The following is a 132,214-nucleotide window of genomic DNA, read 5'->3' as shown; positions in this document are numbered from 1 at the left end:
TTGAAATGAACTATTTAAAATAATTGTACGTATGTTAATTACGTTGTGGAGGTCAATGACCTTTTACGAGTAATTAGCGAGATGGTTATTCTATTATTGAGGAAATGAATATCAAGAAGAGAAATGTACATTAGCATTTTGCTAAAAATACTGAAATTCAACTATGGTTTCATGAAAAATGAAAAAAATTGAACAAATAACCCTTTATAGGTGGTTTACACCCTTGATAAATTTAGAATATTTTTGCATTTTTCTCAAAATAATATCACACTGGTAACAAAAGTTATGTATATTATAGGGGTAAGGAATCCAGTTACTACACTGGAATTTCAGTGACTCAAGACAAGCGGTACGTTATTTATGATAAGAAAAGAGTTACCGCTCGAATGTACCTCATTTCTTAACATATAATGAACCCCTTGTCTTGAATCACCGAAATATTTCAGTGAAGTAATTGGATTCCGTGCCCCTATATAATATACATATCACTTTTGTGCAGTGTGTAGTTACTTATTTGAGAAAAATGCAAAATGAGTCACAAAATTTATCAGGGGTGTAGTACCACCTTAAGTAGTCAGTAATTGTTTTAGTTGTACAAATTCAACATTCAGAGCTGTCAATACATCATACCCTCACTAGATTTGAAAAAGTAACCAGTAGTTTTGACATGCTGACATGTGAATTTTCACATAGGCCCTATTGCACACTCCCGCATCCGCCTGCTCCACATCCGCCTGCTCCTCCACCCCTGGCATTTTTCATTTCAACTGATGTGATTTTTTTACTGAATGATGTATAATTATATGCTTCAGTAGACTGAAAGAGTATAAAATTAGGCTTAAAATGAGGTATCAGTCACTGCTGTAGGATATGGGGTTACGGAAAGCCAATCAAATTTGTATCACAATTTTCAGAAAAGTGTAATCCCTCCACCCTTTTTGCATACCCAACTTATGACATGCGACCAAGTAGGTCAAATTCCAAAAGAAAGTGAACTCACTTTTAACCTGTATTTATACATTCCCTATGGAACGCATGATCTTAATCTTCCACATAGGGAGTCTGAATTCCATTTGAAATATACACCCCCTGTGTGGATGAGTAAGGTCATGTCTTCCACAGGGGGTGTATGGATATCAACTGGAATAGCTCAATGTATTCATATGAACAGGAAAATGTCAATTTCATGCTAAGACACTGGTGTTATCATGTGTCATCCACTCGGGTCAAAGTTAAAATTACTGTAATGACTCGGCCAATTAAACTGTATTTATACTCAATCGCTTTTGCAGAAAAGCGATTCCCACGCATGCATTGTTTGCTTCCGTTTTCAGAGCGTCAAGCCGATGAATCGATACAAATACAATGTAGTTTTTGCGAGTTGAAGAAATCTCAACTTTCTAGCGATATCAGTTGACACGTGAATGCATCAACCAATCATTTCCTATCAACTGGATCTATTATTTTGCTAATTAATTAACCTTTCTCGATTATTAACTTTCGGTACTGAATTAATTCAAAGCAATAATTATTGACAGCAATGAATGCTCTAAAAATGTATTTTGTGGCATTTAGAATATTTTAATTGTTGTCTGCAGTCGCTATCGCCGCTATAAGTAGAAATGCAAAAGCGACGAGCGATGCATCACATAATTCAGTCATATCGCTTTCCAAAAGCGGTGCATCGCAATCGCTCGGCAATCGAGTATAAATTCAAGTTAACTCCCTAATTACTTGGTTGTAAAGTTAAGAACTTTTTATGTGTCCATTTTATAAAATTGTTTTTGGCTCCTTATTTGGCATGCATTTGGGTCTGATTGGATCAGATTGTGCCGCATGCTTTTTGTATATAAATCTTTTCACTATGAAATGCAACAATGTTGTAATTCAATTTAACATGATATACGGTCTGATATAAGATGTATATATTGTAATACTAATACAAGAAAAATAAAACAAAGACCATACAGTACAAATATCTTGTTCTTTTTTATTTGTGACAGACTATAAAAGCAATGAATTAATGGGTTATTCCAGTTGAAATCCATACATGCCCTATGGCAGACATGACCTTAATCTCCCACACAAGGGGTGTAGATTTCAAATTGAGTCACACATTCAGGTATCCCCATTTGGAATCTACACTCCCTGTGTGGGAGTTTAAGGTCAGGCCTTCTGTAGGGGGTGTGTGGATTTCAAATGGAACAGTCCACTTCAGGAGTGTAATCACCCTCTGCATTCTAAGAAGCCCAGTCACTGAGAATTTGGTCCAATTATATAAGAGGGAAAAGAGCACCGAAAAGAGGGCTAATTTCATAACATAAATTGTTATTTTTTTTATCCCAATTTTACTTGAAAATAATTTTCCAGGGGGCCCTGGGCCAGGGGGAGGACTCCCTCAACTTTGGTGGTGTCGGAGATGTGTGGACAGCAGTTCAAAACTAAGGGTCTTTTGGTGAGAGCTTGGACATCGAAAAAAAGGGGTTTTTCGATGAGACTGAGAAGGCCCCAAGCAGGGGGTCCTTCCACGAGACTGGGGAAAATCTTGCCAAAAAAAGGGGTCTTTCCATGAGACTGGGAAAATATTTGGGTCAAAGTATAGAAGTTATTACAAAATTTCTAAAAAATAATGAAAAAATAGGGTCATTCGGTGAGAGATTATCAGAAATGTGTCCAAAATTGTTGAAAGGGGATCTTTTGGTGACAGGAAAACAAAGAAGGGGGTCATTGGGTGAGACAGCATTCAGTAAAACAAAAAAATGGGGTCATTGGGTGAGAGGGAGTTGAAAAATAGGGGGTCATTGTGGCAACATATCCCTTTCACCCATTTTTAGCCAAATTATTTATTTTTTATACCCCTGTGCAAGTTGAACATGTATATATTTGCTTTGTCGGTATGTCGCTCGCGCTAGTTCGCTTCATCGCATTGGCCATTCCATCTCGAGCCCTCTGATATGAAGGGGGTGCTAACTGTTGCCCCAATGGGGGAAATCACAAAAACATTCCATAAAATAAACTGTTTTTATCAGGGGAATCTACTTCCAAGGGCATAAGTAATTTTGGAGGGCTGTGAAATTGGTAAGTGTGATAGATGGAATAACCCTGACCTACAGAATGTGTGCCAGTGTATGTGACTTTGCAACTGTAATTAAAAGTATATAATATATCGAGGGGTCAGTGACACAAAGACGTAACTCCATTTTGGTCATTTTGAGAAAAACAAGTTTAAAGAAAATGGTTCGACTTAGATATCTAAGTCTGGTATATATTCCCAGCTATTATGTAAAAAGGAGACATTCAGCAGCTGACAATTGCATGCTTTTGATTTGGATGTAGTTATTGTACACATAATGATATCACCAGCATAAAGACAAAAAACAAAAAGCACAAAAAATATTTTTATATCACATTTTAATGTGAGATTTAATTTAATATTACTATATAAAAACAATATAATTATCTGTGTATGGATGTATATGAGAAAGATAAGGAACAGTGATTTCTACTAATGGGTCAATATATATGACTGCGGTGGAATGTTCAACTGCCATTTTCATATGCATTTAAGATGTAACATTTCACTAAAATTAACTTGCCTTTTTAAAGCCATGATGTTCATCTGTTATCAGTGCAACTCAATTAAGTGCACCATCACAGTTACTGTGCACAAGGCGATATACATTATTTTGCCCTCCATGACTGACACGCAAACATGGATGACTTGGTAGTACTTCCCATATTGCAGTACTACAAGACTAGCATTGATTTCCAATGTTACATTACATGTCAATAAAATGACAAACAGGAGCAATTTGTTATACACCACTTTGGCACCTATATATATATTGTGCGATAATATTTGCTGATTTCTAAGCAACTTTACAATTTACCATATAAAAGGCACTTAACAGATTTAATATCCCGGTCCCAACACGATGCTGTGACACACAGCTTGGGTACACACACTCATTCAGTAACTTTTTAAAAAGCTTATAGCCTGGGCTAGGCTAGACTAGGTCATGCATACCTGCCAACATTGAAAACCTAGAAAACAGAGTACATGGCGAACGGAGGGCGCGAAGCGCCCGTAGTATCGCCTCTGACGGGGGGGGTCCAGGGGCCCGCTTAAGGGCCCTTGGTGGGGTCCAGGGGCAAAGCCCCGGTGGGGGTTGAGGGGGCAAAGCCCCCAAAGCTAGAGGGTTTCTACACTGTAAAAACCCTTATAAGCCCCTTCACATTAGACACATTTTATAGAAAAACAACAAGGTGAAAATGAAGCCCTAGGCTTTCATACACTTTGAGGAGGGATTTATACTCCAAATCTAGCAACAATTTCAACACATATTTGATGACTACAACCTTTGAAAAAAAATGTGAAAAAACATTCTGGGACCTGTTTTTATAAGTTTGAAAAATATGCTTCCTTCACACAGAAAATGTGCTTTTAAAAATGCAGTTTCCTATACTTTTGTACATAACGATCATTCGTTGAAGCAATTTTTTGGCTTTATAACAAGGCCTACGTGACTGATAGGACATTGATATGATGCACAATACAAAGGTGAAAATTTAAAAAAAAATCCATTTTTTCTTAATTCTTTCAAAGTTGTTGGCAACTTGAGAACCTCTAGACCTATTCTGAAGGTTGCATTTGAGGAGGGATTTATACTCCATATCTGGCAACAATTTCAGACTGCAACCTTTGAAAAAATGTGAAAAAACATTCTGGGACTTGTTTTTACAAGTTTGAAAAATATGCTTCCTTCACATAGAAAATGTGCTTTTAAAAATGCAGTTTCCTATACTTTTGTACATAACGATCATTCGTTGAAGCGAATTTTTGGCTTTATAACAGGGCCTACGTGACTGATAGGACACTGATATGATGCACAATACAAAGTTAAAAATTCAGAAAAAAAAACCATTTAACAAAAACATGTCAAAGTTTTTGTTGACTTTGGAGAAACACTAGACGTATTCTGAAGTGCTAGGATCATTCACAGATGATTTGAAAAAAAAAAAATTGAAAACATTACAAAAAAATTACAGTTTGTTATCTTTAATATGGAAACCACTAACTTATGTTTACCTCTTCATCTATCACAATATTATACATACATTGGTTTTCCAGGCATTTTATAATATGTGCTAGATGAAGAGGTAAACATTAGTTAGTGGTTTACATATTAAGGATAACAAACTGTAATTTTTTTGTAATTTTTTCCAATTGTTTTCAAATTAACTGTGAATGATCCTAGCACTTCAGAATAGGTCCAGTGGTTCTCTAAAGTCGCCGACAACTTTGAAAAGAAATTTAAAAAATTTAAAAAAAAAAATTTTTTTTTTTTTTTTTTTTCAGAAAATCGGAGTACTCCGATTTTCGGGGTTTAAAACTCGGGAAATCGGAGTAACTCCGCGAAAATCGGAGTAGTTGGCAGGTATGGGTCATGGCCAATCATGGCCTAGGGCTATAGGCCCGTGCTAAGGCTATGTTGTAACAGTCTATCTACAGAGCTCTTTGAAAAAGATGCGTTTACTCATTGAATCTAAAGGCTTTCCTTGACTATGATCTCCTTTGAATATAAATGACAGACCAAGTTACTGAACTGAAGATTTTCCCAGTTTGAATCACAGTGCCATGTGCGGTATGACAATGCCGATGCAAAATGCCGACACATGCAATGTAGGGGGGGGGGGGGATTTCTATAGAAAAAGTACTTTTGTACTTTTTAATGCCAACCTTCTTCCCTGCCATGAAATATCAGGGAAATAGTATAAATATTTCATGTCAGGTGATGTAATATCCACCAATCAAATGACAGGGATATTTTATGTGTTACATAATATATTTCATGTCATGTGATCATGGTATCAACCAATCAATTGACAGGAACATTTGTTGCATTATTATGAAAGATAATACTAGCCTTTCAATATCCAGAGGCAGTGCATAGGTATGAGCATCTGAGTACTGCTATTGATTACATTTAAAAATTTTAAACGATAATGAATTATTCAATGATTCTGATTAAAAGAACATAAAAACATCTAAATCTTACATGCGCTTAAGGGTAAGAAGGCCCCTACTGCCAATAGCTGCCAGGTGTCATATATTCAGATAATGTACAATATAGAATGTAAAAATTGTCAAATGTCCATAGAGCAGCTATTGCAGATAGGGCCTTCTTGCACTAACCCTACTGTCTTCTATTCACTACTAAAATTCTGAGTAATTTGATAATTATTTATCTTTCATTGTAAATTTTACTCAATAGTTTTGATAATTTTTGGTAAAAGGTGGCTTAAAATTAACCAGCTCAGTGAGAATGAATAATTTTCAAATGGTTTCCAACATTACAGTTTTGCCATTGTAAAGATTCTACTGCAAAAGAAGACTCATAACACCGTGTATTGATACACAATGGCATGCACACAGTGCTTTATGCTAGTTGTGCGTTGCACGCTTATGTGAATTTATGGAAGCGTGAGTTGGGATTTCATTGACACACGCAGTACCAAAAGCCGAATAATTTCTGCCAGTTATAAGCCGAACAAACTTTACCATGAAACTCCTATGGCCAGGTGGTGAAGGCATAGATCTTGTAAAGCATAGGTGCTGGGTTTAATTGCAGGACGGGATCACTTTTCCCGTTTTCTACAAAAATATTTTACAATGGCGAAAACGTTGAAACCATTTAAAAATACATTACTTTTTGGTAATAAGATTAAAACATGAATTATTTGGGTCACAACCAGTTCAAATTTGGCATCAAGCTACATGAGTCATTTGTCACCGAAATCTTTCTTTTATTTTTTTTTAGATTTTCTGATTTAGGCATCACATCTAATTTGGTCCTATAGCGCTATCAGTGTCCGGTGAGGTGGTCCTTTCAATCCTAGCCCAGTGATGTAATGAATTGTAACAAACATAATAATTAACATTTGCATAGTGTTATCACTCATTTTTCATTTAAATAAAAAAATGAATGCACTATGCCAATGTTCAGGGTATGATGGAAAAAGCCATTGATAGGCCCCGATAGCTCTATAGGACCAAATTAGATGATAGTGCCTTAGCATATCACTGATAGTGCCTTGAAGTGACAAATTCCTCATCTGGCATTGATCCTATGACAGTTGTTGTGCTGACAATGTGGTTGATGATGCATTGAATCTCTCAAAAGTGGTGGTGTGATGATGTAAGGCAGAGAGGGGATTGATGTTAGGGATGCACCATTCGACATGTGAATAGATTCCCCCAAAACATTCCCCCACTAAAAAACTTTGCTATGTATCACCCCAAACAAAATGAATTGGCCCACCGAACTGGGAATACAATAATGCATTAACATTAAAAAACAAACCACCCAATACCAAGTGTTTAAAAATGTCTCTGACCCCAACTTGCAGCACCCACCTTGAAGGTTTAATATGGTGCATCCCTAAAATGGTGACTTTTATATAACTACCTTCACCTCTTATTATCGCCAACATCTTTACCTGTACACTTTTGACGAGAGCGTATTTTAAGCGTACATCGTGTTGAAACACACTTGTCTCTGATTGGCTGCTGAAGCAATCTGCTGTTGCCAATTTGCAAATGGAAATTTATGAATGAACTTTGTGCCATATGCGTTATTAGCTCCAACTTTGCAACATTACAGTATATAGTATGTGCTCGTCAAAGGTTTACTGCAAGATGTTATAGTGAAGTCAATGGATCACCAAGAGACTGTCAGCAGAACAAGTTTGAACTGGTTGTGCCAAATAAATAATTCGTGTTTTGAATTAAAATTAAATCCAAGCACACAGTCTACAAATTAAAATAAAAAAAATACTGCTATATTAATACAATAAATTGATGTGAGTTTGCACCACATGATTCATGATTTATTGTGGTCATATAAATCACATAATGGGACTGTTATTGTGACATGACGTGTAGCTAGGCAGGAAAAACCTACTTGTGACCCTTGAATGTGTTTAAAACAAAATTGTCAAGAGGTTACACAGGTGTGGCTTTAAACATGTTCAGGGGGCAATGATACATAGGAGATTTTTCTTGCCTACGACGATGAGCTGATCCACTCTGACCAAAGTTGAAAATTTGACAATTGAGTTATTACTATTGCAACTTACCCAGTACCTAAGCTTATGCTGAAGTCCCTGGTATACTGAGATGCAAAGTTGTGAACTGTTCATAACTGTTGATATTTTCTTCAACTTTGGTGTGATTGGATCAGGCCATGTCGTAATAGATGTTTGAGTACAAACATCATTTATTGTCCCATTATGTGATTTTGATCACAGCACCCTTAAAATTAACCAAATTTAGCATTGAGCTATCGCAAAGATTGGCCTAATGGTGTACTTGGGCTCCTTTGCCTTGGGGTACATTTCATGTGCAAATAGAGAGCTCACTCCTCTGAAATCCCAACAAGAATTCAGGGTCTGTGCTTTTAATTCTTGGTGGGAATTTTACGGGATGGTAGTTTTAGGTTGTGCCTAAAATTGCACTTATGTCAAGTGACCCCATATAGCGAATCTTTACGGTGTTCCAGTTGAAATCCATGCATCCCCTATGACATGATCTTAATCTTCAACGCAGGGATTGTACAATTAAAATTGAGTCACCAATTCAGGTAACCCCATTAGAAATTCACGCCTGTGTGCAAGATTAATGGGGTGTATAGATTTCAAATTGAATAGCCCAATTCACCCACATTGTGCATTTACTATTACTGTTGACCCTTAGCACGGTCACCTCAAAACAAGCTTCTACTCCCAAAGTTTGTGTTGTGTGCGCATATGCCTTTCATATGCATGCTAAATTATTGTGTATGCTTTGCAAAAGCCTGCTGGCGCATTGCTAAAAAAAGAGCAAAAACAAAATTGCACTTTTGAGCATGCATAAAGCAGGGAGAGGCTCATTTTGGGAGCAAAATGTCAGATCCGTTCAAAGGGCCAATAATTAAGAAGCATACATGACATGTGAAAGTCATCTAATGAATTAGGGGTTCATTCATATATTTTCATGACTAAATGGTTGTTTACGCCCGAGTCATGAGAATATATGAATGAACACTGTTAATAATACCAGAACATTTTGTGATTCTTATTTCATCAAAATACCGTACTGACGTGAGTATAGTCCCACCCTCGAGTAAAGTCCCACCCCCAAATTTTGAAAAATGTTCACCCAAAAACAGGGTGGGACTATACTCGAGTCAGTATGGTAATAACAAAAAATTACAAATAACATTATTAAAAAACATGATTTTCCTTCATTTTCTCTACCTCACGATCGCACATCTGGGACACCAGGCATTAACGTTGTTTTGCCCAGCTCTTGACCAATCACGCAAGCTGTTACATAGCGAGTATGTATGAATCTAGTGGTTAACCCCATGGGAACTACTGCCTTTCTGACAGAGTCTCTGATTGGTTAAATACATGATATAATCATCTCAGTGACCAAATAAAATACAGCATCTAAATATTTAAACTCAATCCTCTTTCCCTACCACTATTCTTACCATACCATGTTGCTGATTGGCTCAATGAATCATAATAGTCTTCTTGTAACCAATCAGCAGGTAGTACTCATGGGGTTAAGCCTACTTCAGACTCATATAGATGTGAATGTGATGGAGATATATTGACAATACAAGCCTGATTCGTAAAACATATATATTTAACCTAATCACTAGGTTTAATTTACATAAAAGAAAATTATTTAAATTATATTATTTAAACTATACAATCATTTATATCATCTATTATATCAAATATATATTATTATTTAAAACATTTTATGATTTTAACAAATTATGATAAGGTATTATTATTATATAATTAGCAAGCAGTATGTGAAGATAATAAAATGCTACATTACAGGAAAAACGTAAAACAAACCAAGAGCATAGTCAGTTGGGGGAGGTGTAAATCATATACTTACCTCATGGGCAATCATGATACATGATGTTCCAGAGCCGTTTATCCAAATAAGCCCTATAACCTAAGGTCATCCTGAAATTTAGGCGGATACGCCACTGAAAGGGGCGTGACATGCCTTTAAAGCACACCTGTTGGTGAAATCAAGTCTGTACAAGTTTGAAGTGTGTGCTCCCGGCCCTCATAGTTCCAAAAACCTGACTACGCCGCTGAAACAACTAGTTATAGGCAGTGAAAGTGTACAAGCAATAACCTTTCAAAAATGATAGTTAACATTGCTATCAGCATAGTTTTGGTGTGCTCGTTTACAGAAGTTTCAGCCAGGGGATTAACTGGCAGCATTGAGACTTGTTTGCTATATAATGCCTACATTTTGCACTTAGTTATCACCATAATTTTCATGAAGTTAGAAAAGAACACACGCTAAAATAACACGAACTAAAAATATTACTAACACACCTAAATTTGAGACATCTTTGTGTCTTGTGAATAACTCCTTATGTGTACATGGACGAGATTTGTTTAACCATTGTGGCAAAAGGGTGCATTATATGAAGGTTATAGTGTGCAATCATTAATCTGTTTTGATGGCTTTACATCATATCATCTTTAAACATCATTTCATCATCATCACTGCATTGTGATGTTCTAAATATTTAAATAGTGAAAAGCTGTATAAATCATCCTATTATGTTCACTATCAATGCATCCTTTGCCACAGCAGTCAATCTTTGGTCATACACCACAAAATAAATCTATTAACCTAATTGGCTCTTCCATCTGAAATCCACACTCCCCTTGAAGACAATTTTGAAATCAAAGGTTTTAGCCATTCCAGATCCAACTATTTCCATCCAGTGGAATAAGTGAGGAAACAAAAACAGTGGAATAGGCGAGGAAGAATTTGGAACTTTAAAAAAAAAAATCCCAAATTATGGGCAAAATTGTGTAAAATCTAACTGTTAACTTTGCACCTGAATTGACCATATAATTGAACTCTCTCCACACAAGTGTATACTGCAGACGACAAGATTCTAAATTTCTTACAAATTTAAAATTTTTAGAATTGTACATTTTTATGACTATATTTGGAATCAGTGGAAAATGCATGAATACAAACAAGGACTGAAGGTTTTTTGAGATAGCTCTTGATATTTTGAGAAAATATCTCAAAACTTGGACTTCTTAATGTTGAAGTCTATGGCTAGCACGCAGAGTATCAAATGGAATTCAGGTTACGTAACAGTGTCTACTTCCTCAGTGGGAGGGGGACTTCAAATGGAACAGCATTTGCACTAGCATTTAAAATATATACAAACAGCAAACAACATGCAGTTTACTTATCTTGGTATGTACAGTATTTTTTAAAGATAAGTAATTTTGAAATGCTTATCTTAAAGATTTCAAAATATAAACATTGATAAATCGATTTATTGCAACAGTTACTGCTATATAGGCTGCCTTAAACATACGGACTACATGTCTCACAATGCTTATTGCACAGTGTTTGTGAACAATAGAATACATGCGGAAAAATCCACTGAATATTCATACTACATTAAAGTGACGCTATAAGGTCATAGCCAGCCTCCATCCCTGGAGGCAAAGGCCTTTTGATGGGAACTTTGTCCCATACATTTGGTCAAAAATATTGCATATACATACAACTTTTCATACTGATTTTACCAGAAGTATTTTTCTGCTTGGCATGCAGGTACCACTGTCACAGTGGGCATTCTAGTTCCCCTTCCCCATAGGTAAATATGGTTCACCTAACCCAATGTGCACACTGGTTCCTATTCCCATTAGGCACCCTGGTTCTCTGCCCCCTTAGACAACTTGACCCCCCTTACCCCATGTGCACACTGGTTCCCCTTTCCCCTTTGGCACCCTGGTTCTCTGTCCCCTTAGGTAACTTGATCCCCCTTACCCCATGTGCACACTAGTTCCCCTTTCCCCCTTTGGCACCTTGGTCTCCCTGCCCATTTGGGCAATCGGGTTCCTTGTAGCTATGTTGATAAGCTTTATAACTACAGCATTATATAAAACACATTGTGACTAATGCATGTCAAAGAGCAGCTATTGATTGTCAATGAAGAATGTACATATTAGAGGTACATCTAGACCAATGGGTAAGGACACTTAGCTTGGTTATGGTACATTCATATTAAAACAGTATTAAGTTGGAAATAATGTGCATACATCATATAAACAGGTCAGTAAAAATAAACTTCACTAGCCAACCAGGGCCAGGAATTGGCTGTTCTAGTTGATATCTGTACACCCCCTATGGAAGACATGACCTTAACTAATCCACACAGGGAGTGTGGATTTCAAATGGGGTTACCTGAATGGGTGACTCCATTTGAAATCTACATCCCCTGTGTGGGAGATTAAGGTCATGTCTTCCATAGAGGGTGTATGGATTTCAACTTGAATAGCCCAATCAGACCCAGGAGATACAAAACTCTACAATCCAGAATACAATGCTACTACACTTGGCACTCTCCATTTTTGATTTTGCTAATTAATTTTAGATACTTGATTTTTCTTCAATTTATTGTTGTATATTGTAATTTGCCATAAACATTGTTGTGAGAACAATTAACCTTATCCCTGTTCCTATATACCTTTGATATTGCACCCATTGTGGTGCACATACATGCAAACTAATTCCCCGTGGATTGTAGCTCACTGTACTCCAAGGTCTATGTTAAGTCAATGGGTCATTCAAGTTGAAATCCATACATGCCCTATGGAAGACATGACCTTAATCTCCCAAATAGGGGTGTATATTTCAAATGGAGTCACCCATTCAGGCAAGTCCATTTGAAATTCACACCCTTTGTGTGGGAGATTACGGTCATGCCTTACATACAGGGTGTATGGATTTCAATTGGAATAACCCACCTATCCGATTTCAGTTTTATATAAAAAAACAAAAAAACATTTTATGCATAATAATAACATAATAATAATAATAAAGGTTTTAGTATATATTTCTATCCTGATAGTATTTACATCTAACCACACACTACTAATTTTTCCTTTTAAATAAATGAGTCATTTCTAAATTTGCATTGATAAATCATTAGCTTTCACTTATTACTTCACAATGTGACCTCCAACAAGACCGACGGCACTCTGTACAAACTGCATACACGTATACCGATTTTGAGGACGTTGCATCATAAATATGGCCGCTTGGTAAACACCGCTGGCCAGGTTTTACTACGTGCTGTGTAATGAGAGATCATAGAGCCCTATATAGGGCGCTGTTGAAGAGACGGTACAGAATTTTGAAGCTATACAAGAGTTACAAGAATTAGCCCCACCCAGCAGCTGTCAATCACCATGCAGAACAACAAAATAAATGTTGAAACTAAGGGCTATAATCAGTGATAAAAATGAAAAAGCAAATATAAATAGCTAGCACTAACACACAATTTCTAAAAGGTTATTAAATAACCTATGGAAAAGATACATACTAAGACCTTCCAGAAAATATGTGAAAAGATTATGTTGATTTATTATGTCGTCTGCTTCGTTTACGTCATCCATGGCTCATTACCATATTTAGGGCACAGCTCTTACGGAAGGTCCCCCATTACACTGTCCTCAATTTTACAATCGGAGTGGCGCCTCTCAAGTTCTCTCGGATCCAAAATCAAGTTTGAACCTATTGCTATATTTCAGTTCATGATTAAAACCTCTCAGCCCACATACAATGTCACACACACTTTTTACTTTCTCAAAATTCCACCAAAGTTGGTCACATTTCTTTTTATCATTGGCACATTTTTGACATTGGTCATCACATTTGAACAGGAAACTGTTATTTTTTATTTCTGGAATGGTTGACTCCACGCAGTATCTAGTAACAGACTAGATACGCCTACTCTCTTATAACAAATGAATTCACAGCAACCACCACCATCCACACACACAATCACACTTACAATCCAAATTATCTGTATAGCCAAACCTTTTGACATGTACTCAACACTTTAAAACAATGCCTTCCCTGGCACACCACAAATATGTTGCATCCCACAAGGTTTTTTGGTTGGCCCACTTACTCCATCTATTGGTATGTATATTCAAAACTATACAATGATGCATTCCCTTGCACACCACAAATATGTTGTATCACACAAGGTTTTCACTTGGTCCACTGTCTTTTAGCATGTATTATTCAAACCTTTAAAATGATGCCTTCACTGGCTGACCACACATGTTTTGTATCCACAAGGATCTTTACTTGGCCCACTATTTTTTCAGATATGTTCATAACTTTACAATGGGTCTCTCTAAACGCTCTTACTTTTGGCATGTGATGCCTTGTGATTGTACTTCATATCATTCACTCAACCACAGTGAAAAGTGCTTAAAAATCCTCTAGAACTTACGTTACAATAGTACTTTTTGAAAAATATATATTATTATATTTTCTTAAATTTGTGTGACTATTCTTGTTAAATACTTAGCAGGTTGACTGGTTATTGACCCCAAATAGTGGCAATGCATCTTGGGAGTCCTCCCTATATATTCCTGTAGCTAGATTAATGTCTGATGGATCTGTAGCTAGGTACAAATCCGTTGCCACATTCGGATCTGGCGTCGCTAGATTGGGATTCGCTGCTAGATTACGATCCATTGCTGCTAGGCTACTGAACAGTGGATTTGCATAGCCTGAGTCAGCGAGGCCCTCTATGCCAACTGGCGAGACTGTACCACTTGGTGTGTTGTATAATGGATTGTTGAATGCATTATTACTTTGGTCTTGTAGAAGATTGATATTTTTAGGGGCTGATGGCAATGGTATGTTATTGGTTGCTCCTAGATCTTGTGTTACTGCACCTGCTACTGGTCTGGTATCATTCACAAATCGAGCTGATTGTGTGTCTGTTTGCAAGGAAAGAAAAAGGTACAAATTAGTATGCCCATAAATATCGTCAAGATGCTGCATTTGATTTTCCCTAGGGTGCCTTCTCTAAATTCATTTCTCTGAAGCAACACCTCTTTGCATATATCTTATTCTTTGTTTTTCTTATTATTACGAGATATTTTATGCTCTTACCCCGCATTTGACATGTGAAGACAATTGGCTATTCCAGCTGAAATCCATACACCCCTATATATGGAAGACATGACCTTTGACGGGTCACAACATTAGATATTTACACTGCTTGTGTAGAAGATTAAGGTCATATTTTTCATAGCGGGTGTGTGGATTTCAACTGGAGTAGTCCATTGTTAAGTGGGCTCTTTCAAAGCAAGCTTAGTTCCCTGTTCAATAGTCACCCATTCAGGAAACTTTATTTGAAACTTACACTCCCTGTGTGAAAGATTAATGTCATCTCTTCCAATAGGAGGAATATGATTTTCAACTAGAATAGCCAACTCACCCATTGTAAGTGCGACTTGGTTATTGCGTACAGCACCATCTGTCTCTACGTTGACGGAGGCCAGATCCAACATGGCCACGTCTTCTGCTTCATCTCCTGTCCTCTGTTGCTTAGCAAATCCTATGAAGACCTGTGTGTGGTGAGATTAAAGTCAACATTGAATTATATGATGATTCTTAGTCAAACCAGGTCTCTGACAGTCTCATAATACTGCCTTAACCCCCTGGACACTACTGGTCATTTAACAGCATTTCTGATTGATTGGTTATGACTAGGCTTTTAACTATTTGTGGTCAAACTTGCATTTGCAGATGATCTTATTAACAACCTCCTTGATTGGTTCATAATTGGGTGCAATATTCTTTTTGGCCAATCGGCAGATAGTTCTCATAACTTAGGTGTGATGTCACTTTAATCAGGGAATTATTATGTTATACCCTACACATACAGCATACTCCTATATCTTAGTTACAATGCGACATCACTCCCTTGTGGTTTTCAGTGGGGAGGGTATTCCATAATTGTAGCTACCTGTAATAGTAGGATCAAAATATGACACAGCTACCCCCAACCCCCAAAAAATTGCAACAGAAGCTTTTTTGGTATTTTCTTGCAGTATAAGGTCTAATGAATAAGATATCAAAAGTTTACCAAAATTCAACTTGGGCGAGGGGTCCAACTGTGACGCAATCAAAATGGCCGCCAAAAGCTGGAAAAATACCCATTAATCTACTGATTTCATCCATTTTTTACTTGTTTTTGTGGGTTCCACTGCTGACAACCTTGTTCAGAAGTACATTACTGGATGTAGTAATGAATCTTTGTAATGTGATATTTAGATTGATCGATTTGGCCGCCATAATGAATTTCAAAATGGCCGCCAGTTTGGTATTTTGGCATATGAAATCAAATCATGCACGTAATTGTAAGGCAAAACTTAAGGCGTTGGATTTTCTAAAATAGCCAATATCCTTTGCACCCATATTCCCATTAAAATTTATATAGAGGTAGGCATACGAACCAAATTAGCAGCAACAGTGAATTTCAAAATGGCCGCCATTTTGGTATGTTGGCTTATTGACTTAAATTATGCACGTAGTGCAACTTGAAACTTAAAGCGACATAAATTCTAAAATAACCAACATCATATGCACCAATAGTACCATTAAAATTACTTTTAAGTAGGCATATGTACCAATTTGGCAGCCATATAGCATTTCAAAATGGCTGTCAGCTATAATCACCATTATAAAAATCAATATGTTGCTTACAGTATATTATTGAAGTAAACAAAATTCATCTTGCTATTCCACAATTCGATGCCTTTGTTTACAGTAGTATACATCGACCACATTGTATGTATGTTGGAATTAATTGTCATCATCATCTGAGAATAGTTCCTTGTCCATGTTCTCACATTAGCATATGTGTGCACATGCTCCATTGCAATTGAGTCCATTCTTTCTGCACCTACATTTCATAGTGATACATTCTGTAGAACAATTGCATCGAATCATCTTCAACAATGATTCTGGCGCTGGACTTCTTTTCATCATGAATGGAACAAATTTGTCACCTTAAAGTATCCACCCAGTCAATTGGATGCATACCATCACTTTTACACGTCCACTGCATGACCTATAGATACATTCTCCTGGAGTGAAGCTTTGCAGCAGAGGTTGTGGGTAGAAGTCTTTCAGGTTTAACAAAGCTCTTTGCTGTGCATTTTTTTGGGGAAAGAAGCCGGTAGCGTAAGGATTCCAAAGACTCTGATTGCTGACCATTAAACAGGGACACTATTGTTTTGCAGCCTTCGCTTTATACATATTCTTGATCCATCTATTGAGAGCGTGAAATGCCTTGGAACAAACTTGTAATACAGGATGACCATTGATGATTTTGTTAAAAATACAGACTTGCCTACCACAACTATTCTTGAAGTAGTGTCATAACCTGAAAACGCATGGGCAAACAAGAAATCCGAACAAATGTCATAACTGAGTAAGCGCTTCGGAACCTTTGATATCATACATATGGTTTATCATTGTCAGACCGAAAGTACAAGTCCTTGCAGTCCTTTTCTGCATAATGAAGAAGTAATACCAACAGATGTGTCTTCTCCAATTAGGGTTGTAGACTTAAATGATGCGACTGCTGCTTTCACTGTATCATTATCGGTATCTCCTTCAGCGTGGATCAGATGACATCCTTTCTGGTGCATACGGTCCCCAATGTATCAATCAAAGACAACCGTGGCCTTGCCATAGTGATCAAATGTGAAAGATGCATAATTATCAGAAGAGACCTCCATCATGAACATAGTGATCAGTCCTTGAACTGTCTCAGGGCATCAGCCTCAGTCTGATAAGTGAGTCACATGCAAAACCGGTTCAAAGTAGGCAAGGATACAGTCAAACAAAATGGAAGGACAAGCTGTCTTTTCATATAGCTACAAACGGAAGACTAGAGTCGAGACCCTTGCATCTGCATGGACTGTCAAGGTCACTGATGACCAAACCATTGTTCCAGCTCTGTTGTTTCAAAAGTTTCTGGTTTCCAGATAAGCACCACTACTACATGTACAAGCCATACAGGATCATGTGTCCTCATCAGAGGCTGATGGCCGTGAGACTGATCACTATGTTCTTGATGGAGGTTCTCTTCTACATCGCTTGAAGTGGACAGAAGGAAGCACCTATAGTTCCCTTGCTGATAATTATATTATATTTTATTTATTTATTTATAACATTCGGCCGAAGCCAGGCTAATCCCAATAGTGCTCAGAGGCTACTAAATTTAAGGGATGCCATCCGGATATGACATTTGATCACTATGGCAAGGCCACGGTTGTCTTTGATAGATACACTGGTGGACAAAACACTTGGAAGTATAACACGAATCAGCGCTGCAAAAGTCGGGTTGCAAATAAGGTAGACATATCAGATGCTGGCAATTTGCTGGCAAAAAAGAAATGATCTGAACAAACAGACACTTATTAAACTAATTGGGGAGCGTATGCAACAGAAATGATTTGTTGTTTGCCTATGCGTTTTCAGGTTGCAACACTACTTCAAGAATATTTGGGGTTGGCATGAAGTCTGTATTGCACAACATTATCAATGGTGATCCTGTATTACAAGCTTGTTCCAAGGCATTTTGCACTCCCAGTATGGATCAAGAATATATAGAAAGTGAAGACTGCAAAGCAATGGTGTCCTTGTTTAATGGTCAGCAATCAGAGTCTTTGGAATCCTTATGCTACAGGTTTCTTTCCAAAAAAGTTTGCCCAGCAGAGAACTTTGTTAAACCTGAAAGACTTCCACCCACAGCCTCTGCTGCAAAGCTTAACTCTAGGAGAACGTATCTGACTGGGGATGGATTGTTTAAGGTGACAGATTTGTTCCATTCATGATGAAAAGAAGTCCAGCACCAGAATCATTGCTGAAGATGATTCGATGCAATTGTTCTACAGGATGCATCACAAAGAAATGTAGCAGCAGAAAGAATGGACTCAATTACACTGAAGTATGTGGACACATAGGCTATATGTAAGAATATGGATCAAGAACTATTCTGAGATGATGATGATGATGATGACAACTAATTCCAACATACATACAATGTGGTCGATGCATACTACTGCAAACAAAGGAATCGCATCGTGGTAAATATGGCTGCCAAATTGGTACATATGCCTACTTGAAAGTATAATATTAATGTTGGCTATATTAGAATCACTTTAAGTTTCAAGTTACAATACGTGCATAATTTAACTCAATAAACCAACATACCAAAATGGCGGCCATTTTGAAATTCACTCTTGCTGCCAATTTGGTTTGTATGCCTACCTCTATATAAATTTGAATGGGAATATTGGTGCAAAGGATATTGACTATTTTAGAAAATCTAACACCTTAAGTTTTGCCTTACAATTACATGTATGATTTCATTTCATAAGCCAAAATACCAAAATGGCGGCCATTTTGAAATTCATTATGGCTGTCAAATTGCTCCATCTGAATACCACAATTTAAAGATTCATTACTATATCTAGTAATGTACTGAACTGAACAAGGTTGTTACCAGTGGAACCCACAATAACGAGTGAAAAATGGATAAAATTAGTTGATTATTGGGTATTTTTCCAGCTTTTGGCGGCCATTTTGATTACGTCACAGTTGGACCCCTCGCCCAAGTTCAATTTTTGTAAACTTTTGATATGTTATTTATTAGACATTATACTGCAAGAAAATACCAAAAATCCTTCTGTTGCAATTTTTTTTGGGTCATGTGGTAACTTTACTCTACTATAATTACAAACTGTCTCAAGAAGAAATGGACCTCTTTTAATTTTTGTATTACCTGAACCATAGTGGTCTGAGACAAAGAGACCAATACAGGATCTCAGTATCTGTTCTGCTAATGTACCAAACCCCTTGGATAGCACAGCCTGTGCCAAAGACTATACCATCTGATCTGATCTAATGTTGTCTGACTAATAGAGTAGTCTTCAATACAGAATCTGTCTTAGTGCTTCTAAGGTACCAAACCCCTGGTGCATGTGCCGAAGACTATACCATCTGATCTGATCTAATGTTGTCCGACTAATAGAGTAGTCTTCAATACAGAATCTCTGTCTTTGTGCTTCCAAGGTATCAAACCCCTGGTGCCTGTGCCAAAGACTATACCATCTTACCTGATCTAATGTTGTCTGACTAATAGAGTAGTCTTCAATACAAAATCTCTGTCTTTGTGCTTCTAAGGAACCAAACACCTTGGATAGTACAGTCTGCGCCATAGGTAACTGGAATTCAAGCATGTTGAAGTGACGTTCTCTGAGTACGGCATATGGGAATGTATGTGTGATGAAGTGTAGTAGGTCTTCAATACGAGGCGGGTCACCTCCTATGCGTATTCCCAAGGTGTAGCCATCACCAAATCTGTGAAAACAAATCAAATATCGGTAATTTAATTGTGATAGCCTGTTGAATAGTTTGATTTTAATTTTGTTAACAATGATCAGACAAGGTTTGTTGTTTTGTTCTTTTGCAGGCATTAATTAACAGCTATTATGTTAGGGCTGCTAAGAATACACAAATGTGTTATTTGCAGCGCCATTCACATATTTTGGCTCCAGATGCATCATTTGACATTTTTGAAAAAAAAACCCAAAAAAACAATTTTTTGCATTTTTAGTGGTTTATGGAGTTCAACTGGAATAGTCCTATGAAAGAGAACAGGAACTCCCACTGCACTGCACTGAATAAGAGGTTGAATGTGCATTCTCAGGGATGCCTATGAGGCAAGTGGCCTGCTTGTTTTAAGTACTTACTTGTTTTTTAGATGTTGTGTGCTTCCCAAACATTTGAATTGGCCATTAACCATGATAGCTACACGAGTACACAGAGCTTCACATTCCTCCATACTGAAAAGAGAATTGGAATGAGCTAAAATTAGGAAATGGTCCGGAGTAACCGAAGAGATTAAACTGTAAAGAAATGTAGACTGAATGTTTGCCCCTCGCTCATGGAGGGCAAAAATAGTATACTTGCTGAATACTTAGACATATATATGTGCCCAGCAAATCTAAAGCATGTGTTTGTTACCCAATTCCATAGAGTCCATTCCGAATACAGACCTGATCCACTTTGAACTGAGGTAATCTAGTTAACAATAGGAAATGTAATCCTTCCCTTCATACTTGTTATAGAATCCCACACAAACCATCCCCAACATGGGATATGAGACTGATCTGGTTTGATCTAAAGTAATCTGCTTTTAAGGACTTACCAGTGATGTTAGAATGAGAGATCTTCCTACTCTTCCTAATTATACAATTCCATAGGACCCATTCACCATACAGACATGGTCCAGTTTGATTTAAGTAATCTAGTTCACTGTATGCCTTACCTGTATGATGTGAGGATGACAGATCTTCCTTCTCTCACTATACTTGTGATACAATCCCATAGGAACCCCCTCTGATATGGACCTGGTCCAGTTTGATTTAAGTAATCTAGTTCACTGTATGCCTTACCTGTGTGATGTGAGAATGACAGATCTTCCTTCTCTCACTATACTTGTGATACAATCCCATAGGAATCTTCTTGCTTTGGGATCCATACCAGTTGTAGGCTCATCCTGTAAACACAACACACAAAACAACACAATCAAAGAGGGAACATTTTTATATTTCCCAGCTGCACCTCCCTACTCCAACTCCAATCCAAAATCCCAAAATGCCTGTGCAAAGTTGCAAAATTTACTGAAATATGCTTCAAAGAAAGATAAACACTCACACTGACATGAACCTCTACCTTTTATAAAGCATGAAATCATATATAAACAAAAAATGAAATATTTTTACCAGAAAGACAACAGGTGGGTCTCCAATCAGTGCTATGGCAGTTGATAGTTTGCGTTTGTTTCCTCCACTGTAAGTCCCTGCTGATCTTTCAGCATATTGTGTTAATCCTAGCTTACGGATTCCCCAGTCAGCAACCTGCAAAGTGATAAAGGTAAATAAGCAAAGCAGTCAGTTATTGAATTAGGAACAACTGCATATGACACACAAAATGGACAAAGGTAATGTTGCATGCACACCCACCAACCATGGGTGCTACTTGGATTTTCACCATCCAACTAAACACACACACACACTTTGAGTATTATTTGCCTTACTAAAGGCTGTACAAGCTTTTACAGTGGATCACATACTGACCCTACACCTTCAACTGTGCATTACTAACCTGTCAGTCTTGTATAAATCTGTAATGTTCTTTGCCTGTCAATAGCTAGCCCAATGCATCAAACAATGGATAGTATCACATATGCCCACCCCCTACTACCCTCTATACCCACCACCTCCCCACATACTCTCCTCACACACCGCCACACATACCTTTGGTATATCAACTTCAGGTACACCTCTCAGCCTTGCATAAAACTGTAGGTGTTCTTTGCCTGTCAATAGTTCATCCAATGCATCAAATTGTGGACAGTACCCCATGCTCTGGTTGACTTCCTGCATATTAGTTAGTATGCTGTACGTATTGACAAACGCCCTCCCACTAGTTACGTTGGTATCACCCGTTAGCATCTTGAAGGTGGTCGTCTTGCCAGCTCCGTTCACGCCAAGTAGTCCAAAGCACTATAAGAAACAGATGTGATTATTTAGACTTGCATCATGCTGGATATGGAATAACAGGAGTTCAGTTGATTGATATATACAGGATCCCCCTAACAGGCTAACACAGTTTGAAATAAATTAGCAAATATCTTAAGAAATGTAAAAAAGAATTTGTAACCTTATTTGTTTTACACATGTGGACCAATTTATAGCATCACACATCACTGCGTGCTGTCACAATTCATTACAAAACAAAAAGAGGATGTTTTAAAGGTTGCATCTGAATTCCACACCAGTCAACAGTTACCATAACAGTCAACAGTTCGCTCTACCCTCGCACAACAAGGGAATGGAACCTCCTGCCGGCAGAGATACATACCTGCCAACATTGTAAAAATAAAAATCTGTACAGGGTGCGCGATCCGGGGCGCGCGAAGCACGCGCTCAACGGTAACGGCACATGCTTGCCAACCTTTGGAACTAAGGTTGGTGTATAATTAGAGTGAAGCAAGAAGTGAAATAAAACTTTGGAAAACAGAAGTTATATACTTGTTATTCAAGGTTGGGAAAAAATTTTAAAAAATTAAAAAAAGTTTTTGGCAACTTTAGAGAACCACTGGACCTATTCTGAAGTGCTAAGATCATTCACAGGTAATTTGAAAAAAAATTACACAAAAAAATTACAAAAAAATTAGTTTGTTATCCTTAATATGTAAACCATTAACTAGTGTTTACCTCTTCATGTATCACATATTATAGATGCATTGGTTTTGCATGCATTTATAATATGTGCTACATGAAGAGGTAAATATTGGTTAATGGTTTGCATATTAAAAATAACAAACTGTAATTTGTTTGTAATTTTTTCCAATTTTTTTTTAAATTAACTGTGAATGATCCTTCTGATCCTAGCACTTCAGAATAGGTCCAGTGGTTCTCCAAAGTCGCTAAAAACTTTGAAAAAAAAAATCTTAAAAAAAAAAAAAAAAAAAAAAAAAAACTTTTTTTTTTTTTTTTTCAAAATCGGATTCGTTCCGATTTTTGAAGTCAAAGGTCACAAAAATCGAACGAATCCGATTAAATCGGAACGGTTGGCAGGCATGGAGATATGCAACATTCCAGAATTTAATATTTTTAAGAGTAAACTGGATGAAATGAACATTAATGAACTTGTCAAATGAGCTCATTCAAGATTTAGGCTGTCAAATCACGTTGACCTGTGCGTGATAACCTCCAGCCAGCGGTGATTGCACAGTAAAGAGCAGAAGCAGAAGCAGAAACTCTCAAACAATACAGTAGGCAGGCATATTAATGTGCTTGTTTAGGAAAACCTGACAGCTATGGACTCAGTTGCAACTTTTAAAATTGCCTTTTTTAAATATAATGAATCACTGTGACTAAATGCAATAATGTGTGATGCTATAAAATGCTCCCGTGTAACTTCTTGCCAGTTTTGTTTTTAACATGTTCAAGGGCCACAAGCACAATTTGTCCTGCCCAACGATGGTATATAGAACCACGGTTCGATTATGGATTTGATATGAAAACAATAAGTAGAAATAAGGCGAGAATCCACTGGGCTATTCCAGTTGAAACCCATATACCCCCTATGGAAGAAATGACCTTAATCTCCCACACAGGGGTGTGAATTTCAAATGGGATTACCTGTATGGGTGACTGCATTTAAAATCTACACCCTCTTTGTTGGAGATTAAGGTAGGGATGACCAATGAACCATCAACTTGATTAGAACACTCCCATAGACATGCAGGGAGCTCAACTGTGCACTGCTTGCACATACATTTCTAAATTGAGCTCATTCTTTTATTTTTCATAATTTTTCTGTAAACATTGGGGATGTTAATGCCAATTATGTTTTGTAACTATCTTGCAAATTACAGCAACATAACTTATTTCATTTTCCTGTAAGTGCGAGTCAAAATTGGTCCATCACCACAGTGCGCTTAATTGCCAGTGGCTGAGTTCAGCACTGCTCAAGAATGGCACAAAATATTCATGTCAATAAGATCAGGTGAACAACGTGGCCTACTGAGCTGTAATTTGGCAGAGTTGCCAGTAATACCTCTATCATACCCTCTGTAAAAAGGTTAAAAAATTGAACAAGTAGATCTCGAGTTACAAATTAAATCACCAGCTTCCTTTGGAATTTCCATACTCCTTTCGAATCATGCTAAGAAGACACCTTTCTGAACATAAATGTGAAGTTTCGTGCTCATTCGATGTATTGTTCACCTGATTTCAACCCTAAATGTTTCCTTATATTTAGGCCTATACCATCTACAACTTGCTGCTGGCTATACCTTGTTTAGAACTTTCAAAAGAAGTACCTGAATGTGCAACCATAACTGTTTCAAAATAGCCCTTGAAAGTCATGCAGCTAACTTCGAGGTCATGCATTGAATTGTATTGAATAAGGAATACTACGGGAACCAGCACCTTTTGTTAGAAGTCACACATGAGCATGATGAGTGAAGTGGATAACCTCTATTGTTGTGAATGAGTCAATGACCTTCAATGACACTTAAGATTTTCTTTGCATACACCTACTAATTGGTCATATTAAACCCAATAACATTGAGATTTTTGGTTGTGAAAAAAAAAGTTCACCTGTACTCAATTTTGATTTTGTGCCATATCGGCCATCTTGGATGATTTTTGCCAAATTTTCTCTAAATGCATGATTTCAATGCCTCGGTTTGAAAAAATAATTTATGCCATTGACTAGTAAAGTGCCATTTTATAAGAAACCCCTTTAATACTTTCACAATATGCTTGTTTCATGTTTGCATATATGTTAAAATAAAGAAATATATAAAGGTAAATATATGCTTATGCCAATTTTGCTCCCAATTGCTATTTTTGGACCTTGTCATTTCATTTCGTTCCAATGACCGGTCAGAATGGGAAACTTTGAAAATTCATAATTTGAAAAGTTTTTGACCGATTTTGACCATTTAACCACAAAATATTTCTATTGATGAGTTCTATCCAGAAAACGATCTTTTGTAGCAATAGGGGCAACATGAAATTTTGATGGTTATCCCTAATTAAGGTCATGTCTTCCATAGGGAGTGTATGGATATCAACTATAGCCCAATCAAAAGTTTTCCAAAACTGATTTATGTGAATCGTAAGAGATTCTCATAGATTTTTTGTACAAGGGAAAGATTGGTAAAATGCTGCTGTCAGAATCCAAATGGATTCCAGCCATGTGAAACAAAAATGCACCCTTGCCCTACACTCACCTCCCCTCTTGGGATTCCAACACACATCTTGTCTACAGCAGTCATAGGTCCACGGCTGGTGCCATACACCTTAGTAAGATTCTCTATGCGTATAGTGTCTTCAGTAAGCACACAATATTACAAGAACAATTGAACCATACACTCACTTCCCCTCTTGGGATTGCAACACACATCTTGTCTACAGCAGTCATAGGTCCACGGCTGGTGCCATAGACCTTAGTAAGATTCTCAATGCGTATAGTGTCTTCAGTAAGCACACAATATTACAAGAACAATTGAACCATACACTCACCTCCCCTCTTGGGATTGCAACACACATCTTGTCTACAGCAGTCATAGGTCCACGGCTGGTGCCATAGACCTTAGTAAGATTCTCAATGCGTATAGTGTCTTCTGTGGCTCGTCCTGATAACACTCTTTGCTTCTCTTTCTCTACATCTTCATCTAACTCTTCACCTGATGCATTTGATGTCTCAATATGTCTGACAATTAACAAGCACACAAATTAAGAAACAACATTAATTTTGGCCGGTGTAAAATTCTGGAAAATCAACTGTATGATATGTTCACCTTTTAATGGTATTTCAATGTATTTGGTAACATGATGAGTGTCATGAGACAGACTAAGATTAATAAACCTATAGATGGACAGTAAACTTCTTGTTCAAAGGAAAGAAAAAATCCACCACTTCAACATATGCAAATTATAGTATTATATGTTTCAGATTCCAATGTCTTAAGTTGCATGGTCAGGTTAAGGTGTTGCTTTTATCAGGGGTGTGATTGGTGCTTTTTGAAAAAAAACCCAAGGCAATGAAATTGCGAAGCAGAGGGAACGAAGCGAGCGGAGCTCTCGCCTGTTGTGGCCGGGGGTCCAGGGGCCCGCTCAAGGGCCCCTGGTCGAGGGGGCGAAGCCAGAGGGGTTTTACACACTTGAGCACCACTGGAGATGCAATTTCATGGGGTAAAATGCAAAAATGAGAAACTGTTAAAATACTTCACTTTATAGTATAAAACATTTATTATCTGCGAATACATACTTCCAGTATCATATCATTCACATACACATGAGAAATTGCATCACCATTTTTGCACAGTACAGCGTGTCTATAAATCATCCAGTCAGGGTTCTAAGGAATTTTCATTTTAAAATTGGAGATTTTCTCATATCTGGAAACTGAAAATTCCGGAAATGCGACATCTCTGTTAAGCATTTAGCTCCTGGTGTTTTGGGAAAAAAATCCATATCTTTAATACTGAAAGGTCAAAATTTTCAATTGATCGTCGGCTTTTCATCCCACCTACATACACTTTAGGTAGAAATCATCAGATTTATAAAGTTTACTTCGAGTACTGTTAAATATCAAAAATATCAATTTTTAATGATTTGCCATAAAATGTGTATTAAATTGCGAATTTCAAAAAATGAAAATTATTTGATATCAGAAGGCCATTATTTGTATTCAGAATGCAATTCGATATGTCTGTTGTGCTCTAATGTCCCACAATAAATACTGTCCAAACGTTAATACTCCTTCCCTTAATGTATCCTTTGACCTCAGAAATGCTACTTCATGTCATCACTTACATAATATAGACATAGGCCTACTAATTGGGGGCTTGTGGTCAACATGTCCAAACATTTTACACTTTGTTGACATATCTACCAGGGGAAGCTATGAGGGGATTTTATGTAGGCCTACTCTTTCATAAAAATTGTAACTATACACATGCATGGACAAGAGGTTGTGCAAACAAACATATACACACACATACAAGGGTGGATTGATTTATGCTTGCTGCACAACATCGTAAAAGTACAAAATGCAGAGTGTAGTATCTTAACATTTCCGCTATGACTAAACACTATCAAATACGAGAATGAACTGACAAACAAAATGCCACTTACTCATAACGTCCACAACTGGGCAAGCAGATGTAATAACAAAACAAAAAGCATTCATCAAATACAAGGTAAATGAAGTGATGTAATGAAAATAAAGCATTGTTTGCATGTCAGCATGAATGATTGTGATATTAATGAAATAGATTATAAGGCCGTATAAAATTAATATTTTGGTTCTCGTCCAGAAGATTTTCATGAATTGATGAGGTGTTTTTTGTTTGTTTGTTTTTTCAGTGTAAAATCAGCATTGTCTGTAGTTTTCGGTCTTTTCCAACAGTGCTCGAGGAAACGATGAGGCACTTTTTTTTTTTCAAATGTGAGATTCTGAGGATAAACCCCTAGAGTACCACAAAAAGACTTGGAAGTGATCCTTGTTCTCTAATAAACTTATTTATATGTATGAAAAATTCATAAATCATTCCAAAGTCTAAAATAATTGAAAAATCTAAAAAAAAAAGAAAAAAAAAATCTGACAAATCCCAGAAATTGAGGAGGGAGGGGACGAGAACCAAAACATTAATTTTATACGGCCTAACCAAATAAATGAATATTCATAAAGTACTCACTTTGGTTTATAGAAGAATTTATACTGTATTAGCAATGTGAGAGCAAAGAAGATGAACCCCTCTATGAACAGAGCAAACAGGTTTCTGCCGACTACATCCCAATTGAATGGATTTGGAATTGGTATATCAACTGTACAGATAAATGGTAACACAATCATACATGTAAGAAATCAAATTTGTGATGCATTTAACTACAGACTGAATCATATCTTGCTGTAGATTATTCATATAGTAAAGTTAATTTTTTATTACTTCTGTGGTCTGGGTATGCACAGGTGGATCAGCGATTGTGAAGAAGTTACGAGGTACGGGCCAATGACCAATGCAATGGGTCAACTGTCTTGTTGATCAGCCAATCAAACCACAGAAGAAATGAAAAGTTAACTTTATTCAAAAGATAATTTTGTAATTTAAATCAAATACTGGAAGTAAAATTTGCAACTCATGTTGCGTCCAAGACTTTGTCAGGCATCTGATTGATGATGGTGGGACATCAGACAGTGAGGAAGTTCTTGACATACCATCACACATGCGTGTGACAAATGAAAGAAGAATTCCCTTTTCTTGTTACTTAGCGGCTCCTCCACTTTCTCTTCCATATGGATTCCCTAACTCCTCTCTCGAACCACCCCTCCTTCATATCTCCTTCCGTCTGACGTCACACCATCATTAATCAAACGATTTGCCAAGAAAATTTGGAACTTGTCATCTACTCTTGTGGTGAGGGCTAAATTACTTTACAAGAATTTCAGCAGATACTGATGGGCTCTGGAAACTATGAATTGTACTGAACTAGCGCTTTGCCCACTTTTGTAAAAGGTGCTTTATAAATCGCATTGTTTATGTTTACAGTACGGGCATGACGGTGAATTTAACGAGTGATGCCAGCGATCATGACGATACCGACTTCTGCAACAAAATTCAATAAAACTTCAGAATTCAGTACAAATTGCCACAACAGGATTGGTGTGTAAATTGCCATTTTTCCACACAGGGAGGTGGATTTTAAATGGGGCTCCCTAAATGTGTGGCTCCATTTGAAATCTACACTCCCTGTGTAGGAGGTTAAGGTCATGTCCTCTATTGGGGGTGTATTGATTTCAACCGGAATAGCCTAATATTGCTATTACTCACCATATCTAGACAAGACTGTTGACATGAGGTGGTTGTTGGCCATATCCATCAGACCTCGTCCCAAACAGAATGGTGGGAACATCAAGAAGGCAGACTTGAATACATCATTCAATTCACCAAGATACTGAAATTATGACAAGCAATTAAAACATTAGCATCACTTCATTTCTAATAGAATAAGCCATGTCAGGCGACAGCCAGGCTTGGTACATTTGACTAATGACAAAAGCCGGATGTGAGTATTATCCATAGACTAATACAGACTATTTATAAACAGTCAAAGTCCCTGTGCTTTGTATGCTGTGAATTCTTGTTTATGTTTTGTTTTGTTTGTTTTATTTCTTCTTTAACCTAGGACACTCAATCAGTTGAAAACACAATTAATCATCTGTTCATCCTTGAGCTCCTTATATATTCATAACTGTTCGATCGTGTGTGTTTAACAATCACAATCTGTCCTGCAGTTTAGTCTGTCGCACTTCATGGAACGATTGGCCCTAAATATCGGGTGATGCCGAGATTTTGACTGTTTGGAGTTCATTTGTATCTATTTATTGTATTATCATTGTGAATCTTTTTCTCCTCATTCTTGCCTTTCTGTTCCTTTCCTTCCTCTGTATTTACCAGTGAGATATGCAGTAATAGGGTACCTCAAACAGAAAGGCTGCTGGGTAGGTCAATGGGGTCACTCACCAACTATCTACAAATTATTCTCATATCATTCTCTATTGTATACTTACAGGGTCTTCATTAGCTAGTAGATCTAGGATATATGTAGTCAGTACTGTCACTATTCCAATCAACATATTACCACAAGCCATAGAGAGATATGCAGTGCTGGGTACCTCAAATAGAAAGGCTGCTGGGTAGGTCAATGGGGTCACCACCTATCTACAAATTATTCTCATTCTCTATTGTATACTTACAGGGTCTTCATTAGCCAGTAGATCTAGGATATATGTAGTCAGTACTGTCACTATTCCAATCAACATATTACCACAAGCCATAGAGAGATATGCAGTGCTGGGTACCTCAAATAGAAAGGCTGCTGGGTAGGTCAATGGGGTCACCACCATCTACAAATTATTCCCATTCTCTATTGTATACTTACAGGGTCTTCATTAGCTAGTAGATCTAGGATATATGTAGTCAGTACTGTCACTATTCCAATCAACATATTACCACAAGCCATAGAGAGATATGCAGTGCTGGGTACCTCAAACAGAAAGGCTGCTGGGTAGGTCAATGGGGTCACCACCTATCTACAAATTATTCTCATTCTCTATTGTATACTTACAGGGTCTTCATTAGCTAGTAGATCTAGGATATATGTAGTCAGTACTGTCACTATTCCAATCAACATATTACCACAAGCCATAGAGAGATATGCAGTGCTGGGTACCTCAAATAGAAAGGCTGCTGGGTAGGTCAATGGGGTCACCACCTATCTACAAATTATTCTCATTCTCTATTGTATACTTACAGGGTCTTCATTAGCCAGTAGATCTAGGATATATGTAGTCAATACTGTCACTATTCCAATCAACATATTACCACAAGCCATAGAGAGATACGCAGTGCTGGGTACCTCAAATAGAAAGGCTGCTGGGTAGGTCAATGGGGTCACCACCTATCTACAAATTATTCTCATTCTCTATTGTATACTTACAGGGTCTTCATTAGCCAGTAGATCTAGGATATATGTAGTCAGTACTGTCACTATTCCAATCAACATATTACCACAAGCCATAGAGAGATATGCAGTGCTGGGTACCTCAAATAGAAAGGCTGCTGGGTAGGTCAATGGGGTTACCACCTATCTACAAATTATTCTCATTCTCTATTGTATACTTACAGGGTCTTCATTAGCTAGTAGATCTAGGATATATGTAGTCAGTACTGTCACTATTCCAATCAACATATTACCACAAGCCATAGAGAGATATGCAGTACTGGGTACCTCAAATAGAAAGGCTGCTGGGTAGGTCAATGGGGTTACCACCTATCTACAAATTATTCTCATTCTCTATTGTATACTTACAGGGTCTTCATTAGCTAGTAGATCTAGGATATATGTAGTCAGTACTGTCACTATTCCAATCAACATATTACCACAAGCCATAGAGAGGCACGCAGTGCTGGGTACCTCAAATAGAAAGGCTGCTGGGTAAGTCATCGGGGTCACCACCTATCTACAAATTATTCTCATTCTCTATTGTATACTTACAGGGTCTTCATTAGCTAGTAGATCTAGGATATATGTAGTCAGTACTGTCACTATTCCAATCAACATATTACCACAAGCCATAGACAGATACGCAGTGCTGGGTACCTCAAATAGAAAGGCTGCTGGGTAAGTCATCGGGGTCACCACCTATCTACAAATTATTCTCATTCTCTATTGTATACTTACAGGGTCTTCATTAGCTAGTAGATCTAGGATATATGTAGTCAGTACTGTCACTATTCCAATCAACATATTACCACAAGCCATAGAGAGATATGCAGTGCTGGGTACCTCAAACAGAAAGGCTGCTGGGTAAGTCAATGGGTCACCACCTATCTACAAATTATTCCCATTCTCTATTGTATACTTACAGGGTCTTCATTAGCTAGTAGATCTAGGATATATGTAGTCAGTACTGTCACTATTCCAATCAACATATTACCACAAGCCATAGAAAGATAAGCAGTACTGGGTACCTCAAATAGAAAGGCTGCTGGGTAGGTCAATGGGGTCACCACCTATCTACAAATTATTCTCATTCTCTATTGTATACTTACAGGGTCTTCATTAGCTAGTAGATCTAGGATATATGTAGTCAGTACTGTCACTATTCCAATCAACATATTACCACAAGCCATAGAGAGATATGCAGTACTGGGTACCTCAAATAGAAAGGCTGCTGGGTAGGTCAATGGGGTCACCACCTATCTACAAATTATTCCCATTCTCTATTGTATACTTACAGGGTCTTCATTAGCTAGTAGATCTAGGATATATGTAGTCAGTACTGTCACTATTCCAATCAACATATTACCACAAGCCATAGAGAGATATGCAGTGCTGGGTACCTCAAATAGAAAGGCTGCTGGGTAGGTCAATGGGGTCACCACCTATCTACAAATTATTCTCATTCTCTATTGTATACTTACAGGGTCTTCATTAGCTAGTAGATCTAGGATATATGTAGTCAGTACTGTCACTATTCCAATCAACATATTACCACAAGCCATAGACAGATACGCAGTGCTGGGTACCTCAAACAGAAAGGCTGCTGGGTAGGTCAATGGGGTTACCACCTATCTACAAATTATTCTCATTCTCTATTGTATACTTACAGGGTCTTCATTAGCTAGTAGATCTAGGATATATGTAGTCAGTACTGTCACTATTCCAATCAACATATTACCACAAGCCATAGAGAGATATGCAGTACTGGGTACCTCAAATAGAAAGGCTGCTGGGTAGGTCAATGGGGTCACCACCTATCTACAAATTATTCCCATTCTCTATTGTATACTTACAGGGTCTTCATTAGCTAGTAGATCTAGGATATATGTAGTCAGTACTGTCACTATTCCAATCAACATATTACCACAAGCCATAGAGAGATATGCAGTGCTGGGTACCTCAAATAGAAAGGCTGCTGGGTAGGTCATCGGGGTCACCACCTATCTACAAATTATTCTCATTCTCTATTGTATACTTACAGGGTCTTCATTAGCTAGTAGATCTAGGATATATGTAGTCAGTACTGTCACTATTCCAATCAACATATTACCACAAGCCATAGAAAGATACGCAGTGCTGGGTACCTCAAATAGAAAGGCTGCTGGGTAGGTCAATGGGGTCACCACCTATCTACAAATTATTCTCATTCTCTATTGTATACTTACAGGGTCTTCATTAGCTAGTAGATCTAGGATATATGTAGTCAGTACTGTCACTATTCCAATCAACATATTACCACAAGCCATAGAGAGATATGCAGTGCTGGGTACCTCAAATAGAAAGGCTGCTGGGTAAGTCAATGGGGTCACCACCTATCTACAAATTATTCTCATTCTCTATTGTATACTTACAGGGTCTTCATTAGCTAGTAGATCTAGGATATATGTAGTCAGTACTGTCACTATTCCAATCAACATATTACCACAAGCCATAGAGAGATATGCAGTGCTGGGTACCTCAAATAGAAAGGCTGCTGGGTAGGTCAATGGGGTCACCACCTATCTACAAATTATTCTCATTCTCTATTGTATACTTACAGGGTCTTCATTAGCTAGTAGATCTAGGATATATGTAGTCAGTACTGTCACTATTCCAATCAACATATTACCACAAGCCATAGAGAGATATGCAGTGCTGGGTACCTCAAATAGAAAGGCTGCTGGGTAGGTCAATGGGGTCACCACCTATCTACAAATTATTCTCATTCTCTATTGTATACTTACAGGGTCTTCATTAGCTAGTAGATCTAGGATATATGTAGTCAGTACTGTCACTATTCCAATCAACATATTACCACAAGCCATAGAGAGATATGCAGTGCTGGGTACCTCAAATAGAAAGGCTGCTGGGTAGGTCAATGGGGTTACCACCTATCTACAAATTATTCTCATTCTCTATTGTATACTTACAGGGTCTTCATTAGCTAGTAGATCTAGGATATATGTAGTCAGTACTGTCACTATTCCAATCAACATATTACCACAAGCCATAGACAGATATGGAGTGCTGGGTACCTCAAATCAGAAAGGCTGCTGGGTAGGTCAATGGGGTCACCACCTATCTACAAATTATTCTCATTCTCTATTGTATACTTACAGGGTCTTCATTAGCCAGTAGATCTAGGATATATGTAGTCAATACTGTCACTATTCCAATCAACATATTACCACAAGCCATAGAGAGATATGCAGTGCTGGGTACCTCAAATAGAAAGGCTGCTGGGTAGGTCAATGGGGTCACCACCTATCTACAAATTATTCTCATTCTCTATTGTATACTTACAGGGTCTTCATTAGCTAGTAGATCTAGGATATATGTAGTCAGTACTGTCACTATTCCAATCAACATATTACCACAAGCCATAGAGAGATATGCAGTGCTGGGTACCTCAAATAGAAAGGCTGCTGGGTAGGTCAATGGGGTCACCACCTATCTACAAATTATTCTCATTCTCTATTGTATACTTACAGGGTCTTCATTAGCTAGTAGATCTAGGATATATGTAGTCAGTACTGTCACTATTCCAATCAACATATTACCACAAGCCATAGAGAGATATGCAGTGCTGGGTACCTCAAATAGAAAGGCTGCTGGGTAGGTCAATGGGGTTACCACCTATCTACAAATTATTCTCATTCTCTATTGTATACTTACAGGGTCTTCATTAGCTAGTAGATCTAGGATATATGTAGTCAGTACTGTCACTATTCCAATCAACATATTACCACAAGCCATAGAGAGATATGCAGTGCTGGGTACCTCAAATAGAAAGGCTGCTGGGTAGGTCAATGGGGTCACCACCATCTACAAATTATTCCCATTCTCTATTGTATACTTACAGGATCTTCATTAGCTAGTAGATCTAGGATATATGTAGTCAGTACTGTCACTATTCCAATCAACATATTACCACAAGCCATAGAGAGATACGCAGTGCTGGGTACCTCAAACAGAAAGGCTGCTGGGTAGGTCAATGGGGTTACCACCTATCTACAAATTATTCTCATTCTCTATTGTATACTTACAGGGTCTTCATTAGCCAGTAGATCTAGGATATATGTAGTCAGTACTGTCACTATTCCAATCAACATATTACCACAAGCCATAGACAGATATGCAGTGCTGGGTACCTCAAACAGAAAGGCTGCTGGGTAGGTCATCGGGGTCACCACCTATCTACAAATTATTCTCATTCTCTATTGTATACTTACAGGGTCTTCATTAGCTAGTAGATCTAGGATATATGTAGTCAGTACTGTCACTATTCCAATCAACATATTACCACAAGCCATAGAGAGATATGCAGTGCTGGGTACCTCAAACAGAAAGGCTGCTGGGTAGGTCAATGGGGTCACCACCTATCTACAAATTATTCTCATTCTCTATTGTATACTTACAGGGTCTTCATTAGCTAGTAGATCTAGGATATATGTAGTCAGTACTGTCACTATTCCAATCAACATATTACCACAAGCCATAGAGAGATATGCAGTGCTGGGTACCTCAAATAGAAAGGCTGCTGGGTAGGTCATCGGCGTTATTGCCCATCTATACAAATAGACAGATATAGTTGTACAAATATAATTAAACCTTTTTTTTTGCTTTCTGTTTGCTATCTCAATTAACTAAGGCAAAAACAAAATTGCTGTATTAGTGTAACCCTAAAAATAGACCAAACCCTAGCCTTTTTTGCTTAAAGGAGTATTTCGTGATCCTAGCATCCTCTTTTTATGTAATTTTTCAGTAGACATCCACGAAAAAAGCTTATTCCCAAAATTTCAGTTGATTCCGATTTTGCGTTTGCGAGTTATGCATGATTATGTGTATTACACTGCTCCAGAGACAATGTGTTGTAATTTCGTTCTGGTGCACCAGAACGAAATTCAAATTCCACGATATCTTTGCTAAACGAATTAATCTGCAGGAAATTTTTTGTACATAAACATTATGTAGCCAGAGGTTTCCAGTGATATAAAAATCTCAAATTTTTTTGAGAAAAGGTGGGGGGGATGAGGCTGTGGATCACGAAATGCCCTTTTAAATAAGTCAAATTAACCACAATGTAAATGTGAAACCAATGTACTTACCCATATAGGATTAGCAGTAATATGGTACATGGGAGGCTGTTCCCACTTATGAAGGCTTCTTGTTGAAATGCTAAGAATATGATGACAGTTAACAACCCTGGTACGGCATAATTCACCTGAAAAATGATTCAAACAGGTATTTTAAGAAGAACTCAACAACATTACAATTAGTAATCGATGTCGCCTCAAGTTTACCTTATGTGTATCTTACAGTGTCTCTTATTGGTTAATTACATGCTATTGATTAACCAATCAAAATAGCGGTTTTAGATCAAAATAGCAATATATTAATCCTCATTAGTCATTCATACTGACTATTCTTACCACATCTGTGGTTGGCTCAATACATGATATAGCCCTCTTTGTAACCAATCAAATTTGTTCTTAGAGTCAGATAATTCAGCCAATATATGGGTTAACATGAAAATCTGATCTTAACAGCAACCTCTCTGAACTTTGACCACACTCCTTCTGCTCCCCCAATCATAACTATAACCCTAATCATTAACCTAGAACAAATTATACCCCTAATAATCCAAAAGGTATGGAGTGGGTAAGAGCCTTATTGAGGAGAAACATATCATACATGGAGTGACTCAGCCAGGTAACCCCTTTTGAAATTCACACTCCCTGTGTGCATGAATAAGGACATGTCTTTCATAGGAGGTGTATGGATTTCAAATGGAATAGCCCAATCCTATAAGTCTTACCAGATCCCAGCAGAAGTTGGCTATCCAGTAGATGGATGGGTTCACACCGCTGACTATCTGAAGATGCTTAGCCTTGCTCACCCTCTCATCAATCAGAAACACTACAAAACTGGCTGGTACAAAGGCTAAGGCAAACAGTACAAACATGGCTACGGCAAGGTCTACTGATGTCTGACCCCTGTCAAATGAGAGATAAGAATAATTGAAACAAACTCAACCAAATTAGATGGTGTATATATTGCACATATCTGAAGAGACATTGGAACAGCTCATCATATGAAATAGTGGCTTCCATAACTTCTTAAAAACCTCACTTTTCAGGTATAAATTAAATACCTTCAAAAATGTTCTTCTTTGAAATAATGTGACCTGCTCTCACAAAATGAGGCTAAAGTCACAAGTTAATAGTTTCAAGACCTCCTGGCTGATGAGTTGATGTTTGACATCCATGTGTAAATGTCCATTGTGAATGCCCTATGTGCATGTTGTAACCAATGTACAAAGGACATACTACTGACTTGTAGAATGTCCCATTTGCAAAGATATTTTGTGTATGCATCAAATAAAGAACCCCAACTCAGCAGCTAGGGGATCTCGACACTACCAACTTGAGACTTTATACTCACTTTGTGGGAGTAGGTCATATACATTTTCTTTTCCCTAGAATGACATTTAATTGGTATGCTAAATCTGTTATTGGAGTTCAAGATGCACTCAGTGTCACACTAGGATTACCCTTTGGCTATGAATAGTATATTAACCCTAACACCCAAAAATACCACAATGAAAAATAATGTGCATGCATGAATCCCCGGGTCTGTGATGACGCAATCACCCTAAGTGTTATATGCTCATGGAATTGCTGCCTGAGCTACCGGTGTGGTTGGCATGGGGGGGGGGGGGTGTCTCAAAGGTTTGAATCCCAGGGGTGCCAAGTGACTTCTTTGTTCATCTTCTCTCCATTTTCGTATCTTCTTTAACTTTCGATATCAAAAAGCAGGGTTAAGTGTTAGGGCTAGATAAGATGTATTTTTCCAGACGCCCAAAAATACCACGATGAAAAATTAAGCGCATGCGTGAATACCAGGGTCTGCGATGACGCAATCACCCTAAGTGTTATATGCTCACGGAATTGCTGCCCGGGCGCGCAGCCATAACCTGTGCAGCTACCGGTCTGTGATCGTGTGGTTGGCATGCGGGGGTCAAAGGTTCGAATCCCGGGGCCAAGTGACTTCTTTGTTCATCTTCTCTCCTTTTTCGTATCTTCTTTAACTTCCGATATCAAAAAGCAGGGTTAAATGTTAGGGTTAGGTATGATAGATTGGCACATGGTATTTCTCATACCAAGATTCTGTGCTTCACCCAATCACTAATAATTCCCTAGTCTGATATACTTACATAGCCTCATCAGCAAGCTGTGCATGGGTGAAATTCAGTGGGTGATTGTGTACTGTGATACCATACAGATTCTGATTCTCTGTTTCATTCAGATTAGCTCTAAGTAAGAGGTTGTTCATCACATTCATATACGTAGGCAATGTATGCCATCCGACATTATCCCACCACACCTGACAACATGAAAAATAAACAAGGAATAAAAATATGAATTGCAGGGATACTGAACAGTGGGAAATTTTTATTTTCAATTTTTGCAAACAAGGGATAAAAATATAAATTGGATAAATGTCTGCAACACTTTCTTTTTGTGCTTTATATGATTGATATCCAAGCAGTGGCAATTTGCTAGAGTAAGGTGAAGGTAATGAACCTGTATTCACAGACTGGAGTGACCATCCTCTTTTAAGCGATTAGGCCAGACTCCTCCATGTTTATCTTTACACAATTATGGTTATTGTTCTGCATGTAACAATTTATAGCGAACATTATGCACACAACACTCCCTCTATGGACGATTCTGGATATATCTTCCACAGGGGAAGTGTGAATTTCAAATGGACTTAGCATATTAACCAACTTTATTTGACACATACCCACTCTCTGTTGAAGATTAAGGTTGAATCTTTCTCAGAGGGTGTATGAAATTAAAATGGAGCTGCCTATTATGTTCATTCAATTTGACATTCATACTGCCCATATCAAAAATATTTCCAAAATCTTCCAAAGGGAGTACGGACTTAAAGTGGAATAGCCCATTTGAATCATTTATCCCACATTTCTGATGCTAGTGACAGCAGTACATCATAAATCATTAATCCCACATACCTTGACATTCCTTTCTGATGCTAGTGACAGCAGTACATCATAAATCATTAATCCCACATACCTTGACATTCCTTTCTGATGCTAGGGACAGCAGTACATCATAGATCTCCTCTACTGTTTCTTCATCTGGAACCAAATCCTGTTAACACAAAAATTTTAAAAGAATGATCGATGCAATAACTGCAGAAATTGGACACATATGGCCGCTGCAATCAGGGTGCAGAGGTGTTAATAGCGCGTCTGTTAGCACTCCACACATGCGATCAGCAGTACACGTTCCCATGCGACATACACAACAGGTTACTCCAGGATGGTGCTGTAATAATGAGTGTGCAGGATTCGCACTAAGACTTGAAAGTAAGGGGTTTTTTAAACCCTTAACCTCCCTGATTCTCTAAAAATAAGGGCCTTTCTTAAAGATTTTACGGGGTTTCAGTAATTGACAACGGCAACAAATTCTGCAACCCTGAAATAGCATCTATTACCTGCACACACAATGCAGATTTCATCTTGGGGTATTCTACTTGAATGAATTGGACATCTCCTTAACATAATTCTTGTTGTATAGTTTCAAAATGAAAAAAACATCGCAAAATTGAATAATTATTCCCTGATCTTACCATTTCTTGGTCTCCCATTGAGACAGTGTATGACTTGTTGATTGCTCTCCACTCATCTAATAATTCTTGTGTTACATTCCATGAGATGGGTGCTATTTTGTTGAGCTCACCAAAGCTGAGGCCACCCCACCTGTTGAAAACAAACAATTACATGAAGGGATATTTAATCCAAGCCTTGCCTTACTGCCTTTCTTACAGTGCCCCTGATTGGTTATTTACATCTCAGCCCTATTCATATTGAATGGCTAAATACATGATATGAGGCAAGTGGGGTACCATGGTTTTCAGAACCAGGGGTGGCACAGGGCACAAACTTAAGTGCTTGGGGTTGGGTGTATAACATATCTTCAGATTTTGACCATATACAGGTGAAATGTAATAAACACATTGCCGATTTTGACAAAATGTAGTATGGTCTTCCCTCTGGACAACTGGTACACAAGAAATTGTGAATTGTTGACCAAAAATTTGCTTTCATTGTGCCGTTGTGTACTGACGACATGTGATGTACTAACGGTCCATGATGGGGGGTGGGGGGTGGGGGTGTCACATCAATTTATTCAAATTTGACAAACCGATGGTAGAAATGGATCTACATGTACTGCTCTACCTCATGTGTTTTTAGCAACATGGCACACATACAGGCAGAGTCCAACTTTTCAGAGAAAGTGAAATTTTTTATATTACACTGACCTTTGCCATATGAAATCTGATGTTGTCTTCACAAGATAATCGCTGATATTCCTGCCGGTGAAATTCTGTAAGATATCAGTCGTAGGTACCACTCTGCTAGGTGGCACTGGTCCCTCAGCACCTTCCTCACACATCAAGAACCCCTGTCCACAGCTGCATGTGAGTGACCCATTCAGATATTTCTTGTTGAGTTCAGGGTCTAGATAGTGATGCGTGAAGTTGTTCTCAGCTTGGTCTCTTTGACATGGGAATCTAATAAGTGAGAAGGAAAATTAACAATTACATGTGAGTGACCCATTCAGATATTTCTTGCTGAGTTCTGGGTCCAGGTACATGTGTAGTGATGTGTGAAGTTGTATTTGGCTTGGTCTTCTTGCAAGGGAATCTAACGATTTGTCATGTCAAAATATGTTTTGTTAGGTTGTACACTTCACAACTCATAACATCATACTCTCATTCAGCACTGGGCTGGGATGTGATTCATATGGTCAATTCATCAACTGGTCTGAGGAAACTTGATTCCTTTGGCTAAACTGACAGAAACTTTACACTTTTAGCTGGCTAGGGTTAGGGCTCGTAGCCATCTCATGACCGAGATGGCTTGTGGATATTTTGTCCATGGCCCCTTTTGGCTTATGCTCACAATCGTAGTGGATTCTGGCTGCGCTGGTATCACTACTCAAAATATAGGACTACTATCACATGATAGAGGAGAAACAAAAACAGGTCTATCGTTTTTATTTTCTAAGCTATACTGAGATACTATATGCAGTGACCTCTTTTGACCTGCAACTAAATACGGATGAATAGATAACAGAAGGAATTTTACAAAAAAATTCATGTAGCATATGCGGTTAAATTACGAAAGCGCTTAAATTTTATTGAGTAAATGTGCAACTTACGTATCAGCTAGTGGTTCTGTCGCCATACAGCGCACACCAATACCAGGATCATTCACGAGTGAATCCTCCATCTGATTGGCTAATGGTAAATCTGGTGCATCGTTGCTGTAGAACACATAACTAGGCATCCCATAATTCCATGGGACAAGGGCTAGAGCTATGGGCTGCTCTACTGGAGGAATGAGTGTGGCAAACATCATGGAGAAACAAACAAACAATACTGGCAGCAGAACCTATGGAATAAAAGAATTAAATGAAGTTGAAAACCAATCATTCAAACAAGGAATTGGCTCCAAACAAAGGATTTGAACCGGTGTCCTTCACCGTAATCAAGGCGCAGTGCAGCCCATTCAATCAAATTCTGTCATCAATCTATTTGATGGTAGTGCATTTGTTATGTGTTTGCGATGAACTGTCACGGTAGATTGCAATCATGCTTTTGTTGAATGCAGTAGTGCGTCATATTTATGGTATGATACGTCATATGCACAACCTCTATTTGACATCCGCATTTCATAACATAGATATCCTGTTTGTTCACCTTATGCACACAACAGATCAAATGCTTTGCTTAATTCCTTTTAATACCAACATTTAACCTCTATACCAGTCAACCTACCTGTGCAATGAAGCCTTTCTTGCTGCGTCTTGCATGATGGAACCTCTTAAAGAACAGAGCAGAAAACTGTCTTCGTATCAGCTGGAGTCCTTTCACTCTCTTACCACTCAGGTTAAGCTGCTCAAGGGTGCCATCCTCTTCATCATCACCTTCCCTACCAGCAGGAGTTTCTAAATAGAGATGAGGGGAAATATGATGAAGGAGAAAACTTTGCAATGATTTGAAGTGGAGAGTTTTGCACAATTGAAAACAATTTATCTCAATTTTATCATCTCAGATTCAAAGAAGACTCTCAAAGACCAAAACAAAAAAGATGTAATTTTACTTTCTTATCCTAGTCTAGAAGTGGAGAAACTTGTACAGATCAGCAATATTTTTTGTTAAAACATCCAATTTAACTTGATATCATTAAATGTTAGAAATATGGAAATGTATATGGAGTATTTATTTTAGTGCTTATTTGTGCTTTCAATTTTGCATATTCAATTGTTAGCAAGTGTCTCATAAAATATAAACTACCCTTCATCTTCAAAATTACCATAGTATGAAGAAGATCAGTTAAACACAAATTTTAAATTTCATAAGAATTATGTATTTTCTTCAAAACCTTCTAAGAGATTGCCTAAATTAGTAATATCATGAAGAGTCATGTAACAATTCTTTAAAAGGTTTTAACATTCAAATCATTTTCGTAATTGAAACTGTGTCTTTTTTCATCATTAGTAAAAACAAACATCAATAAACTGGTCTATATTCAAAAATGAAGTTGAGAGAACCAAGAAACAGGCCAAATCCACAAGCATGCAGAGGCATTTAAAATGCAAATCATTTCTGTGCAATATCAAACCACATACCATGCATGCATTGGGTTATTCCAGTTGAAATCCATACACTCTTTATGGAAGACATGACCTAATCTTCCACACAGGGGGGAGGGAGGTGTAAATTTAAAATGGAAGCACTCATTCAGGTAACACCCACCATTTCAAATTCACACTCCAATATAGGGCTATATGAATTTCAACTTGAATTGCCCAATTTTCAAAATATTTCCATGCACAAACATTAACAAACATTTCTACTCGAATTTGTTCACTTAATTACAATCCAAAGCAGTTTTGTCATGCTTTATTTTATTCCCCTTTCCCCAACAAATGAATTTTGAGTTAAATATTTCTGCATTGAAAGCATTTTGCAAATTTTAAATGATGCCTTATTTGCTAAAATTGATCAAGACATTGCAATTTCATAAGAGAAAGTATACTAAATTCTTATTTTTCCCATTGTTTTCCTTATTTTTTCTGTCTATTTTAATCTATATCTTGAAAACACTTTGAAAGTCCCCCTTTTTCGATGTGCTGCATTACATACATTATGTGAATCTTATAAAAGGGTCAGCTTTTAATGTTAGTACAAATTGCTAGGATTCCATTCCTATAGCACACCAGCACACACACACACCTACCCTCTTTAATAACACTCAGGCCAAAACGATGAAGCACAGAGTTGGCAGCAGACACAAGCGTTGAGGGTTTATGATAATGGTAACCACGGATACCACCCATTGAATCATGGGATACGTCTTCGCTGTGAGGTGACATGACTGCAGTGAAAGGTGACAGAGATGATGCAAAAAATAAAATGGTGCAAAAAAATAAGCCCCATGGTTGCTAGGGAACCAGCAGCATGTTTTACTATACCTCATAAATATTTATTAGGTAATCCATACATCTTATTGGTTAATAACGCCAGCGTCCGAGTGCGGTATTTTGACTACTTCCCGCGCCTGTGCAATTACGGCGCATGCGGGAAGTAGGAAAAACTTCCGCACCCTACTACCACACGGTGTATCGACCCAGCAGCGTCACCGTTCCTTTTGATGTAGCATTATGCTACACAACGGAGATTCTGCAGATGCGTTTATCGTGAAAATGGCGTCTGCTGCAGTTATTTTGCCGAGATACCGATGGAAAATAACACGCGAATTTGACGTTTTATGAAACAAAATGTTATTTATGGAATGTTAAAAAGAAAATTCGAATAATATAGGTCAAAATGTAGATGGATTTAACAGAAATTCTCCAATAAAATCGGGTAAGCCAAAATATTAAGCTTATTTACCATGCCGGCCGGCACGTTGACTGGTGTGTGTTTTGACTTTTGTTTACGATTTTACCGTGATAGTGAAAATATTTATGAGGTATAGTAAACCAAATACAACATGTTTTATTTCGGCAAAGTAGTCAAAACTACTGGTCCCTCGGTGTTGGATGATTTGACTACTTCCGCTCGCTGGCGTCGGGAAGTAGTCAAATCATCCAACACCGAGGGACCAGTAGTTTTGACTACTTTGCCGAAATCAAAACATGTTGTATTTGTATAATATATCATATTGGACTATTCCAGTTGAAATCCTTACACCCCAAATGGAATACATGACCAAATCTTCCACACAAGGAGTGTGAATTTCAAATGGGGTTATAAAAAATGAATGAATCTATTTGAAATCTACACCCCCTGCATGGAAGATTAAAGTCATGTCTTCTATAGGGGGTGTATGGATTTCAACTGGAATAGCCCATTGATTCATCACATACTTATGAATACCTGATTACTAGACAATCCCTGCATGACCACAAGGAGATTCGCTGAGTGCGGGCAGTGCCAATTGGCCTTTTTGGTAAATCTAACAATTCTTTGCGATTAGACCCGAGATGTCGTCATTTGATGTCAAGGTGATGTGCACATTGTTTAGCGAACAGTGTTACTGCACATTTAAACGCCATTAAGTCAACAATAATGATGTGCGCATCGACATGGCTACATATCGGTTCTAACTGCAAAAAGTAATGGGATTTACCGAAAAGGTTGATGGCAAACCAACTTTGCACTGCACAAAAAGTTGATACAGTCCCCTCAAGTCATAATACAAAGGATAAAGGAAAAGGTTGATATTTATCTGTGATTCACAGTATGTGGTGATCAAGACTATATGAAATCAAACAATTCATCGGCTGCATCACATACTGTTGTATCTCAAAAGGCTTCCTGCCTTGTGTGATTTTTATTATTATTGATATATTTCATGTTATTTTATATTTCAGCATGCTTCTTTCTTTTATAAATGGACATGAGATTGAAACATTGTGATAATACCTCAAAATTAATATTATAAAGTTAATTTTACACTATCTCATCACAATTAAGTAACAATGGTAATTAAAAATAAGACAAAGCAGCCTTTTGAGATACAACTTTACAGTATCTGATGCAGACAACAAGTTGAGGCCTCTCATTGTTTTGTTTTCAAAGTAAAAATAAATTTTTCAAACCTGAACATTTTTCTGCTGTTACTGTCAATTTCAATGACAGGGAATCAATCAACATTTTGCACCAATAATATTAAGAACAAGAAAACAACAACAACAACAACACAGCAACAACATGCATGTGGCACCCTATAACCATAAAGCAACATAATGACAATGAGGAATTCAAAAAGTACAAACATGACAATAACAATATAATTCACTTGAACTACACATAATATAAAATATGAAAGTAGAATCCCTGTGAATTTGGGTTAAAACTTGTGTATGAGATCACTAGAATAACCCATGCAGTGACAAAAAGCTACAATTATGATGCAGATTAGATCTACATCGATTCAATTAAGCTGAACCCCCATGCTGTGAAATAAAACTACATTTAATTATGATGTACAATGTAGATTAGATCTACATCAAATCAATTCAACTTTAAGCTGAACACCCATCATGCTGTGAAGAAAAAGCTACATTTATTTTAATACAGATCAATATCATTCCACTTCAAATGTAGCCTGAAACAAGGATAGACATTTACAGGCATGAAATTGTCATGCACCACCACTATATGCGACATAATCTGATGCAATCAGACCACAGTCAGCAATAATGACATTGACATAATAAGCAAAAATAATGAGCAAAAAACAATAAAAAACATAGGAAAATGGATAACTTTGGAATCAAGTTATTCAAGTATCATGCTAGGGACTTCAACATTGAACATGTGCCTATTATTAGCCTTAGGTACTGTACAAGTTACATACACATGAATGCAATGAGGTAGAATCAAAGAGTACATGTTTGTGTATTGTTCATGGAGGGCAAGTAGTGTACCTCGGGTAATTTCATTATGCGCTCGGCAAACTTTGAGTGTGTTGTTGTATGCATTCTATGTGTAACATGTTGTGCCAAACCTTTGTAACTAATTTGACACAAACTATTGTTACATTTTAGGCTCTTTGACAAAAAACACTATTTCCCTCCATTTGCCCTCGATTAGAGACAAACCAAAAAACAGAGGATAGCATTACACACCGGGCAATTTTGAGTCCATGCTTTTTGATTATTATTTTGAGTCCATACTTTTTGATTATTATCTCTTTGCATGAATATTATGACACACAATGTGTTAAATGTCACACTAAAATGTCATTATTAATTACAATATCGTCGCTTTTGGCCCCTGAACATGTTTAAAACAAAACTACCAACAGGTTACATAGGAGGTTTTGCTTTAAACATGTTCAGGGGCCAATGACACATAGGAGGTTTTTCCTGCCCAACGACGATATTGTATTGTATGGAAATTCAGTTTTTTATGTTAACAGTGGAATCATGCTGTGATAGGCATTTAATTCTTTCCAGATTGAATGAACAATTCTTGCTACAATCACTAAATTGATGATATATATAGTTTCTCTAAAAATATTTGTATTACAAAAGCAAACCAGTATTTTGTTGTCCTGTTCAACAAGTGTGATGTCTGCTAAATAACAGGAATGCGTCACTTTCTTGGTGATGTACAGCTCTATATAATTGCCCATTCAACTTGGGAATAAAGAATGAAATTTATAACTTATACCGAAATAACCCAAACAGTCCGTCCCCATTAGTCAAGCAAAAATGTTTGTTTGTCTTTAGCTGACCTACTCTGATTTTGAAAACCAGGTAAAATGTTTTGGGTTGGGCAAAACAAGTAAACCCACCAATAGTTAAGAAATTCCACAAAGCAGTGGTTCACATCTGGAATTTCTTCACACATCTGAACCGCTTTCTCCAATAGGAATAATATGATGTAGGCTTTTAGGTGGGTTCATCAAACCTACATGTTTTGGATCTGCTGTAGACAAATGAAAAATTGTTTTCTGACCGATCCATACTGCCCAAAAAAAGTTATGGAGGACAAACAACCATCTTTGTAACTATCATTATTTTGATGCATGCATTCAATCCCTGTGAGATCCAGAAACTCATTTATAAGTATCCCTACTCCACACTTACTACAGATTTGGTATATAATCATGCTACTCATAATCAGTAAGATGCAGGAATTTATAGGTGCCTTTATTCCATAATGTCTTGCAACCAATTTGATATCATGCTCTCCATTATGTGATAACTTGGTTAAATGGACATTCAGATTCTTCCATGTAAGTTATCGTCTGAGTGAGAGATTATGTTGAGTTACCTTTCAGTAATATAGGCAATTCCAGTTGAAATCCATACACCCCTATGGAAGGCTGAACTTAATCTTCCAAACACGGGTGTAAATTTCAAATGGAGTCACCCATTCAGGTATACATCCAAATGTTTGAGGAATAAACTTAAATGTCTGTGGAATTACCTACATGTCTGAGGACTACACCCTAATGTCTGAAGAATGTACCCAAATGACTGAGGACTACACCCAAATGTATGACGAATACATCCAAATGTCTGAGGAATATACCCAAATGTCCATGGAATGCACCCAAATGTCCATGGAATTTCCCCACAAATATCCATGGAATGCACCCAAATATCTAAGGAATACACCCAAATGTATGATGTACGCATGCAAGCAGTACCTGTAGAAAGAGGCAGGAAACCAGTAGGTTTGAAGAAAGGCAGCGTGGGACTGCTGGCTTTCTTGGGTGGCGGTGTATAATGGTATCCTGCAAATCAATGAAGCATGTCAGGGATAGCATAAGAGAATGAATTACATCATATTTGGTGCTGGTTGGCAGCTCTACTTAATATTCAGTGATATATTTAATTGGTTTTGGCCAAGGGCAATCAGTGATGTCATGTAGCAAAATTCACATACAGCTTCAAATTAGGAGTGTTCCTGTAATGTTCTCCACACATGTGTCAAGTTGGTTCTGTAGTTCTTGAGATATCTCTTGATATTTTGATAAAAACACTTTTATGTTGAAGCTTATGGGCATCACATAAAACAGAAAAAATATATGACAAAAAATATGGACAAGACATAGTTGCCCTGATGGAAGAGCTCATGGCACAAAATGCCCAAAGCTAAAAGGACTATACAAAGAAATGTCTGAATCCTAGTATCATTATTTGTTGAAATTATCATTTTGTTTAATTAATTAATGAGAAGCTTAGAGGTTTGCAAGTTGTTATAAGTTTCTTTAGGGATTAACTTTACATGCTTTGGGCTTGAGTCAAAACTTATCTGGTTATTCTTCATAACTACTTGCAAATTTAAAGTCCTTTTCTTCTATCCAGATGTTTTGCTAATTAAATTTTATTGAAAATGTTGGCGATGACTTCTCAAGACATATACATACCTTTTTCCTCCAAAAAAACAGGTCATACACAAAAAGAAAACATACTAAAAATACTTTTAAATGGGTAACATCACTTAAGCTACTACAATTGATGGACAAATGCACCCAGGTATCCGAGGAATACACCCAAATGACTGAGATATACACTCAATGTTTGAGGAATACATCCAATTGACTGAGGAATACACCTAAATGACTAAGGAATACACCCAAATGTCTGACAAATACACCCAAATGTCTGACAAATACATCCAAATGTCTGAGGAATACACCCAAATGACTGAGGAACATTTTTTGTACCCAAATGGCAGAGGAATACACCCAAATAACTGAGGAATACACCTGAGGAATACTTCACACGTGAAGGGCAAAATACACTAGGGATATAATAACTATTAACAATAGGAAGGAATAACCTAGGGTACTGTTTTTCTAAAACACACTTTACATAGTTGGTCTGTGCTTTGATATATTCAAATGTATTTGGAATGTTAGCAATATGACAAGGTCAAACAACACATCTGTGCTTGAAGCTTACTGAAATGTTGAATTGTTTTGCTTCTTGGGAAGATGAGCATTATAAATGGGCTATTTCTGTTGAAAACCATACACTACTCTCACACTACTGGTGCATATTTCAAATGAAGTCACCCATTCAGGTAACCCCAATTCAAATTTACACTTCCTGTGTGGGAGATTAAGGACATGGGGGTGTATGGATTTCAAATAGAAAAGCCAAATATTTATACATTGTTCCTTGCTATGCTTGTGATGATAGCTTTTCAATGATGGCAATATGTAGACAAATTTTACATCATGTTTCATATTAATTACCATCATCTTGTGCTTGTATAGTCGCCTGAGGGTGCATGCTAGCGAGACCAAGGTCATCAGTAGGTAACATGCTCTCAGGAGGCTCAGGGTCAGTGCCAAGGCGATCAGGTTGGGTTTCTGTGAGTGAAACTTTAACATTAGGATTGTGTTTACAAGATTCACAATGGAACACAAATATAACACCTATTCCAGTCGAAATCAATACACACCCTATGGAAGACAGGAGGTGTAGACTTCAAATGGAACCACCCATTCAGGTAACCCACTTGAAAGTGACACTGTGTGGGAGATTAAGGTCATGTCTTCTATAGGGGGTGTATGGATTTCAACTGGAATAGCCTAAAAAAAATGCAGCATTATGTGATAATCAAAGAGATTAAACCCACGGAGAACCAACAGAATGGCTGACGTAGCAACATTATGGTCAATCTTTCATATTGGCTTGACACCAATAGAGATCTAAAATAAACCTTTAATCGGGAAAGCCTGTAATCGAATGATAATTTGCATCTTTAAGCTTGAGTATTACAATGGTTTGCATACATAGCATTTAGCATGCATGGGCACAACGCATTAGACATGTAATGTTAACAAAGACAAATTTTAAATTGAATCTAGGTTCACTATTTTTAAGTTTCCTGACATGCACTTTTTTGCCCTGCATGAGTGAAACACAAACATGGCTGAATCAGTTCTCTTTGGGTCTAATCTCTTTGTGACATTAAGCTATTCCAGTTGAAATCCATACACCCCCTGTGGAAGACATGACTTTCATCGCTCAATAGGGGTGTAGATTTAAAATGGAATCACACATTTAGGTAACCCCATTTAAAATTCACACTCCCTGTGTGGAAGATTAAGGTCATGACATCCATATAGGGGAGGGTGGATTTCAACTGGAATAGCCCACTACTATGTACAAACATTTCACAATAGGGAGTATCACATATTGATAACAGGTTTTAACAAGAGCTGGTAGAGAAACAACCTGTCAATTAGGAAACAAAAACCCCTGTTCTATGGGCAGACAGGCTTGCCAGGTAGGTTCGTCAATCAGTCATGACTTTGTTTTCGGGGAGAGGGCTATAAATTACCCATAAAATTACCGAAAGCTGAAAAAATCTCCAATTTGTGCAAACATATTTTGAAAAACTTTTCGATTATGTTTTCGAAAACATTCAGCGGAATCAATCCGCTAATTAAAATAATACGACAAAACATGACTGTTTTTAATTACATATCGCTAAAAAACCCACCATTATATGCAAAACTGGATCTTTAGGGCCCAAGCACAGGGTTTATTTTGTCACATTCTCCACTCTTTATTGTGATATTTAACAGAAACAATCCTTTTACTGGTGGGCTCCTGAAGCAGGTGGTGGGTGATAATCACTGCCCACTGTATCTATACTGCGCCAAAAAAGTATCCTTACACTTGGAAAAATAATCACAATTTCAAAACTGAACCATATTTTGTTTTTATAATAGATGCACTTTCTAATCCTGCACATTATGACATCACATTGAATCCAATATGACATCAAGAAGTAAAGTTACAAGCAATTGAATAGACGAAGGTCCAGTTTTAAAAGTGACAAACTGGCCTATACAAGATGCAAAAAGGTTCCAACAACACAGTTTTGCCAATGAAGCTTTATTTAAAGCAGTATTTATTTCAGTTTTTACTTCTCTGTACTTTTCATAACATTTATTTTATTTGTCAGTTCTTTTGTTTCAGTTTTCTTTTGTTCCTTTTGTTTTTAAATTAAAGGCACACTTAAAGGAGTATTTCGTGATCCTAGCATCCTCTATTTATGTCATTTTTCATTAGATATCCACCTATTCCCAAAATTTCAGTTGATTCTGATTTTTGCGTTCGCGAGTTATGCATGATTATGTGTATTACACTGCTCCATAAACAATGCGTTGTAATTTCGTTCTGGTGCACCAGAACCCAATTCAAATTTCACGATATCTTTGCTAAGCGAATTAATCTGCAAGAAATATTTTGTACATAAACATTATGTAGCCAGAGGTTTCCAGTGATATAAAAATCTCAACTTTTTTGAGAAAAGTGGGGGATGAGGCTGTGGATCACGAAATGCCCTTTTAAATTATCCATTTACCACTCTCAAACCAGGTGTCTTGTCCGTGGAGTTTTGAATAGGCCAGTTTGTCACTTTTAAACTGGACCTTCATCTAATCAAATGCTTGTATCTTTGCTTCTTAAAGTCACATTGGATTCAATGGGGTGTCATAACGAATGTGCCGGATTAGATAGTACATCTATTAAACAAATAAATTTACCCAAAAATGTTTTAGTTTTAAAATTAGGATTTTTCTTCCAAGTGTAAGGATACTTTTTTGGCGCAGTATACAACCCTGCACAGCAGCAGTGTGTATTTCAAATGGAATAGCCCAATTAGCTTGTAATCAACATGCACAATGATTCACATAATGTGTTTCACCAACCATGACATTTTGTGGCTGTGGTACACCCCCTGCTTCATACAATATAATACACTACACTATAATTAAAGACAAAGATAAAAAGACTAGTTTGCGTCTGACGTCACTGTCAATCAAATTCTCTACGATCCTTGATTGGCTAATAGCGCGTATAAGGAAGGTCGATTCATCTGGCTGGTGCCGATCGGAGAAAAGGAATAGCAGTGAATGGCAAAAAGCAACTTTTCTAGGCATTGTGGACATGGTGCCTTCGGTTAAGAAAGTTTCCTACTATTAAGACCTAACTTTTGAGATGGTTTGTATGTTTGATGGTGCAAAATTAACAATAATTCAGTAACATGTTCAGCAACTCATATCATCACGACACTTGTAAACAAACCGTGCTCGGAGTTTGATTGACAGATGACGTCAAACGCAAACTAGTCTTTTTATCTTTGTCTTTCATTATACACTACACTGAAAATAAGGAAATGGACAACAGAATTGGGCATTTCCAGTTGAATTCCATTCACCCCTTATTGAAGACATGACCTTAACCTCCCACAGGGGGTGTAGATTTTGAATGGAGTCAAGTCACCCATTCAGGTAACCAAATTTGAAATTCTCACTCCCTGTGTGGAAGATTATGTCTTCAATTGGGGGTAGAAGGATTTCAACTGGAATAGCCAACAGTGACATAATTCACAAAGATTTTGGGATAGCTATGTCAACACCTATGCAAAATATGCAAACAGAACAAAACTGTACAGCTGTGTTGGGTGTATTACACAACAAATATAAAAATATATATCAAAATCATGAACTAGTCAGCAAATTTGCAGATTGCATTTTTGCTAATTATTAGCTATTAGCAACAATATTTTCCAGCTTCCAAGGACTATAGTACTTGACTCTCGGCAAATCAGTGATGTCACAACGTGTATGAATCTATGCAGTGTCTTTAAACGAGTGCGTATGCATGCCATCGCTTTGTGAATGCTCATAATTTGAAGCTGCACCCAATGAAATGCACACTGATATCACTGACACGCGGTGAGTAAAAATACTATAATATGATAGCGCCATTTATGCAATGTTACAAGCTCAACCCAATTTTGGGTGCGATCAATGTGTACATTAATGCAACCATATATGCCTCATGCACAAATATGCTTTACATATTTAAAATCATTCCACGACAGTCAATAAAATAGCCACATACCTTCATGATTGACAAGCCCTCTTCTGTCTTCTGGTTTGTTCTGTGATGCGTTCGACGACAGTCTGTAATCACGTCGTCTCAAACTACCACGGCCCATGAACGGTCTTGGCAAGCGCCCTCCATCAGTGGCCATGTCGGTGTTGACCGCGTTGAACATGGCGTCTTCCTCCGTTACTGTCAGGAATACCTACCCAGATTACACAAAAAAGGGTGGGAATCAATAAATAAGAGAAACTGAGTAAATCAGATGGCTGCCAGCTTGTACTTTGCTCTGCATATCAAGTTTTGTCAAAATAAAACGATGTGTCCCGTTGTTGAATTCATACGATCACAAATATTAGTTCAACGCAAATGTGATGTTGATAGCATGGCGTATGGGTGGTCAAACACATCAACAGGACCGACCTTAGTCCAGAGGTGTAAGCGAGGTAACGATCCACTCCCTGAAAAACATGCGAGCCAAAGGCGAGCACCTCGCCAAATTTCCGGAAGTGCACGGGCTTGTCCTTGGAATAGGCTGCAGGGTATCACCCCCCTCAAAAAAATTTTTTTTTGCTCTTTTTATGACGAATCATCATCCAATCCCGGAAATGTAAAAAAAAAAAATTTAAATAAAAAATTTAAAAATTAAAAAAAAAAAAAAACATTTCCGAATTCCCGGAAGACTTACACCTCTGTTAGTCACGATCGCCAAGTGAAAGACATTGGGGACATCGGTGCTATAATTAAATTGCCATTTTCTTCATTTTACCTCAGGTTGGTTGACTCAAAATTACAAGGGGACACATCTGACAGTAAAATTCAACATTTTATGGAAAAGAAACATATATCTATTTTTATGGAAATGTTTACAATATGGCTTTCATCATAAAATGTGCACAGGTTTTGAAATCCATACATTTCACTGTTTAACTAGAATACTGCTCACCTCTTCCAGTGACGTATCTGAGATACCAAAGTTATTGATGTGTAGTTTCTCCATGTTTGCCTCCAAGTTTTTAAACAGCAACTCAAACCCATTGCCCCTCACTGCTTGAGATGGTAGAAGATAGGACATCTCTGAACCCAAGTTCTCTGAGAGTGTGGTCCCCGGGACAAACTGCTGGATGAAGGATGTGATGTTGGGTTCGCTGCAGTAGCCGACATCTAAAATAGAAGTTAAAAACAACAATTTTGTTTTTCAGACTCACTAACAACTGAATACTGAAAATTTATTTTGTGTTTTTTTGTTATTTTTATGGAGATGGTACAACATGGCTTAAAATTTGGAATGACAAGTAAATGATGTACCAACCTTTGATGACAACCTCTGTGTTCTTCTCTTTAGCAAACACCTCATCATCTAGGTCTACTTTGTCCTCCTGTACACCAAATTTCTGAAAATAAAAGGAAAGGTTTTCAGACATTAACAACGATAGAGGACAAATATACTCAGGACTGTGACCCTTGACCACATCCACACACCCCCTATGGAAGACCTATAATCTTAATCTCCCACTCAGGGGTGTAAATTTCAAATGGAGTCACCCATTCAGGTTACCCCATTTGAAATTCACACTCCCTGTGTGGAAGATTAAGACAATGTCTTCCTTAGGGGGGGGTGTGGATTTCAACAGGAATAGCCCATACTAACCTGTAATTCTGGCTCTTCCACATCCACATTCAATTTCTTGCCATCTGCTGATCCACCTGTCTTCTTGAGTCTTCTCTGATTGTTGAGTACTGGTCCCACATGTCTATCTGCATTGCTAGGTTTCTTTGTCAGCACAAGATAGTAGCCATTACCAAAGCGACTCTTAAGGAAGAGAGACGAGCCACAGCAACGCAGAGCGTCCGTTGGAGATGATTGCGATCGCGGTCACCGAGTACGCCAGCTTCATCCATGTGATGGGTTGACATGATGATAGTGCGACCTGTGTAACAATAATGGTAGTGAGATCTATTTTTTGGTCGCTACTCGTTACTTGTCCATGACAAATCAGGTAATGCATTTAACATGTTGGATAGGCTGGGATGGTACACAGTAATCCATTATTCATGTCAGGTAGAAAGCCTCATTGAATGGGCCAGTCCATATTTCACCTCATGAAAATATTCTTGCCATTGTACTCATAAATAATCTATATTTGCCACAGAATTAAAACCAGAGAACCAGGACTCGACCGCCATCTTGATACAGGCATGGAGCAAAAATTGGGGGTATTCGGTTTCCCTCGGAATGCGCTCGAGGTATTCGTTGTCATGCAAGTGCGACGATGGACGCATTTGAGAGACGCACTTGATGCGACCAGTACGCAAGTACGAAGTCGCTTCAGATGAGACGCAGAATTGTTTTCGTTCGTCTCCACGCACCGTCGGCAAGGACCCGAATACCCCCAATTTTCTCCCCATAGCTGACGGCGCGATTGTACGTGGCGGTATAGGGAGTCCCGGTTCTCCTTCTCTAATTCTGTGATATTTGCATACTATTCAATTTTAAGATTTTCAATCCATGGGCACTACCTGCCCATATATCAGCCTCTTAAGGTGGCTGTGTACTCTCAGACATGCATGTAGTAAAAGTGCAATAACTTTGTAATTATTCGCAAAAACATATAAAAGTATACATTTTTATGAAGGCAAGACATCAATAAATCTTAATATAAATACAGATTTGGGGTAAAAACAACAATTTTGAAGAAAATCACAAAAAGTGAGTTTTTGGCAATATTTGTTAGGTACATCATAACAAAAAACACTCTTTCCAAAATATTTTATTTTGTTTTTAGCTCAATCTTGAGGCTCCATTCCAAAAACGTTTTTTTATTTTTTTGATATTGGCCTTATTTTTTGATTTTTTTACTATATAAGGCATCAAAATGAACTTTTTAAAATTCAAAAACGCCTATTTGCACAAAATGATGCCCAAAATCGGAAATAGACCAAAATATAAAAAACGAGAAAACCGTTTCTTGAGTCGATCATGCTTTTTACGATGATCATATTTGCTTACCTATAGATGCTGTATTTATTGAGTTATCGTGTACCTAAATCGTCATTTTACAGAGAAAATGAACATTGAAATAATGGCCGTTGAAGTTTAAAGTGGTCACATTTTGCACTTTCATCGAATCTCACAGGAGAATGCGACAGTTTTCGCTTTTGAAACTTATATTACGTGAACATCGGGTAAATCCACAGCCCCTTGAGAAGTTTGAGCGAAATCCATTCATAACTTGATATTTAAATCGGGGAAAGAACTTGAAAAACCTACATTTTATCAGCTAAAACGGAGCCATTTGACCACTAGGTTTTTGTGAAATCAGTGCTTCCGTGGTGTTTCCATAAGATGCGCCACGATGCAGATAAGCGTCGCGTGTTTGTGCGTTAACAAATTGCGCGATACGCAACGCGATGAGTTGTTCTTGCCAGCGTGTACCTTGCTGGTACAACAAAGATTTTCTTTCCTTTTCAATTTCAAACACGAGTGGAATAGTGAAATAAAATCCTTGAAATATTGCAGTTGGAGTTTACAAATCTGGATTTTCATTCCTTGTATTTATAAAAAACATAACAAGGTACAAACATATCATAAAAACTCAATTTTGAGAAAGAAACAATGGCTAGAGTACACAGCCGCGTTAAAGACTATTTTGATTGGTTACAAAGAGGGCTATATCATGTATTTAGCCAATCAAAGATATGGTAAGAATAGTCAGTAGGGCTGAAAGGGATTAAGCTTAAAATTGCTAAGAGATCTACAAGCTCTATTTTATTTAGTCACCCATATGAGCATATCATGTATTAACCAATCAAAGGCCCTGTAACAAAGGCAGTACGAGTGCTTATTATAATAACTTCATCACTTTTTGTTGCAACAGGTACAACAAAATAAAGTCTGAGAATTTCAACTTGGTTACAAACTTTCAGGGAACCAATAATCACACAGGCTTACCAGGGCCTTGATAGCAAGTTCAGAGTATGTTACTACCCTGTCATTGCGTATCCCGAAACTGCAGGTCGCGTACGGTGCACAAGTATGTGCACTATACACATCGTGTAGTACACTATTGCTGGGAACGTGGTAACACCTCATGGCAGCTCCCATACGTGTGTCAAATTTGTGATTCACAGTGTCTTATTTTCAGGCTCCGTAGCATGCACATTTGGCTGGTCCAAGTTTTACATCGGGGTGCGTGGAAGGGGACTGGGCTTACCTTTCTTATATCTACTGAGCAAATCCCAGATCTCTCGTCTAGCATATGGATCAACACCAGCTGTAGGCTCATCCAGAATAACCGTGCGTGAACCAGCCACAAACGCTATTGCTATGGACAGCTTTCTCTTCATACCACCTGTATTGAAAAACATAAGTCAGTAAAAATTTAACTGTTTTAAGGAAGAAAAAAAAAGTTTTTTGCTAAAAGTTCAGATTTGGACATAATTTGGATAATCTGCCTGTGCTCAACTCACAATGTGCTATTCCAGTTGAAATATTATAAAACGATATGGGACATAAAATGATTCATCTTTTTATTCTAGTTCATGTATTTGACTGAATTTCACTCCTATTTTTGCATCTTATTTCAATTTTGTACCAGTTATCTCAAAGTTGCACTTGTTTTTATCAAGTTTGCAACTGCTTCATGATTTGTTCTAGCTAGGTTTGATCGCATCACATATTCTATCTTTGCCCAAACTAGCAATAACAAAAAATAACTTGATCAAGATCCATATTCTCTACCTCAGTTATTTCACACATATGTACTCACCAGACAGACTAGTAGTCTTCTCATTCTTCTTGTGTGGCAAGCCTAGATCTTTCAGCATTTGTTCCATTTCTTTTTTCACATCGGATTCTTTGGCTCCTTTGAGACGAGCATAAAACCACAAGTGCTCTGCTACTGTCAAACTGGAAATAGAAATTCACATCAATATATTTGGGGCAGAGATTATACATGAATCTTCAGGAATTTCTTGAAGAAGCATTTCAAAAATAAAACGGATTATGTAACCTTGCTGGAATGGAGTCTCTAGATTAAAAAAAAAAAAAATACATAAGACCAAGTTTTGAACATGTACATTCTTTTCATACTGTGTCCAAAAGAGGCACAATGTGTTTTTGGCGAGTTTCACTAAAATGGTTGTTTTACACCAAAAATATGTTATAATATTTACATTCCTTGACTCCTTGCCTTTCATGCATGAATAATTAAGAAACTGTGACACTTTTACTTTTACCCATTAAGTAACCCCATTTTAAATCTACGCCCCTCTGTGGGAAATTAAGATCATGTCTTCCATACGGGGTGTGTTGATTTGAACTTGAATATCCCATTTCTGAGACTTGAGAGCCCCCCACAACTGTGGTTTAGAAGAGCAATACAAGTTGTCAACTTACTTATCAAAGAGTACATTATGCTGTGGACACATGCCCAGACTGTATCTAATCTTGTCTATATCAGTCAATATATTATTATCATAGATGTAAGCTGTACCACAAGTAGGTGGGAATAAGCCTGTGAGAATAGACCTGTAATGAGATAAATAATAAAGAGAAATAATTATTACACCTTATAAATATTCATGGGCTATCAAGACAAATCATTGGCTCAGTACTGACCTATCACCCATCACCTTTCAGGTTCGGGATGATAGGCCTGTGAGGAGAGTAATTTAGCACAGTGGTTTACTCTCCTTGCACCACTGAGTCCTGGGTTCAAACCCCCGCCGTGTGTGCAATTGTTTTATTCTGATCCATGCTCACTTTTGTAGGTTTTCTCCTGGAGTTATGGTCTCCCAATGCTTTCAAAATCGGTGATTAGTTATTTTGTTATCAATGCGGATAGGTTTGTGACGTTTAACTGCAACCGGCCTAGTTTATGGAATCTGATTCTCATGATTCACCAGTGGCAGTGAAATTACCACATTTTGAATCCTCTGGAAAAAGTTATTTATTTATTTATTTTATTTATACCTCAGAAAAAAACTAGTTTACTCTATTTCCCATCTAACCATTTAGTTTTGTATTTTAACAAACACCCTCCCAAATATCCAAAGAAGTCAGCACTGAAGCATGTACATCCTCATACCCTGTACCCCTACACACATACACAGTCAACTTACATAGTAGTAGTCTTCCCAGCACCATTATGCCCTAAGAAGGATGTGATCTGTCCCTCATAGAAGTTGACACTGAGATGGTCTACAGCTAGCTTGCCTCCATTTTTGTATATCTTCACCAAATCTTGTATTGATACTCCCAGTGGCAGATGAGTTGGTTCTCGCTCAAGGTCAGTGCTGGGGTTAGCTAAAAAAAAAAAAAAAAATTGACGGCTTATTCAGTGATTCCAGTGAAAGTGTAAAATAATTAGAAAATTATGTATATATTGCCTAAAGGTAAAGGATAAGTCATTAAAAATTGTCATTTTGAAATGAAAAATTTGGCAAAATACAAGAAAACAGTCGGAAAGCAGCATTATTGGTAAAGTGGAAGCCCCATTCAAATACATATAGCTAATTTCTCTACTTAAGTGGGGGTGCTTGGAACTTGTACCATCATTAACCCAATTGTAACTACTGTTACTGCTAAGAAATTAAGGAGAATTAAGAGCCTCAGAAAAGGCAAAGTATAAAACCATGAATAAATAAATAAAAAATTGAGGGAAAAAAAATTGTGATCTTGTAATTCAGCGGGGACGGATTTTACACACCACGTAAGCTAAGCCAAGAAGGAGGAAAGGAATAGACCATACAGACAATGCTCATTTCATAGTCCTGTCCTTAACTTACCAATCGACTGCAGGGACAATTAAAATGATATGCTGTTATGGATATCCATTACTATTTTACATTCACAAGGTTAATAAACCATATACATTAAAAAAACATTTGTATGGAATGTGAGGTTGCGCCAAAAATTGTTACCATTCCATCTAGTTTTTGTAGAAATAGATCGTCTTATATTCCTGATTGGTACATATCTCTTTGTCCTGTTTGTTGCAACACATTTTTTCTTTCACACCCAGTACGGATGAATACAGAGGAGATACAAAGGCTTCAGTATATCACATGTACTCCCCCACCACCCTGTCATCACCACAGAAGGTACTTATCTCTTTGATTCAACACAATTTCTTCTTTCACACCCAGTACGGATGAATACAGAGGAGATACAAAGGCTTCAGCATATCACATGTGCTCCCCACCACCCTGTCATCACCACAGAAGGTACTTATCTCTTTGATTCAACACAATTTCTTCTTTCACACCCAGTACGGATAAATACAGAGGAGATACAAAGGCTTCAGTATATCACATGTACTCCCCCACCACCCTGTCATCACCACAGAAGGTACTTATCTCTTTGATTCAACACAATTTCTTCTTTCACACCCAGTACGGATAAATACAGAGGAGATACAAAGGCTTCAGTATATCACATGTACTCCCCCACCACCCTGTCATCACCACAGAAGGTACTTATCTCTTTGATTCAACACAATTTCTTCTTTCACACCCAGTACGGATGAATACAGAGGAGATACAAAGGCTTCAGTATATCACATGTGCTCCCCACCACCACCATCCTGTCATCACCACAGAAGGTACTTATCTCTTTGATTCAACACAATTTCTTCTTTCACACCCAGTACGGATGAATACAGAGGAGATACAAAGGCTTCAGCATATCACATGTGCTCCCACCACCACCACCCTGTCATCACCACAGAAGGTACTTATCTCTTTGATTCAACACAATTTCTTCTTTCACACCCAGTACGGATGAATACAGAGGAGATACAAAGGCTTCAGCATATCACATGTACTCCCCACCACCCTGTCATCACCACAGAAGGTACTTATCTCTTTGATTCAACACAATTTCTTCTTTCACACCCAGTACGGATGAATACAGAGGAGATACAAAGGCTTCAGCATATCACATGTGCTCCCCACCACCACCACCCTGTCATCAGCACAGAAGGTACTTATCTCTTTGATTCAACACAATTTCTTCTTTCACACCCAGTACGGATAAATACAGAGGAGATACAAAGGCTTCAGCATATCACATGTGCTCCCCACCACCACCACCCTGTCATCACCACAGAAGGTACTTATCTCTTTGATTCAACACATTTTCTTCTTTCACACCCAGTACGGATGAATACAGAGGAGATACAAAGGCTTCAGCATATCACATGTGCTCCCCACCACCACCACCCTGTCATCACCACAGAAGGTACTTATCTCTTTGATTCAACACATTTTCTTCTTTCACACCCAGTACGGATGAATACAGAGGAGATACAAAGGCTTCAGCATATCACATGTGCTCCCCACCACCACCATCCTGTCATCACCACAGAAGGTACTTATCTCTTTGATTCAACACATTTTCTTCTTTCACACCCAGTACGGATGAATACAGAGGAGATACAAAGGCTTCAGCATATCACATGTGCTCCCCCACCACCACCACCCTGTCATCACCACAGAAGGTACTTATCTCTTTGATTCAACACAATTTCTTCTTTCACACCCAGTACGGATAAATACAGAGGAGATACAAAGGCTTCAGCATATCACATGTGCTCCCCACCACCACCACCCTGTCATCACCACAGAAGGTACTTATCTCTTTGATTCAACACAATTTCTTCTTTCACACCCAGTACGGATAAATACAGAGGAGATACAAAGGCTTCAGCATATCACATGTGCTCCCCACCACCACCACCCTGTCATCACCACAGAAGGTACTTATCTCTTTGATTCAACACATTTTCTTCTTTCACACCCAGTACGGATGAATACAGAGGAGATACAAAGGCTTCAGCATATCACATGTGCTCCCCACCACCACCACCCTGTCATCACCACAGAAGGTACTTATCTCTTTGATTCAACACATTTTCTTCTTTCACACCCAGTACGGATGAATACAGAGGAGATACAAAGGCTTCAGCATATCACATATGCTCCCCACCACCACCACCCTGTCATCACCACAGAAGGTACTTATCTCTTTGATTCAACACAATTTCTTCTTTCACACCCAGTACGGATGAATACAGAGGAGATACAAAGGCTTCAGCATATCACATGTGCTCCCCACCACCACCACCCTGTCATCACCACAGAAGGTACTTATCTCTTTGATTCAACACAATTTCTTCTTTCACACCCAGTACGGATAAATACAGAGGAGATACAAAGGCTTCAGCATATCACATGTGCTCCCCACCACCACCACCCTGTCATCACCACAGAAGGTACTTATCTCTTTGATTCAACACATTTTCTTCTTTCACACCCAGTACGGATGAATACAGAGGAGATACAAAGGCTTCAGCATATCACATGTGCTCCCCACCACCACCATCCTGTCATCACCACAGAAGGTACTTATCTCTTTGATTCAACACAATTTCTTCTTTCACACCCAGTACGGATAAATACAGAGGAGATACAAAGGCTTCAGCATATCACATGTGCTCCCCACCACCACCATCCTGTCATCACCACAGAAGGTACTTATCTCTTTGATTCAACACAATTTCTTCTTTCACACCCAGTACGGATAAATACAGAGGAGATACAAAGGCTTCAGCATATCACACGTGCTCCCCACCACCACCATCCTGTCATCACCACAGAAGGTACTTATCTCTTTGATTCAACACAATTTCTTCTTTCACACCCAGTACGGATAAATACAGAGGAGATACAAAGGCTTCAGCATATCACATGTGCTCCCCACCACCACCACCCTGTCATCACCACAGAAGGTACTTATCTCTTTGATTCAACACATTTTCTTCTTTCACACCCAGTACGGATAAATACAGAGGAGATACGAAGGCTTCAGCATATCACATATGCTCCCCACCACCACCACCCTGTCATCACCACAGAAGGTACTTATCTCTTTGATTCAACACAATTTCTTCTTTCACACCCAGTACGGATGAATACAGAGGAGATACAAAGGCTTCAGCATATCACATGTGCTCCCCACCACCACCACCTTGTCATCACCACAGAAGGTACTTATCTCTTTGATTCAACACATTTTCTTCTTTCACACCCAGTACGGATGAATACAGAGGAGATACAAAGGCTTCAGCATATCACATGTGCTCCCCACCACCACCACCCTGTCATCACCACAGAAGGTACTTATCTCTTTGATTCAACACATTTTCTTCTTTCACACCCAGTACGGATGAATACAGAGGAGATACAAAGGCTTCAGCATATCACATATGCTCCCCACCACCACCACCCTGTCATCACCACAGAAGGTACTTATCTCTTTGATTCAACACAATTTCTTCTTTCACACCCAGTACGGATGAATACAGAGGAGATACAAAGGCTTCAGCACATCACATGTACTCCCCCACCACCACCACCCTGTCATCACCACAGAAGGTACTTATCTCTTTGATTCAACACAATTTCTTCTTTCACACCCAGTACAGATAAATACAGAGGAGATACAAAGGCTTCAGCATATCACATGTGCTCCCCACCACCACCACCCTGTCATCACCACAGAAGGTACTTATCTCTTTGATTCAACACAATTTCTTCTTTCACACCCAGTACGGATGAATACAGAGGAGATACAAAGGCTTCAGCATATCACATGTGCTCCCCACCACCACCACCCTGTCATAACCACAGAAGGTACTTATCTCTTTGATTCAACACAATTTCTTCTTTCACACCCAGTACGGATGAATACAGAGGAGATACAAAGGCTTCAGCATATCACATGTGCTCCCCACCACCACCCTGTCATCACCACAGAAGGTACTTATCTCTTTGATTCAACACATTTTCTTCTTTCACACCCAGTACGGATAAATACAGAGGAGATACAAAGGCTTCAGCATATCACATATGCTCCCCACCACCACCACCCTGTCATAACCACAGAAGGTACTTATCTCTTTGATTCAACACATTTTCTTCTTTCACACCCAGTACGGATGAATACAGAGGAGATACAAAGGCTTCAGCATATCACATATGCTCCCCACCACCACCACCCTGTCATCACCACAGAAGGTACTTATCTCTTTGATTCAACACAATTTCTTCTTTCACACCCAGTACGGATGAATACAGAGGAGATACAAAGGCTTCAGCATATCACATATGCTCCCCACCACCACCACCCTGTCATCACCACAGAAGGTACTTATCTCTTTGATTCAACACAATTTCTTCTTTCACACCCAGTACGGATGAATACAGAGGAGATACAAAGGCTTCAGCATATCACATATGCTCCCCACCACCACCACCCTGTCATCACCACAGAAGGTACTTATCTCTTTGATTCAACACAATTTCTTCTTTCACACCCAGTACGGATGAATACAGAGGAGATACAAAGGCTTCAGCATATCACATGTGCTCCCCTACCACCACCACCCTGTCATCACCACAGAAGGTACTTATCTCTTTGATTCAACACAATTTCTTCTTTCACACCCAGTACGGATGAATACAGAGGAGATACAAAGGCTTCAGCATATCACATGTGCTCCCCACCACCACCACCCTGTCATCACCACAGAAGGTACTTATCTCTTTGATTCAACACAATTTCTTCTTTCACACCCAGTACGGATGAATACAGAGGAGATACAAAGGCTTCAGCATATCACATATGCTCCCCACCACCACCACCCTGTCATCACCACAGAAGGTACTTATCTCTTTGATTCAACACAATTTCTTCTTTCACACCCAGTACGGATAAATACAGAGGAGATACGAAGGCTTCAGCATATCACATGTGCTCCCCACCACCACCACCCTGTCATCACCACAGAAGGTACTTATCTCTTTGATTCAACACAATTTCTTCTTTCACACCCAGTACGGATGAATACAGAGGAGATACAAAGGCTTCAGCATATCACATGTGCTCCCCACCACCACCACCCTGTCATCACCACAGAAGGTACTTATCTCTTTGATTCAACACAATTTCTTCTTTCACACCCAGTACGGATGAATACAGAGGAGATACAAAGGCTTCAGCATATCACATGTGCTCCCCACCACCACCACCCTGTCATCAGCACAGAAGGTACTTATCTCTTTGATTCAACACAATTTCTTCTTTCACACCCAGTACGGATGAATACAGAGGAGATACAAAGGCTTCAGCATATCACATGTGCTCCCCACCACCACCACCCTGTCATCAGCACAGAAGGTACTTATCTCTTTGATTCAACACAATTTCTTCTTTCACACCCAGTACGGATGAATACAGAGGAGATACAAAGGCTTCAGCATATCACATGTGCTCCCCACCACCACCACCCTGTCATCAGCACAGAAGGTACTTATCTCTTTGATTCAACACAATTTCTTCTTTCACACCCAGTACGGATAAATACAGAGGAGATACAAAGGCTTCAGCATATCACATGTGCTCCCCACCACCACCATCCTGTCATCACCACAGAAGGTACTTATCTCTTTGATTCAACACAATTTCTTCTTTCACACCCAGTACGGATGAATACAGAGGAGATACAAAGGCTTCAGCATATCACATATGCTCCCCACCACCACCACCCTGTCATCACCACAGAAGGTACTTATCTCTTTGATTCAACACAATTTCTTCTTTCACACCCAGTACGGATAAATACAGAGGAGATACAAAGGCTTCAGCACATCACATATGCTCCCCACCACCACCACCCTGTCATCAGCACAGAAGGTACTTATCTCTTTGATTCAACACAATTTCTTCTTTCACACCCAGTACGGATAAATACAGAGGAGATACAAAGGCTTCAGCATATCACATGTGCTCCCCACCACCACCACCCTGTCATCACCACAGAAGGTACTTATCTCTTTGATTCAACACAATTTCTTCTTTCACACCCAGTACGGATGAATACAGAGGAGATACAAAGGCTTCAGCATATCACATGTGCTCCCCCACCACCACCACCCTGTCATCACCACAGAAGGTACTTATCTCTTTGATTCAACACAATTTCTTCTTTCACACCCAGTACGGATGAATACAGAGGAGATACAAAGGCTTCAGCATATCACATGTGCTCCCCACCACCACCACCCTGTCATCAGCACAGAAGGTACTTATCTCTTTGATTCAACACAATTTCTTCTTTCACACCCAGTACGGATAAATACAGAGGAGATACAAAGGCTTCAGCATATCACATGTGCTCCCCACCACCACCATCCTGTCATCACCACAGAAGGTACTTATCTCTTTGATTCAACACATTTTCTTCTTTCACACCCAGTACGGATAAATACAGAGGAGATACAAAGGCTTCAGCATATCACATGTGCTCCCCCACCACCACCACCCTGTCATCAGCACAGAAGGTACTTATCTCTTTGATTCAACACATTTTCTTCTTTCACACCCAGTACGGATAAATACAGAGGAGATACAAAGGCTTCAGCATATCACATGTGCTCCCCACCACCACCATCCTGTCATCACCACAGAAGGTACTTATCTCTTTGATTCAACACATTTTCTTCTTTCACACCCAGTACGGATGAATACAGAGGAGATACAAAGGCTTCAGCATATCACATGTGCTCCCCACCACCACCATCCTGTCATCAGCACAGAAGGTACTTATCTCTTTGATTCAACACATTTTCTTCTTTCACACCCAGTACGGATGAATACAGAGGAGATACAAAGGCTTCAGCATATCACATGTGCTCCCCACCACCACCACCCTGTCATCACCACAGAAGGTACTTATCTCTTTGATTCAACACAATTTCTTCTTTCACACCCAGTACGGATGAAGACAGAGGAGATACAAAGGCTTCAGCATATCACATGTACTCCCCACCACCACCACCCTGTCATCACCACAGAAGGTACTTATCTCTTTGATTCAACACAATTTCTTCTTTCACACCCAGTACGGATAAATACAGAGGAGATACAAAGGCTTCAGCATATCACATGTGCTCCCCACCACCACCCTGTCATCACCACAGAAGGTACTTATCTCTTTGATTCAACACATTTTCTTCTTTCACACCCAGTACGGATGAATACAGAGGAGATACAAAGGCTTCAGCATATCACATGTGCTCCCCACCACCACCATCCTGTCATCACCACAGAAGGTACTTATCTCTTTGATTCAACACATTTTCTTCTTTCACACCCAGTACGGATGAATACAGAGGAGATACAAAGGCTTCAGCATATCACATGTGCTCCCCACCACCACCATCCTGTCATCACCACAGAAGGTACTTATCTCTTTGATTCAACACAATTTCTTCTTTCACACCCAGTACGGATGAATACAGAGGAGATACAAAGGCTTCAGCATATCACATGTGCTCCCCACCACCACCACCCTGTCATCACCACAGAAGGTACTTATCTCTTTGATTCAACACATTTTCTTCTTTCACACCCAGTACGGATGAATACAGAGGAGATACAAAGGCTTCAGCATATCACATGTGCTCCCCACCACCACCACCCTGTCATCACCACAGAAGGTACTTATCTCTTTGATTCAACACAATTTCTTCTTTCACACCCAGTACGGATAAATACAGAGGAGATACAAAGCCTTCAGCATATCACATGTGCTCCCCACCACCACCACCCTGTCATCACCACAGAAGGTACTTATCTCTTTGATTCAACACAATTTCTTCTTTCACACCCAGTACGGATGAATACAGAGGAGATACAAAGGCTTCAGCATATCACATGTGCTCCCCCCCACCACCACCATCCTGTCATCACCACAGAAGGTACTTATCTCTTTGATTCAACACATTTTCTTCTTTCACACCCAGTACGGATAAATACAGAGGAGATACAAAGGCTTCAGCATATCATATGTGCTCCCCACCACCACCACCCTGTCATCACCACAGAAGGTACTTATCTCTTTGATTCAACACATTTTCTTCTTTCACACCCAGTACGGATGAATACAGAGGAGATACAAAGGCTTCAGCATATCACATGTACTCCCCACCACCACCACCCTGTCATCACCACAGAAGGTACTTATCTCTTTGATTCAACACAATTTCTTCTTTCACACCCAGTACGGATGAATACAGAGGAGATACAAAGGCTTCAGCATATCACATGTGCTCCCCACCACCACCACCCTGTCATCACCACAGAAGGTACTTATCTCTTTGATTCAACACAATTTCTTCTTTCACACCCAGTACGGATGAATACAGAGGAGATACAAAGGCTTCAGCATATCACATGTGCTCCCCACCACCACCACCCTGTCATCACCACAGAAGGTACTTATCTCTTTGATTCAACACAATTTCTTCTTTCACACCCAGTACGGATGAATACAGAGGAGATACAAAGGCTTCAGCATATCACATGTGCTCCCCCACCACCACCACCCTGTCATCACCACAGAAGGTACTTATCTCTTTGATTCAACACAATTTCTTCTTTCACACCCAGTACGGATGAATACAGAGGAGATACAAAGGCTTCAGCATATCACATATGCTCCCCACCACCACCATCCTGTCATCACCACAGAAGGTACTTATCTCTTTGATTCAACACATTTTCTTCTTTCACACCCAGTACGGATGAATACAGAGGAGATACAAAGGCTTCAGCATATCACATGTGCTCCCCACCACCACCACCCTGTCATCACCACAGAAGGTACTTATCTCTTTGATTCAACACAATTTCTTCTTTCACACCCAGTACGGATGAATACAGAGGAGATACGAAGGCTTCAGCATATCACATGTGCTCCCCCACCACCACCATCCTGTCATCACCACAGAAGGTACTTATCTCTTTGATTCAACACATTTTCTTCTTTCACACCCAGTACGGATGAATACAGAGGAGATACAAAGGCTTCAGCATATCACATATGCTCCCCACCACCACCACCCTGTCATCACCACAGAAGGTACTTATCTCTTTGATTCAACACAATTTCTTCTTTCACACCCAGTACGGATGAATACAGAGGAGATACAAAGGCTTCAGCATATCACATGTGCTCCCCACCACCACCATCCTGTCATCACCACAGAAGGTACTTATCTCTTTGATTCAACACAATTTCTTCTTTCACACCCAGTACGGATGAATACAGAGGAGATACGAAGGCTTCAGCATATCACATGTGCTCCCCACAACCACCACCCTGTCATCACCACAGAAGGTACTTATCTCTTTGATTCAACACAATTTCTTCTTTCACACCCAGTACGGATGAATACAGAGGAGATACAAAGGCTTCAGCATATCACATGTACTCCCCACCACCACCACCCTGTCATCACCACAGAAGGTACTTATCTCTTTGATTCAACACAATTTCTTCTTTCACACCCAGTACGGATGAATACAGAGGAGATACAAAGGCTTCAGCATATCACATATGCTCCCCCCACCACCACCACCCTGTCATCACCACAGAAGGTACTTATCTCTTTGATTCAACACATTTTCTTCTTTCACACCCAGTACGGATGAATACAGAGGAGATACAAAGGCTTCAGCATATCACATGTACTCCCCACCACCACCACCCTGTCATCACCACAGAAGGTACTTATCTCTTTGATTCAACACATTTTCTTCTTTCACACCCAGTACGGATGAATACAGAGGAGATACAAAGGCTTCAGCATATCACATATGCTCCCCACCACCACCACCCTGTCATCACCACAGAAGGTACTTATCTCTTTGATTCAACACAATTTCTTCTTTCACACCCAGTACGGATGAATACAGAGGAGATACAAAGGCTTCAGCATATCACACGTGCTCCCCACCACCACCACCCTGTCATCACCACAGAAGGTACTTATCTCTTTGATTCAACACATTTTCTTCTTTCACACCCAGTACGGATAAATACAGAGGAGATACAAAGGCTTCAGCATATCACATATGCTCCCCACCACCACCACCCTGTCATCACCACAGAAGGTACTTATCTCTTTGATTCAACACAATTTCTTCTTTCACACCCAGTACGGATGAATACAGAGGAGATACAAAGGCTTCAGCATATCACACGTGCTCCCCACCACCACCACCCTGTCATCACCACAGAAGGTACTTATCTCTTTGATTCAACACAATTTCTTCTTTCACACCCAGTACGGATGAATACAGAGGAGATACAAAGGCTTCAGCATATCACATGTACTCCCCACCACCACCACCCTGTCATCACCACAGAAGGTACTTATCTCTTTGATTCAACACATTTTCTTCTTTCACACCCAGTACGGATGAATACAGAGGAGATACAAAGGCTTCAGCATATCACATATGCTCCCCACCACCACCACCCTGTCATCACCACAGAAGGTACTTATCTCTTTGATTCAACACAATTTCTTCTTTCACACCCAGTACGGATGAATACAGAGGAGATACAAAGGCTTCAGCATATCACATATGCTCCCCACCACCACCACCCTGTCATCACCACAGAAGGTACTTATCTCTTTGATTCAACACATTTTCTTCTTTCACACCCAGTACGGATGAATACAGAGGAGATACAAAGGCTTCAGCATATCACATGTACTCCCCACCACCACCACCCTGTCATCACCACAGAAGGTACTTATCTCTTTGATTCAACACAATTTCTTCTTTCACACCCAGTACGGATGAATACAGAGGAGATACAAAGGCTTCAGCATATCACATATGCTCCCCACCACCACCACCCTGTCATCACCACAGAAGGTACTTATCTCTTTGATTCAACACAATTTCTTCTTTCACACCCAGTACGGATGAATACAGAGGAGATACAAAGGCTTCAGCATATCACATGTGCTCCCCACCACCACCATCCTGTCATCACCACAGAAGGTACTTATCTCTTTGATTCAACACAATTTCTTCTTTCACACCCAGTACGGATGAATACAGAGGAGATACAAAGGCTTCAGCATATCACATGTGCTCCCCACCACCACCACCCTGTCATCACCACAGAAGGTACTTATCTCTTTGATTCAACACAATTTCTTCTTTCACACCCAGTACGGATGAATACAGAGGAGATACAAAGGCTTCAGCATATCACATGTGCTCCCCACCCCCACCATCCTGTCATCACCACAGAAGGTACTTATCTCTTTGATTCAACACAATTTCTTCTTTCACACCCAGTACGGATGAATACAGAGGAGATACAAAGGCTTCAGCATATCACATGTGCTCCCCACCACCACCCTGTCATCACCACAGAAGGTACTTATCTCTTTGATTCAACACAATTTCTTCTTTCACACCCAGTACGGATAAATACAGAGGAGATACGAAGGCGTCAGCATATCACATGTGCTCCCCACCACCACCCTGTCATCACCACAGAAGGTACTTATCTCTTTGATTCAACACAATTTCTTCTTTCACACCCAGTACCGATGCACACAGAGGAGATACAAAGGCTTCAGCATATCACATGTGCTCCCCACCACCACCACCCTGTCATCACCACAGAAGGTACTTATCTCTTTGATTCAACACAATTTCTTCTTTCACACCCAGTACGGATGAATACATGGGAGATACAAAGGCTTCAGCATATCACATGTGCTCCCCACCACCACCACCCTGTCATCACCACAGAAGGTACTTATCTCTTTGATTCAACACATTTTCTTCTTTCACACCCAGTACAGATGAATACAGAGGAGATACAAAGGCTTCAGCATATCACATATGCTCCCCACCACCACCACCCTGTCATCACCACAGAAGGTACTTATCTCTTTGATTCAACACAATTTCTTCTTTCACACCCAGTACGGATGAATACAGAGGAGATACAAAGGCTTCAGCACATCACATATGCTCCCCACCACCACCACCCTGTCATCACCACAGAAGGTACTTATCTCTTTGATTCAACACAATTTCTTCTTTCACACCCAGTACGGATAAATACAGAGGAGATACAAAGGCTTCAGCATATCACATGTGCTCCCCACCACCACCACCCTGTCATCACCACAGAAGGTACTTATCTCTTTGATTCAACACAATTTCTTCTTTCACACCCAGTACGGATGAATACAGAGGAGATACAAAGGCTTCAGCATATCACATATGCTCCCCACCACCACCACCCTGTCATCACCACAGAAGGTACTTATCTCTTTGATTCAACACATTTTCTTCTTTCACACCCAGTACGGATAAATACAGAGGAGATACGAAGGCTTCAGCATATCACATGTGCTCCCCCACCACCACCACCCTGTCATCACCACAGAAGGTACTTATCTCTTTGATTCAACACAATTTCTTCTTTCACACCCAGTACGGATGAATACAGAGGAGATACAAAGGCTTCAGCATATCACATGTGCTCCCCACCACCATCCTGTCATCACCACAGAAGGTACTTATCTCTTTGATTCAACACAATTTCTTCTTTCACACCCAGTACGGATAAATACAGAGGAGATACAAAGCCTTCAGCATATCACATGTGCTCCCCACCACCACCCTGTCATCACCACAGAAGGTACTTATCTCTTTGATTCAACACAATTTCTTCTTTCACACCCAGTACGGATAAATACAGAGGAGATACAAAGGCTTCAGCATATCACATGTGCTCCCCACCACCACCATCCTGTCATCACCACAGAAGGTACTTATCTCTTTGATTCAACACAATTTCTTCTTTCACACCCAGTACGGATAAATACAGAGGAGATACAAAGGCTTCAGCATATCACATGTGCTCCCCACCACCACCATCCTGTCATCACCACAGAAGGTACTTATCTCTTTGATTCAACACAATTTCTTCTTTCACACCCAGTACGGATGAATACAGAGGAGATACAAAGGCTTCAGCATATCACATGTGCTCCCCACCACCACCATCCTGTCATCACCACAGAAGGTACTTATCTCTTTGATTCAACACAATTTCTTCTTTCACACCCAGTACGGATGAATACAGAGGAGATACAAAGGCTTCAGCATATCACATGTGCTCCCCACCACCACCACCCTGTCATCACCACAGAAGGTACTTATCTCTTTGATTCAACACAATTTCTTCTTTCACACCCAGTACGGATAAATACAGAGGAGATACAAAGCCTTCAGCATATCACATGTGCTCCCCACCACCACCACCCTGTCATCACCACAGAAGGTACTTATCTCTTTGATTCAACACATTTTCTTCTTTCACACCCAGTACGGATGAATACAGAGGAGATACAAAGGCTTCAGCATATCACATGTGCTCCCCACCACCACCATCCTGTCATCACCACAGAAGGTACTTATCTCTTTGATTCAACACAATTTCTTCTTTCACACCCAGTACGGATGAATACAGAGGAGATACAAAGGCTTCAGCATATCACATGTGCTCCCCACCACCACCATCCTGTCATCACCACAGAAGGTACTTATCTCTTTGATTCAACACATTTTCTTCTTTCACACCCAGTACGGATGAATACAGAGGAGATACAAAGGGTTCAGCATATCACATGTGCTCCCCACCACCATCCTGTCATCACCACAGAAGGTACTTATCTCTTTGATTCAACACAATTTCTTCTTTCACACCCAGTACGGATGAATACAGAGGAGATACAAAGGCTTCAGCATATCACATGTGCTCCCCACCACCACCATCCTGTCATCACCACAGAAGGTACTTATCTCTTTGATTCAACACATTTTCTTCTTTCACACCCAGTACGGATGAATACAGAGGAGATACAAAGCCTTCAGCATATCACATGTGCTCCCCCACCACCACCACCCTGTCATCACCACAGAAGGTACTTATCTCTTTGATTCAACACAATTTCTTCTTTCACACCCAGTACGGATAAATACAGAGGAGATACAAAGCCTTCAGCATATCACATGTGCTCCCCCACCACCACCACCCTGTCATCACCACAGAAGGTACTTATCTCTTTGATTCAACACATTTTCTTCTTTCACACCCAGTACGGATGAATACAGAGGAGATACAAAGGCTTCAGCATATCACATGTACTCCCCACCACCACCACCCTGTCATCACCACAGAAGGTACTTATCTCTTTGATTCAACACAATTTCTTCTTTCACACCCAGTACGGATGAATACAGAGGAGATACAAAGGCTTCAGCATATCACATGTGCTCCCCACCACCACCACCCTGTCATCACCACAGAAGGTACTTATCTCTTTGATTCAACACAATTTCTTCTTTCACACCCAGTGCGGATGAATACAGAGGAGATACAAAGGCTTCAGCATATCACATGTGCTCCCCACCACCACCACCCTGTCATCACCACAGAAGGTACTTATCTCTTTGATTCAACACAATTTCTTCTTTCACACCCAGTACGGATAAATACAGAGGAGATACAAAGGCTTCAGCATATCACATGTACTCCCCCACCACCACCATCCTGTCATCACCACAGAAGGTACTTATCTCTTTGATTCAACACATTTTCTTCTTTCACACCCAGTACGGATGAATACAGAGGAGATACAAAGGCTTCAGCATATCACATGTGCTCCCCACCACCACCATCCTGTCATCACCACAGAAGGTACTTATCTCTTTGATTCAACACAATTTCTTCTTTCACACCCAGTACGGATGAATACAGAGGAGATACAAAGGCTTCAGCATATCACATATGCTCCCCACCACCACCATCCTGTCATCACCACAGAAGGTACTTATCTCTTTGATTCAACACAATTTCTTCTTTCACACCCAGTACGGATGAATACAGAGGAGATACAAAGGCTTCAGCATATCACATGTGCTCCCCACCACCACCACCCTGTCATCACCACAGAAGGTACTTATCTCTTTGATTCAACACAATTTCTTCTTTCACACCCAGTACGGATAAATACAGAGGAGATACAAAGGCTTCAGCATATCACATGTGCTCCCCACCACCACCACCCTGTCATCACCACAGAAGGTACTTATCTCTTTGATTCAACACATTTTCTTCTTTCACACCCAGTACGGATGAATACAGAGGAGATACAAAGGCTTCAGCATATCACATGTGCTCCCCACCACCATCCTGTCATCACCACAGAAGGTACTTATCTCTTTGATTCAACACAATTTCTTCTTTCACACCCAGTACGGATGAATACAGAGGAGATACAAAGGCTTCAGCATATCACATGTGCTCCCCACCACCACCACCCTGTCATCACCACAGAAGGTACTTATCTCTTTGATTCAACACATTTTCTTCTTTCACACCCAGTACGGATGAATACAGAGGAGATACAAAGGGTTCAGCATATCACATGTGCTCCCCACCACCATCCTGTCATCACCACAGAAGGTACTTATCTCTTTGATTCAACACAATTTCTTCTTTCACACCCAGTACGGATGAATACAGAGGAGATACAAAGGCTTCAGCATATCACATGTGCTCCCCACCACCACCATCCTGTCATCACCACAGAAGGTACTTATCTCTTTGATTCAACACATTTTCTTCTTTCACACCCAGTACGGATGAATACAGAGGAGATACAAAGCCTTCAGCATATCACATATGCTCCCCACCACCACCACCCTGTCATCACCACAGAAGGTACTTATCTCTTTGCTCTCTTTGTTTCAACACAATTTCTTACATCCACAGTCCACACCATAATGAATGAGTGCAGGGAAGACATCCAGGCCTCAGCATACCATGTCTCCAATTCCACATGACCTCTAACCCTTTACGGGCAGTTGTCCTGTTTGTTGCAGCAAAATACGATCATATATGAGATATCAAGTCGTAGGCATATCACATATACCCCAACTACTGCTACCCCACCCACATAGAAGGTACTTACAACGTACTTGTTGCCATACAATAGGGTCAGCTCCACAGGAGCAAGCCTTATTCTAGTAGGAACAAGACAGGTTACCCAACACGCTCTCATCACACCTCACCCTCATATATGATACTCACCCCTTTGTCCTGTTTGCTGCATCACGATAGGATCAGTTGATACACCATCAGTGGTTCTCTTGTGACCACACCAGTAGGCTCGGGTGAGGGGAAATACCATGGCTTAGGCATACCATATGTACCTGAATAGGACAAGAAGAAAGCAGAGCACTACGTCAGACAGAACTCTGGAGGGTGTATACTTAATGCTGATTTAAGGCTAGAGTTAAGGCTTACGTTATAATTTAAATTTATTGTTTGATGTTGCGCACACTGTATGTTTCATGCTCTACACTGATGAAAGAAATCTGCCCTCCATATTCCAATCTGTACGTTTACATAGTTCTGTCACCAGCGTACGGCAAATCACCCTTCTACACGTCTCACCTGGATGTACCGACTCTATACCACGTGAGCACACCATAGAAGAATGCACCCAGCCACATCATGAGTATAAGCCACATTATGGTTTAAGCCATGTCAACCCTGGTTTAAGTGAGGTAAACCATGGTTTGAGCCAAGCTAGCCTTGGTTTGAACCATATGAATCTTAGTTTAAGCCATGTTAACCCTGGTTTAAAGCATGTTAACTCTCCAGTTTAAGCTACATTAACCCTGGTTTGATTCATCATCTTGGCCAGGACTTCACATCCTTCTTTAATCCAATTCACTTACCTGGGTGTACAGCCTCTATATACCATGTGAGCACAGCATAGACGAATGCATCCAGCCACATCATGAGAATCACCTGTAACATAGTGAGTCCTTCAGACCCAGCCAGGGGACGAGAGTTGATATTATCCCATTGTATGCCGGTACCTTGTACCTCATATAAGGCTAGGTAAAGAGATCCATATCCAAAGGCTATGGTGTTCAGCAGAGACTGGGAAAACAAAGATAATCAGAATGGTAAAATTATTTTGTATTGCAGTCCAACCCCTTTTATCCGGCCATGATAGGAACAAGCATGGCGATCACTACTTTAAAATTTTCCCGAGCTATATAGGTTAAAATTGGTTAAAATAGGTTAAAACATGTTTTCAGCTATACAAACATACCTTTTATTCTGTCAAAAAAGCTTTTATTTTGTTCCAAAATACATGTTTTTTTATCGCTATTTCGGACGTTTTACTTAAAAAATTAAAAAACACAGAATTCTGCGTAAACACAGAAAGGTTTCAGGTCTATTCTTACCACAGCCACTTTAGCTCGAAAACCCATGACCATATCCCATGCAACAACCATCGTAAACGGAACATACGTCAGAAAAAAGAAAACGGCTCCGCACGCTGCTGACAAGTTGGCCTTGCTGAAGAACACACTGATAAGGAAACACAGCGAGATGGTAGATACACTGAATGATACCATCAACAGCAGGAGAACTGTGGGGTCGCTGAAGATGACTAGGTTGCCAGCCTGCATGATGATTAAAGAAAACAATATTAGAAATTTCATAGGAATAAAAGCGCAATGATTTATAGTGTGCTATGCACAGGCATAAACTCACTAGACATATCAGCACACTTAACTGGAATTTTTGTTGACCACTGTGGCCTAAGACATACCATATATACCATTTCATGATGAAGCTATCAATAAACTAGGCTATCCAATGTACACCGTTGCTATGACCTTCATGACCTCTTGACCTCTTACCTTAAAACATATAACCAGCAAAATAGAGCTGGCCAACATCATGATGAAGCTATCAATAAACCAGGCCACCCAATGTACTCCGTTGCTAAGGCCCATGACCTTCATGACCTCTTTGAGACGCCTTTCCTTCTCCAATACCACACCCTTAATGATCATCGCCACAGAGAATATCCAAGACACAATCATGAAGAGTGGCATCACACCAGATAACATGAATACAAAACTAAGGAAGAATCAGACAAATACAGTGATTTAGTGAGAACATCTCTTAGCCCTCTTCACACGGCTGTTGACTGCAGACGACAAGTTCCAAATTTTCTTTAAAAATTCACAAATTTCAGATTTGTACATTCACAACCATATTTGGATTGTGTCATTCAACAAGAACAAGGCGGTTCTTGAACCACTAGTCTTGCCTGCTTTGGCGACCGCCTTTTTGTGCGCTCTGTGTGGGCTATTTCCTTTTGTCTCTTATAAATTAGCATTATATGTGACACGATCTGGTCCATGGGGGCCAAAGGCGGCAAATTTGAAACTGAGATAAAGGTAAAAATAAGGAGTAAAAAACAATTAAATACATAAGAAAATATACATCAAAAATCTTCATAACTTTAGAACCAAGTATGCTAGACCTTGGGTGTTTTCAGTAAATGATAGCCTATTGCAAGTATAATGTAATAATTATAGTAACTCAAATTTTCAAAAATGCCTCCTTTGGCCCCCATGGACCAGATCGTGTCACATATGCTGGTAGACAGAATTCTACGGTATTCCTTTTGTGTATACATACAGGTCAATGTAAGCAGGCTTAAATTTACAATTTAATTATTGAAAAAAAGAGTGAAATTGGCAAAGCGTGAAAAAATTAATGCTGCATAAATGTCCACGTACATTTAAAGCACACTATCACTACATATAGGATCTTGAATATGACAATTTCTATGACACAGTTCCTTAACCCCAATAGACTTCTACACTCAAATTGACCTTTGGATATGCTGGGTATAAAATCTCATGCTCCACAACTTGAGGTCAAAATCTGAACCTAAATTATTTAATGGGTCATCTAAACTATGACATTGCCAATGAGATCATTATGGCTTACAGTACAGTGGGCTATTTTCGCTGGGTTAATTTAGGGATTCAATCATGTTTCACCGTTGCTCATCACCGATTAACAACGATGCGTCCGCGTCGTCTGAGTGGTAAACCACGCAGACGCTCCGGGCGCGAGTTGTTATTCGGTGATGAACAACGATAAAACATGATTGAATCCCTTTCAACAACGAAACAAGCTAAATATGTCTAATTCACATGATTCTTTCATTCGGAATGTCCGTTTGTCATTGCCACTAAACCTTACAAAAGATCGCGGTATTTCTCTGTTAATATTAGCAATAAAGCTAAAGAATAAAGCGGTAATATTTAGCTGCTACTGCCAACATAAGACATTTTACGCGCTTATGCGTAACACGTACGTGTAACCTTGCGTTCGCGTATACGCTACTGAACTGTGGATTCATCACGGATTAACAATGGTTGGCTCCTGTACAAAGGTATAGGAAGAGTTGTTGAATTTTCGTGATTTTATCAATTCTTGTCAGTTAAGTGCATGCTTAATTAAATTTAAGTGCTATGTGTAATAAATATTTGTGTTCATCTAAAAATTCGCAGCTGCCTGTTTGACCGTAAAAAGAATTAAACCCCGTGAAAACGTCAGGCTACACATTTGTGTATGATACTTACAAGTCATCTATGTAACATGGATACGGGTGTTGTTGTATGTACATGCCAGCTCCCAAGTCATCCTTGCCTACACTTGCTTTGATGATCCCCTGCTCTATCATGTCTTGTATGAATATAAAGCCATTCTGTACGTATTTCAATTTACCAAAGGAGGCACGGGGACCTGGAATCCAGTACCTAATAAAATTGTTAATTTAAAAAAAAATTCAAGTTATTAAAAATCAGACTATAGCTTTCTGCACAAAATGAGAACTGCCTGTAAAAGCGTGTAAATTTGTTCTTAATAAGGCCCAAAACAGGCTGGAAAAAAAAAAACACGTAAATTTGGATAACAAAATAAATGGAAATCAGGCAAAGCCTGAAAATTCTCTTGCCCAATTGTTACCTTAACATAACAAATAGACACCAAGTGGTGCACATTTGGACATACACTGTCCACAGCATGTTGTTGTCACACAATGAATATCCACTATTTCTTGACTATTCCTTACCCTCCCTCTGACACTGGAGTGAACTATTGCAGCTGCGATGAATGGGAAAGTTAAAAGAATCTCATCAAAAGATCCCAACGTTTTTGTTCAGTATGTCAAACTGAAAAGAATGAACAGACAAGGTCGACCCCAATGCAAAGCTTCACTCCAGATCAAGGTATAATTTGATTCACCTCAAGTTTGGTAGTGTTGTATGCATGTGCATGTTTCACTCACTGCAGTATCAAACCGTGCGCTTTAAGTTAAACGTGCTGAGTGCACACGCATGCATACACAGGCGGTATGTCGACATGCTTGCAGCACAACTGTGAAAAAGCATTGACGTCACTAACAAACTTGAGATGAACCAAATTATAGTAAGAGTGATAGATGGAGCAAAAAACAGATGTCCGACTGACAGAATAATAATCAGGTATTCATCATTATGTAGAAATCATGAACCACCTGTAATAGCTGCCAGGTGTCATCTTTTTAAATGTGTACAATATAGAATACAGAAAGTGTCAAATGTCTATAGGGCAGCTATTTCTTGTACTAACCTCTCAATTTCCACCACATCGATCCTATAATATTTTGCAGTAAAACTTTCATGATAGCGTATTTAAAGTATACTGCATTGAAACGCACTCGTCTCTGATTGGACAGTGAGGCAATTTGATGCAGCCGTGGGGAAATTTATGAATAAACTTTGTGCCGTATACACTGTTAGCTCTGACTTTGCAAAATCACGGTAGTACGTGATCGTCAAATGTTTACAGCAAAATATTATAGGCTGACTTACTTTGAGTGCATATGATGTGTGTTTTCACTAATATCACTATCTTGTCTGATCTTATAGTCAATATATGGTGGTATCTCAGTGCTCTCTGGATCCGGGTCAAAGTTGGTGAAAACCACAGCTGAAAATAATAAATATATTATGTATTGTAAATAAATATCACAAGGAAACTATGAGTTCATCTCTAGGAATCACCAGAAATTCGTAATTGGAGTAAACGGTCGATTCAAAGAAATTTGGCTGTGGTGCCGGAGTGATTTATATTGTCAGATTTCAGATCTTGTTAGATTGTTCAATTTGGGGATGATTGTGATATTAGGGTTACATAACTGTGCCCTGTTAGATTGTGATATTGACCTACCTGCCCAGAGTGTGTCATTATCCAAGTATAGTACAGCATCCTCTATCATAGCCTCCTCTGATGGGTAGCCACTGAACTTGAATGCACATTGATATTAGGGTTACATAACTGTGCCCTGTTAGATTGTGATATTGACCTACCTGCCCAGAGTGTGTTGTTCTCCAAGTAAAGTGTAGCATCTTATATCATAGCCTCATCCGATGGGTAACCACTGAACTTGAATGCACATTGATATCAGGGTTACATAACTGTGCCCTGTTAGATTGTGATATTGACTTACCTGCCCAGAGTGTGTTGTTCTCCAAGTATAGTATAGCGTCCTCTATCATAGCCTCCTCTGATGGGTAGCCTCGGAACTTCTCAAAACGCACACACTGAAAAGTAACGGATCATGAGAAATGTTTGACATTACTTTGAACTGTGTGGACTTATTTACCTGGGTATGTTCAAATAGAGATTTAAATCTTAAATGAAAATCTTAAAACACTAGTTTTAGAAAAGTAAGGTGTGTGCCAGTTGTCGGGATTTGTGTTAAGTTGTTGTCATGTTTAATTGTAACACTTTGGGTTGGTAAACTGTTGATTCTTTCTCAAAGTTTTGCATTATTTCATTTGTGCATCATATCGTTGTGCTCACCTCATATGACCAAATACAACCCAACTATAAACTGTCCATATCCTCACCCCTTACAATTGAAATCCATTCACCCCCATGGAATACACAGCCTTAATCTTCCACACAGGGGGTGTACATGGGTAAGAGGATATACAAAGCGGTTGAAACGACTAGATATTACGACAGGCTTTGTAGATTTTCTCATTGGTGTTCAATGAGTGTCTTTAAAATTTTCATAAAAGAAACTACATGGAATCCAAAACGAATAAAAATTCCTTTAAAAGGAGCACCGCAAAAGCGTGAGGCTAATGCGCTCAAACGTCAGTCACATACTTATGCTCGTGGGTTAGGTCAGACAAACCTTTTTTTTTGGCCTTATGCACAAATCACACCAATATCAATACGCACTTTAGTATTTCTACTCACCGATAGTATAGCAATAGTAGCATTTGCCAACTGGTCTAACGTATCGATAGTATCCACCAAGTCTGTGATGTTGAGCGAGTCAAAGTCAAAGGTAGAGTTTGATAGACTCATATTGCGTAGGAAGTCTACCAGTTCCTGCCAATCGGGGTCATTTGTGATGTTTGGATAGCGGGTTTCAAGGTCATCTACTGTGTACGGATCCTGAATAGATGGAAGGATGGAAATGTTAATAGTAGTATATACCTTGTACTTTGTAGCTGTAGAACTTGTACTTTCATATCTCAGTTGCAACACATAGTGGTGTTCATAATGGACAAAATATGTTTATGAGAAAAACGTGTTTCTTATACTTATAACGGAGTCGATACTCCTCCACTGTTATCTTTATGTGGCCCGATTCTATTTGAAATTGAAGTGTAAGGTTCAAACTATTAAACTGTTTCTTTAATAGTTAAAAGAAAGAAATATGATAAGATAATGCTAGCTCTAAACATTTACATCACTGTGTGAAACAAAAAAAATTGGAAAAATCACTCTACGCCACTATGAGTTGCGACTGACGATATGTGACATGATCTGACCCAGGCGCGTTCCAAGATGGCAAAAGCCTGGTCAGAGAGGAAGAGATATTTGAAAAGGAATGATTAAACAGAAAATGTAATTGTTTCCAACCCAAGTTTACCTGCAAATATTTTTCCAAGTGGGCACTACCCCGATGCCATGCCGAATGTGTCGCAAAAGTGGTTTCTTATCTCTGGCAACAGGATGAAACTTAACTAGATTTAGAGGATGTGCTTGCTTTCATTTAATTTAGCAATAATTACAAACACAATTTATTCAGTATATGAAGGTCTCTGGCCCTAAAATACTGTTCTTCTGACAAGCTGTCATTTCATAGCGAGCAATTCTGGGTTTGATGACAAACTGACAACGAGCAGCCTTGACCATACAACTTCTTCGATTTGGCGAGCAGGGTGCTCAATCCTTGTTGACCAACATAGTCTTCAATGTGTTTCATCTGTCTCATACACACTACGTAACACATACCTCCATAACATCGGTAATATTGTCAAGGACTCCCCTCAAGACTGGGGAAAAGTCTAGCCATCTGTAGGCCAAATCCTCTACCATCATCAGGTTCATGAGTGGCTGCTCTGCCTACAATAGTTGACAACAAATTACATATTAGACTACAGTCTGTCCGCTTAGAAGTACAAACCAAATCTGTGGCATCGGGGGTCGATGCTTTGCGTCACACGCAAGCGCGACGCGACGCGTAAAGAGCGTGGTGTACAAATCGTGCACCAGTTGGCACGCCAAAGAAGCATTGCGCTGAAATAATTATTCTCATACCTCCAGTTTCCGAGGTCTATTTACTTTGTACTTCTATGTGGACAGACTATAGGTAGATATCTTTCAACACAATTTATGTGGGTTACTCACAGTATTCAAATGCAAAGGGCATATGTTGCTACTAGTAAATATTTATTATTTAAATGTGGCTATTGGTGATGAAAAGTGTATCTGAATTATTTCACCAAGCCCCCATTGGGCTATTCCACTTGAAATCCAGACCCCCTATGGAAGACATGACCTTAATTTTGCACACAGGGAGTGTGAATTTCAAATAGGGTGACTTTATTGGGTGACTCCATTTGAAATCTACACCCCCTGCATGGGTGATTAAAGTCCATAGAGAGTGTATGGATTGCAACTGGAATAGCCCAATTTGGTTCATGTATCGAACCATAAGTGCAATATGCATAAATCACAAGCATTGAGCACAAGCATGAACCATCGTCTGTAGGACAACATGCTAGGAACACCCGAAATTACAACCCCACATATCAGGCAGAAGTCACTGACCCAGATCAATTCCAGCTCTTTTCTCAGAGGACTGACATTGTCTGGTGTTAATGGCTCAGAATAGCCCAACAGCACCAGAACATGTCAAATTGGGACTAAGTTTAATTTTGTATTTCTTCCGTGGTCATGGTACGCCCTAGTGATCTGCGATCACGTAAAAGTGGGGAGGTCTCCTCCCCTTATACACACCGACAACCAATGGGTTAACGTCATGTTGTCAAGACGGTTGATCAGCCAATCAGGGTGATTGTTTATCGCATGTGTGTTTACGTTCACATACTCGATACACACACCACGGAAGAAATAACAAATTAATTGTAAAACTACCTCAAAAGATTGATGATAGTAGATGGTAACATTACCACATATCACATTAAATATTTCTGCATGCACTGGCACAATTGCCCCATGAACAACAACAGCTTGTTGAACAGAAACACACCCATTGTGCTTTAAAGTTAACTGATCATGTATGTGTACATCCATATCAAAAGGATGTACTGAGGTGTTGCCACATGTGTCTCATTTCAAATAACAGCTAGGAATAAATACCAGACTCGCCTTCAGTGGAGATCACTTCATACATCGTCAAAAGTCAGAAAACATTCATTTATTTATTTATTTATTTATTTATTTATTTATATATATATTTATTACACTTTATCACTGGCACAGAATTACAAAAAATATATAATATTGCACATACATGTAAGTTACATAAAAAATTTCACAATATTATGAAAGGAACAATATTTGTTTTAAAAAGTCCAGTGAATGGCTGGAGCGAACAGGTGCCAGGCACCTCTAAGACCGCCCCACCAAAACAAAAAAAGAAGGGAAGGGAAAAATAAATTAGAGGCGCAAAATGCAGGAAAGTTACATTTGCCTGCAATTTGGACAATTACAAAAAGAGGTCCAAGTGCAAACAGAAGTTGCATCAAAGGTGCGAGCAAATTTGGACTGGTAAAACTCCCAAACTTGTTGTGGATGACTTGTGGATGATTTGAAGTGAACTCCTTTTGAGATGAGTCTGGTATTTATTCTATCTACTTTGTATAAAGATCAAGATGCATGTAGCAGCTGACAAGTACATCCTTTTGATATGTACACTTATTTATTGCACCATGGGAGTTTACCTTTTCAATAATCTTCCTGGTAGCATTAGTATCAGGTGTATAGAAGATGTAACCCTGTACCATGGGTTTTAGCTGCTTCCATATGGTTTCTCCTATAGGAATCCCACCTATCTCGATTTCCTCGATCATCTGAACAACAGCACAATTTTCTGTCAACATAAAAACAGTGATGTATAATTAGTGTAATGTTATACAAACATTCTTTGGTCATGCTTGTCGCATAAAGATTAGACTATAGAGGTACTGATAGCGCACCAATAACCAAAGTCCCTAATAACTGGCCCTCATTAAAAGATGATGCTGGACTGTTCTTTGACACTTGGTGCATGTCTGTTTGTTTATATTTGAGAAATTGTGATTTCCAAACACAGTGATCGTACGTCCGTCAATCTATTCAAAAACACCCTCCTGCATCGAAGCGAGGTTGTGTATTTAGCCAGTTTTGACGATTTTGCTAAAGGTACATGTTTTATCATTGTTTGTCCGGCACGCTTTCCAAAGCGTGGGGGTTTGGAATTCCGAAAATCTGTAAAAAGGGCGGGGGTTAAAATTTTGCTGTATAAAGAGTGGGTTTCTAAATAGCGTGGGAGCAATATATTAAGCGTGTGGGTAAAGCTATTAATTGAAAAAAAAATAAAGTAATTTGATGATCGCTTCAAAAACATTTATATTTTATTTGTAAATTTTGAATGAACATTGCGGAAATTAATTTGCTGATGTTTTCATCTCGTAAACGTCACCCATAGTAGAATTGACAAGCCATGAATTTTATGAATGGCCACGATTTAATGTCAGTCTCCACACCGCTTCTTTGGCCCACTCACTCCACACTAGAAGTGGAGCGAGCGGAACCACAACGGCTGCGTAGAGACTGATGTATCGGAATCGATTCAGGATGTCAGCCATGTGCAGAAGTTCTCACGTATTGTCGTCTGAACGAAACAAAATTGATGATGAAAATGGCTTTGAAAAAAGTGACGCACAGTTCGCTCAGGGACCTTTTGGGGTGAGTAATTGCGCCAATATGTTGCAAATGTTTCATATGAAGAAGAAAATTGTGAGTGTTTGGTACATGAGGATAAATTCTGCATCAATTCGTACTCTGAAATGGGCAATGGTGGGTGTAGATTGTGAGAACCCGGAAGTGACTATGTAGTTGCGGTAGCAATGAAGCTTCCGAATTTGACAACTACAATGTTGAATGCTTTGGTCACAAAAGGGTGGGGGTTCAGTTTCTGGTAATAATTAGGGATAAAAAGCGTGGCGGAAAAATAAAAGGGTGGGGGTTTGAACCCCTGATAAACAGTGTTTATGGTGTTGGACGATTCGACTACTTCCCTCCCCTGTCAAGAAGAAGTCATATCATGCCACACCGCGGCACAAGTAGTTTTGAATACTTGCTATTCCTTACCATCCACAATATGTCCATCATCACCTTCCCATGTTCCATTCTTCACCTCTTTCTTCTCTACCACATCACCCCCAAACACATTAGACTTTACTCCTTTGGCCCCGTTGCTCCTCCATCCTTTTATAATCATCCCCTGGGTTTGGTTCAATAAATCTCCACCGCTAAAACTTGAGTTGCCACCGAAGAAGCCACCTCCTTCGCTTCCACAGAAAAGGAAGCTGGTATCGTTGGACGACAGGATTTTCTTGATGTTATCAGTCAGATTTTTCAGACTTTCCAACTCTTGTAGCTGAATTGGGATAATAATCAAATTTACATATAAAAGCTTACAAAAATCAACATGACAATGATCTTACTTTGAGACATTATAAAGCATGAATTGGACTAAATATTAGGCCTGTGGTTTGCTATCGACGTGTCAATATAATTTGATCTTTATGTATGTATTGAATTTAAAATAAGCAAAAAACATGATCAGCATTTTTGTTCAGCACACAGCAAGATTAGAGTACTAGTTTGCACATTATTATGTTTTGTTGAATCCAAGTGTGTAAAAATATTGGAACCAAAACATAATAATGATTTATTGGTCTCGCTATATTGGACTCGACTACGTCTCATCCAATATTTGATCATAGCTAGACCAATAAATATGGGCTCAATCATTCCAATTTTATATCATTATTATGTTTTGTTGAATCCAAGTGTGTAAAAAATATTGAATCCAAAACATAATAATGATAAAATTGGATGCTTTATACCCAATATTTATTGGTCTCACTATGAGTTTTAAAATATTGGATGAGGCGTAGTTTTAAAATATTGGACTCGACTCGTCTCGGCCAATATTTTAAAACTCATAACTTGACCAATAAATATGGGCTCAATAGATCCAATTTTATATCATAATTGTATGCAAACATAGTAGGTGGCCATACTAGGGCTGTGGTCGAGATGCAATATTGGTCAACAAATGATATTTCCGATATATCAGCACATTACCAGACTTAGAATAATAGCAGGGGTTGAGTTATTAAAATAACAGGCATGCTACAAATCAATCTTCCAGAAATGCTTAGGCAGGCTGCCAGGTGTGCTATTAATTTGCACTAGGTAAGACACTTAGGAATTGAGGTGTGCTATATATCACACTCGGACAGGCAATATAATGTGTGCGATGGTGTGCAATCGCACTCGCGCGCCTTAAAACTCAATCCCTGTACAGATGTATATAAGTATGTGTGTGTATGTATGTATACACCTACCTTTTCATAAATATCTTGGAGTTCTTCAAACAATTTCTTCAGATCATCACCATTGGTGCCATTCATCTGCAACATAAAATGATATCAAAAAATTGATTCTTTACTTATCAATAATATCACACAAAAAATGTTTAGTTTTTTCCATAAATTTGTAAGATAATTTTAATTTTCCATGCCATATTAGTTTCTGATTTTTCATTTTGACTGATTTCATTTAACTATTAGCAAAATTATCCTGCACAGCATCTTCTTTTTCTATTTGGTAATTTTGAGGCGATCACAAGTGCAACTCTCATCTTTGAGGGCACACTTCCAATGTATTTACGGTTCGATGAGGGAAATAAATTGCAATTTATTTAAAGATTTTGGTGATTTTTAGAGTCATTTATCGACCCTACTTGAAAGGTCCGTCCACCCGTAGAACAGGGTGTTGTTGTTTTTGTCGCCTTATTGGACAGTATTTAAATTTTAACAATGCCCAACTGACCAACCTTACTTGATCGGTCCATCCACCCATAGAGCATGGCCAACTGACCAACCCTACTTGATCGGTCCATCCACCCATAGAGCATGGCGATGTTACTGACCAACCCTACTTGATCGGTCCATCCACCCATAGAGCATGGCCATGTTACTGACCAACCCTACTTGATCGGTCCATCCACCCATAGAGCATGGCCATGTTACTGACCAACCCTACTTGATCGGTCCATCCACCCATAGAGCATGGCCATGTTACTGACCAACCCTACTTGATCGGTCCATCCACCCATAGAGCATGGCCATGTTTTTCATCACCTTACTGGTCAGTATTTGCCCTTTGCACAGATCCCCCATCTTGCTACCAAAACAAGGTTATCCCTGCAAATGCATGTGCATGTTTACAAGCCGACGACAGAGTCGGCTTGTTCTGTCTTACGCCAATTCTTTCTTCTTCTTTCTTCTGGCAACCAATTAACTGCAGCTAGCTCCGCCAGGGATTGGCAGATTGTTGTTTCTAGTTTCTAGCAACGCGCCAGAAGACTTACATACGCAGTAATCATAGCACACGTTTGACAGGTGTACGCGCACGCAACACACACTTTGCGGGTAGAACCTTATTTTGAGATGACTGTGCAAAGGGTGAATTCAACCATCAGGATGTAATACTCACCGCTTTCAACATATTACGCAGACTTTCAGACAAGTCATCAAGCTGAGTGTCTGTCATATTGCACAAAGCCACACTTAGTTCATCAAGTTTTTGCTGATTATCGGTGACGATGTAGGGTGCTAGTTTGGTTGTGTTGCACACTATATCTCGCATATCATGTCCTTGAGTAAGCAACAACAACTGTAAGAGAAATCACATAAGACACCCAAAGGTATTAGGAATACACCCAAATATCTTACAAATAAACCCAAAGGCATTAGAAATACACCCAAATGTCTCACAAATACACCCAACTGTATTAGGAAGGGTGTGAAGATATTTTCTAATGTCAAATTATATCATATTTGCATCATAAAGCACAAATCACAAATCACAATATTGAATATTTAATAGGTTTTTTCAAGTTTTGCTTCTGTTAATAAGGTGCACTTTGTGAGGCATATTTCAGGATCAATCATGACCACACACACACACACACACAATCTGCATTTCTCATTTCAGATGTCAGGAAATAAACTTGTGTTTCCTTTGTGTGTGGGGTGTGTGTGTTGTTGTTGATTTTGTGGGTTTTTTTGTTTATTTGTTTGTTTGTTTTTTGCCTAAAACAAACATATGCTATCAAATTCAAGTTTTTTCACAACAGCCCCTAGATTTAAGGCCTAAAAAAATTGTTTGATTGGCATAACCCGACCGACCCTAAAAGTAGGCCCAGCCCCGAAATAATAATAATAATAAAAAACAAAAAGTTAAAGAAAAAAAGTTCCAAGGCCATTATCAAAATATGCAATTTACAGCTTTAAAAGTAAAAGAAAAAAAAAAACCTTTTATGTTACGCCACACATTTTTTTTCAGGCCTAAGGAGAGATGTACACACCTCACACGTCCCTATTTGCATTGGATGCACTCTAAAATGCATTTTTAGACTGTTTGCAGTCATTCCAGTTGAAATCCTTACACACCTTTGGGAGACATGACCTTAATCTCACAAAGATAGGGAGTGTAGATTACAGATGAAATCACCCATTCTGGTAATCTTTGTAGAAGATTAAAGTCATATCTTCCGAAGGGGGAGTATGGATTTTAACTGGAATAACCCATTGCATGTCAGTCTTCCGTTGCAGTAACATCCACAGTTGGAAGTTTCATATTAACTTCTATGTTTGCCGGCAAACACCTATGCCCCCCACACACATATTAATTACTTTCTTGAAGATATTAATTACCTCTTGTGGTGTAGCTGTTGTGCCTAGTAATGTTGATACAGCATCCGGGTTGAAGTGATATTGTTGTAGAAGAAGACGCTCTATAAAGAATGGGTCTCTCAGGAGGTCACCGAGGCTAGAGGATGACACTAGAACCATTCAGAAAATAAATATTAAATTTGAAAAAAATGTTAACAACTTCATTATGATATGTTAAGGCAGGTATGTAATGAGTTTTTGTCAATGGTGCAACTGCATCAATTACGGTGCTTAATTTAATGCAACTGAGCTGCTCTCTCAAAAAAAAAACACTATCCCCCCCTACTTTTTTACAAATACAGTTCCGATACATGAGAGTCCACAAAAAATAATATGAATTACTTTCAGCAGTGCCAGCATTCTGAGGCATTCCTAAGACTTAGATCATAAGCACCTAATAATTTACATAATATATCTTACCTGCAGCAGTTCCAGCATTCTGAGGCATTCCTAAGACTTAGATCATAAGCACCTAATAATTTACATAATATATCTTACCTGCAGCAGTGCCAGCATTCTGAGGCATTCCTAAGACTTAGATCATAAGCACCTAATAATTTACATAATATCTTACCTGCAGCAGTTCCAGCATTCTGAGGTATTCCTAAGACTTAGATCATAAGCACCTAATAATTTACATAATATATCTTACCTGCAGCAGTTCCAGCATTCTGAGGTATTCCTAAGACTTAGATCATAAGCACCTAATAATTTACATAATATATCTTACCTGCAGCAGTGCCAGCATTCTGAGGCATTCCTAAGACTTAGATCATAAGCACCTAATAATTTACATAATATCTTACCTGCAGCAGTTCCAGCATTCTGAGGTATTCCTAAGACTTAGATCATAAGCACCTAATAATTTACATAATATATCTTACCTGCAGCAGTTCCAGCATTCTGAGGCATTCCTAAGACTTAGATCATAAGCACCTAATAATTTACATAATATCTTACCTGCAGCAGTGCCAGCATTCTGAGGCATTCCTAAGACTTAGATCATAAGCACCTAATAATTTACATAATATCTTACCTGCAGCAGTTCCAGCATTCTGAGGCATTCCTAAGACTTAGATCATAAGCACCTAATAATTTACATAATATATCTTACCTGCAGCAGTTCCAGCATTCTGAGGCATTCACTAAGAATTTACTTCTTCCAGAGGCATTCCTAAGACTTAGATCATAAGCACCTAATAATTTACATAATATCTTACCTGCAGCAGTTCCAGCATTCTGAGGCATTCCTAAGACTTAGATCATAAGCACCTAATAATTTACATAATATCTTACCTGCAGCAGTTCCAGCATTCTGAGGCATTCCTAAGACTTAGATCATAAGCACCTAATTTAATAATTATCATAATATCTTACCTGCAGCAGTTCCAGCATTCTGAGGCATTCCTAAGACTTAGATCATAAGCACCTAATAATTTACATAATATATCTTACCTGCAGCAGTTCCAGCATTCTGAGGCATTCCTAAGACTTAGATCATAAGCACCTAATAATTTACATAATATATCTTACCTGCAGCAGTTCCAGCATTCTGAGGCATTCCTAAGACTTAGATCATAAGCACCTAATAATTTACATAATATATCTTACCTGCAGCAGTTCCAGCATTCTGAGGCATTCCTAAGACTTAGATCATAAGCACCTAATAATTTACATAATATATCTTACCTGCAGCAGTTCCAGCATTCTGAGGCATTCCTACGACTTAGATCATAAGCACCTAATAATTTACATAATATATCTTACCTGCAGCAGTGCCAGCATTCTGAGGCATTCCTAAGACTTAGATCATAAGCACCTAATAATTTACATAATATATCTTACCTGCAGCAGTGCCAGCATTCTGAAGCATTCCTAAGGCTCCCAATAGACTTGGATCAAAACCATCTAAAGCACCCAATCCGCCCAAAGCACCTAATCCGCCCAAAGCCCCTAGAGGCCCTAGAGGACCAGGCAACCCGCTCCCAACTGGGTTGGTAGCACCTCCAGAATTATATTCAGATAGCTGTCAAAAAGAAATCAAACATTCAGTGACTTTCCAATGCTTTTCTATGTTGATTTTGTTTTCATTTATTCATTATATGAAATGCTCAGATGTAAAAGCTGGTAAGTCCATTATTAAACTATTTTTTAATTATTTTTTGCCTTTTATATTCATATTTAGCCAGGGTAACCTAGACAAATAATCCAGATTTTGTTTGATTCATTACATATTGCTGGTCGTAACATATAGTGGCTTAGAGTGATTTTTCGTCGAGTTCACATAGTGACATATAAGTTTAAAGCTAAGCTATATCCCAGAGTTATTTCTTTTACTATTAAAGATACAGTTTAATAGTTTGAACCTTAAACTTCAATTTCAAATGGAATTGGGCCACTGAGAGATAACATTGGAAGAGTATTGACTCCGTTATTAGTAACATATCCATCAAACATGTTTTTCTCGGAAACATATTTTGTCTTCATGTACGGCAATATGATTTGCGACTGACAATATATATGCCCATGATACTCGAACTCATAAAATTCAACTACAACAGAGTAAAATGACATAATCTACCAATCAATCAGTCATCCAATTAAGCAATCACCCAATCAATCAAGCAAACATAAATCACCCAATCAATCAAACACTCACCAGGTCTAAAAGCTGTGTAGTGTCAATATTCTGCCAGAATTCACGTCCCATATCAGCAAACTGATCTGGCGTAAGTCCGCATAATTCCCTCTGCATCTTACGCTGTAATCGAGGATCCGACACACTGAATAGCTGTCCAAGGGTATCTTCATTGCACGCCACATTTTGTAATGATGACGGGCCAATCAAAGCTAACAACTGATGGGAAAATATGTATTAATATATTGAGTAACGATTTATCCCCTGATCTCCTATTGAAAAAGCTGTCAACATGTGTGAAATGTGTGCCAAATAGGTTCCATTAGAGTGAAATTCCATAGTGGCTGCTTCATGGCTTGATCTGCAATCGACATTGTTTGCTGTATCAAGCCTAGGTAGACATATTATAAATCCTGTTCCATCAATCTAACATTCTGCTGCACTGCCCCTGACTTAGGGCGGGCGGTGGTGGGTTGAGCTTTGGTCCCAGGAACCCTCCTCTCCAGTGCAGCAACTGTTGACATCAGGGAATCACATTACAGTAGTGGCTACTCCCTTCTTGCAGACCAGGAACTGTTGGTATAAGGTGTTGAAACCAACGTGGCAAGCCATCACCCCTTAGTATACCAAGCAAACCCTTTGTCATGAATCTGCAGGGCAGGTCTTGCACTGCTGGAACATCAAATTTTTCTATCCATTGTTTATCCACTGCAGGTAATCATTGGATAGGTTTGGCCAGCTGGGAGTTAAATTGGCCAAAGAGGGTAATTACCAAAATTAGACCTGGATTTATATCCTTTTTCATAGCAAAATCCAACTATACTATGATAGAAAGTCACCACAACCAGAGTTTCTTATCAGGAAGGCAATATGTGACACTATCTGGTCCATGGGGGCCAAAGGCGGCAAATTTGAAACTGAGATAAAGGTAAAAATATGGAGTAAAAAACAGTAAAATATATAAGAAAATAGACATGAAAAAACTTCATAACTTTAAAACCAAGTATGCTAGACCTTTGGTGTTTTCAGTAAATGACAGCCTATTGTTAGCATAATGTAATAATTACAGTAACTCAATTTTCAAAAATGCCTCCTTTGGCCCCCATGGACCAGATCGTGTCACATATTAAGGACGGGTTAGGTTTACTATGATAGAAATTCACCACAACCAGTGTTACTTATAAGAAGAGACACTGTGATAAAAGCCTGGTCACCACTACCAGGTATTGTACCTAGGACCGCTTGAGAGTAGCTTACTCAGTCACCAGAGGATGATTTAAGCACTTCCCACCACGCCACTGTGTTGAGTTGCGGTTAGCACAGCTGTGTGAGTGAACATGACACCACTGCTCACACATTGCATTGACGGGCATGGTTAATTTGAATTTGGACTGATATATTTACAATAAAAATGCTAGTCGATTTCACATTTTATGTTACCTATAGAAGGTGTGAATTATCCTTTATGCATACATCACTTTTGTTCTGAAATCGACCAAGTAATAATGACACACGCACAACATCTTTTGCACAGAATTCAATGGGATTTGAAAAGTAAAGTGGCAGTTGAAACTCTAGTGATAACACGTTTGCAGTGCATGATGGGGCTTCCTTAAATCATCCTCTGTTCAGTCACTGGGCTACACAGGAAGAGTCAATATACTTACAGATAAAGGGTTGGCAGCTGAATTGAGTATTGCATCAACAACATCAGGAGATAAACTCAGGTCATTCAGCAGAAATCTTTGCACTTCATCTGGATTACTGAGATAATCTAAAAGAGGTCCGGCACCTGTGTCAAAGAGTAGATTGTGAGACACATTAACATGGAGATGGGTATTTTGTAGTCCAATTTATCAACTTTTGACAATTCCCTGGCATTTTGTTTTTTATCAAATTTGCACAATATGTGTTTTAGTTACAGGGGTATATCATAGTTCTTATATAAGACTGTGTGTCCTCAAAAAATCAATGTCATATCTCAATGCTTTTAAGAAACATACTAGGTGAAAGGACATCTTCAAACTGGCTATTGATTTCAGGCATGATCTATAAAGACTGGTAGTAATTACCCAATACAAGTCAATATTGTTGTACTTCCCTCCTGTGTACACCTGTGTGGAATGAGCTTGTTTTTGATATTCACCTTACCATATTCGTACCAATAAGCGCCCACACCCCAATAAGCGCCCACCCAGGGTATTTCAATTGGCTAAAGGGTACCATTAATGTTGAAGTGACTGATAGTCGTTGATACAGTGAAATAGCTTGAGGGTTTGAAGTCCTGTATAAACTTGCAATTCATTTAGTGCATCAGAAAAGCTACTAGAACGTCTCGTGGCCCTATTATAACGTAGGTAAATTTGTCTATACTAAACGGCCCTTATGAAAAAATTAGGCAAACCAGGTAAAAAATAAGCGCCCACCCAAAATGACTTTGTAAAGCGCACTGGGCGCTTACTGGACTGAATACGGTAATTATAATTAGTTTACACATGCAATCAAAACGCACAGCGCAACTGCGACAAAGTATTGACATCACTGTATCAAGGAAGCAAAGAGGACTATAGTATTTTCTTTTTAAAAGTTTTCCTATTTTTCCTAGCCAAACCCATTATATTTAAAAGTTTTTACTGCAGAGGACACATCATTTGGGTGTAAAGGATAATACTACACCCTTTATTCCTATTATATTGCCACAATATAGTGTAATTTTTAAAGAAAATATCACTTTATTGCTCAAAAAGTTGTTTTTTATTTCCAAGGTGGAGCATATACGCGTAAGGGAAAGCATGTATCGCAGAAATATTGTATTCGTATTCAAGCATACATACGGAGAATGTGTTACGGCGCTTGACCCCATTATTGCCGAATAAAAGCCTTCCACAGGTTTAAAAACAAATCACAGAGCGTGATTTTGAATAATGGGTCGTGAGGGTAATAGAATAATGATGTTTTAAACCTGATCTTGTAATGTTCTAATACACCTAATTGGAATCAGCCAATTTTGTAATACAATACATAAATCTCCATAGAGCTCCATGGTCCAATGGTTATGATAGTATTAGTTTCACTTTCATTTCATTATTTTGGCTTTAAATTGAAAAACACTGTTTGTGATGCATCCGTGCAAAATCAGACCTAAAAAAAAATTTTTTGATTGGTGTAGCATAAAATTTTTTAGGGTAGGTAGGTCGGGAATCTTTTTTTTTTTTTTTTTTTTAACTTTTAAGCTGTTAATTTCATTTGATAAAGGCTTTGGAACTGTTTTTCTTCTTTTTTTTTTTTAAATTTATTTATTTTTTAAATTTAATTATTTTTTTTTGCAAAAAAAAAAAAAAAAAAGTTTGGAGTCGGGCCTAATTTTAGGGTAGGTCGGGTTACGCCAATCACACAAGTTTTTTTTTAGGCCTAAGTCTGACATCAGACTCAAAATCAAATTCTTATCCTAATAATAGGATTTATTTTGCTTGATTTCACTGAAAAATCCCATGTTTTAACCATCTATTGCTAGAAAGTTGATAAAAGTTTATTCATCCCGGCCCCAAAACAAAGGAATTACTTAAGAAATACTGACATATTTTCCCCATATCTGCAAACTAGAATTTCTGACTTCTGATTGATTTTGCTTGATCACTTACATTTTTATCATTTTGGTGAAAGAATAACAACATAAAATTTGACTAAATCATTATTATGGCTTTAACTGCTCTAAATTTATTATTTGTATAAATAAAATGATGATCGATTTTTAACCATACACCCATGTACATGTGTTTTTTTTCCATAAGACATACAAATACCCTCTCATTAATGATGACCTGGAACATACCTGGTATAGATGCAGCTGCATTTTGCTGTAAATCTCTTAGCAGAGGCAGTTTTCCTTCAACATCACTTAGTTCTATAAGTAACGTCTCGATATCAGTTATAACAGAACGATTACTAAAAATCTCATCTAGATCTTTGAGAACTTGAGAGAGGCTGCAGACAAAAACCAAACAGAAACAACATAATAACTATTACTTGGGTTTAAGTCATTGAAATTCATTAGTATATAGGCTTCTGAGTCAAATTCTTTTATCATTTTTGGGACACAGGAAAATTATTGGGACAAAAATAGTTTTTTTAAAGCAAGATTGTACATGAACCTCAGGTCCACTTTTTTCACCATCAAATTGGAGATTTTGAGCACCAGAAGCCCAAATTGTTCTCACTGATGCTATGAAATATTAGGGCTGAAGGAAGTTTTGTGCAGATTTCATAAGCCAAACATTCTATCTGGGGCCTTCAAATACACAATTTTGGCTCATGTATCAACAGGGATAAGAATACTAAGTGTAAAACTTCACAGGTAGAGGGGATCATTCAATCAAGGCATTAATATCATGCGATGAAATCGGACCATCCTCTAAAAGTATGTATGCAGAGGGGCAAACTTGTTTAGTATTATACTATGTCCAAAAGAAATTGAGAACATAATGAAAAAAAAAGACCCATTCATATACCTAAATTGCAACCCTAAAAAATAATGCATCATCATGCGAACACAGATTCGGGCGCGAAAAGCTTGGTCAACCAAGATACATTGTACACCCCAGTGGCACACTAGCCCTGTTCATGTGTCTAGCACCGGAGGTGCCCAAAAACGCACTCAAGAAAACACACAATGTTAACTTTCCTGTTTTTCTTCTTTTTTTCTTCCATCCTTCCTACCTTCCCTCTAACCTAAAATCACCCAGTGTATTTGGATTTAAGGTATATTGGGGTTGAAGAATAGCTCCATGAGAAGCATGTAACTCACCCTGCATCTTGATAAACGTCCACATTTTGTCCTTCTTCACTGAACGTTGTACTTTGTTTACAAGGGTTATTCATTCCACACACGAAAGACTGTACGAACGGAAGTATCCCAGCTGAGGGCAGGGCTTTGGCATTGAAATGGCCTGCAGACATGAAGACAATAAAATGATATTACACATTAATCACTTCAAAATATTCCACACACGAAAAAGACTATGCAAATGAGAGCAGGGCTTTGGCATTTAAATGGCAGGTCTGCAAACATGAAGACAAATAAAATATAGATGATATTATACATTAATCACTTCATTTCACACACGAAAGACTGTAAACAAGTATAAGTATTCCAGCTGAGGGTATGGCTTTGGCATTGCGATTTCAAATGAGGTCACCCATTCAGGTACATGGGAGCACGGTGGCCGAGCGGAACGGGCTAGGACTCATAATCTGAAGGTTGCGGGTTCGAGCCCGGCGACGCCATCGTGTTGTGCCCTTGAGTAAGGCACTTTATCTCGATTACTCCTCTCCACCCAGGTGTGAAATGGGGAGCTGTTATGAATACTGTCCATTGAGCGCCGCCAAAAGGTATGAGCATGCCTTGGGCATTGTATGGCAGCTGACATATTCTAATGACGGCGGAATAAATGTAAAGCGCTTTGGTACATGTTCACATGTGAAAGGCGCTGTATAAATACCAACATTTATTTTTTTTATTTTTTTTTACATAACCCAATTTGAAATTCACACTCCCTGTGTGGAAGATTTAAGTGGTGTCTTCCACAGGGGCGGTGTATGGAATTCAACTGGTATAGCCCAATATAAAATCATTTTAAAGTTTGTACAAAATTAACCCTAATTGAAATTGTCCCAAATTACACTTTTGGCAAGCATTGCCATTGTAGGTCATTAGAGGCATGGTTGGCACTGTAGTGATTTAGGTTTTTTGCGCATGCCTCAAAAATCAAGTCAGCTCTATTATGTCTATATGTACATCTGACTGTTAACCCTGGAGAAGGAGATCCCAAAGAAGATGGTTTGAGATATGTCACCAAGTAATACGGAACACTACCGCACAATATCAACATTACAAATGCAGCCCATGGACAGGGTTTTAGGGTTGTAGCTAGAGAATTTTTAGTGCTGGGTGGTATTTGAGGGAATTTTTCATGAAATTGACAATTTTATTGAAAATTGGCTAAATTTGGCCAAATTCTATGTGATTTTGCAATTTTTGACACTTGAGTGCTGGGTGCTAGAGCTTTTTTATCAGTGGTGGGCTCTAAATCTGAGTGCTGGGCTCTGCCACCCGCCACCGCCCACCGTAGCTACATCACAGCCCATGGATATCGAACCCATAGATATGTCCCTGTGTCTTTGAAGTGAAAGAAATAAGTGCAGTAGCGTAGTGTCATAGGGGCACAGCGGGGGAATGTGCTCCCCCTCCCTAATGCTGCAAACAGCTTGTGCCCCACCTCCTCCCATCAGGCTCGGTGCCCCCAAATCTTGGTCGGTACCTCCCCCCCCCCCCGCAAAATGATAAGACCATGCACCATGGTTTCTCAAGAGCGAAAGTACATGTATGACCACATTAAAAACATATTTATGTACTCATTCATTTTGACACTTTTTACTATTTTTTTGCTCACTATTGGCTACTTTGCTCCTTTTTGTGGAAAAGATTGAAGTAAATGATAAACAAGCAAAATGCGCATGTTTACTCACATCGCATTCATACATGGGCTTGACTCCAGAGACTTAAAAAACTAAAGATAAGAGGGTTATGATGACGGTAATTTTTTGTTCTATGGGGAGTATCGATCCATTTGAATTTCATACATCCTCTGAGAAGGATTCAACCTGAATCTTCCACAGAGGGAGGGGTGAGTTTTAAATGGAGCTGCCTATATAATGTACTCATTCCATTTGAAATTCACACTCTCTCTGTGAAAGATATTTCCAAAATCTTCCACAGGGGGAGTGTGGATTTTAAATGGAATAGCCCAATAAAGCAGACACTATATAGATGCATGATGGGAAAATACAATGTACATATTGAGTAATTTTGATAAATTAGATTTGATAATAAACACAAAGTACCTTTTATGATAATTGTTTATCTAGTCGATATGCTTGATAACCGTTTCTTTGAGTGGCAATTAATAGCTACTGGTGACAGGCTATACCATGAACATGTGATAAATTTGGATCCAGCCTATAAGCCACACCAAAGGAAGCAAATTTTCTTTATATTCTGTCGGTCGGAGTATATGCAACCCATTCCTTTCGCAAAAAAATGTGTTAAGCAACGCATTGTTAAGGTGACCAATAGGACTAGCACAGTTGTGTTGTCAAATAATATAGGCTGCTACGGCTTTCAGCTTAGGAGCAAAAACCTGAATTTTGATGATTTTTATGATCCTCCCAATGAGCAAATCAGTGAATGTGAATTTCATTTTGATGTTTCTTGTTATTATGTGATACTGTAATATACATACAGGTATATAGTTTGATTTGATAAACACTTCCACCACGGCATTGCCATATTTAATATCATAATAAATAAATATTAATTATATTATCATCAACTATGACATCATTATGCACAAAATAATCGTCAACATTCAAGTGCTAGTATCTCTTTGTTGATACCATTATCGTATCCTGTTGACATTTTGCAATAGACTTCTGCAGCATGAAAGCTATCAACAGGTTCATCTAATCGCAGGTTGGATGGATTTGTTTGTTTATTGTTAACCTCCAATGCTGGCTACAAATGGGCTATTCCGGTTGAAATCCATACACCCCCTATATGGAAGACAAAACCTTAACCTCTCACAAAGGGGGTGTAGATTTCAAATGGAATCACCCATTCAGGTATTTACCCCATTTGAAATTCACACTCCCTATGTGGAAGGTTATTAAAGGGCAATGTCTTACATGGGGTGTATGGATTTCAACTGGAATAGCTCAATATTATGGTTTACAATCAATCGCATGATTTGAAACTGTGCACACAGTAGAAAGCCATGCATTCCCATCATGCAATGCTCCAGAGCCTAGATTCATCGGGCAGTCGGGATGATGTCACTCGCAACAGTTTGCCTGATCTCACAGGTTGCATTTGGCTGTTCCATCTCGCGCTCCTGACATTATACTCACATTGTACTCAATGGGGGACTGGGAAATCGCATGCTGTAATATATAACTTGAAACAATTCAAACAGTTTAATTTCTTATCAGGAAAATCAACTTCCAATAAGGCGCGTGAAAGTCGATTCCGAGTTTACCATCCCCCGCCCGCGTCACTTTTTGGAAACCAAAATTACCAGCGTAAAATTTTCAAAAATGCCAAAATAATTCATTATTTTCAAAGTATCAGTGTTTTCACCAGTTTTAGCAATTGGAAACACACATGTTTGTTTGTAAAACATATTTAATTCATAAATTTGAAGCAAAACCAGGCTCTTTTCAACTTTTCTAGTCCCTAATATTTTTGAGTTAGCTGCGAGGACTTTTCTTATCAAATCATATATACTCACATGCTTTCCTCTACCCATATAAAAACATGTTTATAAATCACATGTACAAATGAATGAGTTTCGCTTTAAATCAACACACATTTTAGGTCAATAATGAAATCTGATGAAATAATGAAATATGAAAAATGAAAAAGTCACCTCACCAACCTGGGAAAAAAAGTGATGATAAACTCGGAATTGACTTTCATGGGCCTAATACATAGCTCCCCATTATAACCTGGGTGCAGGAGCGGGACAACCAAGATAAATGCACCAAACAATTTATGTTGACGAATGCCCTAATTGTTAGGCCACAGTCCTCCCTATACTCCCCAATAGTAAAACCATCTTGCTCCCTATAACTAACCCGTTAGAACGAATTCTAATGTGGTGCGGCAGAAACTGGGGGTATGGGGTGGCAGACCCCCTCATGGGGGTGTAAGGGGGCGAAGTCCAAGGCCAGAGCACTTTTGAAAATGAATGTACAATTTTAATTTTTTATATTTTTAGACTGAAAAGGGGTACAGCCATGGCCTGCCCTATATAATACATTATTATGTTTTGAAGGATCCAAGTTGTGATAATATTGGATCCAAAACATAATAATGATAAAATTGATGCTTTTACGCCCAATATTTATTGGTCTCGCTATGAGTTGTAAAATATTGGACTCGACTACGTCTCGTCCAATATTTTAAAACTCATATAGCTCGACCAATAAATATGGGCTCAACTGATCCAATTTTATATCACACAGTACCAAACTACCATGGGAAGGCAGTCAGTCATCTTTTCTTTGTGCGACTATATTTAGCATTTCTTTCATTTATCAAACTTGTATTGTGCTGTATTCAAGCCAACCTGATATCCGCTTGTGTGCGGATACAATAACTCGGCTCACAAACACTCCCTTATCAATCACGCAATATACAGCATTCACATCATGGCATGTGTACACTTTGTCCCTACTATGTACATGAATTCAACCTACTGCGCAACAAAAGCAAACTGAATCGTACATGTATAAAGAGCAAAATTTGTCTACTGGAGACACATAATTTTTTTTTAATTTTCTGTTCAAAACGTTTTACAGGTAAAATTTATCAAGAACCTACAATTGAATGGCAAATTACCTGTACATGCAGACCAAATGACACCCCACACACACCCATGCATGGACAAGAAACTACCAAGTTCTGGTGTTTGTCTCAACTGACAGAACACAGTTCAATTGTCCGTCCCCCCTGTGGGCGGGGGGCAATTACTGCATGCATTGAGCCTGCTAATGCACTGCTGATTGTGGCTTGAAGGCATTTATACCTATAGCGTCAATCCATCTTAAAATGTGGGGAGGGGGCATTCAGTCCTAATTGTCAAAAAGAGGCTGAAAATCTGAACAAAAAAATGGGTCATTTTGCCAAAAGGTGCGGAGGGCACATCTCCCCACGATTGAATGTGTGCTTGTTCCAAAAAAATTATGAGTTTGCATAGATTTTCAAATCATGATGTGACAATGAAAATCACTATTATTTTCAAACAAATAGACCCATTTATGCTCATGGAATCATGCCATGTACCTTTTAATGTGACCCAAATTGAATCACATTGTATGCAGTATGCATGCGTCACAGATGTCTCAAGTACAATGCAATTTCTGTTGTACAGAGTAATGCAGGTAGACACAATCAGTTAGTATTGTAAACAAAATATTTATATCCCAGGATATTTTCATGGCATGAAACTTTTACCATTTGGATAAAAATCACACAATATTTTTTTTTCATTCTTGTCAAAAAATTGCTTTTACAAACAATCCGTGTCCTCCTTGCTAGTTACAAATATTTTCATAAAATAAACAAATCATATCATATTTATCTCAGACTATAACCTTAAATATTTACTGTGTGACAATTTGCATATTTTCATGCGACAAACAAATCACATTATTTGCTCAACCTTTTTCAGAATTTTGGTTAGCTGTGAAAATGAATGTTCCATGAATTGTTTTCCTTCTTAAACAGTAGAAATCTTGAATTTTGTGTACAGGTATAACCACCTATTCAAGCAAAACCAGGATGAAGTTAGCACTGTGCTATTCCAGTTGCAATCCATACCCATATGGAATGTATTCCCTTAATCTTGATAATTTCAAATGGGGTTACCTGAATGGACGACTCCATTTGAAATCTATACACCCCTCGTTTGGGATCGGATATTAAGGTCATGTCTTCCAGAGGGGGTATGGATTTCATCAGGAATAGCCCATTGTGACTTTGCAGGCTTTGTGCATGCCCCTGTCATTGTTAAAATTTCTGTCTGTATAACCTACTTTTTTCCTTATAAATTTTATTGTTAGCGCAGCTTGCATGTTGAGTGTCTTTTTAGATTTGAACTTAAAATTGGAGCATTTTGTGATCCACAACCTTATCCCTCATCTATGAGTTGAGATATTTATACTATCACAAACCATGGACTAGGAGGCAGAAGTTATAACTTATGGGGGAGGGATGAGTATATTTTATGGATTGCATGCAAGAAATTTTCCAATTATAGACTATTGTTACCCAAAATCCAGGGGTTGATTTAGAAAACAAAAGTTACGAGCATGCACCACTGCAGTTTTCCTTGATGAATATGGGCTGAATATCGCACAATTTTGCATGCACAGGCAAAATTTGCACAGAACCAATGTTACATGCATCTGTGCAAGTGTGCATGTAAAACCCGTCTAAATCAAGTCTCTACCCAAAATGAAGGTAAATTTTGGTATTTGATGGGCCAGTGCATACAAAGCGCTTCAAATTTTGTAATTTTGCCATAGTTTGGCACAAAACAGTATTTTCATGTGAAAGGAAGATACACTGTGCAATAAAAATATTGTTGTATTTTTCCTTCTATTAGGATTTTTAGGGGGGGTGTGATGTCCCCCATGAAAAAAATAAGTGGGGGTGTCCCCTGTGCCACTGTGTACCATTGGTGGTGGATGATCACAAATATCTACATCAATTTTCACACCTGTACACATTCTATGAGTCAGTCCTAATATCAAAATTTGGCTCATTTTTTCCCCGATCTTAGTTGCGAAGGTACTGCAGGTACTGAGAATCATTGCCAAAAAATGCAAACCTTTTGTGGCTCACTATATCAGTACATCAATGCAATTCCTGGTTCATTAGCTGACATACATAATGCTTACCATACCCAACTTTATATTGTGCTAACAGAAGTTCAAGTTAATTAGGAGGAACTCCCACTAAGCAACAAGACAAGTCATTATTTTGAAGTTTAAAGAAAGAAGGAATTGAACTGTTATTAATTACAATGTATATTTTGGTGTATTGATGTTTAGAGGTTTGGGATCATGCTTTATGATAGGTGGCGGAGGTGGGGTTGGGACCTATACTTTGATCAGCTCGTATACTAATAGGCAAGACTCATAACATCGTGGATTAATATAGAATGGCGTTAACACGGCTGGGCGCAGCACCTACATTTGTACGTGAACTGCACTTTGCGTGTTACGTGAATGATGCGCGCTTTTCACTCAGTCAACATATCAATCAATCATTCAATTAGTAAATCAATACTTACATTCTTTGGCATATCTTGGCGGCTCATCAATTCTTACTAAGACGAGAATAAGGAAGATGACCAACGGCCACAGTAACTCTATTACCATACGAAGCTACAAAAAGACAAAACAATATCAAAATATGTTCAATTTAAGCACAAAAAGGATTGATTCTAAGGTGGTACTACACCCCTCGATAAATTTGTGACTATTTTTGCATTTTTCTCAAAAAATAATAACACACTGGTAACAAAAGTTATGTATATAGGGGCAGGGAATCCAGTTACTACACTGGAATTTCAGCGACCCAAGACAAGCGGTATGTTACTTATGATAAGAAAAAGGTACCGCTAGAATGTACCTCATTTCTAAAATATAATGAACCACTCTTATAACAATTCCTTGCCCCTATCACTTTTGTTACCAGTGTTTAGTTATTTTTTGCGAAAAATGCAAAATTAGTCACAAAATTTAACAGGGGATGTAGTACCACCTTAAGATCATAATTATGCAGCTTTAAAACAAAACACAATCAAAATAACATATGGCACTATGTACATTCAAATATATCACATCATAAATTTAAGATTACGGTTAAGATTTTTAAATACTCGGAACGGGGGCGGACAATGAGGCCTGGACTAGCTGGCCCAGCCCAAATTTGATAAGTGAACATGTATTTCCACCGGACTGTCCATACTTCAATAGTTTTAATGTTAGTGAATGGATACGATACATGTACATTGAATTGCATGTATACAAGTAGGCCTATAATGTATCTATTCGATAAAAATTTAAACTAGTATGGACAGTTTGGTGAAACTAATTATGGTCTTCACTTTTCATATTCTGCAGGCCTGGAAAAAATAGGCAATATGGCAATTGATCTCCTCTGGGAAATTTGGTCATTTGGAGGGAAATATGAGCTTGGTTTTTAAAAATAAAATCATGCTTGAGAACCATTTTTCTTATTACAGCATTTAATGTTGTGATTGCCAGAGACTGTACTGCAGTTCATAGAAAAAGTCACACCAGATCCTACATGTTATGACGCTATTTATTTATTGGCTGCCGGCATACAATGTATACATCACATGTTGAGAATGAGATTGATCCAGTAACTAATGTTCATAATTCCTGGAAAAAATGTCAGACCATTTATTTTGGCTTAATTCATATATTTTTTGGCAGATATTATAAAAAACAAATTTCCACACTAGAGCAAAAACAAAAGGTTTGTGTGGCACACATAACCCAAAACATTCAGAAATCACCTGCTTTTTTGGGGGGAGGGTGCAGGTTACAGATTTTTTTATTAAGATGAAAAATGTATAATTGTGCGTTCATTTTTACCTGCTTTAGTTAAACCAATTCAGTGACAAAACTACTCTCAAGCCTTCATATCCAACCCCTTTTGAGTGAGCATTAACCAAATTTAAAACATGAAAGTGTACATAATTTTGCAAAACCATGACCAGCATTGCCTGTCAAGTGACATGAAGCAAATTTGTTTGAACTTGAAACTACACAAAACAAGGATTATTACTGGTTGAACGAGTGTGAAAGCATATTATGCAAGTCCTGTAATATAGGGTCCACAACTTATAAGTTCCCCCTAAATACTTTTTATAATAAATCAAAAAATATTTGACGAAATGCAAACATGTAAAAAGATAAAAGTAACTTTAATTTGTTTTACACATACTGTCCAAATTATAGCGTCACACATCATTGCGTTCAGTCACAATGGTTCATTATGTTTAAAAAAAAAAGAGACCGTTTTAAACAGTGTTAAGTGGCATCTGAGTGAGTCCATAGGAGTCAGCTCTCAAACAATACAGTTGGCCAGGTCTATTCATGTGTTTGTTTTAAAGTAAACCTGATTGACTCAGGTGCAACTTTTAAAACAGCCTCTTTTCTTACACAATTTACCATTGTGACTGAATGTAATGATGTGTGACGCTATAAAATGGCTGCCAGATGGTTGCCATTTAAAAAATATTCTGAATATTGGTGTTTCCACTGAAGACATAATGAAAATGAAATAGCCAGAAAATATAAGAAAATGATTTATCTATATATAATATGAATTTATAGGCCACCATAAAAGATGATTAGTTTCATGGCACAAACTTCTTATTTTATATGTTAAATTGTGTGCAAGTTACTTTCACTATGTGCATGTAGATTTTCGGGGTTGTGCTTATTCCAGGAAACTGCATACATGGAACCAACTGTAAACTAGTTCTATCCTTTGATGTCACGATGATGTGGTATGATGTTTATGTTGATCAAATTAAGCTTGAAATGACAAATGAAATTTTCACATTTTGACAGACAGTTTTGGTGAAAATGATGTGCCAAATCTTTAGAAAAGACTCTGATAGCTACACTGGTATACGTATCTTGCGCATAGGCCTACATGCTTTTGTACTACTAATCCTAATCCTTATTCCAGAAAAATAGTAACAGAACAAATATTTTGGGTTTAACAAAATATTATTTGCCAAATTTAACATAGCTACATCACAATATTATCCTTTAGTTAAGGGGGTACTACACCCCTCGATAAATTTGTGTCTAATTTTACATTTTTCTCGAAAACTAATAACACACTGGTAACAAAAGTTATGTATATTATAGGGGCAACAAATCCAATTACTATACTGGAATTTCAGTGACCCAAGACAAGTGGTTCGTTATTTATGATAAGAAATAAGGTACCGCAAGGATGTACCTAGTTTCCTATCATATATACTGAACCGCTTGTCTGGAGTCACTGAAATTTCAGTGTAGTACCAGTAATTGGATTCCTTGCCCCAACAATATACATAACTTTTGTTACCAGTGTGTTATTATTTTTTGAGAAAAATACAAAAATAGTCATAAATTTACCACAGGGGTGTAGTACCCCTTAAAAGTTCTAACTTACAATGTAGTGGCAATAAAAGTCAACATTTTAATATTTATTAGCCAATATTTGGTCAATGGCCAAAAAATGAATCAAGCTCAAAGACTTGTGCTAAGGCTTTTACAGGTTTTGCATTTTTAACACATTTTCTTATATATTTTATAACTGATTATCAAAATTAACTAATAAATAAGCTTAATTTATGAGCAAACACATGACCTAGGCCTAGTATACTACGATTTTAATGCTTAGACTTGCAGGCTTTGAATTTTGTGACTGCAAAATAAGAAATCATGCAAAATTGCATGCTTTTGCCAGTGGCTCATTTCCCCTCAAATTGCAAATAAATTAAAATTGACTTTTATTGTCAATAGAACTAATTAAAGGATTAAGAGCACTCTACATGTTTCATTTGGCAAAACAGGATATTTCTTTTAATAAAAGAAATTTTTAGTATTTTTCTGGATTGGGTGTTAGTGTTACTAGTATCAGCACTTGAGCAATTGATATGAATGAAGGTAAACAAACTTTTTGACTTTATACACCAGTTGGCAATTGAGTGTTTTCACTTTGCTAGCTATATAAACTGCCACAATTTTACAGCACCCTGTGGACACCCATTCAGAAAAAAAATTATATTGGCACAGAGCACAGGTATTCCAGACAAACTGGGTGAATGAAGTTTGTCAATTGTCTATTCCAGTTGAACTACATAGTCTACATTGATCCCCTGTGGAAGACATGGAAATCTTCCACACAGGGAGAGTAGATTTCAAGTCACCCATTCAGGTAACCCCATTTTGAAATTCACACTCTGTGTGTGGAAGATTTATAGGGCATGCCTTCCATAGTCCAATGTCAACAAACTTTCCTGCTTTACTGGATCTATAGGTCTGTCTGTCTACCTAGCAGTCTGTGCATTGATTCACCTCAAGTTCAGTAGTGATGTACTAGGTGCATATTTGACTGGTCACATTTCCAAATCGTGCACGTAAAGTTAATTGCGCAGAGCAGGGCGATTTGTTGTCATACTTGCAGCGCATTAGCGCAACTACGAAAAAGCATTGATATGACTACCGAAAGTCACTACCAAAGTTGAGGTGAACCAGAGAATGTACCTTAACCTAGTTTACATAATTCAGATGACACATATTTACCACATAGTGGCATTAATGATACACCACTATGTCATTGTGCACAACTGAGATTGGGGAAATGTTGTACACAATTTTCCCATTGAGTGAGATACACCAAACCTAATGTCTCAATATCACAGCATTTTTTAACCCCAGTATCTTGAAATGACTTTAAATCTACAGGTCACAAAATATCATACCGCAAATTTTGAGGTCAAATTTTATGCTATGATGTAACAAATAAAGGTTATTGCACTACACCATAGGAGATGAGACTATATTGACTAAAATTGACACATCCTGTAAACTCACTCACCAATTCATGTGACTTTATCCACATCATGTGGTAGGATACAGTGTACAATGTAGGGCAACAATGATAACATCCTATCACTACTCAACTCACAAGGCATTTTAGTAGGGCTGTTAGGAATACGCAACGCAGGTGGTGGGCTATTTGCGGCGCAATCACAGAATTAGACAAGGACAACCGGTACTCCCTATACCGCCACATACAATATTATCGCCCCGTCAGCTATGCGGAGAAAATTGGAGTATTCAGGTCCTTACCTACGGTGCGCAGGGACAAACAAAAACAATTCTGTATCGTATCTGAAGCATCTTGGTACTCGCGTGCAGGTCACATCAGGTACATCTCTCAAATGTGCCCATCATCCATGTCGTGACTGCATGACAACGAATGCCTCAAGGGCATTCAGAGAGAAATTTAACATCCCCAATTTTTGCTCCATGTCTGTATCAAGATGGCGGTCCTGGTTCATTATTTTTTTTAGGCCTAAGTTTGGTTGCAAGGATTTGCACATGTGTGTTATGTATGTTGTTCATGAGGCCAATAATCGAAAGGCTTACAGTTGATGAACACACACACCCTGTCACCAGGCTCGTACGCAGGATTTTTTTAGGGGGGTGCTGATTTGGAAAAAGTGGACTTTTTTCCAAGGGGGGGGCAAATTTGTGAAAAGTGGACTTTCTTCCAAAAATTTGGACCTTTTTTGACCAAAAAAGTGTAAAAAAATGATTTTTTTGCTCTGAAATTCTGATTCTGAAATTTTGGAACTTTTTATATACTTTTGCAAATTTGGGGAGGTGCGGTCGCACCCCCCGCACCCTCCCTGCGTACGGGCCTGCCTGTCACCCACTGACACCCCTACATGTAGGACTCATGTCCTGCCATGATAAAGTTCTCTCCTTCGGACGACCTAACAAAAAAAAAAACTATTTCTTACCTTTTGTCTCCTACTGAAGGGCAAAATTCTTCCAACATAGTAACCACAATTGATTCCAGAACCCCATGCTGTAAGTCTGGGCTGGAGGCTAACTCCTTCCACAACAAATTCTGCCTCCTTTACAGTGTAAATATCTTGAGGCGACCACTCTTGTTTATGTCCAATAGACGTCCTATGAGTTATGTGTGATTCTGTCTACTACCTTTCTGTCCACGGCATTTTTACTTTCTGCAAAAAAAGTGACAACACCAAGAATCATAAGTTTGAAAATTTCCCAAATTGGTAGTTTTTAAATCAAAATAACTTCCATTTTCATCAATTTCGACACTAGACATGTCAAAGATGACTTCTGAGAGGCGAATGTGTAGCGTTGAATTATTAGATGCAGGGTACCAAGTCTAATTGAGAGGGCACCAAAAGTTTTTCCATTAATTTTCAATGGTATTTTGTTAAATCTTCACTTAGTTTTGGGCACGACTATTATGCTACATGTATGTCATTGACTCTAGGTGTAAAGTTTTTTGTGTCCATGTTATAATTCAAAAGGTAGGGTTGCCAAACCCACCATTTAGTAGCCCAATTTGGCAATTTTGTAATAATGTCCTGCAACTTGCAATTAATGAATATATAGCCACCATAATTTTGTGACTTTTGGGTCAACTTTGGAACTTCAGCGGAAAACATTCATTTGAACCCTTTCAGTGAATTCTGCCACGTGCCTGAACAACGAAGTTTGGGAAAGCAATTTTTGGATAGAAATAACATTAATTCAAAATAATAAAATTTGAGAATAATTTGGTCTACGTACAAAACTGGCAAGTAAATTTATTTTATTTTTTCAGGTTAGTATTCTGTATAAATAGATGATGATTGCATAGCATTTAGACCCTCTCACCTTTATACTTTGAATTAATTTTTGTAGATTTGTGCGACATTTCAAGTGTTACAACATGGATTGGGCTGGACATTTGATTGCAACACTGTTCAGGGGTTAATTAAAAATTCCTGTCTAGATTACTAATTCCACAAGAAGCATGACTCTTGACATGATTTAGGGAAGTGTCATCCAAATGTTTGTAAATCTGAATCTACATATAGCCTACATGTTAAAAGAGTCACAACAAAAGGGTTGATTGATCAGATACCAAGCCAGCTGCCAAGCACATTCAAAAGAATGTAAAACATTACTTGTAAATGAAAATGAAATCAAATGTATGTGAAGGAATGTGTGTAAACTCAGGATTAGCCTGTTGCATGTATTCCCACCCATGGTTCAAATTAAGAGAGCTACATTGTACGGTACCTGGGTTAGGGGGAGGGGTCACTCACATGTGTGGGGGTCAAGGGTCCCTTTTTCAGGATCTCCAGAAGTCCCTTAAGACCTACATTTTGAGATTGTTGCAAATTCTGTAGCTTCAAACTCTGATATTTGTAGCTCTTTCAGCTCAAATTTGGAACAATTTGGAATTTTGTAGAATTTTCGCTAGACCCCTCAAAAATGTTGATATTTCAAATTCTGACTTTAACTTCCAACCAGCTCGGGTAGCCATTCTCTATAAAATCTACAAGTAATGAGAACAGCGAGCACTGGTGCAGGTAAAATGGGCAACCCTGTTTACAAATATATCAGGAAAACTCAAGCACTACTTATTGATCGTGGTGGTCCATTCAATGTTGATCAATGATCAATGACTTAATATCATTTTATTTTTAAAATTCAATCAATATTGATCATCATTGAACCATTTTTAGTCTTTTTATTTGACATTTGTATTGATCAAATTCAATGACAATGTTGCTTATAAATAGGCCATGTGTCACAAGTTTGCTCTGAAAACATCAATTCTGAAATGAATGGTTTTGGTCAATTACAGATCGGTATTCTCTCATTTGGGGTTGTTCCATCCACTGCACTTACCCATTAGGGTGGTTCTTATTTTACAAAAGTCTGAAATACCATGCTCCTAACCCCTAGAATGGTTCAGTTGGATGAAAAACTTATCCTGTAAAATTTTCAGAAATATTGAACAATATTTACTGGTAGCTCAAGAGCCTCCAATATGGTCGTGACTATCCGGAACATTGGTCGTCGGACATTTTGGAGCATTTTTAGGGGGGTATATTTTCAAAATAGAGTGTCTCTTGATACTCAATCTTTGTAATTACATTAACAGTAACCAGTTTATTATATATATAACAAAAAGTTTCATGTATTTACTTCCATTGTTGTTTTAAGCTCAACCAGATATGGCACTTTGTGCCGCGAATACTCCAGATACTGGTCGTCAGCCATTTTTGAGCAATTGTAAATGGTTCTAATTTCAAAATAGAGTGTCTCTTAATACTCAATCTGTGTAATTGCATTTTAACAGTAACTAGTTTGATAGATATATAACAAAAGATGTCTTGTATTCACTTCCATTGTTGTTTTAAAGTCAACCAAATATGGTAGTTTGTGCCGTGAGTAGTTCTAAATACCGGTCGTCAGCCATTATGAGCATGCACTTATAAGGGGGTCCATTTTCAAAATAGAGTGTCTTTTGATACTTTATCTTTGTAATTGCATTAACAACAACTGGTTTAACATTTATATAACAAAAGATGTATTGTATTCACTTCCATTGCTGTTTTATTCTCAATCAGATATATGGTAGTTTGCGGCGGCGAGTATGCCTAAATATGGCCAGTTGTCAGCCATTTTGGAGCAATTATAAAGGGTCTATTTTCAAAACAGAGTGTCTCTTGATACTCAATCTTTGTAGTTGCATTAACAGCAACTAGTTTAACATACATTATAAAGATATCTTGTTTTCACTTGCATTGTTGTCTTCAACTCATCCAAATATGGTACAATGTAGTATGTGCTATGCTGTGAGTACTCCTAAATACCGGTCGTCAGCAATTTTTGAGCAATTTTAGGGCGGTATATTTTCAAAATAGAGTGTCTCTTGATACTCAATCGTTGTATTTGCATTAACAGTAACTACTACTAGTTTAACACATATATAACTAAAGATGTCCTGTATTCACTTCCATTGTTGTTTTTTAAAATCTCAACCAGAGATAGAAAGACATTCAGGAATTTTGTATATTTTCTGTGGCTATAGGCCTTTATTCATTGCACTGCTAACGCCAGCCTGTGCTCCACGTAATGACCTCCAGGTCTTATCAAGACAGCCATGCAATTGTCTAGAAGGCAACATCCCCCCATCTGCCAAGTTTTAACTTGAGTATCAGTAGACCCTCTTAATTATAATTGCTTGAAAATGGTAGACGACCGGTATTTATGAGTACTCATTGCGCAAACTACCATATTTGGTTGAGTTCAAAACAACAATAGAAGTGAACACAAGACATCTTTTGTTATATATCTGTTAAACTAGTTACTGAAATGCAATTACAAAGATTGAATGTCAATTAGAGATTCTCTATTTTGAAATTAGACCACCTTACAATTGCTCGAAAATGGCTGATGATGACCGGTATTTTGTGTACTCATGGCACTTCGTGCCATATCAGTTTCAGTTAAAACATCAATGGAAGTAAATACACGACACCTTTTGTTATATTATATGTTAAACTAGTTACTGTTAATGTAATTGCAAAGATATGAGTATCAAGAGACACTCTATTTTGAAAATAGACCCCTTTGCTCGAAAATGGCTGACGACCGATATTTAGGAGTACTTCGGCACAAACTAGTGAAACTACCATATTTGGTTAAGTTCAAAATAGCAATGGAAGTGAATACAAGACATCTTTTGTTACATATCTGTTAAACTAGTTACTGTTAATGCAATTACAAAGATTGAGTATCAGGAGGTACTCTATTTTGAAATTAGACCCCCTTACAATTGCTCAAAAATGGCTGACGACCAGTATTTAGGAGTATTCACGGCACGAAATGCCATATCTGGTTGAGCTTAAAACAACAATGGAAGTAAATACATGAAACTTTTTGTTATATATATATTAAACTAGTTACTGTTAATGTAATTACAAAGATTGAGTATCAAGAGACACTCTATTTTGAAAATATACCCCCCTAAAAATGCTCCAAAATGTCCGACGACCAATGTCCCGGATAGTCACGACCATATTGGAGGCTCTTGAGCTACCAGTAAATATTGTTCAATATTTCTGAAAATTTTACAGGATAAGTTTTTCATCCAACTGAACCATTCTAGGGGTTAGGAGCATGGTATTTCAGACTTTTGTAAAATAAGAACCACCCTATTACCCATTTCTCACATAGAAGGGGACACCCTCGAGAAATCCCTATTGGTCTGTTCTTTGGTTCCAGTCAGATCTGTCAGCACAGATAATACTGGGGTGGGGGGGCACTCAAATATAATGATGTAAGCATGCGTGACCAAAAAAACATGTGAAAAGGGGTGTTTCTTCTTGGTTGAGCATGTTACGCAAACAGATTTCATGACGTGTTACATGTGATTTAACCATGGGCTTGTACTTCTAGATGTAAAATACCGTTTAGATTTTTAAAAAAAACATGCATATTAATTAATGACATCATATAAATGTTATGATGGGTATATAGTTCAATGGACAGACGAAAATATCGTGTGTAGGCCTACTCGCTGACAATCATCCTAAATTTCAAAAAGATTTTCAGGACTTTATAGATTTCTCATGCATAAATATATTACTACTGGAAAAATGTAAACCTTCTCTGGATTACTTTTAAAAAGGAAAATTTGCGGTACTAGAAAGCATAGAAAGGGCACACGATACCGGGACATGATAATCAACTTTAGGTGCCGAATTCGGAATCAAATATGACGTGAATACTGCATTAAAATGTTGCCTCTGTTAAATTACGCTGTATACTGGTATTTTATATTCTCACAAAACTACTTTACACGAGAATCCAATCAGATTTAAACTTGTAACAAGCTAAGAATCAAAGTAAGCTAAGAATCAACTATACACTCTGAATTCATCGTGTTATTAAATATGTATGAAGTGGTAGGCCTATGGTATACCCCTGGGGTCATATCAGAGAGGGGTAGACTTCATGTTCAATGACATATTAGTCCAAGAAATTCACAGTGAGACCCCGGGAGTGAGACTCACTCGCCAGTCCTACGATACATACCGTACCCAATAGGGTGATTCACAAAAAATGAAATTGGTATTTTTCAACGGGACACCCCCTCATTTTGTTCATTTTGGTAATAAAATCATACCTGCAAAATATATGAAAAAATTCAAAAAGTTTAGGGGTGCTACCGGTCAATGAACTTTTGTACACAAAGTCAATGGGATTTATGAGCCATTTTCTTTACAACACAAAAAAGCCATGTTAATTTTCCCTGATTGTGCCAAAAATATTTGATCATAGTGTGAGTAATGTCCTTAAAATAAATGCTAAAGAAAATGGTAAAAATGTTAACCCGCTTTCCAGAAAATTGCATTTTTGTGAAAACTGTTACATTTGGGGCAAGGCAGTTGCTGGAACAGCCAAAATATTATGGTACTTGGCTAATATAAAGTTGTGTTTATGGGGCTCTAGTTCTTTCTTTTTTTAAAAATGTATGTAGGTTTGTAACTGTAAATTATGTTATTCAAGTGTTGAATGTGTGTAGGTTTGTAATTTTATGTAAGTGTAACTGTAATGTTTAATGTGCAATCCAGTAGTAAATGTGTCTTAGCCACTCTAGCTCTTGTCACAAGTACCTTGCACAAGGTGTAGTTTTGAACTGGCCACTATCCAATGTTGTGACCCCAATTTATATACATTTCTTTTCAACCATGGTGAATCTAATCCTTCCTGTGGTCATTCAATTCAAACAATACAAATCTTCATCAGGTATGGCCATAATGACCACCCCTGATACAGATGTATGGATTTTGATAGAACTACTATTTCAAAGATTTCAAAAGCTGGTATCACCATTGGGGTAAACTAATATGTGAAGAATTTTAATCTTTTTTTTTATCAACAGTTCAGTTCAATAAGGTATAAATTTGGGGTGCCTGGTGGGATTCAGGGGATATCCCAGGGTATTCTTTTCTTGAGCTACACTCCTCTGTCACTTTTGAAACATTTTTATTATTACAGTCAACTATGAACTTTAATTTGGTAAAACCCATGTTTTCACAAAGTTAGGTATATCATTGAACATTTACTTCAGTTTTGCAAGCCTGGTAGACTTTTTAGGCCCTGAAATAAGCGTTTGAAATTTTTGACAAAAAATCCCATTGACTTTGTGTACAAAAGTTCATTGACCGGTAGCACCCCCTAAACTTTTTTGAATTTTTTTCATATTTTGCAGGTATAATTTTATTACCAAAATGAACAAAATGAGGGGGTGTCCCGTTGAAAAATACCAATTTCATTTTTTGTGAATCACCCTAGTACCCAAGGACTGGCTCACGCCATTTTGTCTGTCTATGGAATATACACAATAACGGTTTGCGCAGGTCAGATATTCGAAAATTTCTTCAAAATTTCATCAAAGGTATATAAAATTAATTCCCACCTTATTGTGCTTGTTAATTTAAGACTCGGTTGAAACAAAATTAAGGATCAAATGCATATAAATTTTAGTGTCCAAAAAGGCAAAAATATCGTCAAAGTTCTGCCAAATTAGAATCGGGAATAAAAATATCCGATCTTTGCGATCAAAAACACAAAATTACAACTTTGGATGTACTATTGGCAAATGACATTATTGTCAAACAATATAGAATAGAACATTATATAATTATAAATGTCAAGTCAAAATATTGAAGAAATGTGCTCCCTAAACTTGTGGCGACTAGGCAAATAATTCCAATTCATACATACTCGCTATATAACGGCGCGCGTGATTGGTCGACAGCCGGGCATGCCCGGTGTCCCGGATTTGAGATATCGGGTAGGGAAAATGCAGGGAAATATTGTATTTTAATAACTTTTTGGTTATTATTTTGATGAAATAAGAATCACAAAATGTTCTCGGATGTATGAACGGGGTTCATTCTATTATTTTCATGACTAAACGGTTGTTTATGCCCTCGGGCCGCAATATATGAATGAACCCCTAATTCAAACGCATGCCATGGGAAACTAAAAGTGCATAACACCGGCTAGCCAGTTGTTTACTTTACAATTTAAATTTTACATATTAAATAGTAGCTTAGACTATTCTCACTGACCATGCTGATTGTTCACACACACAATTACATTCGAGAAAAATACAGCTGACTATTATTGTATGTATAAATAATGTACTGCATGCAAAACAAATAACCAATGGTACAAAGGACCATTCAATTATGTATGATAATGATGTTATTGTTATTGCATGATTGAATGGTCGGATCCGGTACAGTCGATTCTCACTTCACTGCACAGTCCACAGACACGACAAAATAACACAAATTATATTGGTGCGTACACTCTTTCGCTCACACTAAAATAAACACTTTATATAACATCTACTTACCTATATCAGAAAGACGAACATGTAAGATTTAGCGACAAAATGACGTGAAATATCATTCATTCGCCAGACCTGTGTTTTACCAATCAGCTGTGCATTGCTATTACATAAAGTTGTGCAGTGCTGCGCTGACACTTTATTATATACGTTGAAAATTTGGTTACTTAATATGTATAACAAAATATTTTACAATCTGAACAAAAAGTAATTTTCAATATATATATATTTATTGTCGGTACTATTTTGGTAACAAAATGTAACAAAAATGTGTTAGTAAGTTTTAAATCTGAAGTATACTAGGATTATTTTAAAAGGATAAAATACAGATTTCACCGAATGTTTACGTAGCTTCGCTTACGCACATTGATTTCCAGTCTATTGTGAATTCGCCGAATCATGATTGATACGAGGGCAACAAACTTTTATTGGCCTGATACTGGTGCATGGTGGCAGTATTGTATTCACCTGTAGTCACCTGTTCTTCGGGCTCTGGAAATAGGGTTGTTGCCCTGTGATGCCCACCCAATTTCATCCTATTATTCACTGCATGATACTTAGATATATGCCATGGAAAATACTTTAATTGGAAACTTGTTGCCAGAGATATCCAACTCCAAATGTAAATTTGTTGAACTTCTTGGCTAGGGCTTTTTATATCCACTGCTGTCTTGAAGCAATTCATTGTTGGAGCATTTACTGTCTCGTTTGGCAGGTCATTCCAGGTGTTTACTACTCTATTGGAGAAGGAGTGCTCTCTAAGTCTAAGTCTTGAGTGTTGCTTCATGATTTTGAGGCTATGTCCTCTGGTCACCGACGTGTGGCTTGTCATTTCAAACATGGCTTCTTTGGCTACATCATTAATCCCATGCATGATCTTGTAAGTCTGGATCATGTCACCTCTCAAACGTCTGTAAGCCAGTGTAGGGAGTCTCAATTCTCTCAATCTTTCTTCATATGACTTATCTTTCAACTGTGGTGCTATTACTTACTGGCCATTCTATGGACTTTTTCCACCAGCTGGTTGTCTTTGTGATGCAGAGGGCTCCAAATGCAGTTTGCATATAGGCCTAAAGGCCTACTCCAAGTGAGGCCTTAATGGTCTTATACAGTGTTCTCAACATGTCTTCATCAATGAAGTTATAAGTCCTCCTGATGATCCCAACCATACTATTCGCCTTCTTCACCACCATTGCAACATGCTTACTGAATGTTAATGTCGGGTCGAACTTTACTCCAAGATCTTTTTCTTCCTGAAACACATCCAGGTTCCTTCTACTGTTTCCATCAGACATGCTGTATGTGTAAGGATCTTGTTGGTTGCCATAATGCATAGTGCCACATTTGGAGACGTTAAAACCAAGCTGCCATCGGTCTGACCAATCACTCAGCTCATCCAGATCTTGTAGCTTGTTGCAGTCATCTTCATCTTGAACATGTGTAAAAACCTTGGTGTCATCAGGAAAAACCTTAACACAACTCTGTACTACATCCGGGAGATCGTTGATGAAAACCACAAATAAAATTGGTCCCAAGACACTGCCTTGCGGAATGCCACTAAGTACATTGGTCCATGATGAAGATTTTCCATTTACCATGATCACTCTCTGTTTCCTTCCAGTCAGGAATGCCTCAATCCACTTCAGTAATGGACCGTCAACGCCATGTGCTCATACTTTCTTCAATAGCCGCTGGTGAGGTACACTGTTAAACGCTTTTTTGAAATCCAAATAGGCCTACACTACATCTATTCCACCTCCCTCGTCCAGCATACTCGTCCATATCTCCATAATTTCTAGTAATTGTGTGACACATGACCTCCCAGGTCTAAAACCATGTTGGTCCTCGCTAAAGAGATTGTTTGCATTCAGGAACTCCATGACCTTATCTCTTACAATGGATTCCAGTAGTTTGCAGATCACTGATGTTAAGCTCACTGGTCTGTAGTTTCCTGGTGACTTGACACTCCCTTTCTTAAAGATGGCAGTAACATTGGCAATCTTCCAGTCAGACGGAAGCACACCCTCACTCAGGGACCGGTTGTAAACTGTTGTAAGTGGAGATGCTATAGCCTCAGCTGCTTCTTTTAGTATCCTGGGTATGGGGTGAAAACCATCTGGACCAGGTGACTTGGACGGCTGCAATTTCAATAATTTCTTCAACACTTCTTAGAGAGCACTCCTTCTCCAATAGAGTAGTAAACACCTGGAATGACCTGCCAAACGAGAAGCTTCACAGAAACTGAAATTGTATTCAGAGTTTCTCCCTGGTGTCTGGTCTCAGGTTCTGGTATATTACTGGTATCCTCTTTAGTAAATACACTTGAAAAGAAAGAATTCAACTCTTTGTCTTCATCTGTATGCGCTGTGGACCCATCAACTCTAGTCAAGTCACTGATGCCGTGCTTCACCTTTGTCTTAGAACGAACATACTTCCAACAAAATTTTGGGTTTTCTTTAAATGTCCTCCGCAATCTTCCTCTCATACTCTCTCTTAGCTTTCCGAACTTCTTTGGTGGCAGCATTTCTGATACTACAGTAAGCTTCATAGTCCCTGTACTGATGGGTGTTGGTGTATCTTTTCCATGCATGGTACTTTTTCTGAACTTTCTGTAATGCCTCCTTACACATCCAGAGCGGTTTCCGCCGTTTCTCTTGTCTACATTCCTGTCTTGGCTTCGATTTTGGTATGCGTCTTTCCATGGCTTCATTTAACTTATTGGCAAATAAATCCCATGATTTACTTGCATCCATATTCTTCATTTCCTCCTCCCAATCTACGTCAGCCAACTCATTTCTCAGTGCCGTGTAATCTCCCTTATCATAAAGAAATCTTTCAGGGCTATTATTGGCAGTTTCATCCATGTAGCAGAACATCTCTATAACAATCACAACATGGTCACTTTTACCAAATGGGTTCCTGCTTTCTATTGCTCCAACCATTCCTTCTTCATTTGTGATAACAAGATCTAGTAAACTGGGCTTCTGTCCTTCTCGGAACATTGTGTTGAAGTCTACCATATGGAAAAGAAAGTTGTCTTGCAAGCAGTCTAATAGTGTTCAGCTGGGGTGGTTAACACCTACTCTGCTTCTCCAGATTTTCCAGTCAATTTCAGGATAATTAAAATCACCAAGGATCATAAAATGGGAATTATTCCTGCTGCTGGCTTTGTTAATTAATTGACACAAATTAGCATTATTGTCCATTGTTGAGTTTGGGCTCCTGTATATACAGGCAACCAATAGCTTTTTGGTATAAATACAGCATCCTCGTCCTCCATCTTTTAGAAAACAATCAAAACCTTCAATCTCGAGTTCGGGTCTCTGAACTTCAACATCACGGTTCTTGGGGAAAACTTCTGTGATGGCTATAACGTCAGGATTGGTACATTCAATACTGGCCTCTAACTCATTACGCTTGTTTAGTATGCTATCAGCATGTGTATACATTATTTGCAGTTTCACCTTATCATCAGAAGAACTGCTATCATCAGGAACTTCACTACTGGTTGACTTGTCAGAAGTCTCTTTCTTGTCCTCTCGAGTTGAATCACTGTCATCGTTGCTGCTTCTACTGGAGGATGACTTATTTCTCCCACTATTCTTTACTTCTGCACTACTTACTCCGGAATACTTGTTTTTCTCATTACTATTAACTTCCTCTATGCCTCCTGCACTACTTCTTACCGAACACTTGCTCCTCCCTTCCTTATCCATGGCATATGTGCCTCCTGCACAAACTCTCTTGGAGGATACCTTTCTCCTCCCTTCACATCTAACAACATTATCAACTTGGTTGGTGCCTTTTGCACCAGACTTATTCCTCTCCTCTTTCTCCACGACGTGTGTGCCTCCTGCACAAACTCTCTTGGAGGATACCTTTCTCCTCCCTTCACATCTAACAACATTCTCAACTTGCATGTATCAACTTGGTTGGTGCCTTTTGCCCCAGACTTATTACTCCCCTCTTTCTCCACGACGTGTGTGCCTCCTGCACAATCTCTCTTATGTGACACCTTACCTCTTTCGTAACTATCTTCATCAGCTTGACTAGTGCCTTTTGCACTTGTCTTACATGAGGGTTTCTTTGACCTCATAAACACACAATCAGGGGTCTTGATTTTTTCCCCTTTATTTCTTCTATCCTTACTTACTGATTTACTTACTGTGCTTCTTGCACATTGAGTACTTGATGGTAGCTTGCTCCTCAAACTTGCATTCTTCTTATGCTGTGCTGACTTGTCAACGATGGTTGGTTCCTGACCATTCTTGTCAACGTCGTCCTCAAAATTATCATCATCATCATCACACTGGTGCAACAGATCAGCCAAGGGGGTGAACTTATTGCTAAGTGGTAGTGCTGTGCCTGGTGCTGCGTTAAGTTGGTGCAAATCCCCGTAGCCGACTATCCTCTTGTTACATGTACTAACGAAAAGTCTGACTGGAGTGAGGGCTGGTTCCTCAGGCTCAAGTTGAACTATCCTCCCCCTTCTTATCACCAATTTAGGGTCAGGGCATGGGTTTTATTCTCGACTAAAGACTGCAACACGATTTTTAACCAAATTTAACTATTTTGGGGGGAGTCGGTCAAAATTTAAAAAAATAAATCAATATAAATCGTTTTCTGGATTAAATAAATTGTTTTCAACATTCAATTATGAAGGTGTAAAATTGTTTTCAACATTCAATTATGAAGGTGCAAAGTGTGGTGAGTTACTTCATCTTGTTAGTGCTTGTGAAGCGGATCATCAGTAGAAGGAAGCAGGACCTTCAAACTCTTCAAGATGACTTGCGAAAGCTTGACGAATGGCAGAATAGATGGGGAATGTCTTTCAATGCAACAAAATGCTACATAATGAAAATTAGCAACAAGATGCAACCTCTATAGACTTCTCCGTAGTCCACTTGCTCATTTTGCATACTCTGGCTATTACATTTTTAAATGTAAAAAATGCTTAGAAGCATAAAACTTTGGCCATCTTTGGTTTCCCGCTAGCACCAACCTGGTGTTTTGAGCGACCGATTGTGCAAATAAAAGCCGCCTAACACCTAGAGAAGATGCAAAAACGAGGAGGGTTAATAGAATAATGTATACAATAGAGGTAATCCTGTCGCATCTATTCATACATAGTCCTTTTGTTCATCCATTTGTACATCTATGAATAGATGCGACGGGATTACCTGCGGAATTATCTCTATTGTATTATTCTATAAACCCTCCTCGACCTTCTAGGTGTAAGGCGGCTTTTATTTGCACAACTGTTGGAACTGTATTGTGTTGTAATTCTTTTGTCTACATGTGTTTTCGCGGAAGGTGTATAACGGGTGATGGAATGCAGTTTAAAATTTCCGCCAAGGCCGAATCATTTCACATTTTGGATGCATTGTAGCCGACGGGGACCCAACTAAAGGCTGCTAGTCAGGTGTAGGAATGTGTGTATTTGGACGAATCCAAATACACGCATATAGACGAATCCAAGTAGCCAAGTCATGGTCAGGATTTGGTCGGACATCTTTGGGTAGCCGCTAGCACCAAACTGGTGTTTTGAGCGTCCAATTGTGCAAATAAAAGCCGCCTAACACCTAGGCCCTAGAGAAGATGCAAGGACGAGGTGGATTAATAGAATAATAGCTAATAATAATATAATGGAGATAATTCCGCAAGTAATCCCGTCGCATCTATTCACACATAGTCCTTTTGTTCGCAAGTACATCAATGCATAGATACCGCGTGTAGTTAATCCGATTATTATGTCACTTCAACAGAGAATAGATCATGCTGTGTGTTTTGTCGAAGGGAACTGTATTGTGTTATTCTTTTGTCTGCCTGTGTTTTCGCGGGAGGTGTAAAACGGGTGATGGAATGCAGTTTAAAATTTCCGCCAAGGCCGAATCATTTCACATTTTGAGTGCATTGTAGCCGACGGCTACCCAACTAAAGGCTGCTAGTCAGGTGTAGGAATGCGTGTATTTGGATTCGTCTATTCATAGATGTACAAATGGATGAACAAAAGGACTATGTATGAATAGATGCGACAGGATTACCTCTATTGTATATATTATTCTATTAACCTCCTCATCTTTGCATCTTCTCCAGGTGTTAGGCGGCTTTTATTTGCACAATCGGGCGCTCAAAACCCCAGGTTGGTGCTAGCGGGAAACCAAAGATGGCCGACCAAATCCTGACCATGACTTGGCTCGTTGGATTCGTCTATAGACGAATCCAAATACACGCATTCCTACACCTGACTAGCAGCCTTTAGTTGGGTCCCCGTCGGCTACAATGCATCCAAAATGTGAAATTTTCGGGTGATGGAATGCAGTTTAAAATTTCCGCCAAGGCCGAATCATTTCACATTTTGGATGCATTGTAGCCGACGGGGACCCAACTAAAGGCTGCTAGTCAGGTGTAGGAATGTGTGTAGTTGGATTCGCCTATAGACGAATCCAAATACACGCATATTCATAGATGTACAAATGGAAGAACAAAAGGACTATGTATGAATAGATGCGACAGGATTACCTCTATTGTATATATTATTCTATTAACCCTCCTCATCTTTGCATCTTCTCCAGGTGTTAGGCGGCTTTTATTTGCACAATCAGGCGAAATTTAAAAATTTCTTTTTTTGGTTGAAACATAAACGATGCATGGAGATAATTTGATTATGAATTAGTTTATTATCCCTGGGAAGCACAACCCATACCTCTTTAAGAGGGGGCCACCCTCCTTACATAACCACCTCTTCCCTAAGTGACTTTCCCCCTCCTCCTCCCCTACATTCGATATCTTCATCTCGAGCTCTCTTCCCCCTTCTCTTTCATTTCCAATGCTATCTCCCACCTGTTTCTCTTTCTCCCGGCCCATACCCCCTTGCCCCCCCCCCACACACACACACCACACAATCTCTTCTCCCCGCTATCTTCTACTTTTTGCAGTAAAAATTGCTTCAGTAAAAGTCATTAGGTTATTAGAGGTCATATAATGGCCTTCCATCGATTCTGGTACATGGGATTAAGGACATTATTTTTTCACAGGTGAATTAGCCTAGGCTTATTCGATTTTGTAAACCACGTCTTTCAATGTAGATTACCATGCTCGATTTCTCTCTTCGTGAATATTGCACTGCGAAATTTAAAAATTTCTTTTGTATACTTAGAGTACATAACTTCAAACCAAATAATTTTACGATATCAGAAACTGAAACCAAAACCGAAACTGACTGACACAAATGTTCGGTTTTAAACAAAAGGTAGAAACAGAGTAGAGTTCGATATCTTATGATTCAAGTGGTTAGGCAGGACAATCGGAAACCACGTGACCAAAACCAAAACCAAAACTAAAACTAAACATTTGAAATGAGGCAATGGCAGAATTTAGAGTTTCAGTTAAATAGAATTTTAGAGTTTGAAACAAAGCGGTTAAGTACTCGTTCACGTCTTCGTTGGACAGAGGAAGGATAAAGAAGTATGAAGTATTTGTGTAATCTGGAAAAAAGAATCTGGCAGAAGAAATGTATTAATAGAGTTAAGAGCGATACACTGATTTGTAACCAAATGATATCGAATTGTTTCTTGAAGGTCTTGAAATTACTAAATTAAATGATAATGACAAGCAAATTATTTTCAACCAATCACAAAACAAGAATTATTATTTAATACTTTAGTTTCCATGAAATATAACAAGGCTCCAGGTTTTGATGGATTACCTGTAGAATTTTACAAGAATAAGGAAAGCCGTAGAGCCCAAGGTCATAATGGGTACCATCTAGATGGTTTGAAATCGCCCAGACATGAATACGCAGAGGCAAGAAGTTCTGCAGTCCAAGCCACGAGGAGGCTCCAAGGCGAAGAAGAGTGGAAGCTTCAGAATGGAGGATAGTAGAAAAATTGGACAAGAGCTATTTGTTTGCACATACAACACAAGAACAATCAGAACAGAAGAGTCCTTACAACATTTGTTGGATGAGTTAGAGGAATTCAAGTGAGACATCATTGGTTTAGCAGAAACAAGGAGAGAAGGGGAAGGTTTGGAAGAGATTGAAAGGGGAGCTTGGTTCAAGAGTGGCAACAGAAGATGACAAAAAGGCAAGAGGAGTTGGTTTCCTGATACATTAAAAAAATCAAAGACTACATTATAGAGGTGAAGAACTATATACTCAAATCGGGTAATCTTACTAAGACTTTTACTAAGAATCTTACTAGCTGGAAAGGAAGAGATGTGCATCATCCAGGTATATGAGAGAAAAGACATAGAAGAGGTGAGACCATGATTGAATTTGCTGCCCAACACAGTCTTGTGATCACAAATACCTACTTCAAGAAAATCGTGAATAGATACTGGACTTGGGAAAGCCCAAATGGCCATACCAAAAATCAAATTGACTTTATACTCAGTAGTCAGAGAGGAATTGTGAAAAACTGTGAAGTCATCACTAGAGTAGATATTGCTAGCGATCACAGAATGGTGAGAGCCTGCAATTCACATCAGCAGAAAGAAGAAAGTTAACTTACTTAAACTAAGAGAAAGGAAGGAAGAATTTCAAATCCAATTGAAAATAGATTTCACATCTTGGAAGATGAACATCTCAACATAGATGAAAGATGCAGCCTGATAACAAACATCATCCTAGAAGAGGCAGCATCTGTAGCACCTACAAATAAAGCTCCAAACAGAAGACAAAGGAGGATATTGAAATCGACCAATTGAACTAAAAAAAAGAAAGCAACTCAGGGAAAAAGATAACAAGTCAGCAAGAGAAAAAGTAAAATATGGTGGACTTGTTAAAACAACCAGAAAGAAACGAAGAAAGAGAAATAGAAAGAGGAAGGAGAAACAGTTTCAAAACATATTAGAAATGGGAAGAAATTAATTTTTAAAAAAGTCGAAAGAAGGTCAGAATCCAAAAACTACGCAAAAAATATGGTTCACCAAGTTCAAATAGGGAGGAAATCCTCAAAATATGTTCAGAATTCTACCAAGAACCATATAATTCACACACAGAGGCCAAGAGCCTAGAAGCCAAAATAATATCACCAGAAAACTCAGAATTACCAGACATCACATTTCGTGAAGCAGAAACAGCAATCAAGGAGATGAAGAAAAACAAGGCACCAAGATTAGATGCATGAGATAACAAAGGATATTCTGGAGGAGGGAGGAAGTGCAGTAATAACCCATCTAGCAAAACTGTTTAACCAAATTATTACCAAAAATACATCTCATAATCTTGGAAGGAAGCAAAAATCATTCTTCTCCACAGACGAAATGATATTTATATCACTGAACCATAATGTATGTACAAATTTATTTCAGTAAGCACGCCACCACCGCTCATTTTCCCGCCGTTTTTGTTCATATTTGTTGTTTTGATCAACTTGATGCTATCATTGATTTACATGTACAGCCCTCTTCCCTAGTAAAAGTGGCACAATTGTGATTTTACATTTGAGAGCTAAGACTACGCCCTTAACGTTGATGTAAGCAATATGTCACAACGGTATTTTCTAATTGCCAAAGAGGGCGCTTTTTACATGCACAATTTTTTTTGAGAGGCTGTATAACAAAAACATATAAAATACCTAGATAACTAATTGAACTACAATTTTGAACTTCTTGATCCGCCATTGTGTAGGTTTAACTAGTGTCTTGAAAAGGTTGATTCTAAAACACAACATGTTATGATGTAATACATACGAATATTTATAGGGGATGCCTGCTTTGGGAGTTCCGTTTTAGGTCTCCGCTTTTTCGATTTCCATGGAGCTAAAAAACGGGGTCCCAAAGTAAATTAAGCAACCATCCCTAGTATCTGGCGCGTATCCACGATTGGATGTACTTCTTGTTACTATCGTTCAAACCGTGAGGCAGGTCCTGATGCACTGACAGACCCGGAAATATCTTGCGTTCTTTAATAGGATTTTTGTATATTTTGGCCACAATTAGAAGCTATAAATTTCAGTCCGGAATATCATACCTTTTTTAGGACGTATCTTTTTAATATTTGGTTTGATAGTAGTTTTAGAGGCGAGGAAACGAATGCGATGTAGCCTACACATGATGATTTTTATAGGGTTCAAATCAAAGTCTTATTTGTTCGAGTTTTTGGTGTCATTATACGTCGACAATTCCTATGAAATATAATCAGATAAAGTCATTTGTACAAAATTGAATAGGTCATAAATTATGTAGGCCTAAAATGAATAGATCGCGTGATATATCTCACGGGTCGTTGGATCCCCAAATTGAACCATTATTACAATAATTTAATAAACAGATTTCGTGTTATTGTTCCTAAACCCAATGACCGTGAAACTACTGTATGGGGACAAATGAATAAGGAAAAAGTATTTTGGAAGTCAATCCTTAAAATTTAATAAATAGCAAGTCGAAAAAACAAACCATGGCTGTTTTGAAGATCATGAAGATGGGTCAGCAGATATTAAAGCCATATTATAACATTTGCTGAGGAGAACGCCTTCAAAAACTTTTTAATTCTGATTTTTACACGATTGTAATGTACTTTAGTCAATAAAGATACTCTGGACTTTAGGTGCTGTAGTTTTGTCAAAATCCGAGATTTTGAATAAAACGATGGAACCGGCGTTTTATTATTACGATGGAAATATTAATCGAACACGTATGCACAGTACGTACACGGCGTGCGGGATACACATACACACGCACCCCGAGGATCGTACCGTATTACAACCGCGGGAGTAACATGCATGGGCGCTAGTAGTAAATTTCAATTTTCTATGCTTTACCTCACTTGTTCGGCTCAAAATTAAAAGGGGACATATCTGACAGTAAAAGCTAACATTGTATGGAAAATAAATACTAATCTATTTTTACAGAAATGTTATAATATGGCTTTAAGGGGCTGTGCAATAATTATGAGCCTCTGGAAGGCAGACATTTCCAAACGGTGTGCCCAAAAATGCTTCGGCTTGCCAAAATATTTTTACTGTATACAAGGCATATTGATCTTTCCTTTGAATATTTAGCCAAATGAAATTCAGATCAGCTTGCTTTGTGAACTCTGGTTTGCTTAAAGGCCCTTTCAGTGATTTCACAGGAACATTAAAAAAAATTGAAATTTGTCAGAGTTGCTTAGAAATAAAGAATAAGTCTACAGAATTTCATTAAACCACTTTTCCCTGAATACATCGACAAATTAGTCTAAAAACATAAGTTTTAGAAAGGTTTTCTACTTCAACTCAGATCGACTCGAGAAAATCGAGATTTTCGTACAGTGCGCCACCAATCGACTGGAAAAACTTCCTAGTCCAGTGTTTCTAACACGGGGAAGTAGAGTCTAAATTGATTTAAAACAGACGCTTAATTTTTGTAGTAGAAAACAAAATCAGCAATTAAAGGTCACCGAGGCAAACTAACGGTCAATTCAAATATGAAAAACAGTTAAAAGCTGTTAAAATTGTGTATTTTGTTTAAAATAGTAGCTACTGATGTAATAAGTAGTAGAAACAATACGCAACGCGTGTTGGTACGTGGAGAGTGAGCTTCTTTCGATCTCGAGTCGGACTTTTTGTACTGTCAGTATCAAAAGTCCAGAATCATGCAAATGCTTTATTTTGTCTAAAATACACGGCTTTCGACCGAACCACTAGCAGGCTATGTTAGCACATCTATGCCAATTACAAAGGTACCAAAATCTGAATTTTGATGATTTTTACGATCGTCCGGATGAGCAAATCACTGAATGGGCCTTTAAGCGATACCAAGAAAGTGCAAGGGCAATCGTCCTGCTGACACGCTGCTAAAATTACTTTACCTGAACAAATGCGCTGAGAGCACACAAATCTAGCAATCTTAATGCTGAAATGGGCCATTGTGGCCCAAAACCGGGTCAAATGAAGTTGAACATTACAAGTTTTGGTCAATTTTGTCCCGGTATTTCGAGCCAGTTGGACAACTTGATATCGAATATCAGCAATTAATGTCATCGGTAAAATAAATAGTGCTGCAGAATGGTGAAACCATTGTTAAAGTTTGGTAAAAAGTGTGAAATTTGGCTCAGATGTAGTATTCAGTCTAGTAAACAATTCTAGGGGGTAGGCCAATAATGTTTTGTCCAATATGGTCGCTATAGAGGTCATCGAACTTTATTCAGGGAAAAAATTCAAATTGAGTTATAAACCATGCCAACGTGTTCCCCTGGTCACAAGGATCCAGAAAAAGTATAGCTTGACCTATCTGTACGGTTATCAAGTTATAAGCAAAAAGGTCAAAGGTTAAGTTTTGACCTCTACAGTGCTCATATTTGAAAACTTGCTCCGATTGTTGTCAAAATGGTCTCAAGTTCTTCCTCTCGTCATAATAATTCATAATAAGATTAATAATGCCCCAAATTAGTAAGAATCATATCTGCGAGGAAACCATTGTCTTCGCCCCCAAAATTTGGAATATTGGTATTACATGGCCAATACGCACGAAGCGCATAAAATTGTGCAATTTTACCCCATTTGGGCGCAAAACATATTTATTGGGCAATTCTGGTTGATTTCCTTTCGGCAGATGAAGCATTTTTGTTTTATTCTTTCTTCTCTTGGGATTTCCCCCATAAATTTTGGGAGAACGTACCCCTCCGTGCTTCAATCACCAATGGCGGCTTTATGTATTTCATAATTATGGTCCATACCTGCAGATACAAGAACAAACTAGACACAGCTGTGGTCTAAGCCCACGAAACACAGCCGAGGTGTGACCCCTTAATGACCTTTGACCCCAAAATCTACGAACTCTCCATAGACATGGCTAATGTCAATGCATGTGTGCACGTAGCATCACTCTGCTATGCTATTTGTGGCAGAAGGGGTATTTTGAAGGTTTTTCGTCTCGGACCGGAAGTGACCCCTTGATGACCTTTGACCTCAAATCTGTGTATAATTTACAGACACTGGGTAATAACAATGCATGTGTGCAAGTGACGTTCCTGTCCTACGTTATTATGTCGAAGTGACCCCTTAGTGACATTTGACCCAAAATATAAAAAAAATACCACGTGTGTACACTGGGTAATATCAATTCGTTTGTGAATATACCGTCACTGTGCTGTGTTTTCTTAGCTGATAAGATTTTTTGAATGTATTTGGTTTAATACCGGAAGGATCCCTAATGACCTTCGACCTCAAACCTGATTCACACAGGATAATAGCAATGCATGTGTGCAAGTTGCGTTACCGTACTACGTAATTTGTGGGAGAAGTAGCATTTTCAAGGTATTTCGTTTTATACCAGAAGTGACCCCTTAATGACCTTTGACCACAAATAAAAATACCACATATACATTATAATTAAAGACAGAGATAAAAAGATTTTATCGCGTCTGATGTCACTTTCAATTACGATCCTTGATTGGTTTACACAGGTTAATAGCGCGTAAAAAAAGGCGCGTTACAAAATGGTCTCAAATTGTTCCTCTCAGCATACTATTCCATAGTATATAGGATAGGTTTTACATTATGTAGGAAGTTTGCTTCCCCAGGATGCACAGGCAAATAGGTCAAGACCATAAAGCTCCATATCAAACGTTACATTATAGACCTATTGACTGACCAATTATTTGGTGTAACCTTGGGAAGCAAACTTCCTACATATGTGAAACTTCAAACTGGCGGCGGCGGCCATTTTGGATTTTGGCCTCTAGCGAAAAATGCCGGGATTTTTACGAGGGACACGAGAATGGTCACGGAGAATGGTCACGGAATTGATGTTTTGACTATACTAATGACACGAAAATGCATAGGCAAAAGACAAAATTCTATCTTTTATTTTCTAAATATTTTAACCAGGCGTTTGCGAATATAGAAACCAGTGATCCGTTGTAATTGCCATTAATAATATTAGTCAAATGAAATTTAATACGAACAATAGGATGATATTATTGAAGCTTAATATTTCACAGAGGCCATCTGTCTCTCTGAACAGATTCAATATAATCGTTCATAAATCACTGGAAAGTTTTGCTTCCCAGGCCTTCTGTCTACTTTCCCATAGCAGATAATCACGTTTTAGAGTCTTAACTCTCTCCAGGCTTGTGTCGACTGCAGACGACCCTGACAAAGTTTCTATATTTTTTTTAAAATTTAAAGCAATTTCAGAATTGTAAATTTTAATTAAGATCATGACCATATTTGGAATCAGCATGTAAAATGAATTAAAATTAGTACAAACAAGCCTAGTATTGGTTCAGTGGTTCTTAAGACAGCTGTTGATATTTTGAAAAAAAAATCTTAAAACTTGGACTTTTTATGTTGAAGACTATGGCCAGCACATGGAGCATTTAATAACCATCCAATAATCTGTTATTTTCCCAGATTGAGATAATTATTTTGTGTTTGAGGTTTGTGATAATACTTCCAAGATGTATAATTGACCCTGTTGATATATATGAACAAAGACTAGGTTAGTAACTATTTTTAACTGTTGCGACTTGGTAGTTCACAACATCTTGCGGATGTTAGTGAGCTTTGGCAAAAATTGCATTGATCATTTCATAGCGAGCGTGTAGAAGAATTCAAATATCAGAGATATACTTTTGTAGGTCCTTTTGTTCTTGAGTTATTTGGAAAGAGGACTTTTGTAAAACGTACATAACTCATGATTTGTAGAGAGAACTTTTGCAAAACTTGATTTAGATAATGGCTGCTTCAACCAACAATACCTCATCTATCCTTAAAGTAAGGCATTCATCG

General features: G+C 38.4%; 1 protein-coding gene across 1 annotated transcript; it reads right to left on the bottom strand.

The window, feature by feature from the left end:
• Positions 1 to 13,761: 13,761 nt before the first annotated feature.
• LOC140145573 (phospholipid-transporting ATPase ABCA1-like) lies at positions 13,762 to 117,612 on the bottom strand. The gene is given in 55 exon segments (XM_072167277.1): positions 13,762 to 14,859; positions 15,363 to 15,492; positions 20,059 to 20,302; positions 20,695 to 20,787; positions 21,400 to 21,503; positions 21,730 to 21,864; positions 22,264 to 22,512; positions 26,050 to 26,239; positions 28,230 to 28,359; positions 29,364 to 29,487; positions 35,496 to 35,646; positions 36,186 to 36,301; positions 36,896 to 37,073; positions 38,294 to 38,463; positions 39,180 to 39,257; positions 39,739 to 39,868; positions 40,432 to 40,683; positions 41,334 to 41,566; positions 41,953 to 42,122; positions 43,418 to 43,555; positions 49,406 to 49,522; positions 53,076 to 53,262; positions 54,004 to 54,221; positions 54,370 to 54,451; positions 54,709 to 54,903; positions 54,905 to 54,928; positions 54,930 to 54,988; positions 57,272 to 57,409; positions 57,827 to 57,966; positions 58,456 to 58,587; positions 59,181 to 59,364; positions 76,106 to 76,192; positions 76,195 to 76,227; positions 76,759 to 76,966; positions 77,278 to 77,499; positions 77,740 to 77,962; positions 79,486 to 79,662; positions 80,758 to 80,875; positions 81,396 to 81,489; positions 82,157 to 82,357; positions 83,204 to 83,314; positions 85,159 to 85,307; positions 86,570 to 86,858; positions 87,835 to 87,900; positions 88,988 to 89,167; positions 90,211 to 90,338; positions 92,074 to 92,254; positions 92,888 to 93,085; positions 94,534 to 94,658; positions 96,699 to 96,850; positions 97,671 to 97,812; positions 104,779 to 104,872; positions 110,053 to 110,064; positions 110,066 to 110,280; positions 117,504 to 117,612. Coding segments are annotated over 54 exon segments (8,157 nt in total). The 5' UTR covers positions 110,120 to 110,280; positions 117,504 to 117,612; the 3' UTR covers positions 13,762 to 14,437.
• Positions 117,613 to 132,214: the final 14,602 nt, after the last annotated feature.

The sequence above is a fragment of the Amphiura filiformis genome, chromosome 2 (genome assembly GCF_039555335.1).
Source record: "Amphiura filiformis chromosome 2, Afil_fr2py, whole genome shotgun sequence".
Lineage (NCBI taxonomy): Eukaryota > Metazoa > Echinodermata > Ophiuroidea > Amphilepidida > Amphiuridae > Amphiura > Amphiura filiformis.
This window is presented reverse-complemented; position numbering and strand designations above follow the sequence as displayed.